The sequence below is a fragment of the Chamaea fasciata genome, unplaced genomic scaffold (assembly GCF_029207755.1).
Source record: "Chamaea fasciata isolate MVZ Bird 193981 ecotype frontalis unplaced genomic scaffold, bChaFas1.0.hap1 SCAF_1, whole genome shotgun sequence".
Classification (NCBI taxonomy): domain Eukaryota; kingdom Metazoa; phylum Chordata; class Aves; order Passeriformes; family Sylviidae; genus Chamaea; species Chamaea fasciata.
The window spans coordinates 139285571-139429749 of record NW_027094086.1 but is presented as its reverse complement, the minus strand read 5'-3'; the positions used below and the strand labels follow the sequence as shown (position 1 = coordinate 139429749).

The 144179-nt window shown below is 39.9% G+C and overlaps 2 protein-coding genes across 2 annotated transcripts; one reads left to right on the top strand and one right to left on the bottom strand.

Annotated features, from left to right (window-relative positions):
* Positions 1–27285: 27285 nt before the first annotated feature.
* Positions 27286–28554, bottom strand: LOC136294492 (uncharacterized). The gene is made up of 2 exons (XM_066192294.1): positions 28536–28554; positions 27286–28154 (listed from the first exon to the last, which is right to left on the bottom strand). The coding sequence occupies exons 1-2, from the start codon at positions 28552–28554 to the stop codon at positions 27286–27288; spliced, it is 888 nt and encodes a 295-aa protein (XP_066048391.1).
* NRP1 (neuropilin 1) lies at positions 28466–141743 on the top strand. The gene is given in 18 exon segments (XM_066200096.1): positions 28466–28703; positions 31946–32120; positions 74974–75155; positions 79650–79877; positions 87386–87541; positions 90244–90410; positions 107873–108028; positions 110721–110865; positions 112281–112612; positions 117083–117227; positions 120143–120247; positions 123210–123269; positions 130413–130544; positions 134259–134530; positions 135015–135108; positions 136690–136749; positions 137996–138247; positions 138250–141743. Coding segments are annotated over 18 exon segments (2769 nt in total). The 5' UTR covers positions 28466–28636; the 3' UTR covers positions 138291–141743.
* The last annotated feature ends 2436 nt before the right edge of the window (positions 141744–144179 follow it).

Below are 144179 nucleotides of genomic sequence, written 5' to 3'. Positions count from 1 at the left end.
CTACTTTTCATTAGTTTCAAGTGTTACATACACAGCATGAGAATCTATCTGGATTATTACCTGGACTGTGTGATGATCTGGTATGCAAACCTCGTTACGAAAGAAAATTTTCCAAAACTTAAAAATAATAAAAAATGAAAAAAAGTTGGCTTCAGTGAGTTCTATTTCAGAAGGCTGTGGATCATTAAATGAAGCCATACAAGATTGTATTTGTGATCAAAGACAGTTTTTGTAGTGTTGTATTGGGATTATTTTAAAATAAATATGTGATATGTGTAAGTTAACAGCCTTGCATTTATTTTAAGAAATATCAAGAAATGGTAGAGGCCATAAATTCTTTAGCTGTGGAGATAAACTGACAATGAAAATACTACAAATCTGTATGTGCAAGCATGTACTAATTTAGTAGAAAGATTCTTTTGTTTTCAAGGAACTAATCAAGTAGCTTTAGAAATGACCAACAATTGTTCTCTTGCTTCGGGAGAATAACAGCAAATATCCATCACCATGAAGAATCACTCAATGCAAAAGTTATCTTTTTCAGTCTGGAAAAAACACTCACTTTATGTACTTTGTCATGTGGTATCTTGGCAGTTAGATCACACTTTGTAATTGAAAACCAAACTTTATCCAAAGATGTTTGGTGCTCTGTGCTCTCAGTTAGATGGCTTCAAGTGCATAATAAAACTTTCACATTTTGCCATTGTTGTGACTGAAAATAACACACTGGCTTTAAGCTCATTTAAAACAACCCCAACTGAGCCAATGGATGGAGGAAATTATGGGAAAAACCTTATGCCTACACCTATAATGAACTATTCAACAATAGAATTCCAGAAAAATTAAGGGAAGCTTTAATAAATCCAGGAAAATGTTAAAACATGAATTTGAGACAATTCGAAACCATAGCAATGTTTTTATAGGATTATATATTTTGCAGTTCCCACAGCCTCTAAACTACTGCATGTCTTATTTCATCCACTTACTACATTGTTAATAATACAGGTTGGGAACCTTCTAGGTATCATTATAATATTAAAGTGTTTATCAAAAACTTTTGCATATTAAAGTAATGTTATTTGCAAATAATTATCAAAAGTCTCTGGTGAGGCAAGACCAAAGCATTCACAATGCTGTCCAAGCAGCAGGCACACAGCAATAACCAACAAATGCAACTTAGAGAGTGCATGGTTTAGGCAACTGATTCGAAAGGCCACAGTTACCTGAATATATCTCTGCAATAAGAAGGTGTTTGAAATGTGAACAGTACCAGTGTAGGAGAAATCAATCCTAACAGTGCAGCAGGGACCTCCCAGAACACCAGGTACCAGAGACCGTTGAATGCAGGAAGAGGAGGGGACCAGAGAGCAGGCAGAGAGTACAGCTACCCACTGATACAGATGTGGAAAAGTGTTTTAAAGCTGTACCTATAACAGGTACCACACATGGGCTGGTTTAAATGTGTGTTTGTTATAAGACTGCCATGTAAGCAACTGGTTGCCCTTACCCCATATTTCAGAGCCACATATGCCCACTATATGGTAAATACTGTCTGAGTCAAACCTTTAAAGGAACCTGTGTTTGGGTGTTCGGGTTAACATTTTTTTTTATTGAATTGGGCAGCTTTGGCTGGATGCTTTTGAGGAGTAACTGTTAAATTTAGATGCATGGGAGATGGCTGGCTGGAAAAATAGATTAAAACTCTGCTTTTTTGTCCTTCATCTTCGAAGTCCGCAGTTTTTGTCTGGGTAGGTCAAGAATTTCAGAGGCCTAAGAATGTTAACCTTAGAAGACTGGTCACTTCAAGACAAGGACAGATTTGACGGGTTCAGAGGGTGATACAAAAGAAAACACAGTGATGGTGAGGCCATTAGCTTTGGTACTATTCATTTAAGACTAATTTGTCATCAGTGTTAGGAACTCCGTGTTGATGCTTGAGCATTTAACGTGATTGCTGAGATGTTTTAAAACATCTTCCAATACAAAATGAAATTCAAGCTTGTGGAGCTCTTCAGCAGAGAAAAATCCCTACTGATATGTATAGAAGTATGTTATAAATGAACGCAGTGTCTGAGCTGAGACCAAATGTCCATCGCTAGCCAACTTTATTTTGTGGTGAATTGATCTTTCTTCTTTCAAAGCTCAGCATTCATAAATTGTTCTGGAAAACCTCAAAGTTATTTGAAAAGGTCTATAGCAATATAAATTTCTCTATGCAAAATGGCTGTTTAACAAGATTGTCTCCTTGAACTTTTCACGTGATTGTGACAGCCACTTTCATTAACTAATGGAAGTTTTATAGCGGATTTTCCCACTACTCCCACATCACTGTTTACTATTATTTTATGGAGAATACTTTACCAATTGGGTCTTTGAAACAAAGGAAAAGACATTTTGGTGACATTCCCAGACTGTTATGTGGTTTGTTAGCAAGGCTGCCCAAGAGACAGCGTGCAGGAGCACCCCAGCTCACATGGGCTGTAAGGTTGTACTGCAACTAATTGGCCCGTGGGGGTTAACACAACAGTCATTTTCAGTCACTGCTGAAAAACTCCTTTTGTGTTAGCCCTGCTTAGATTAAAATTAGGAAGAACAGAAGCTTCATGAGGAATTGTTCCTCATGAGTCATGGTGCAGACAGCAGGAGGATGGTGTATGTGTGTAGTTAGATTTTACAGTAATAGTGATTATTTAAGAGAAAAGGGAAGAGAGAAGTTTAAGGAGTAAGTAGTTTGGAAGGCATCTGAGGCTTCATGAACCCAATAGCCATCATACTGTATTGGATGTGTTTTGGAACTGATCAGGAACTGACTCTTTTCTCTGCTCACCAGCAGAGAAAGTGTTCACTTGGTATTTTAGGAAATGTCCCTTGCACTCTATCTGGAGAATCCCTGGGTAATTTTATGTTAAATGGTTGCATTCCCCCAGAGCAACAAGTAAAGACCTTTTCAGTTGCCTGATGAGAAAGAAGAGACTAGAAAAGCGGAAAAAATATCTGGAGAAAGAAAACAGCTAGTCTACAGCTAAGTGTAGACTAGCATTTAGGGAAGAAGAAAAGTGTGAGCAACAGAAGTGAAGGAATGATTTATTTAACTTTTATTTTTCCAAGTTACGTGTCTTTGTGAAGTCTCTGTTGCAAAAGACAAACCTCGAGGTTGCCTGATTTGCCATTTTTCATTTTTTGAAGGAAAGACAGTGACATTTCTCCTAGCAACTAAAGATTTTTTTCTCCAACAAGTTATAAATGTGGAAAAAAAATAAATAATAAATGTTCTGACTTTGAACTTCGTTGGAAAATCTCATTTTTACAGTCAAGTTTCATCTTTCAGAGCAGTAAAAAAAAAGATATTTACAAATGTCTTTTTTTGTTTTTCTTTTTTATCAAAAAAGCAGCTTTATTTTTAGTTTTGAAACTCCACTGAACATTTAATATTTTTTATCAGTCCAAAGGAATATTTTGTACATTCCTAAATGTGACACAATGAACACTTCTCAACTTTTGAAGATGGATCATCCTTCTGAACAAGGGTCATCCAAGGTCCATGCACTATCCTCAGTGTGAAGCCTAGGATTAATAATTTCTATACATGAGATAAAGGCATGAGACTGCATTTTTCTTCCAGATACACTCATCATATTGCACAAAAATTGCTGGGGAAAAAATTAGCCTTGAGACAGGCAGAATGTCACATCTCTAACTGAGATGGTTTGTACTTACTTCAAGATTAAATTTGATATAGTGGTTGTACATTGTTGACTAAGAACTGTTTTGATTCTGGTGTGTGGTTTCACAGCAGCAACATTTACTTTAGTGCATACTGGCATCACTGTAATTAAATTAAATTCATAAAAGAAAGTTAATTTAAAAAAAACCCAACTTTTAATTTACTTTTGTTTCTATATAAAAGCTAAAATTGAAAAATTTAAGCACAGACGGTCAGAGCAGGAGCCGAGCAACTGAGTATGCACTCCTACCTCCAGACCCCTTAAATTGGCTACTGTTGAGGCACATCATTTACATCAAAGGGACAGAATTCCAGCTGAGTATGTCCTCATTCATTACTATAGCAAGTGAGGAGATGCACGATCAGATTACCATTACACTATGTAGATGCAAAGCATCAGAATGGGACCTCAAAGACATATACTCTGGGCTTCTCAAGTAAAAGATTTCCTAAATGTTATGCAAAATATTATGTGACATTCAATCCTCTAAGAGATTTAAAGAAAATGTCTTCTACTTTATACATTTAAGGGAAAAAAATCTTTTGTTCATCACATTGGACAGGACTTTTATCCTTAAACTGTCAAGATGGTAAAGGCATCAGCATACATTTAAATTCCTTACCTTGAAAGATGGTAAATGATGTATGCAAAAGAAAACCAGATTGCACAAGAAATTTCTTTACACAGGGATTGTACCATGGAATAAAGTCAATGTAAAAAATACAGGTGTGGGGTTTTTAAGCTAATGTTAATGCATGATGAGGTCAAGTGCCAAACAAATCTAGCCAACTACAGGCATTTTTTAATAAGAAAAAGGCACACTATTTTTCAGATAGAAGACTTCTTTTGCTTTGCTTTTGCTTATATTGATGGACTGTGAAGGTCACGAAGAGATTGATCTGCAGAGGCCAGTAAAAGTTAGAAGTAATTCAATTAGAGTTGTCCAAATCTGAAATATCTTCTAATCCGATTATATACTTATTTCTTGAGGGACAGTGTGTGGGCATCTATATTTGCTATAAAATATCCTTTTTTGTAATCTAAAAGGATTCAGTTATCAACTCTTTTTTTTAAGAAGCAGAATGAGTCCAGAAAATAAAAACCTGAAGAATTTTTCCATAGTTAAATAATAGAGTATGCCTTTTAGTTTATATTTCAAATTAACTGTATGCATGTGTACGTGTATTTTGTACATTATACCTATACTACAGTAAATAGTCTTTTGGAGTCCAAGAAAGTGGAGGCACAGTTGCTTAGATGTGTCATGTGAGGATCTGTTTTCGTGCTATGCTGCCTGCCTTATGTAGCTGCTGTGATTCATGGTAACAAAGGGCATTGTCTGAGACATTTAGAGATGTAATTCTGTCTAACTCTCTTAACATAAAATAGACAAAATGCTTTCTGTGAAGAGGAAGGGTGTCATCCATCAAATATTTTTAATCCCTGCTTTGCCATGATCACCCTTCGAGGGTTTTAAGGGTACAAAATGTACAGTAACTGTGTGTGCAAAACCTGAGGTGACTCTTAACAACTGTGAAAGCAAATGAATCATCCTGTGAAGGTGAATATGGTGTAAATGAGAGCAGAGAGGCTGGGACGTAAACTGGAGTATTGACTAACAGGAGTGCAGTCTGCATCACAGAGGCCTGAGCTGTGGAGAAAGGTCTTCTTCCACTGCCCCAAAATAGCAGTGCTACAGAGAGGTTTCTAAGAATGCATCCCACCCTCAGATAAGCAGGAACTGCAGCACAGAAGAAGAGATTTGCCTGAAAATTTTTCACTAGAAATCTTGAGGTAAAGTAGGTTTGGGTGTATAGAATGCACAGGAGAGTGAGTCCCTTCCTCTCCCTGTGCCTGTTTGTAGAACCAAAACAGAAACAAAGGGGATTTTTTTTTTAAGAGTGAATTACATTTTTTAAAATTCCCCTCCCTTTCTGTTCTTAAATCCAGAGCCAGAAATAGCAGTGCCAAAATTCTGTGAGAAAGACCACTCTTGCCCTTCTGGGAAATACCATCGTTATCTCTGTAAAGTCTGTTGCTGTACGATTTGGAGATGTTTTGCTGACTGCAGAGATCTGGATGTTCTTCAGATAAGAAATTGAAAGTTTGTCTCATTACCAGATGCAAATCTCCACTCTGTGGTCCATCCATTAGCAGGTTAGACTGTTGAAGTACATTGATGTATAAGTATCTTACAAATCTGGTCGGGTGTCCTTGACATGAGAGTTTGCAGCACTGCTTTCAAGAGATTTATAAATATGAATGGACTGGTGATGCCAGCCAACATGATTAAGATGCTCCCTAAATCAACACTACCACTGAGTTGCCCACAAATGGCACAGAAATAATTTTATTTTGATAAATAAAATGTCAGAGATAAAAAGGCCTGTGAACTGAGTGCTGTGCCTCCTGAGCTTTTACTTTTATACCTTAGATGAGCAACTGATACAAACAGCAATTAAGGGCTTACTTTAAGCAAGGACTTAAGTTCCATATGCTCAAGTGCTTTGCCAAGCAGGAATGAGGTTACTCATAAACTTAAATATTTGTCCCGCCATTAGACAAAGAATGCAAAATTTATATCCATGCAAATTTATCCACATATAACAGTTTTTCAAATCAAGGAATGTGTTGTATTTTTTAGGGCTTGCTGCATCCTGGGAAATGGAGAATATATTCTTCTGTCTCTCTGGTTATTTCACTGCACAGCTCAATTTCTTGAGGAGTATTGGGTAGACCATGCATTCCTAATGATAAATATGCCAGCATGATGACAACTGTTTTTACCTTGAACATTTCCCTGGAGAGTGAATTTTTTCTAAGCTGATAATAATACAGTTCAGTCTCCCAGAGGGGAAAAAAGTACTTTCCTAGGATCCATGTTAGTCCATCTTGAATGAGGACTCTAAATGTAAGAAGTCACACGAATGCTTTCTTGGACGAAGAAAAAAAAAAAAAAGGCCGGCCTAAAAGAGTTTACACAGCTGTGAGTGATAAAATATAGCAGCCATGGCAACCCACTCTCCAGTATTCTGATAATGCATCAGAAATGAGGCTATTAGAATTATTAATTCACATTAGCGGCTATTAAAATTACTACCTGCAGATTCACAGCCTGAAAATCCTTTTCTATTTCTAAGAGAAGGTTCAATTGCAGAGGGAACCTTTTTGCTAAATAGGTGCACTGTATTGTATGCTAGACATTATGGGAAGTCCAACAGATAATAAAGCTCACATTGAGCTTTATGTAGCTGCTTTGTAATGCAAGCCTAGCAGATGTAATACTTCATTCTTTTAATGATGGCAAAGAACCAATACACCCCTAATAGCAGTAACAATAACTGGACTCTTACTGGTTCCCTGGAAGCTAATACTAGAAATCCAACTTACTGCAGGGTATTTCATTAAATAGCAAGTGACATACAAAACGTTCTACACTGGTCGGTAATAAACAAAGCCAACAGAAACCAGCAGAAAAACTGAGCCAGGCCCATAGAAAGGTTTTGTAGGGATGCTGTGGTGAGACTTAGGGAGTCCTGCAGAGATTTGGCTACATCCTTTCCATCCCCCATTAACTTAACTCAAAATGCAATTGCATGCTGTTTTAAGTAAAAGAAGAAACAGTATTACACCAAGGCCACAGCAGGAAATAATCAGGGGGAACAGCAACATGGCAGAGAAAGAACATTTTATTTATGGAAATGAGCAGAAAAAGTAACACACCAGCTAGAAGCCAAATAGGTACCAGCAAAAATGAAAAACAAGCAAAGAACACGAACTTGGATCACAACCAGTTTTTAGGAATTCACATCACAGTCTATCTACTTTAAGATCCCATGTACCAAAAATGGATATGACATCCAGTCCTCTTTTTAAAAATTATTATCTTCAGAAAGAGAAGAGGAAAACAAAAGTGGCTGCAAAATGAAATTTAGCACATCCCCAAAGGCTAGATACAGCAAAGGACGTAAGTATACACAATGGGGCTTGAGTAGCCTTAACACTAAATGTATTCTAAATTCTTTTTCCCTGGTCACTTCCTAACTCAAGAGCAGCCAGAATTTCTTAGGGATTTACTTTTTACAAAGTTGCCTCTGTGCCTACAATAATTTGTTTCTACATATTCAAGTTTTACTTCCTGCAAAACTCTATCAATAATATCTCTATCTGTAGAAGTAGATATTTAGCCATCTAAGCTTCCTTTGGAGCATGGAATGAGGCTCTCAGTAAACAAAGACACTCTTATTTTCAGAAATGGTGGAAAATAATCTTCTAAGAAATAAAAGGTGGTAATACTTAAGGTTATTAATTAAATGATCTAGGGTTTATTTCTTGCTGCTGATGTCCAGACTTACAAACAGTGGATGTCCATATCAGAGACCCCCCCAATACTCATGGGGCTGCACCTAGAAAAGTTTAGTGCCACCAAAGAACAGCAACTCTGGGTACACTTATCATACTAAGAAGGTGGAAGTAGAAATTGGGCTTAGTCCAGTTTGGAATGCAAAGTCAAAGAAATTAGGCATGCCAGAAAATGTTATTGCTGGTCCTTACAAGAGATGACCAAGTAACAAAAATATTTGTCAATGACCTTAACTGTAAAATTTCCAAGAACTACAATTCTGTGGTATCAGTACCCTGCCCTTTTCCCATTTCTCCTCAGGCATTCAGACAAACATTGCTGGATATGGTATTACTCACACAGATAACAGCATCCCTGCACAATCAAAGGTCTTCATGCATGAAAAAAAGTATTTGTTATTTCTTTTCCCCCTACTTGCTGTTCATCAGCTCAAGTTCATGTCAGCAGGATGACTCACGTGCTTCTGTTTAGCACGTGTTTAATGCTCAGCTGAGTGGAGCAGAGCGTGCTGTGGCTGCAGAGCCCTGTTTCCAGGCAGGGATGGGAGAGCAGAGCAGCTCATGCCCCACGGGCCAGCACACTCATGCCACCACAGAGACTATTACTGAGCACTGCTTCATGCCATGGGGATCTGCTTCATGCTTGCCCAGGACCCTCCAGATACAGACACCCTTCCTAAGGTCACAGAAGTGTCAGGGAAGTATTTTTGCCTAAGAACTTGCTGACTCGTAAAAAAATGAAAGTTCCGGCAGAAGTGGATTGGTTTTGACATCACGTTTTGTTTTGTTTTCCAAATTAATGCTGGGGAAGAAAACGATTTAAACCTTAAAATCTCCTAAAAGGCGAAAAACCTTTCTCTACACAGTACAATGGACTAATGAGCAGTTTATTTTTCCCTGAGTCAAAAAGAGATTTTTAGGAAATATTTGAAGGGAGAGACAAACGAAACTTTTGAGGGAGTAGCTGGAGAGATCACGTGAATCAGAACAGACACTAGAAAACAATACAGAGTCAAGTAGGCAAAAATCACAGTGTTTTTTCAACCTTTTTACCTTTTTTCAGCTTTTCACCTCACAAGATGGAGACCCCAAAAAGTTGGCTGAAGGGGGAAGAGGAAACAGTGGATGTGATAAAGCATTTCCTTTTTTTTCTTCTCACACACCATGAGTACATTTGCAGAGATTTTCAGTATGACATGATAAACCTCCAAAAATACACCAGAGTACATACCCCAGAAAGCAGCCCAGTACTGGAAGAAGAGGAAAACTTGAAGTATCCAAGTACATTATTATTTCTTACAAAAGTGTCCACAGTTTAAAGAAAGAGTCAGGTTTATAATAAAATAAACTAAAATTAAAAAATTTAGTTGGACGATTGCTGAAGGATACATGATGAAATTCTCCAGTAGGTCAAGGGAGATGGACTCCAGGAATGCACAGGTCATTCCAGGCACGACTCCTGGGAGGTGCTCCCTATGCCCCACACATCACTGCTTCAGAGTGGCTCTGCAGAGGGAGCAGACATTTGCACAGCAAAACGGGCTTTCCCCATTAAAATATTTCTGCTAATAATATCATCTGACAAAAGCAGTTTAAAAGAATTTGCTTCTTTCTAGTTTAACATTTTCTCTGTGTGTTCCTTCAGATCATCATCTTTTTGTCACCACAAAGGAGTAGCTTCCATGCATTGCCTATTGCTGCTACTTTTAGTTAATTTGATTTTAAATTAATCTCACATTAAAATCTAAATAAAGGATGATTTCAGTTTTTACTTGGAAGATGGAAGGAAGAGCAATGTGGGACTGTACCAGCTGCAGCTTTAGAGCTTTATTTGGAAGGCTACAAGGACACACTTTATTTCCTTAAGGATCTCAAAGGCCTGAACTAATTAGTACTTATTAGAAAACAAATTAGAAATGCATTTTATTTCTCCATATGGTGAAAGACGGAGCTACAGTAAAGGGGTGGGGTATCATAAGAGCTGAGATGTTGATTTGCAATGCATTATTTATTTGACTAATTTTGCCTTTTATGTCTATGCATTGTCTATGAAGAAGTAACAACTTTCTTCAGTGTAACCATTGTTTTGAATTTTTTGTCAAATAATTTTTGCTATCTTACTCATCTGTGAACCATTCATTGCACATATATTTGATCATTACAATTCAAAATTATAGTGGCAAAAATAATTGATATGCAGGTTACCTTAATTTTCTTTATTTGAAAACATGGATAACACTATGACCTTTTTTATGTGAGTGTGCTTGATTTTACTTTTTCATTTTTGTCATCATAAATTCTTCAAAATTAACTTAAAACTGCTTGAACTAGAATTGCTATGGAAAATAGGCACTACCAGAATTAAGTAGAATCCATAGAAGCTGAGACCTTATTCACACTGTTGTGAATGTTTCTCCCAAGATGTACTTCATGTATTTATAAGGTAAACATGGTCAGTGAGTAAACATGCTTATAGGACTCTATTTTTAAAAGTTCATGAATAATCAGAGACAAAGTAGAACTGATTTCAGTAACTCCTGTCAGAGACAGCTTATGGCAACCCTGTCATAACCAATTTGTTATTTCTGTTTGTAAAATACAGGGATTTCCAGTATTTTGAGGCTGGAAGGAAGAACTTGCTGTTCACTATGCCTTGAATACATTAGAAATGGGATCACTTTGTTGATTTCCTCCTGACCCTGTTCAGCGCCAGGGGACACCAGCACTAACACCTGCAGAATGCCACCAGAGATGGCTCCTATCCTTTGCTGTTGGAGGTCAGACCATCTCAAATTCACAGCTCTTACCTCTCTTTCCTGAGCAGGACATCAACATAAAGCCATGGTTTTCAGCCCAAATTCTCACCTCTACATCTGGGACTAGTTTAAATATGGAAAGATGCTGTTTTCCCCATCCCCAAAGTCTTTAATTTCTGAGTAGACTGCTACTCAACAGGCTTTTATAGGAACTGTTTCTAGTGACCTGCCAACCGCATTTGTTGTGAACATCATGTGGTGTGGATGTCAGTATTGTCAGTGTGCTTTCAACCCACCTATAAACCAGGGTTCTTTAGGGAAGAATGGGCAGAAATGCCAGATTTGTTCATCCCAAACAATTTCTCATATTTGTCTGCTCTAGGCAATTTCAAAAGAGAAAATTATACACGGATAGAAGTAATTATGTTTATATGCATGCTGACCATGTTATTGCAAGAACAATGATTCCAAATATTCCTTTTAATTCCCTCTACACCTGCCTTACTCTAAATTGTCATCTTTAGATGCCAGTAAAAGGAGGGCACCTGCAGCCTAGTCCCATCAGTGAGACATCTAAGTCCTTTGGAAACAACCACATACCCTTCATGCTACTAAATGTTCCAAGAAAAGGCATTTTATATACCTACTACTAGAAGGAAATGTTAAAAAGCATCTATGTAAGCAGGAAAATTTGGAGGAATTGATTTCATCCCTGGATTAAATGTTCTTGTTCACTGTTTGTAGATTCCAGCCAGACATTTTATTTTGCTTCAGTGAGAGGAAAAGGATAGATCTGTTATCTTCCTTAAAATGTTTTTTGGCTAGAAAATGCTTCTAATTTTTATTATACGTTTCTCCATCAATGTTCTAGAACAACATGCTTAATTTATACAAACTGTAAGTATGCATGGATCATATAGAGTTTTTCAAATTATGGAAGACTTGGTTTTCTCTGTTTATTTCCACTCTTGACAGGGCTGTGCTCACCTTTCAACCACCTATTTTAACAGCACTTTGCTAATCTATATGTAGTTTATAAACTCTTTTCTCTCTTCAGAAATGTTTTCTTCAGTATGTTCCACACTCTGAACTATAGTTCAAAGTGCCACTTTAATCCTTTTTGTCTTTCTGATAACTTAGGGGGTTGGTCATTACTTGGTTATTCTGGTCACATTTCACTGTTCTTCACTGAAATCTCAATAGAGAAAGAATGCTTTAGGCAAAATGAACTCTGAACTTTTGTGTCATCAAAATCTTAATGTAAGTATATTGAATACAGACTGCACAGCTAAGCCTAAAATTGTAAGAAACATATCACATTATAAAAATTGCACCTGCACAAAAGTGGATGATTTTGTGAAAAACAAATTTCATTTCTTGGTGTTATTTCTTACAATTCCAGGTATTTACTGAATCTAAAAATGAATTTTAAAAAAGTTTTGAAAATATTTTTATAAAATACAAGAATGGCAATACAAGGAAGATAACACCCAGAACCTTCTGCTACCTCCTATACAAACCATAATGCTTTTTACCCCCCTAAGCTGTTAAATGATTTTGCTTCCCATAATTACAAAACTATGATGTTTTCTTCATTTGAATACTTACAGGTCATGATGACACCATAAAAGCTAATGTGTATACTCTTTTTAAAATACCATTCCAGCTCCAAGGAAATAGGGCTTATCATAAAATTGAGTTTAAATTAAAAAGAGATATTAGCATGAGTTTAAGTGTCCTTTTCTCTTTCATTCTTTTAATACTTTATCTCTCAGGGGTCAGAAGAAAACTAGTTGTTTTCTAAAATAGCCATTTCTGACATAGGTGTTTTGGTACACACTTTTCATATATGTGCCCACATCATTATTACATTAAATCGCCACTTCTGAAGAGGATTTTGTCTTCTTCGCTTCATGTTCTGCATTAGTTATCAAACCTGCTGCTTACTTCTTGGTACAGACCAATTTTTCACAGTTTAATACTCAAATTATTATCTTAAAATTCCTAAAATGCAGTTCCACTGTGGCTTAGCCACTTCTGCTGCTTTTAAAATCACTACTTATTAATGTTAATCATGTTAGAATGCTGGGTTTTCTTAACTAGTATTAGAGCTTAAGTTTTTAATCTGAGTCTTTTTTTCCCCCTCACAAATTTCCAGAAAATTGCTAGGATTAAAATACCACAAAGATTTCCTTTCAAACCATGTGAGCTTGTCAGCCAGGTTGCTGAGAAGCAAACCTTTCATGCCTTTTGTAAGTGTAAAGCATGATCTCTTGCACATGTGTGTTCACTGCAGAAGGACATTTGCACACTTTGCACGCTGTGGCTGACAAAAAAGTAAGAACTGAGGAAATCTGGTTACAAGCAGCTATTTTTTCCTTTCCTCTTCATCCTGTATGTATCTATCACTCATTTTTTATACACATTTTGGGTGTCACTCTAGGTTAAATACATAAGGCTTTTAAGTTGTGCAGACACTGAAGGGTAGTGAAAGCTGAGTTTCCATTCAGAAGAATAAAGGTGACCCTACAGAGGAAGCCAAGCCAATCTACTTCACTGTAATTGATTACCTGAGGGAAAGGAGATGGACAAATGAACTCTTCACCCTCAGTGCTCTCCAAGACAGGCAGTGTATCCACCTGTGGTCACACTGGGACTGCAGAGATAAATGTGACTTCTTCTCTGGCAATATGTCAGCCAGTTTAAGCAGCAGCTTGGAAGTTTGAGGAACGACTTAATTTTGCAACCTGGATTTTGGAACTGAGCTGAGCACAAATGCATTAGACCAGATATTTCTTATTCCTCATAAGAATGAAAGATAGCATTTTTGCAAGATGATATAACCATTAGTTGTCTTAAACAATGCATGTCTCAGTCCTTGCAATTCTGTTGCTATTATATTGCTCCCCGGTCTCCTTTCTGAGGGTCTTCAAGAAGGAAGATGAGAACCTTACTGTTTGGAACCTTAATGTGTCCTTCAACTTTTTTTCAGGTCCCTTTGTTTTAGAATAGTACAGAGACTGTTCTAGTCTTACTAATTGTTGGTTTCTCCTTAGCAGTGGACAAAATTTCACATGTCTGTTGTAATTTCTTAGATCAGTCAGCGGTGTTTGACACCCATGGTCCTTGGTTGTGATAAACAGCAAAGCTTTTATGCTATCACTCACTTGAGTGATTTTACTTTTTCCTCTCCAAATGTCAACTCCAGTTCCCACTGAACTCAACTGCAAAACTGCTTTAGGCTTCAACTAAAACAGGTTTGGGCCCCAGGAGATGAAAGAAAGTGATTTTGATCAATTGCTCATCTGCCCAAAGAACACTTTCACACAGGTTCTGCCAGGCTATATTTTAGTGCACCTCCTCTATGTGATGCTGAGAGAGATAATAACACAGTTTGGGCTGTTGTGCTTTCAAGATGCAGGTGACACGCTGCTTTATGCCTCATTTTCATCAAACCCAGATGGTGCAGCATCTTTGCTTTGCCTGTGCCTGGCAGAGATTAATACTTAGATAAGGGCAAGCCGACAGAAGCTTCATTTGGACAAGATGGAGGAGGGGCTATTGTGCAAGGGAAAATAGGCGTGATCTTACTTCTTTTCCACTTCCCATTTGAGAGGATTTTGACCTGGAGTGCATTTGGATTCCTATTGCTATTTGAAATTGCAAGTGGCTTTGAGGGCCCAAGACAGATTTTCATATCTGCTTCAGTTAGACATCTATCACATTTCTTCTTGGCTTTGGACAGTGCCACCTTTAATCCATGCCTTTTTAAATTCTAGACTTAATTATTGTGATGTGCTCTACATGGGGCTACAGATGAGGACCAACTGGAAACAATAGTGCGTGCTGAAACCAGCTGCCTGCCTGGCTGGCAACAGGAACCACTGAGCACATACTAGATAGCTTCTCTGGCAAAAGTTCTGTTTTCCTCCCCATCAAAGGAATGGTTCCCTCCCTATTGAAACTGGCTCCTACACTGAATTAGTGTTAAATGACCTGGGTCCTGTCTTCTTGAAAAAACATCTCCTGCCAATTGAAGTCTCAAAGCAATTTCTGACAGTATAACGTTAGAGCTCTAGATTTAAACAAATAGGAGGCAGTAGCAAGGCTTTTAAAACAAACAGCTCTCAGCTTCAAAATTGGCTTCCCCAACTACTCCAACAGAGCCCAAATGTGTTAAGCTTGGCACAGTAAATGACCCTTCACTGTTCCCTAGCTTTCGATTATCACCACACTTATCACAATGGACTAGTTGGAGAATCCCATAGTAATTGCCTCTGTATTCATGATCTTTTTAACAACATCATTAATACTGCAGTGGAGTTATGGACTCCTCATGAAATTATACTAAACTGACACCAAGAGCTTGAACTTTGGATTCTTATTTTAGAGATGCCATCCGTGACCCATTGCCCCTCAAAATGTGCGGTTCAGATAAGCACTCTCAGGATTCAATATTTTTCTGACCTGCCTCTTGGGTCAGCAAAGTGGTTTGGAAAGCTCAAGAGAGTATCCTTATTTATTGCATTTCAACACTTATTTTTTCTAAATCTTGCTAAAACCAGGACCTACAGAAAGAAATTCTTAGGACATTAAAAACTCCTCTCAAATTCCAGAAGGCCTTTTTTTTGTTTAGTCTTAAGATAGGAAAAACCTGTCACTTCTTATTGCAGCCAAATCATCCATTACAGTGGACAGCTTAAGCAGAATACCCCATCAGAAGTTTTACTAGAATGTATCTAATGCAGAATACTGAAACATTTTCTATTAGACAAATATTGTTATCTGTATCCACGTCAGATAATGCTATTCTCCATCAGCAGTGAAACTGCCAAAATGGTGTAAGATACTCAGGACTGAGTTATGACTTTATGAGAGTAACAGTGGCAGAATCTGTTTTTTATGACAATAGACCCAAGAATCTAATTCCTTCCTCCACTACTCCAGCTGACCAGTTCAGACATTGTTATCTGAATACAATGTCTCTGTCTCAAATACTCTGAGTAAATGGGATTTAGATGTAATTTATAATAATTGGAAGGGAAAATATTTCATTGCTTCCTATATAGACTACATATGTCAGTAATAATTTAAATTCCTAAAGATATGCAGGTGCTTGGATGGAAAAGTAGACATTTCGATTCCTTAGTCTCTGCTTTGCTTAATTGGATTTTACTGAGCATTTTAAATCGGCTGAGACTTTTGATCAACTGCACATTCTCCATCACTTCCAAGATCTTTCACAACACTACAGACCTGAATATCTGACAGACATATTTTTGAATCTACTAACAGTTCTTTACTAAGATATTTTCATCAAAAATGTAAAACCTTATAAAAAATTCAAATGTTTTGGTTCAGTTGAGGCCCTCAGTTAGAATAATGTCATCTCACGTCTACATGGCATGGTGTTGTTTTTATTTGGGGGCTTTTAATGCTACAGTGATAGTGATTTCAAAGGTCCTAGCTCCTTTTTAAGAGATAACTGCACTACTCCTGATTTTGATCTGTCACCACCTTGCCACAGTATGATATTCCAGGTTTCTTGTTTTGAGTAAAGTATTTTTTTTATCATTGCAGCTTGATAAAACAGAAGCCCATTTTGAACAATAAAGCATAAGTAATGTATTTCTATTTTTATATGTTTTCTTGGACATGATTGCAATTTATGAGAAAAACCACTATAATTATGAATGCAAATGATTTCACAGTTACTGCAACAGATTTTGTTTATATATGTTAAACTATGCTGAGAAAGAGCCGGCTTTGATCTGGGAAACTCATTAATGTCTTTGCAAAACAGCAATCAGAACACGGTATACAGCAGCGATAGTGAATGTGGTTCACCAGGATGTGAGTCAAACAACGCCAGCTTTGAAATTCAGACACCCTCTTGTGTCAGTACACAGAGGTGGATCATAGGCAACATAGTAAGACTTTTTAAATTACATTGTTTTAAGATTGTGTTTCTGTCCTGATAGAAATAATACTGTAATTTATTTAATCAATAGAATTATGTTTCCTACCAAGGCAGAAGTTCCAGAGAAGACAGACAGTGCATATCCATATCTGTGAAATCAAAGAGGCTGAGGGTGCAAGCTTGAGCATTCAGCCCTTGATGTCTGTTCTTGTTGCATTCTCTTTCATAGTGGTTTGGACTACTCCTCTTGCATCTCTTCAACATGAAGCTTGGGTTCATGCTGAGGTTAGCTTCCACCAAGGAGCAGCATGGATGAGGCCATACTGTGTTTAGCTGTCTCCATCTGTCACCATCCTCCAACATTAACCCAGAAGACCTCGTACTCTCACATGCAACCCAAAATATTCACACAACACTCCAGGGCATGTGTATACTCTCCACATCACACTTATTAAAATCCCACTCTTGAGGCTGTAAGGCGGTTTCCTCATTAGCAGCCTGGCCTGTGGACCCAGACCTGATGACAAGTGCTGTTAACACCGTGTCAACAGATGTCTGAGGAACACTGTGGAGCCAGCCTGGCCTCACAGAGACAGCAACCCTCCTTTAAGCATGCAAAAGGAAAGCCCAGGAGGGGATTGCCAGCCAGATGCCCTGAAAGAATCATCATGATATTGCACCATCCACAGGCCATACCAGTAGCACCACACGAGTACAAAAAACAGTAGTTAGCCCAAGAGTATCCCAACAGCAATATCTAAAAGTCATTCCTTGTCTTCCCCTTGCACAGTTTCCTCATACCTATTCACACTTCAGTGTTTAACCCATTCATAGTTGGCCCAGGTGAGCTTAGAAGGATGTAGGTGGGCCTTACACAAAGCACAGGGAGTATCTGTGAGTCATCCAGCAAATGGGCACCAGGTGGGCACTGTGCTGGACAGGCTTGAGACCTGGAAGAGGAAGGCTGAAGGTATGGCATGAGAAGGGTCATTTACCACTAACTTCAGTGTTTTCTCAGAACTTACCATTACACAGAGGGCCTTCTATAGGGTGGTGGAAACATATGCAGGCCCCTCTTGTAGAAAATGTGAGATCCACTGCTGGATGTGTTGGGGAGCAGATCTGCACAGCAATATGGTGTCATGCCCCTCTGTCCCTCTCAAAAACATCTTCTTTCCAGGGCATTTGAAGTAGCAGACACAGTACCCACTCCCCCTTGTCAAAGAGCAAGATCTCACACTGTGGAATACTGAAAGGCTACCTGGACCTATCAGCCAGAGCAGCTGAAAGCCCTGTGCACCCTGGTTTTAACACAGAAATCTGAGCTATCACCAAATAGATTATTAATACGAACTTGGGAAGGGGAGGGATGATGAATTCTTTGCATGTCCTTATGCTCAACACCCTCCTAGAAACCCTGCCTGGAGGATCTGCAGGGCCTGATCCTGAGGGACTGCTCCCCACAGTGGGCAGCTGAGCAACAAGTGGTAATGTAGGGTCACCCTTTACTTTGACTGCTTCCTCTCCATACTAAAAATATGTTCATCAAAAGCAGCCCTTTATTTTGGTTCTCTCTCACACTGATAGTTTTCTACTGGCTGGACAGCATCAGTTTTTGCAAAGATGTAGTAACTGTCTGTGCAACTACTAAAGCTGTGTCTGTATTTGTTGACTAAATGGATTAGAGATTGTGCCCTGGCCTGATGGCAACTACCTCAGTCTCATTGATGCAGGACAGCTTCATCCAGACTTCCTTTGGGGAATGGTTACTGACTCATGTTGAGTCCTCTAGGCACTGCCTGTACCCCATAGCTCGCAGTGAATAAAACCACACTGAAATCATGATGAAAGCAATCAGCAGTGCTCAGGTCCACACCACACCCTCATCAGTATATCAGTTTAACTATGGCCTGCTTATTTCACTGAAATATGAAGCTATTTCAAGTTGACATAGTAGGGATTGGAATGACTGCAAGTTACAGAGCAACACTTTATCCTTGATTTATCCTTTAGACAAAGAAACTTTTCTTTGGACTAGAAAATAGGTTAGCAACTGAAGAAAATTAACCCAATCTGTATTAATATATCTGAATTTGAGTTCGATGAAGACAATTTTCCATGGCGCATAGGCAAGCATCAGAGTCTCAGGAACATTGACTTAGTTCAGTGAATGTTTCTTAGGTAAATCTCCTGATTAGTTGCAAAGGAATTGTATCTTTTCAATGATTGTAATCTCTTACTCTCTCTTCAATGAGAGCCGACTATGGCTGGCAGGCAGCATTCTCATCCTGAGGCAGTGGGTCAATAGGTTAATGTCTTGGCTAAAGACCCTGAGTGTGTCTTGGCAGAGCTGCAACATGGGCCAGGATGCAGCCACAGACCATAATACTGAGCCTCACTGCCCAATGCTCCCCTTCACCAAGGGAGATATTACACTCTATCCCCAGCCTCTCTAAATACCTGTTGCTGTCTTTCTGCTGGTTTTAGCATCTACATGCAGCATTGTCACTGTGTCTAGTAATACTAAACTTTTAAGCTACTTTTTTTTTTTTTTTTAAGCAGCCAATGCAGAAAATCTTCTCATTTCATTGGCAAAAGTGTGGGCCTTTGGAAATATGAGCTCCAGCATGTCTCTGGTCTTTTTTAGCAATAAAAAAGTTTACATTTAAAAGCAGAAATTGTTTCTTATCACTGTATCATCACAAACTTAGTATTTTTTTCTTCAGGTACCACATTCACATAATTAAGAACCATTTATACACTTTGGTACTAAACTTCAATTCACCTTAAACTCTTCAAAATAGTGTGTCTATATTTTGCTTCAATGGAGACTTGGAGAGATTCTGAATATATGAATGAATGCAAAACGTGTTATTTATTTACTGATTGCAACAGGATCATATATGTATGCCACAAAATTATCTTGTAAGACAAAAATCAAGGCAGCAAATAAAAAAGAAGCCCTTTCAATAAATCCGGTAAGTTCTGCTCGTTCTCAAAAATGTTATTTCAATTAGATTCAGGGAGTGATACTGCACACGTCAAAAAATCAATTTCATTAATTTTCTCATGTTTCATCGAGATACTGTATCACAAAGGTCTGGGAGCCCTTTTCTAATTATGGGTAATTGGGTGAAAGAACATTTGAATTTATATTAACATGTGAACTTTCTGCATGAAGGATGCAGAGCTTTCCAGCAAACGCGCTCAGTGTTTTACTAAGGAGGTGAAAAAATATCAGCTCCTATTTGGTGTTGTATGGCAGCTCAGGTGACTCATTCTTTTATAAGATTGCTCAGTATCTTATAGGATTAATTTGAAGTGGGGTTCTTGGCCATTGGTCACAGCATGTTATTTTCTGCCTAGCTGAAATCATCTTCATTCCAGTCAATAAAACCCAAGCACCTTTTGGATTCACTACATGCAATTGACAAACTGTTTAAGTGGGCTTTGACCTTTTTCTAGTCTATATGTGGTACCTGTTTTTTGTCTGTTTATTACTCATTAAGATCTTCGTGATGGAAGAACTTGCCCCAAAGGAGGAGAAAATAATTGAAGGTTTTATGATAGGCTATGGCATGATGAACAAGCCATGAAGGAAATCTCAAAAACAACATAACATATAAATGTCAGGGAGTTTGCATCCAAACACAAATCTCACTAGAAGAAGTCAAGGGCTGTTACTAATCAGAGTCTGAAATAATCTTAAAGAACAAAGGTGTGTGTAAGACTTTAACTATAGGGATGAAAAAAGAGACTATGTCATGATTATAAATTCTGCAATGATGACAAAGAAGCTTCAACACGGTAAAGCCAACAGGGCAGTTGAGAACAAAAAAAGCAATGTCTCTGAATAGATTTAGAATAACATTGAATTTAATTTTTTTTCACAGCAAACAAGATGTTCTCTGGCAAATGATACGAATCCTTTGTCAAGTCTGTCCAGATGGCCTTTGTGAATAAAATACTGCACACAGCAGTGACATACTTGTTGGATGGATAACTTACAGATTTGGAAACAGCCTGTTGGAGAGCATCTTCATTAAACTAATAATGTTTCTGGTGATTTGGTTACAAGAAGCCAAAGGCCTGGTGACAATTTCACAGAAAAGAAAGTTTTAGCTGCTATGACAACCTGAACAACTGTGTTTCTTCTCATGAAAACCTGTCTGAATTATATAAAGTCATGAACCCACAATGAAAAAGAGATTCCAGAAAGGTCTGTAAGAAACGTTAAACTATACCTGGGAAATGAAAAAAAAAACAAAAAAAAACTCACATGATGATTCTGTTACCCTTTTCATGAAATAAGATTGAGAAGATTGTGAGGATGCTAAAAACTGCTTTCTTTGGTTATTGCTTTGATGTATCTTTTACAAACTTCTTTTCGCCAGCAAACTAGGTAAAGCTCAAAACAGGAGTTCTTCAGTTGACTTTATTTGCAACAAAGTGGTCTCAACACAGTTAAAAATAAAGTAGAAAAGATAGGATAGAGAAAAAAGAAGAACAAAACAAATGTTTAAGAAAAGTGAGGCTTAAAAAAATACAAACACAAAAAAATTTCCAATAAATATGAGGCCTTTTAAAATATAATTTCCCATTTCTTGTTCAGACTCTTCTAACTTCTTTTTCAAATTCTATACCAGGGAGTTTGCCAATCCAATTTTTAACACTTCCACTGGGTTTTTCTAACATCTCTCTACTGCCCCCTGGAAATTCAGTTTTAAAAAAATTTCCACATGTATTCCATGTCAAATATGTCTTTCTGTTTTGATTGTGTCTTCCTGATAAAGTAAAAAAACCCAAAATTCCATACTGTGGTGGGTTTTTTTTCAAAGAAATTTCATGAAACATGACATTTAAGAGGAAAATTCCTACAAACATAGCAACAAGGAGAAAATACTGTAAGAAATCAACATTCTGGAAATGAACCCAGTAGATCTGACCAGTATATTTCTTGCTTTACACTTTGAAGCAGTGATATGAAACAAAATTTTCCCACATAGACCCTACGAGCTTCTTCCAGATCTCAGTCCAAATTCTTGCCCTGCAAGAACAAGGGCAGCAGACATATAAACTAATTATATTCTATTTGTTTGGATAATACTCCTACCATTATATGTAATCACCTGAATAAAGATCTGTGTGCTAGGGGTTGCTTCCATCTCCTCCAATGAAGTTAACCGACTGGAGGTAATCCACTGCCTAAGAGTTAATCCCTCTGTATACAATTCCCTGAATTTCTAGTTAATCCACCATACCCTTCAAATGGGTTCTCCATTGCATGTTTAACATCAAAGTATGCCAATGTAAATGTTCCCTAGTTAATAAATAACCCAAACAAGCATTTAGCTGAAAAGCCATTTAACATCAGCTGGAATAAGTGACAAAGAAAATTATGATAGAGATCATCTCTTGAAGAAGATGAGAGAGGGCAGAGAAAGGGAATCTGATCTGTAATGAATGCAGTTCTACTGCTTGTTTACCGTGATTGCTGCACTGTAGCTAAAGGGGGTGCATGACAACCATGCAGTGTTGCTGTGACAGCTTCCATTTCCCTAATAACATTGCACCCTTCCTAGTATTATTCTATCAAATGTAGCAGGTATAAAGTAGTGCACATAATTCTCAATAATATGATATAATCACACGGACCTTTACGGATGAATAGATGATATGAGCAGAGCACTAATTTTCCAGCCAAAAATAGAGCAAGACAAGAAATACAAAGGTACATCTAACACTGTTTTTTGCCTACTTCTTAATGATTATAGACCTTCAGTCTAGCAAAACCTTACTTTGAAAGAATTGCTATTTTTGTTTTTCTGCAGCAGTTATCTTAGTGTAAACACAGACACTGATATACCCATTATGCAAGCAAATGGAAACAACTGAAGCTGATAAAAACAAGTTTATAATCTAAGGGTCCATTATCATCATACAGGGCCTGCTTTTCTCCTTTGAAGTCAGTGGGATTTTGTCATTGCCACCAATGGAAATATAGTCAGATATTTAGTCCATATGGCGAATTTGCTATGTATTACTTCCTTAATCACAGAAACAGCTACTTCAGAACCCCTTGAGTTGATCAGGCATTATTATTAAAAACACTACTATAAATCATATGTTGTATATGTTGTCAACTTCCTATTTCAGATAAAAGCAGATTACTCTGAGAATATACAAATACTACTGAAAAAAGAAAAAACAAAAGAAAAGGAAAGAAAAAAAGAAAAAAAGAAAGAGGAGCGGGACAATCTGGAGGAACATGGGGACCATGTTTAGATTTTGGCAGCGAGAGCAATGCAAGCAATAGAGGAATTAGGCTGTGGAGAGACCTGATGAGCTTGTTGTCAAATTGAAAATGGGAGTATAATGATATGTAAGATAATTTGCCTTTGACACAAATGAAAACATTGGACTTCTGATGATCAGATAATCAGCTAATAAAGCCTGGGGCTGTGCTAATTTTTTAGAGTGGAATGTGTTTAGACAGGATGATGGACATTGATAAGGCATTTATGTCATGGCACAGTTGTGATTTCAAAGAGTTTGGTAAGATATTTCTAAAATGAATCTGACCCTAACAGTGTAGTCAGTGTGGAGATGATGTAAAAGCGAATTAATCTGATCTCTAACCAATGGAGTCTAGGATATAAGTGTATATTGCAACACATGGCCGTATGTAAATTTAAATAATGTATAAATCAGATGGCACAGTTTATGAAAATAAATGTATTTGTAGTGGTTCTTTGGAGAAGAGTAAGATGTGCAGTGAAAGAAGAAGGATCATTTAGATGTATGTGGCTGTGTGTGGAAAAGAGGTGTAACATGAGAGGACAGGCTAAAAAAGCATTGGGTGTGAGAGACTGAGTAGGAGGATAAAAGATGTAGGAGATAAAAGGGTTGAGAGAGGAGAGATATAGACAAGGTAAAATGCATGTCTGATCTTAAAGATAAGAGTAAATAGCTTTGGTTCAGTACAGTAAGCAACAGGAAGCCAAGTAGTGATTCATATGGCCAAAAAAACAGAAGAGGAGATGACACAGAAGCCTAGTTTTGGAGAGATTACTGGGGAAGATAAGTAGGGGAAAAAAAAAAAAGAAAACATTAGAGAAAAGGCTATAAATGAGCACCAGACTGTATATGAAGATACTAGTAGACACTAGTCATAAAGAAAATATATTTATAATCTGCACTTAATACTCACAGGAAGTCTCCATTTTCAGGCTTTTAATATTATGGATGAGTTTAATTTGTTGTGTTTCTTTTTCAAAATAATACCAAATAAAGGTGTCTTCAGCCATTGATTAATCATTTGCCAAACTTAGTTTTTAATTAAATGTGCTATGTGAGTACATAAAGGAATAAACATCAAAGTTGCTCTGTACTGCTATTGTTAAAATGGGAAAAATGGTTTTTTTTCCTTTGGAATTTTAAGTTTTATATTACATGATTTAGCCCAAGGCAAATATTTTTTTATGGCTGAATTACAAACTTCTTGAGAAACAGGTTTATAACAGAAGTGCAGACAATCTTCAAAAAAGCATTATAAACACCAAGTCAGATTATGAAGCAAAGATGGGCCTGAACCCAAACCCCACAGCTAGCCACTCCATTAACTTTTACATACACTGGATTCAGATTCAGTCTTTGTAACACTAACTCATCCTTGCCATAAAATCCCATTACTGATGCGAAAATGGAGAGTTGAAAAAATGTGTAAGCAGTTGCAGGATGAGGACCTAAAATTCCGTGACTAAAATGTGAGAAGTGGATTATAAAAAGAGACTTCTGAGTGTTTCATTTAATGCCAGTTTATATTCAAGATTATTAAAGATTAAACATTTTCAGGTAAATACATGTAAACCAAGGATAGAATCTCTTCACTCATCATTCTAGGGCAATTCATACATAGAAGAAAACTGTGCTTTTTTCCATGAACTAAAGAGAAAAAGATGGGTGGAAAAATTAGACTAGTGTCATTCATGTTATTATAGGAAAGGACATCAATGTACCAGGCTCTGGTATATTTGGTAGGCCTTGAGACTTCAACAGTAAAAATAAATAGATAGATAGATAGATAGATAGATAGATAGATAGATAGATAGATAAATAAATAAATAAATATAGTCCCATTGTGGAATCCCAAATACCCAAACAGTGCTGAGGAAGGGCAGAAATCCTCTTCCAGGGGCCATGTTAGCTTCAACAGAGGCCGTTCCTGTTCAGCTGTCTTTGCAGCCTGTTGCACATCTCTCTCTCTGTGAGAAAGCACTGATATTTGAGACATAAGCACATTGAAATAAACCTTGGTGTACAGATTAGTGATTACAGGCTAGGCTCAAGTAATAAAAGCAACTTTCATTATTATATAACGATTTATCGCATTGTACCATCTTTCCCAGAGTACATATTCTGTCTGCATTTAAGTATTTTCTTCCTGAGAAAGGAATTTCTTTAAAATACACTAGCTACTAAAAACCTATGTCTCCATATGCAAAAAGCAACTTACTAATCAGTTAGGGAAAAAAATGAATAAAACACAATGGCTGGTTGATTGGTTGGTTGGTTGGTTGGTTGGTTTGGAGCATCATCACATCATACAGCTGGCAGTGATTATTTCCTTTCTGCAGATTCCTAGAAATCACCTGACAGGCAATGCTAATCCCAAAGCAAGAGGGCCATCACTGTCATGCACTAAGTGCATTTTTTGATGTACATGCTTTCTGGGTATCTGCCACTTAGAGAATTAATCTTGGTTTCTGAAACAGGTTTTAAAACAAACATGTATGTATATATTTCTGCAAACCCTTAGTAAGCAACCATCAGCAGGTAATTTCTGTTTTCATAAATAGATTTACTTTATTTTAAAAGCTGTATTGTTGCTCAAACAGTCAAACTATGATCAGGTCAGGACCCATTTATATCAAGGACTGTCCAGCAGAATGAGTTTTAATAATCAGAAATCACTGTTAACTTTCCCCTTCCCCTGTGTTCTGGGAATGTCTCTAAAAGAAAAATAAAAAAGGGGGCTTAATGTGCTACCCATAAAATATACATCCCAATCAATCAGGAAAATGCATGAGTATTGCAAATTATGATCCAGAGACTGCCTAAAGACGGGGAAATGAGACTGAACCCAATAACTCAGTCTGACTAGTTCCAGCCTGCCTGGTTTCTAGCCTGCCTGCAGACACAGGCATGGGCAGGAGCAGGGGCACAGGCAGGGCAGAAGCAGAAGCTGACAAAGGAAAGAATTAAGTGCACAGAGAATATAACAGAATCAAACTGCATTTTAGAGCACAATATTAGAGAATTGTAATCATGGGAGAGAAAGGGAATGTCTTGAAAAAAACTCAGAAAGTAGTGGTGAGAAAGTGTGTAGTATGAAGCCAACAGACAGATTTCCCACAGACCTAATCTCCAGACTTCAGCTGACCTTAAATTCAGGGCTTCAAAAGGGCAGCAAGGGAGAATGAGAGTAGAAATCTCAGACTCAGGGCTAGAGACAAAGGGATGGAGGAGACTGGATTTCTATATGGTTTCTGTACACAGATGTAAAATGTTTGTAGTTAATCTGTGTGGTTGCAGACTGACAACTATGTTTGAAAACTATTTCAAATATGGCTATATCTTCAGGGTGGAACAGGGGTTTATTGCCATGGCTACACTTGGAGGATGACCCTGTCCTCAGTAAAGCCCAGCTCTTTTCCCACTGCATCCTTCAGAAAAACTCCTTATGGAATGCGTCTTCTACCAGGGCTTTTTCCCGATGAAGCATTAACAGTTTGCCTTGACTGTGCACCGGTAACAAATTGTTTTCAAAGTGCCCTGGGAGATGAGAGTGGCTGACATCCACCACTGGCTGCAGGTCATTTTCCTAGCACAGACCCATCTTTGGGGACCATTTAACACCATGTTTCAGCTTTCAGCCTTGGAGCTCCTCCTGTAACCCCTGCCCCAGCGACTGGATTGCCTTCACATAGAGGGTGTGCAAAGAACTCCACATAAAAGAAGCAGTCGTGCTCAGCAAGGTGATCACACCCCAGGTGCAGGGACAGCCTGAAAGGCAGGGCAATAGGGCAAGGAAGAGACAGGGCCCATAGCTGGTGAGCACCAGACCGTGCAGCCAAAGCAGCAGGATTCAGAGCCTGGTATGTCCCCACCTTGTTCCAGTTCTCTGGTGCCAGCGGTGGGTGGTGGGGAGAATGCTCAGGAGGAGACACACACTCCCCAGTGGGGATTTCATGCTGCACAGCCTCCTTCGGGAGCAGAGCCGGCCCTGGGGGACCCCAGCAGCTCCTCAGCCCCTCGAGAGGCTTCATGAGAGACAGACAGAGGGGGGCAAAGCTGCAACAGGAGCTGAGAGAGACGCGAATGACAGCAAGAGTGGGTGAGAAGGGAGGTGGAAGAGGGTCGGAAGGGCGGGGATACAGGGAGGCCTCCCCGCGAGATGCAGATATGCAGTGGCCAGATGAGCCTGACACCTGGGGGTACTCCGACAGGGGCTCCTGGCAGCTCACCCCACATCAGCACAGACAGCCTCCCCTAGGACAAGAAGGGACGGTGGTGTCCCACGAGGACTCTGGTGGTGTCCCTCGGTAGGGACTCCGATGGACACGCACTCTCTCACGAAACAAAAAGAGAGTGTTGGGGGAAGGAGGGGGGAGGGGAGGGGAGGGGAAGGTGGCGGAGGAGGGAAAAGTGACTGAGGGGATGGCCCGGGAAGGGATGGGGCAGGGTTCCCACGGGGTACCCGAGGCGAGCGAGCCGGGAGGTGGGCACGGATGCGTGTGTGTGGTGTGTGTCTGCGTGTCTGCGTGTGCGGCCGGGGCGACGGGGGCGGGCGGGCAGGACACGGCAGGGCAGGGCCGGGCAGGGCTGCGCGGGGCCGCGCAGGAACCCGCGGGGCGGCGGGCGCAGGTGGTGCCGCCGCCCGCATCGGCTCTACCTGCCGCGGCGGGGGCCGCCGCCTCCCGCCCCCCCGCCCCTCGCGTTCCCCCTCGCCAGTCCCCGCCTCGGCTGAGTGCCAGAGCTGGGGCTTGCCGTGTTTGTTTGTTCGTTCTTCCGCGCTGCCGATGTCTTGGGGGGCTGAGGAGGAGGAGGAGGAGGAGGGGGGAGAAGGAGGAGGGCGGGGAGGGGGAGGGGACTGGGGCTTGGGAGACGGCAGCTCCTCGGCCTCTCTTATTGCCGCTGAGTTGCGCTCCTCTTCCTCAGGCTGCGAGCAGGAGCCGCCCGGGCGCTTCCCACTTCCCCGGCCGGCCGGGAGTCCCTGCGGCGGCAGCGCGCTCGCTCGCTCGCCTCCCGCCGGGGCAGGTGAGTGCGGGGCACCGCCGGGCACCGCCGCCCCGCCGCTCCAGGGCTCCGGCCCCGCGGGAGCCGCGGCCGCTGGAGAGCGGGGCAGGCAGGGGGGTCGCAGTTTGCCAAACTCCGGCGCCCGGCTGGTCCCCGCTCACGGCCGCTTTCCCTTCCTTATCTCCCCTCCGCAGAGCACCCGCGCCCAGCAGAGCGCTCCCGAAGTGCCGGCAGCCGCCAGTATTTTTTGTCTGTCTTGTTTGTGTGTTTGTTGGGTTTTGTTTTTGTTATTTTTTCCCCCTCGTTTTCATTTGGCTTTCTAGTCTCGCTGGGGATGGCAGGGGCAGCGGCGCCTGGAGAAGGAACAAGTGTGGGGAAAGGGAGAGGGAGCCGGAGCTAAATGACAGGATGCGGGCGGCTTGAGGCACAGAGAGAAGCCAGCCTCCTTCTGCCCCCGAGACTGCCCCTGCGGACCGTGCTTTCTGCTCCTCATTTCGGCTGGAGAATTTAAGGAAGAGTTGTGCTTGGAGGGCATTTTTATTTTTTTCCTCCTTTCCCTGCTGTCGGAAGGGAAAATGGATTGGGGACTTCTCCTGCACTGTGCAGCCCTCACCTTCACCCTCGCCAGGGCTCTGCGGAGCGGTGAGTGTCACGGGGGACGTCGGTCTCAGCGTGGGCAGCTGCGGGGCCGGGCTCCCGGGGGGGCGGGCGGTGGGGCCCGGCGGGCCGTGGGATCGCCAGCGACATAAACCCGGCTGGGGGGAACTTTCTGCCGGAGGAGGGATGCGGCGCAGTCCTCGCCTGAGAATCGGCCGCCCTGACATTGCCTTCCGACTTTATATTCTGCTCTTTCGGGTTATTGTATAAAGCAGGCTGCTCATTCTCACTAGATCAGGACAGCCAATTATCTTAATAACGTCCCGTCCCATAGGCAATTAAACGTCTCTCTTTTGATATCTGAAAGATAATGAACACTTTAAAGGGAAGGCTCTCTTCCCCACCCGCCCTTTCTGTTTTCCAAAGCGTAAAATTTTAGATCGTGCCTCCTACTAGCTGTGTGTGTACCTGCGAATAGTCTTCACAGGGAGAACTCTCTAGAGTACCCCTTTCCCAAGTCTGCAGTTTACGTGCAACTTACACTGTGCCAAGAGGGGAGCTGAGCCTTCTCTGTGAAGGCTCGAGACTCCCTTCCAAGAGGAGAAATCCCATAAAAAATGAGTGGTGTGGGTAGTTTACTGTCAGGCAGCCCTTGAAAACACAACTAATTAAAAGCAGCGTGTTCCTCCTTCCCCGAACAATGCCAGGGCACTGTGAATATTTCACTGCATGATGCATTTTTAAAGATGGTCTAATTGTGGGACTGCTTAACGTTTAGCTGTTGCACATGAAACAGCTCATGTGAGTCTTCCTTTCCTGACAAATCCTGAGCAATTATTATTAACTAATTATCAAATATTTACTTTTGCCTGACTGGGTTTTCAATCAAAGCAATTAAAAGAAGAGAGCATCCTCCACTTAAACTAGTATATTGTTTTAATAAGGGACCGCAAGTGGAGTGTCAAGCAAGAGTATTAAAATCGCATGTTTTATGATGGAAGTTAATCTCTTTCCCAGTATGTTTTGAGGAGGGTGCTTAGTTTAAACAGCATGAGCTTCCTCCACCAGTGCTGTAGCACAGGAGCAAAGGTGCTAGAGGGGTGCACCATGCCTGGTGTTGGGGATGCTCTGAGAGGTGCACTCTGCTCATCCCCCCAGCCCAGCTCGGGGTGTGGGCAGCTGCTTCCCACATAGACCCATACTGCCACCCTCTACCTCCGAGGGACAGAAGGCGGCCACCCCCGTGCTCTTGTTGATCATTTCTCCCTGTTAAAGGAAGGGGAGGAGAGTGAGTTGCTGGGCAGAAGCCTCCACCACGAGTGGTTAATGTGGTGGTCCTGCTGGAGTCACCAAGGCCATTAACCTCCTTTATAACCTACCAGACCTACTAATGCCACCTTCACCTACATGCAGTATTAGCATCCACTAAATTAATTCATTAACCTTATTTGGAACTAATGGTCCAAAGTCATTAGAAACTGCTCTTCCTAATCAAGTGTGAGAGAGATTGCACAGAGCCAAGGAGTCTAGCAGACCGCATTATCTTAATACACTGTCACTTTCCCAGAAGTCACAGATTAAGGAGTGCTGGTGGTAGTGAGTCCACCTCAGCATCCTCTGAAGTGACTCTGTCAAGTGGCTAGAAGCAGCACTGCTTTATTTCAGGCATTTAACAGATGCCAGACTCTGCCATGTTGTTTGCAGGGCTGGAGTGGGCTTAATGAGACAAGATCACTTTCCGAGTATGCTTACACAGGGAGGAAAAGGCAAGATTCCCTGAGAGCCCCAGACAGAGGATTAGCAAGATCACCAGTGACAGCTTTTGAGCTTTGAGCAGCAATGCCTTTTGTTCTGGTCAGAGGAAAACAGCCTGTTTTGCAAAGGCACAGCGGAAATATAATAAGATAGCCTTTCCCAGCAATGTGCTTAGTATCTGGGGGGTTTGACCATACATCTGAGTAGCTATCAACCCCTTTCCTCCTAATTTATGGCAAATAATTTCTATAAAGAGTGTTTCTTTATGCATTTTTGATGTGCACTTCCTCATTCATTTCCATTTGACCTGTTTTTCCTACAAGAAAATCCTGTATATTTATAAATTCATGCTGAGAGCAAGGATTGCCATTTTGCTTTCACAGGGAATGTATTAGATAGAGCACTGCAGCCTGTATATACCATTATTGAGATGTAGTGATATATAGTCTCGCTTTAGTGGGGACATTCTTCCTGTCCATGGTTTATTCTCATGTTTTATTGCTCAAAGTGAAACATCTAACACTTTGAGAAAGTTTTTCCTACCTGAAGGTCCACAGAAAGAAATCCATAGTAGAAAAAAAAAGTGATAACACAAACCTGCACTGGACAGTGAAGTGAGTGACTGTGTAGGTTGGATTTTTTTGTTCCTTTTTATTTTTCCTATAAACCTTAAAATGCATCCCTGATAACGCTGACCAAAGGAGCAAGATGCAGCATACCACATTTCACAGTCACTCTTTGTGATTCTAGAAACTTTTGCAACTATTTTGCTATTAGAAGTAAATCTTTGTTGTTGCTCAGGGGAGGAAGGAATGAAGGGAAGAGGAAGGGAGGCTGTTCTGCTCCATTACTTTGATGCGGTCTCCAAGCATGAACAAACTTCCTTGAAAGAGTAAATAGCGGATGATTTCTGCTTCACTAGAGCTACTTTGTTCTCTTCTACCCTGGGTTTGAGGAGCACAGATAGTTTCAACCTGCCTAGATTTATGGACTGATAAAACAAAGGCAGGGTCTCCTGTGAATGAGCTTGGATCCACCAATACAATCCCAGTGGTCAGTGACACAGGACCAGACTTATCCCATATCTGGGCAGGGGGTCAAATGGCATACCTTAACATCTCCTCCCAGCTTGTCTTAAAACTTTGTACTTATGAAGAGTATAGTTTTTGGACTTAATCGTGTCCCAGGAACCCTTCTTAGCCAACATTGACGCTGTTATGAGGGTGTAAGGTCTTAACACTGTAAAGGGCACTGTTGGAGTGGCTTTTTAAAAGGATACTGTTTAGAAATGGGGTGCCTTCTGCTACCTGCTGCCTGTCCAGCCACCGGATTTAAGGAATGGGGGATGGAGAGCGAGTCCTCTTCCCTCCGGTAGAGAGTAGCACGGATACCTTGAAAAGCAGAAGGATGCTAAGTTAGCCTGAAGAAGGCTGCGGCCCCGCAGCATTCCCACGGCAGTCTGCCGGGTCCGCTGCTGCTCGGATACTTGCCGGGGACAATGAGACCAACCCACGTGTTTGCTTCCCCCGCAGACAAGTGTGGCGACACGATCAAAATTTTAAGCCCCGGGTACCTGACGTCTCCCGGCTACCCGCAGTCCTACCACCCCAGCCAGAAGTGCGAGTGGCTGATCCAGGCGCCGGAGCCCTACCAGCGCATCATGATCAACTTCAACCCGCACTTCGACCTGGAGGACCGCGACTGCAAGTGAGTGAGCGCGCCCGGCTCTGCGGAGCGCCAGGGCGACACCTGCCGGCCGCCGCGGGCAGCGCCGCGGGCAGCGCCGGGCCGGGCGGGGGCGGGGCGGGGTGTCTGTGTGTGTCTCGCGTGTGTGTGTGTGTATGTCTGTGTGTGTGTGTGTGTATGTCTGTGTGTGTGTGTATGTCTGTGTGTGTGTGCCCGCTAAAAATGTCTTTGCGGCTCTCTGAGGTCTGAAAGCCACGTCTGGGCTGCGCCCGCCCGGTGCGCTGCGAGCGGGTGGCGGTGGTGATGCGCGGAGTGGGGATGCGGTTGTGGTGAAGCCCCGTTTGCTGGGCCGCTTGCTTTTGTAAGTCTCTTGAAGGAGTTTTAGTTTAGAAAAGGAGTTCCTTTTCCTTTTGTACCCCCACGACTACAAACAGCCCATAGAAGAGACAGGCCATTTATAAATTGCCTAATCTTCTTAACGCAGAGTTAGTCGGGCATTTGCCTCACCCTTCAAGGGGCGGTGGACTAGAGAACTGATAGTCATATTTCCTTCTTTCTCCCTTTGCTGCTGATTTATAGCCAGTAGCTTTTCTTTCGCCAACTCCTGCTCTCCTGTAGTGCCCTGAGAGGAGGAAGGAGGGAGCTGAGGCTCCCTTTGTCCCCTGTCCTCACATTCCCTTTGACCACCCGTTCCAAAAGTGAGAAGGAGAATTGGAACCTCCCAAAAGCTGTTCTCCACTTTCCCCCAAATCACTCAATCTCACAGCTTGCACAAGGCAACATATGGTCAGATCATTCCCCTCTCCAACATGCCCTCTGAAATCAGCGTGTTTGTTGCATGAAGAAAATATTTTAGTTGTTCATTATTTAAATATTTCTGTATTATCATAGTTATTTAAATATTTCTTGTGTATCATAATTTTTAATCCCCCACTGATAACTGCAAGAGAGTTGCTGTTCATTAATGCTACCAGTCAAGATTTCCTCTGCATGTCAGAAAGATTAAACTCAATAGCCAGTGGTGTTTGGTATTTCGTGGGAGTATACAGGATTTGGTCCCATAAAATGATGCTCAGTTTATCAGGAGTGGTTATGATAGACCATGAGATGAGAGTGTTGGACTTATGGAAAGAGAGCAACTGTATTCAAGCACTTAATTTTTTACCATGCATGTCTTTGTCCTATGATGTAATAAATTGATTACTTAGATCACAATTATTGTTTTCTCTTAAAATGAAGTCTTTAATGATGCACTGTGGCGCTTAGTTGCTTTTTTGTGGTATTTTATAATCACTTATAGATCAGCATTTCAGTGCCATAGTTGAGTGATAATGCAGGAAAACCCTGTGCTCATAAAACTAAACTTTGCGAGAATGAGTCTTTACTGTGGTGTTGGAGCTGCAGCTCGTATTCACACCATATGTTCACACGCTGACTTCCCATTCTTTAATTTTTAATGTCTTGTACTCAGGCAATGGTTCACTTCTCTGTGTCTTCTTGATACAGGTTTTGCTTTCATTCTGTGGAAAACTGCTAATGCTTTAAAATATATGTCACTCTTTGGCTCGTAGAGAGAAATTAGGAGATTAAATCAAGCATATTTCAGTGTCAAATCCTTTTTCCTCCCTTGCTAGAATGCATGTTTTTCCAACTCTGTAAAACCAACATGGTCCTTGGCAGCAGTAAAATGGTGTACAGCATACAATTATTTGAAGAACAAGTAATCTTTGTGGCACAGTGTTGTGCTAAACAGTGCTAGACTGAGCTGAACTGGGTCCAGGGAAAGGATTGACTCCCTCCCTCTGTTGCTTCCTTCTCAGTGTTCATTGTCCACTCTCCCCGCTGCATTATTTCTGTCCCTGAAATGGAGCCCAAAGCAGTAATGAGATGGTAGTGGGTGGAAGGAAGTCTCTCAACAGGGTTGTTTGCATTGTCTTTGCAGTGTACGATGGTGATGACTTTACCATTATTTTGTCTGTGCTGAAAAGCTAATTTTCTAGGCTATGCTAAATTACTCAGCTGCTCCTTCATTTATATTGAAAATGGCTCTTTTTAACTTGAGAGGAATTGTATTTGTACAAAAAACCCCCAAAGTCTTAGGACCAGAACAATTATTTCAGCAACAGGAATTTGTCAACAGTCTCTGTGGTCTGAAATTTCAGCATCTACTTACAAAATTCACATTCCGTATACTGAATATTGAATACAACAGATTATAGGCGATAATTGAAATAAACATATCACAAGATTTTTTTGTTTTCCAGCTAAGTACATTTTGCTTTTGTAATATTCTTAGATTATTAGAAACTTAGTCTGCAATCTAGAAATGTGTAATTTAGGTTATACTCTAGTTTATTGAAAGGTTTAGCACTGGAAATTAATAACCACTTAAATATGAAATGCAGATAGAAAATGAGAGATAAGGGAATTCATGTCTGGGAACAAAAAATGTCCCATACAATTAGAGTAGACTAGAGAAGATTAGCTTGCTGGCCTGGCTCCCAAAATCCTCTTTATAATGCTGTTCATTGCAACTCGGACCTTAGTTAGCATTGAGAACAACTTTAATAACAGGGACCCCCTGAGCCCGGGGAGGAGGAACACTTTGACTTTGAAAAGGTTACCTTCTTAATCCATAGTGCCAACAAGAAAATCAAGAGGCTTTACCTAACTTTAAAAATATTGCTCTATATAGAGGCCTAGATGTATTGAAATGTAAAACTGGTGAAAGGTTGATTCTCTGAGGAGAATCAAAAGCAGCGCATTTAAGCATTAGCTGTTACTGAAGCTGTTCCCAGTTAGTCTCTTTGTATGTTAGGGTTTGGAATTAATTTAGGAATATGCCCTTGATTTACCTACTTATTATGCTGTGCTTTAATGAATAAGTATTTCTCAAATGACTACTAATAAAATTCATGTATGTATGTTTTTCTGACAATCAGAATCATTTGAGTTGTTTTAAATTTCAAGTAAACATGGTGAAAATTCCTTTTTCTCTGGAGGCATTCCAAAGGACTCAACTTTCACAGTTTTGAAGAGTAAATGACGCAAATAATTAAAAATATGTTCACACAAGCTAGGTTCATCTAATAAAGAATCTACTAGACAGGACTACTGTACCAGCATTATGAACTGCTGGGTTTTGACAGGAAGTACACAAACATGTTGACCACAGATTGTTATCAAGGACGTATATAATGAAAAAATTCACAGTTTCTTTTTAACTTTTAACTCTAATGAGTGTTATGCCTCCTCTTCAGGAAGCCAAGAAACAGAAATTATGGTTGCACTTTAAGAGAAAAGTGGGTTTTGTTTGCCATTTTGCCTTTTCTCAAGCAAGTCCAAATAATAAGCATGCATTCGTGGAGTCAGGAACACAGTTAAAATGAATAGAAGAGACAAAACATATGGCCACATATTAGTTAAAATGCTCCACTATTTGTTGCATGTGGTAAATGCTTTTCAGCACTTAGCGCAAGCTGTACAAGTCTCGTGTTGCTGAAGTATCCTACTGTGTAAATGTAGCCATCTTGAATCTAGTAAAACTTTATACCTAGATAATAAACAAGAATGTCACTGATACAGTACTTTGAATTTATGGAACTTTTCCGGTTTCCCAGCAATGCACACTATCAGCATGATAATTTATAATGGTTTGTGACAAATGTTGCTGAGCAAAGAGGTGTGTGGTTACATTCAGATCAGATGTCATTATCTAGGGAGCAATAAAAATTTCACAGACACTAGGTTAAAAACATTAAGAAAATGAATGTGAAGCTTCAGAAGAAAAGGGCTTAAGAAAGGTGGAGGGTTGGGTAGAGAAAGTCCAACAGTTTCCTTACTGACAAATTATTAACTTTGTTGTCAGACTTGACTATATTGTTTTACAAGGTTTTCATAGATATTCCACACAGCACTATTATTTTAATGGCCATCATTTACAGATGTAGAAAATAAATATCATTCTTGCTTAACACTTGTGGATTATATACAACAATGCTGTCAAATCTCTCAGAATGGAAAAATTGCCCATTTTGGAAATATTCAAGTTATAGGAGAGGCATCAGATAATTACTCTTCATATTGCATTTACTAGGGATTAGTAACATGGATGAGAGTAGAGCTGTATAGAAATTGCAGTCACTTATAGAATACAGAGCAAAAAATATCTGTTTGTTTATATAGAAGAAAATGGCTCCCCCAGATCCTTGGGTAAGGAGGAAAGCATAGGTATTCAGACCTACAGAGGGAAAGTATAGCTCCACATAACTCCCCTAGTCCTTAATGATGTTAGAAATTCATCCATCCATTTTATTTCTAAATAATGTCAAAGGATTTATGCTACAAATCTGTAGGTATAACAAACTCAGGCTGGTAAAATAAACAGGAGCAAGCAAAGTCATGGCTCAGCCTCTCTTTAGTTTCTGCATAGTTTAAGCTTTCATTTGCTTTTGTCTAAATCCTGGTTCCTATTCTTCCAAGAAGCGAGGTCTGCTTTGTGCAGGCCTTGTGCCTTGTGTTTGTTCCTTTTGTGCAGGGGCGGTTCCAGCCCTTTGGGTTGAGCCAATGGGATTAAGAGTGCCCATGTCCTTGATGCCCACCTGCAGAACCACCCCTGAACAAACCCAGAAGGGTTCTGCCATCAGCTGCACCCAGCAACTGTTTCCTTACTGCCCCAGGTGCACCTGGAGCCTGGACAGCCCTGAGCTGCTCCCACAAACTGCCCCAAGGGCATCTCGGGCAGGGGCGTTCTGGGCCTGATGCAGCCCCACTGCACATGGAAGCAGTGGGAACTTTGCCCTCCACTCCCACAGAGCTGTCTCCCATCATTCTTGATCACTGTGGGGTTCAGCACAGGCCCTGTAGGATGGTTAATGACTGTATCAGTTGTTTGGATAGCAAATGTCAGTCAGAGCTTCCCAATTCCCTCTCTGCCTGGTGACCATGGGGCTCGGCAGGCAGAGAGAGCCTGCAGCTGACAGGGCAGTGTGAGCAGCAGAGCAGCACGGGAACAGAGTTGTTCAGGGCTGTGGAAGGCAGGGAGCCAAGGCCTCTGAACTTTCCAACAGAAATATGGCTTGACTGGCTTGGCCCCATCAGCTAAGCATCAGCACTGGCCTTTTAGTGGATTTCAGCAGGACAAGGTATCCAGGAGACGTGGGAGTGCCCCCTGCTCACTGCTCAGGGCAGTTGGAAGGATGCCTACACTCCCCTGCTTGCTCTGAACTGGATTCACTAATGTACCCAGCCCACACGTGTGGAGTCACCCCACCATGGACTGCACGGCCCGGGCAGAGGTGGGCAGTGATCTGGATGTCTCTGTCAGACCCAGAGTGGGATGTGGGCACCAGCACACTGAGAAGGCCATACCTGGATTGGAGAGGTGGCATCTTAACGTTTTTGTCTCCCTCAAAAATCTGTCCCTCAAGAGCTGTTTGGGGTTACCAAGAGATTAATTGGAAGTATTAAAGGGATGAAGGGAGCCATCCTTTATTCTATTCCTAAAACAAGAAACAAGTGGTTTTGGCTTAGTTTGAGATGAGTTGTTGCAGTAGATTTGGAGACCATGCGGTATCTATTGTTTCTGGGTGTACTTTGAGGGCATTTCTCTGCTTTATATAAAGCACGTGAAAGGCTTTCTCAGGGAGCACTCAGCTAGACCCAGAAAGCCCTTTTGGAGACCACTGCTGTTTGGTACCCTCCACAAGGCTGCAGGAAAGGTTCCTGTCAAGGAAAGGAGTCAGCCCAGATCATGTGCAGGATCAGGGAAGCAGAAAACTCTTGTACCCCAAAAATTTTTCCTTAACTTAAAGATTTTGCCTTATGGAAGTGTGCATATAATGCTCTTTGCCACAAGATTCTGCATGTATTTGCGCACACAGATGCTAGTATCTAAAGATAAAGATGCTGTTATTTTATTGTAGGGACTAAATGAGAGTTTAAAACGGTTGGAAATTATATTATTTTTCTGATTATACAGTGTAACGAAACAATCCCTTTGGTTTTTATCCAAGCAGTTAACTCTGGTGGAAAGTCTCTCTTGTCAAACTGTTTAACAATTCGGTTTTTTAGAGTAATGGTTTGAGTTTGAGTTTTCTCAGGAAAAGGTGTTAGGAAATCCATGACCAAGCTGCCTGGTCATAGCTAGAGAGTCTGTGCTGGCCTGTGTTCAGGGCTGAGGGGCAGGATGAAGAGCCCAGTGCTGCACTCTGTATGTGGGTGCATCCCCTGTCACAGTAAAGTCTTCACTTGGGTCTCTGTACAGTAGCACATTAAAACTATAAAACCCATCATATATGGATGTTTCTGTTTCTCTGAACACTTAACTGTGAGAAGAATTCTGTCTAGATGTGCTACAACCAGATGCCCTTCAGACAGGAAAAATTTGAGGGTCAAATATGGATTCTGTTAAGCCTAATCCTTCATCCTTTCTGTGGACAGAGATAAACGAATTCAGAACAAAGGTCTAAGTCCTTTCTAAATTGAAACCTAGAGTTGTTGGAATTAGCTCCATGAAACTCTCAATACGTTTTCAGTCAACCCCACACTGCACTTTCTCCACGCTCCTCTCCTGTGCTAATCTAATTGAAACAAAAACCTATGTGTTTCTGTTAGTTTCTTAGTTTCTTAATTATAGTTTATTGCAAGCTGTAACATTGAATCATAATTTGATAATTATGATATAGAGGTCTTTTTACAGCTAATGCAAAACCAAATTAAATTATTTTCTTTTGTAGTATTTCCAAAGAATGAAATTATGTCTGAAAACTAGATATACATGCACTCACATGTATATGTCTAGGCTTATCTATCACATCGAACTGCTTGGTATATGTTATGTGCACCTCTTTAGAGCTGTGCATATATACACGTATTTATGTCTACGTTATAGATCTCTTAGTTTACGTAGAAGTTCCTAAAGTAAATCTACTAATTAAAGTGCTAATACCCATCTTAAAGCTGATAATTAGGTATAAAGAGAAAAAGGGACAGGATTAGTGTTCAGATCATGTTCCAAATGCCTCTTAATTGGGTGTTTGTAATCAATCCTGATTGCAAGAGGCAGTGGTTTGGCAGAATAAAGAATGAAAAAGGCTTAGCCCTACTATTTTCCTGTTAGTTGACTTGGCCGTAGTATTTTAGGACAGGATCCAGTGTCAAACAAGGTAATTTTGCCAGCCTTAGCAATCCTTATAAAACATTTTAAAAATCTTTTCTAATGATATTTTTTTCAAGCTAATAACTCTCTCAAGCTGGAGAGTTATTTTTATCCATAATCTTAAAAATTGTTTTCAAGTGAACCACAGGAAAGACTTTGTTCTCCTGGCCTCTATCCACCACTGACTTCAGAAATCATGTCTGAGTTCACTGTGGGTTTTTCATTGCATTGACCTTGGTACTTTTCTCACCAAGCCACAGTTTTCCATCATAAAACCACACAGCTTGGTATAATGATTATTTCTTTATCCCGAGTAACCAAACAATTTTTTAAACAGGGTGACAGATTTCCCTCTTGCGCTGTGGGAAGCAAGCACCTGGCCATTTCCAAATAGACTTTTAATGAACTTCCTGAAGGAGATTTGAGGGAAGTTTAATAAGTCACCTGCCAACTTTTTGGGAGCATAGGTCATTTGCTTTTCTGTAGGAATTCACAAAAATGTGAGAATAACCCCCTTCCCAAGTCCTAAACTTCCATAGAGGAAATTGATTTTCATGGGCAATATCAAAGGTTTTTAAAAGTGTAACCTCAGAAATTGAATTTCTGATTGTTTCTCACGCATAAGGTACTGTGAAACTCTGTGATCCGCAGAACTTATGGTTATGAACTGTGTGAACTTATAATTATTTATTTAAACATGATCAGATTGTGCGTATTTAGACTCATCTTGCAGGTTAATCTCATTGCAAGTATTTTATGTAATGCTATAAAATGAAGAATTTAGATGGCTCAAAAGCACCATTGAGAAAATATCTCCATATGTTGAAGAGACACCCATTTAATGCGATGATTTCTTCCAGAAGAAACTATGCACATCCCAGAAGCACAATAAGCAGCTGTTGTTCAGGAGAAACTGGGCAGTTGTCTGCTGCCTTGCACCCTGATGTGGAGTTGCAGTGGCCACACATCCCATGGTTCCCCTAAATACAGACGGGCTGAGCCTCAGGCTGAGTGAGAGTCTGGGTTGATGCCTTCCCTACGCTCCCAGCCCTGGGGCCCCATTGCACATTTGTGCTCTGGGCTGCTCTGTGCCCCTACATGAAGACACAGTCCATCAGAGCTGTGGTGTGGGAGTGGGATTGGAGCATCCCACTGGAGATAGGGCAGGACTGAGCTCACATCCCAGCCCTGCGCTAGGGCCATGCCATTCTGTGAAAAAAATACAAAAAATACACTGATAGTGCTTTTCCTTTTTTTTTTTTTTTTTTTTTTTTTTTTTTTTAAACAACGCTCCTTATTAAATTGAAAGTTGATAACAGGGAAAACTAGAGGTCTGTTCAATCCAGAGTGATCATTCTGCCTTGAGCTTTGAGAAATGCTCCCTCAAAGCCGAAGTTTTGCTCATTCACATAAACAGTCACACTGAAGTCAATTAAAACAACAGACTTACTTGAGCAGGGCTAATGAGTAGGACATACATTTCTGGCACTACACAAATTGATAATTGCTTTTTATAACAGTGGTTTTCAGATGTTTGCAGAGTAATTTATAGTACAGTAGAAGATTCGGCCTCATACTTCATAGATCACCATAAACAGGTTATTAGTTCTTCTCCAGCTCTTAGCTCTTACTAGTGAATATTTGAGACGAGTTCCTAAGTGCATGAGTAAGAATCAAAGTTTGCTTTCTTGTGCCAATCTGTCATTAAGCCAGACAACTTCTACTGACTTTCTTCTGATGTATTCATCTGTAACAAGGAAAGCAGATCAGCAATTTAGAAAGGTTTAGCTTGATCACCATGTAGAAATGCAGGCTACACTGCCTATTTCCATAGTGATCACACCACTTTGCCAGATGCAAAATGAGAGGCTTACATCCCTCATGCTAAAAGCCCTTCTTAGAAGAAATCCTAGGCTGTCGCTTCATTTGAGTAGCTTTAGCTAAGTGTAGAAAAATATGCAAAGGTGGCTCTTAAATAAAAACTTTTTTTTTTTTTTTTTTTTTTTTCATGTTTCAAAGTCATCTCTATAATCTGTTTTGGAGACAGAGGCATAAGATATATTAACATGGAAGGCATATGTTCTGATTGCTGAGTGTTTTTTGACATTCCCAGAAAACCCCTGGGACTTTGTGTCACAGTTCTGTAAACTCCATCTATTTGTATATTCATATCTGGGCCTAAATCCAAAACTTCTTTACATGCATTACAGCAGGCAGTTTAGGTTCATCTCTTTGTGTTCCAGATGGCAGGCAGTTAAATCAGGTACCCATTTTAACCACTCCACATAGTCTAATACTCTAATGCATTTCGAAAGTTTTCCAATGTTTTCTTATAGCACACAGACTATAAAATGTACATATATAAAATAGATACAGGACTACATTGAGCTGTGAAGCAAGTGAAGACAACCCCACTGATGCCAGTAGAGCTGCACCTGCTAATAGCTCAAACACAAAATACCATAAGTATGTCTTATTATGTTCCTTACTGGTTTCCATTTTCATTTATTCTCCACAGCTACACTAGATGATGGCCTTCCAACAGTATAATAATCATCTTTATCTCATTTCTCTGACATAATTTTCAAGCTCCTTATTACTGTTGAGCAGTGTAGCTAATAGTGCCCAAATTGCTTCTCATTCTTCTCATTATAGTAAGTCATTATTCAAGAAACCAGTGCTGTTCATCCTTTCCCACACAAATAGCTCTCCCCCAAACTAAACTTAAAACTTACCTCCCAGAGCCAGTCTGACATTTGCCAATTATACTCCTTCTACTGGCTATTACATTTATACTCTGCACATTTTTTACACTTTTTTTTTCTAACTGTACCTGTGTACTCCTTGGAATTTTAATCTCTGTCTTCTAAGCCTAGTCTTCATGCACTGATTTTTGCACCAATTTAATGATTTCAATTAGGATTTTGTTTGTGTATAGTTAAAATCAGCATGCACTGGGGGATACATGTATTCTAGTATAAAGCTGTCTAATGTCAGTACTTTTGCAGAATAAACCTTGCTAATGTCATCGGTTTGCAGCAAAGACACTACTGCTTTATCTATAAAGGTTTCTAAAGTGGTGAAGCTATAGTGCCTGTAAAAACAATGTATGGACCTACTTCTGTGTGACATAACCAGTCACCAATGCTAGTAGAGGATTTGGGATCCTGTATTAGCCAAATTTGTCAGCAAAAGTTAATTGGATTGCCTAACTGATTGCGAGTTGCAAATTGCAAGATAGACGTGGATGTGCATATTGAGGGCCCTCCTGACATACCCATTTTCTCCCAGCTTTTAGTCTTCAAACAAAAGCTTAGCCAAAGCGTCTAAGCTAAGCAGTTCCTCTGCCTGCTGTAACTTATGCTTTCCAGGAAGGTTTTTTTCAAACTTGTGTTACTAGGCAGCTACATAAATTACTGCAGTGTGACCTTCAAGCACCTCACTTACTCCATGGAAATTATCCATATGCACACTCTCACCCTGTGATCTTCTATATGACATGCAAGTTTCTTAGTTATTCCTCCCCCATACCTGAAATTACAAAGTAAAAACATGCTCATAGGTGTAACCACAGCTCATCTGAGGCTCTGAAATCAAACTCTGAGTACTCTGAAAATAAATATCTGATCACCAGGTAGCTTTTGCATGTCTCCATATGCTCAGCGTAGAAAACAAAGTAAATCCTTCCTTTCAACATCCCAGCTTTAGCTCTTTTTCATCTGAGAGATACCAGATAATTTTGATTTAAATATGTAAAGAAAGAAAGCTGTTTTTTCATGGACTATATTCCTAATTTATTTAAAGATCATTCTACTGAACTTAGTAGAACCCCAGTGATTTATATCAGCTGAGTGAGGAGCTGACTCTACATTTCCACAGCTCCCTAGAAATTCTCAGAAGAAAGGTCAGTATTGTAGCTGAATAAATGTTAACTCAGAGTGAAGCCAGTTAAAGTTTTGCCATTCATCAGGATTGCACTTTAATACTTAGGCGGAATGGGTAGGAGCTTCTTAAAAATAGATGAAATAAAGACCAAAGTAATTCTGTATGTGTACAAAACTCTCTTTCCTTTAACATCTTTAAAGAAGTGTGCAGGATTGGGTGCTGTGGTACTGTGACTCTTTATAGTGCTAACTCTCTCCTACTGCTTGATCTTGGACAGTCAATCATCATCTTTGTGCCTCTGTTTCCTCAGAGAGCATAATATTTCTCTGGTTTTCAAATATCTGAGGATGTGCTTATTAGTGTTTGCAAAACCCTTAGAGACTGCTGGTGGAAATTTAGAACAGTATAGTAGTAATTTGCCATTGTTTTGTGTTTTTCATCTTCTAGCTGTTAATTTTTTTTTAACAATATACTGCTATGTAAAAATGCATGTGGCAATCTTCTGACATTCTGAGAGAAGTGTTATCCAAACAAAAATAAAGAATAGGGCTCATGCTCACAAGAGACACATTACCCGTGATGAGGGGAATCTGTAACAGACATGGCACTAAGTCAAAACTGTGCAGCAAACAGCATCCAAATGCAAGCAATTTCAGATGTGTGCATATTGCCAGTACAAAACCAGGCCATTCTGCAAATGCAGAGTCCCCCAAGGAGCAGTGAACCTCACAGCAGCAGCACTAATGGCTGTCTTCTCATGTGCAGCGGGGGAAAGCAGCACTTTAGAGCCGCCTTGGGCAGCTGTTAAGTTATTCATTCTTAACTTACTTCTATAAAGCTGTTATTGGGTGGAAGCAGATGACACAAAAGATTTTGGACCTGTTCTGTCTGCTGTGGGGGGAGAATTCCTCATTCTTGTACCTAGGGTGAAATTCTGACTTCCTTTCAAGCCAATGACAAGATTTCTCCCCAGTTTTGCTTGGACTGAAAAAAATTATTTTGGGCCCCAGAAAACCTTTTTTTGATGAGCACTTTAGTGGTTCCAGTATCTCTTGTAGAATTTTTCTCAGTTTGGACATTATTTTCCTTTCAATGCACACTATTCAAAGGCATGCGTACTGCTAGAACAATAATAAAATTTAAAAAAACCCAACCATAAACAAAGCGAAAAAACACCCCACAACCATTTTCTCTTGTTAGAGTGCATGTAATGCATGAAGTACTGTGCTGGGTCATCTGCCTTGTTTCTTAGCCTCCTTTCAGAACATTTTAGGCTGGCTTATGATTCGCTTGTTCCGCCCAATGCCTTGTCCTTCCCTATCTCCTCTCTACAGCTGATGTGAAAATTCAGACTCTCCTCAGTAGAAAACAGCAGTTTCCTTTTTCAATTTCGTCCACTCCAAATTTTGGGCATCATAAGTCAGGCCTCAAAAAAATTACGAAACTTTATAAAAATCCTTGTATCTCAAAAATTACTACTGCTTCCTGTTTCATTTTTTATCAGGTATATTTTGGGTGCTTTCCTCTGCCATAAATGAGAAGTTTGGCAATACCATTATATCATCATCAGCTGATGCTTTAAAAAATGCAACCAAATTTCATGCTACTCATGCTAAATTAATGAGAGCTGGTAATGTTAGATTCTTCCTAAAGTCACAACTTCCTGATGCTGTTTCTGTTCTCAGTCATAGCCCTGAAACTCCCACTGAAGGGGAGGTTTATAAAAGAAAAATAGAACCAAAAGGAAATGGAAGTGTTCATTTATATTGATTTCACTGCCTATGTTTCTTTGCCCCTAATTCTGTGGCCAAAATTTGCAGAAATCAAAATTCATCCCAGAAAAAAAAAATACCTCTGAGTTTTCTGTCCTTTTTTTCTGAGAACACATGAAATAGCATTAGAAGTCAAGTTGTTATGGTGACTACCTATTTGCTTGGCTTCAAAACCAGATTACACCAGTGAGAAAAAAATTGATTGAAAGCCATTAAATACCAGGACATGACTTTTGGCTCAGGAAGAACCTGATCTGCAAATTGCTGGCGTGGTTGGTACAAAGATCACACTGGCAGCTTCAGGATTCTTTCCCTGTACTGCAGCTGTCCTCTGCCCGTCCTGCTCTAGATAAATGAGGTGGACTGACACAGAAGAAACTTGCTTATGCCACGTTCTTTTTATGTGTTGTGCAGGCTTATGTTTGCAGGGGACTGTTCTCATTCAGCTATTACACAAAAATATGGTGCGAAGTAGCTATCACTGACATTAAGGGGCCCATCCTGCACTTAACTATGCCATTTTTTTGTCAGCATGTTTCTAGTGAAGTAAATGAAGTTGTGGCCAACCACTTTGTATTTCCTTAATGTTTTAGATCCTTCCCTGCTGCAGTTACAATAACTGCAGTGGGTCTAATCTGATGTGCACAAGCTGAGAAGTGGATGCATAGTTCTAAACTCAGGGGCTGTTGTGAAGACAAAACTAATTTTTGAAACGTTTTTATAAACTCAAGGAAATCTTAATGTCTTTATTCTGTTATTACTTTACTAAAATAATCCCAAACTGGCCTGGGAGCTATTACTCAGTGAGCTCTGGCCCCTTGGAAGGTTTCAACTTGTCAAGTTTAGCCATTTTTTGAACGCACAGAGGAAGTCATTAAGGCACATCAGGCTGCTGATTGCTATTAAACTCTGCAGAGACGACTGTGCAAAAATCAATGCCATAACAGGGCTACAAGAATCTAAGAGGTGGGGAAAGCATTTTTTTACCCTCTGGTAACTCAAAAATGGATTAATAGACTTTTTGAAACCTCAAAAAAAAAAATCACCCATGAGCTAGGGGCCAAATGTAAGCCTTGGTGACAAAATAATATGGCTCAGAAAGCTCCAAACGTGAAAATGGGTTTATAATGGAACTGTCACTGCTGTAACCTCAATTGTATGTTTCTGTGCTGGGGAAATCTCACATCCACACACATCTACGCATGCACATGCTTATTTATTGTATCCCAAGGAACACCTTTTGCTGTATTGCCACTAAGGAACCCAGAGGGAAAATGCTTTTTTAGTAAAGTATAATCTTAGATAGCTTTTGTCATGAAAGTACTGCAAGAGTTTTCCAGATGAGCTCCATCTCAGCATCAGAGAAAGTGTTATTTAGATGAGTGGCTGGTTTTGACCGGGCATGGGGGGGGTGAACTGCACTGAAAATGCAACATAGTTGCAACAATTGCTAACAGTTGAAGACTTTTATAGAAAATATCTTTATTATGGGAAAAAAAAAAAAACCTGGTTTAAATCACATTAGGAAGTTTTAGTGTAAACATGTACTGTATAAACCTGGCAAAGTCCATTGTCTGCCTCTGGAATGTCTTAAATTCCAACTGTCCAGTTCTCTTCCCCCATAAAGCAAAGGGGAAGAATTCAATTCAGTTCAATTTTTGTCATGCATTTCATTCAAATTTTGATGATAAAATGATGAAACTTCTTTTCAATTTGATTTTTTTATTCTTATATGAAAATAAAATTTTACTGAATTGTATTAGATTTGTTTCACCCTCTCCTAGGAACATTTGGATTGGAAGAGACTAGGATCACGTCATCACCTAATCAAAGAAATTGCATTTTATTTAATGCAAAACATAAAATGAAGCAATTCATGTAAACCAAATGTTTGTTTCCACAAAAACAAAGAAGGTCTAGCTATGGTGTTTCAGAAACTTTATTTCACTGACTATCCCAGCCTTTCTGCTCAAGTCAATACTAGTTTGTCACTAGCTCTGCATATTAATTTTAAAATTTTAGATCATATGTTTTTAATGAAAAGAAGGTCCCCTTCTGTTTTCCTTTTTTAAAATAAATGGAAGTATCAGGTGGAGTTGGTCTTCCCTAGGAGGAGGGCTGAGGGGTGGGGCCACAAGCACATCCCTACACAACACTTGCAGGGCCCTGCCAGGTCATGGGCTGTCCCCTCAGCTAAGCCCAGAAAAGACCTTTTAAAAGAAAGAGCATGAAGATGGGACTCCTCAGTGTTAAGGCTCAGGGCAGGCAGGACTTAGGACCAAAATAGCCAGCTTTGGTCCAGGTGGAGGCAAGTTTTTGCCAAAGATCATCAGGGCTGGAGCTGTCTGACAATTTCCACCCTGCACTGAGGAATCACCGCTGTAGCTCCACCCATGGCAAGAGCATGCAGTTGTGGCTGCAGCCAGCATGGCAAACCCTCCAAAAGTATCTGGAACCAAGACAGAGATCTGGAGAAAAGGATCAAAAATAGGGTTTCTCTTAAGGACTGTATCAAGCACAGTCAATGGAAAAGCTTTTAGTAAATTAGTTGTTGTAGCCTGTTGTAGTGTGTATGGTCTGGACCAGCTGCAGTGAGGGGGAAGATTGTGGACCGTTGCCCCAGCATGGTGCTGAGGAAGGAGGCTCCTATATTCTCATTATAGCAGGGGAAAATCCACTTTTCTTGCATGGATAATTTAGAAGTTATGAATCAGCCTGTTGTTTTTATTTCTGCAGAGTACAGACAAGAGTTGTGCAAAATGAGGCTGCTGCCTGTCTGTCAGGCAGCTGTAATTTTTTACCCTGCAGCTTCTTTTAATGTGCATTCTTGGCAAATTCTGAAGAGAAGCAGTCACAACTGTGCACTCAGACGTTAGAGCAGATCTCATTCCCTCGCCATTGAGCTGGGGACTTCACTCATGCGTCGTCCCATGTCTGACGCAGCCATTAAGCACCCTGACCCAGACCACTGAATTGGTGTCTAAGTTAAAAGGCACTCTAAAAATATGTTCTTGAATCATCTGGTTTTGAAAGGAGATTAATATTTTCTTGCAGTGTATCTGCTTTTCCCAGGTGTTAAATAGACCATTTGCTGTCTGCTGGTCTTCAGGATTTTTTAAAGTAGGTGTTAAAGGCTATTCCAGAGTAGCTCTACAGGGTTTTAAGGCATGAGAGACAGTTACCTGCAGAAAAATGCCCATCTCTCTCAAATAATTAGCAATTATCTGTCAAAAAAGCTTCTGAGCTGACTACAGTAAAAAAAATACTTTTCATCTTCGGCTTTTTTGACTCTCTCCTTCCCTCTCCACCTCCCTCCCATCTTTCCCCCAGCATTTTTTGAGCAGCCTTTTCCAAAGGAAGCACTGATGAAAGTATCTTTCAGTGCCTGAGCAGTTCCCTCAGACACCTCCTCCCTGTCCACCCCCAAGATTGCAAGAGACATCTGCCTTTGTACACACCATGTCAGCGTCCTGCAGAGACATTTTATGTTTGCTGTTTCTCCAAAATAAATAAGAGCAGCACAGAGGATGCAAACTGGCTGTAGACATCCCATTGCTAATAACGCAGCTACGTTGATAATTGCTAATAATGATGCAGTGTTTCAGCATGGGAGCACTCTTCTAGCTGCAATGTGGATAGGGCCTGAATAGAGTGACACAGATGGTAACATTATTGCATATTTCTTTGTAGAAGAAATTGAAATTTTGCTGTGGGAAATAAAAACAATACTCCTGCATTTTGTTCCGATTATTTCTTTAATATTAGGAGCACTGGCATGCTTGATCTGTGAACTGTTGTCAGTGCCACCTAAGGAAATACTAAGAGGAGTCTGCAAAGTGAGGAGAAGCAATTGTTTCCACTTAGCAAAGGAAGCATTTAGATCCTATTTGACAGAATTGCATTTGCCTTCTTTGGCGAGGATGACCCATTTTGATCACATGCAATGGCCAAACAACAGCCAATTTGCAATAAATCAGACTTTAAACATTTCTGTAGCTCCTAGACCGATTCTGGAGTCTTGTCTCATGAACCAGAGTTCCCACATCTGTACCTCGGTTGTCCGGGAGTGCTTCACTGCATTTTGCAGGCCACAAACAGCAGGAACACATGGTTTGTGGGCCAGCTTCTGGGTTTCAGCTTCCTTTGATGCCTGCTAAGTACGTGCTCCTCTGGGAATGCCTGACATCCTCCCTGCTTACATGCACAACCACTTCAGCACCCTAGTGAGTCCAAGCCAGTGGAAGCACACAGTGCTACTTTGGCCCAACTGCAGCACGTTTCCTTTTGGAAGGTGTTTGGAGAGCTGTGGCAGCATGTCAAAGATAAGGGAGGCAGGAATTGGTTGTATTTGCCAAGTGCCTGCCTTTGTTGGCTCTGTCCACAAGAGCAGCTACCCTCACTTTTGAACTCTCCGATCTTGCTGCACGTTCATCCACAAAAATTGCTAGCTCACCCAGACCTGAAATGTCAGGACCAGAGTTGTCCTTCCTGCAAGATTAGGTCATATCATTAGATCAAAGTCCTATTATGGCATTTTACACCACATGGATGCAACACCAGCCAAGTTTCAAGTCCCAAGCACAGGTGTCTAGTAACTCTATGATGCACACATGAAAATTAGGGCCATAAGCCAAACTCATAAGCTAAATTTCCTGTCTTTCCCCAATGTTACATCTTTCTCATCCACACTTATAACTGCATTTCCAATTTAGATTTCAGAAGAATACTGCTAATGTCTGAAACTATCCTACCTGTTGTTTCTTTGCAACTTTTTCTCTTCATCTGGCAATTCAAAACTGCTCTGAATGATGCCCTTTTAAACAGCTGAGAAACAGTGATCTGCCAAAGAGGCCTTTTCCTGGCAAAAGGAGTGCTGCCCAGTGTTAATTTCATTGTAGAGGGAACAGTGTTTGCACATGGGTAGGAAATAAACAGAGGGTATTTTGCTGCAGAGTTGCTGCACAGATGAAAGTGCAAGGCATAAGCAGGAATGATAAGCAAGTGTCATTTAAAAATAACCATGGGAAAAATTGTGGAAAAGCATCGAAAAACACATACTTTCACCTTATTCAACTTCCAAAAAAATGTGTGTGTTCTCTAATCTGGGTATGTGGGGTTTTTTCTGTGGCTTATGAAGCAAAAAGAAATCCTACCTTAAGACTGATCACCAAGATAAATCATTCTTTTCAGGTGCCTTTATCTCTCTCCCCAGACTGCCAAGGGATAACCAGCTCAGAGTATCTCCCTGGGTTTTAGACAACTATTATAAGGTGAAATAAATTCCACCCAAAATCCTCAGAAATGACTGCCCTCAGTGGACAGGAAAGCTGGCAGACTTAGATAGGAACTCATTTCTGTAATGGCAGACACAGAGCTGATTGCCAAGGTTGGTACAGCGTTGCCCATGTCAATGAGGTAGAAAAGTTGCTACTGTTTCGAAATTTTTTGTTGTTGTTGTGTCACAGGCTTAATGCACAACAAACGGTGTAATTGGTTTACAAGTGAAAATTAAAATGGAAAATGAACAGGAGACCTTTATGTTCTGCCCTTATAAAAGTAAATTTTTCTTCAAGAACTGAAACAGTTTTGTTGCAATGTATCACACGTTGATGTAGTCATAGTGCCAGATTGTGTTTGCTTAGGCAGTGTTACCTGCAGCACCCCGTGACTTGGCTCAAAGCCTGTGGGAGTCTCGGTGGCTTAGACTGACAGACCTGTGCTCGGTGGGACAGGCTGACAGACCCGTGCTTGCTGGGACAGGCTGACAGACCTGTGCTTACTGGGACAGGCAGACAGAGCTGTGCTCAGTGGGACAGACTGACAGACCTGTGCTCGGTGGTCTGCAGCCTTCAAAGTCACTCCTGCAGAGCGCAGGCACTACAGGAGCACAGTGGTCAGCAGCTGGAGATCTTCTGTAGCAAAGATACTTGGTAGGACACAGTGATATGAGCAACGTTGCTGAAGTGGAAGGGAATGGAAAGAAAAATACTGGACTATAAGTGCCACAACACAAGCTGCCTAATACAACAAATGTCATTAATTCACTTAGACATCCTCATTCTTCTCTCAGCACGCACTCAGTCCTGTTTAACATATGCTTGAATCCTGCTTAATATAATCTAGCCAACTTACAATTAAGCACATGCTTAGTAATGTGCTTGAATTAAGGCCCAAAATATTCCTGCTTTAACACATGAACAAGACTGTTTCCATTAAGATGGAGCACTGCACGCTAGGATTTGTAATCACTACAGACCAAACCGCATGGACGATGAAGCCCTGTGAAATGCTTCTGTTCAGAAGACTGTTCATGTGCATCCATTTGGGTCTGAGCTCAGAACTCTTTTTTAATCAGGGTCAAAGCAATGACTGTCCTAGACCAATTTATGAAGCTCAAATCCTGAAGTTCCTGTTGCTTCAAAACTCCCACAGATCTTTTAACATGCAAACTGGATGCAGTTCATGGGCTCCTGGCATATTGTCAGGGCAGTTTGATATTTTACTAAACTGTACTAAGTGGTTCTGTTTAAAATTCAGGGAAAATAGAGGACACTGCATTTTCACTTACAGTCTGATTTGTTGTCTCTACCTTATGTAACTAAAATAGGGTGGACTTGAACACCAATAGGTTAAGCAGTAATGACGCCAGCAATTTCTTTTGCTGAGGCTTTAGTCTGGCTAGGGACAATGTTAATCTGGGGTTGTTTCTCTTTTTCCTTAAATAATATTTTTATTGAGCAAGAAGCGGATGTCAGAATGGCCTTTTGATCAGCTAAAAAAAACATTGTCCCTAAGGGAATCTTTCCTGTTTATTGTATGCTGCTGTATTTGAAAAATGCTAGCCTACAGTAGAGCAAGAATCCTTAACATACAAGAAGCAGGGAAAAAACAGGATGAGGCCAAAATGGGAACTGAATATCACAGGAACTTGGAAAGACAGGAAGTTACAAAAGAAGCAGAAATTCTTGATTAAAAGTAAAATTGTACCAGCTTGTGCAAGAGGATAATGACTTTCAAATGTCAGCTTTTGTGCCTGTTCATAATGATAAAGCTATTAAACCATATGTAGTGTTCTTAATTCCATTTCTCATGTGAAGTCATTTAGGATCTATAACTATTCTGCCCACTAAAATCCAGAGTATTTCTTCAGCTGTATATTCAAACGGTAGATTAAAAGGAGTGCTACCTAAAGCAGAGCCAACCAGGACTGCTGCGCCGTAGTTTAAACCACATTGGAGATTCTGTTATAAGACCCTATTTTCAAGGATTTAAATATCAGCCATGAAAATTTGCTCCCAGGATAAAAGTCAACCAATGAGTGAATATTTAAACCTGAATTATTAAAATAAAAAGGCATAAATTTTACACTTAAGAAGTTTCGTGTGTAAAAAAGAGTAAGCTCTTCAAACATTTTTCATAGATCTGTGACTAAAAAGTAAATCTACTTCAAAAATTACCTCAATAAGAAATTAGCCCGTAAAGCAGTCCGTGGTTTTGTTATTTCCAAAAATCAGTCCTGGTTGAGATACTCACAAAAAGCTGCAATACTGAGCTTGGTCCAGCTCTGACTTGCAAATGGAAAAACCTCATTTGTTTCAGTGAGAATTAGATCAATGCTAACTTCCTCCTCAGGAAGTTGAAGTCTGGAAGAAAAACTAAGAGCTCAGTTTTACAATGACTATGCTTGTTAAAATTGTCACCTATAATATCAGCAAAGTTACCCCCAAAGGGAGGAAGATAAACACTGTGCTGATGTCACCAAGGGTGCCTTACCAGCGTTTCAGTCGAAGTGTCAGTGCTCATGGTCCCAGGTTGTGGGTCGGTGCTGCTTCCAGACTAAAGCTGCTAATAACACGTTTTGGAATTATAGGCACATGAAAACAGGAAAGCTATAGAAAAAATTGCCATTATGAGATGGTTCAGTGTTTTTGGTGAGGAGATATTATTGGTGAATTCTGCGGCAGCTTCTGCAAATCTTACCCATTTATGGACTGTTTACAAGATATTCACATACAGCGTTTTAAAGAGGTTTGTAACTTTTATGCTCATCCATCCAGTTTGTTTATTTTGCTAAAATCCCACTCCAAAGGTCAGCTATGTTCTGTCTGTCTCAGCAACTCCAGGCCTAGGGAAAAATGCTGAATGTAATCTCAGCATGAAGTAGTTATACAAATGTGCTTTTAAACATGGTAGATATCGTTATGTGCCTTGTTCTCATATATCTTAGACTGTGTGTCTCTTGGCTTTACACATCATTTAAATGAGAGCACTGTTTAGCACCTCTTTCACATTCAAATGATGTATTTGTGCTCTTTTGTGTGGAAATGTCTGTATATTTTCAACACTTCTCAGTTCATGTGAAAGCAGACAAGAATAAACCAAGGAGACAAAGATTATGTCAAAGTGGCTGAATAATACTGAAATGATCATGATGCATCTATTCTTCTTTTCAAAATCTTCAGAATAAACCCTTCTTTCCATTTCCAGCTTTCAACCAGTGGAGGGAAATTTATTTCCAACCCTTCCAGCCTGACACTCTGCACTTGGTGTTGGGTTCCCACCTCTGCTCCAGTTGATTCTTGCCTGGAGGCCAAACCCAAACCCTAGTACTGCCTTTCCTCCTTACCTGACAGCAAGACTGAATACCTTCTCTTTTTCTTTCTGCATCTTATCCATACAACTGAATAGATCCCATGCTTAGTAATAAATTGCAGGTGAAATTATGCACACGCAGCTACTCTCATATCTGATTGATTCATTTTGCAGGTAAAAAGCATGCTTGCACACAGGGAAGTCACACATCAGCTTTTTTTGTATATCCTAGAAGTCACTGTAGCTGGAAGGTATCAAGTATCTCAAAGCTGTATTTCCTGTATGTCTTGGTTTAACCTGGCAGGTAGCTAAACACCACACAGCTGCTCGTTTGGTCCTCCCCCCACTCAGTGGGATGGGGGAGAGAATGGGGGGGAAAAAAGTACAATTTATTTGTTGAGCTAAAGAAAGTTTAATGGGAGAGAAGTGGAAGGGAAAATAATAGTAATAACAACAACAGTAACAGTAATAGTAATAATAATGTACAAAACGAGTAATGCTCATCAACAGCTGACCAATGCCCAGCCAAGTGCATGCAGCCACTGGCCAACTTTCACTCTAATTTATAAACTGAGCATGACACTGTATGGTCTGGAATACCCTTTTGGTCAGCTGGGGTCAGCTGTCCCAACTGTGTCTCTTCCCAGGTCTTGAACCCCCAGCCTACTCCCTTGTCAGGTGATGTGAGAAGCTAAAAAGTCTGACTTAGCATAAACACTGCTCATCAAGAGCTGAAAGATCACTTTTATCAATATAATTTTTATCTTTAATTCAGAATACAGCACTGTACAACGCACTAGGAAGAACATTAACTCTGTTATAGTCAAAACCTGGACATTTTAGAAGACCAGTTATAAAAGTTCAACCAATACTTGCATAGTCGAATCTCTCATTCACAAAAGCAATATGATTACAGAGCAACTATTATTTGTATAATGTTTGTTTTGTGGTATATGTGTATAACCAATTGCAAATTATGTGCTTTTCAAACACCTGTTGTAGTTTATTGTGAGTCTATTAGAGGATATCTAATATCCAGTAAGAAATTATGTGTAAGAAATCCATTGCCTCTTTTCTGTCACGAGAGCCTCATAATTCAGGCAGAGGCCGTCTATCTTCTTTTTTATATCATCCTTCTGGATTTGAGGATCTGAGACTTTTCTGCTGAACTATTATGAAAATACATTCATGATGTTTTCATGTCTGCCATAATAAGCCTGTTTTTTGACCAAGGGGGCAAAGCAGCCGTACAGGATGTGAAAACTAGCACAGCTTTAAAACAGGAATTAGTTCAAAGTCATGAAAGAATGTTCTTAGAAAAATAAAATCCATGTCTTCAAGTCAAAATCACAAAATTCTTATTTTTGTCAGCTACCTGGTAATGTCACAAGCACAATCACTGCTTCAGAAGCAAGATATCTGGTTGCTCATAGGATACACAGGGAGGTTTGCAGTTTCTGGTCTTACGCGAGTTTTGTCAAACTGCCGCAGTTTATGAATTCCACCGTCTTCACTCAAGGAATTCCACAATTCATGTGCGAGGTATAAAAGCAGCTATTAAATATACCTACTGTTACATGTTTATAGGTGCACTAGGAGGACTTGTCTTGAGCTAGACCTCAGCGGGTTAAATTGCCTCCACTTAAACTAATGGAGTTGTGTCAGTTTTCAACTTTGGTGGAGCTGGAGTGGTGGGACAGGATGGGATGCACGTCCTACGAGAAAGACCGGAAAGGCTCTGCGAGAAAGACTTGAATGTATTTTCCAATTGCAGATTTCAAATTGCTCTTTAAGGCTGAGATTCTCCACTCAGTAACATCTTTTCCCCTCCTGACAGCAGCACCTTTGTGCTGCCATGCCCTCTTCTACCAAAATCTGAAGAGTTTGGCTAGATGCCAGGGAGGAGAGTGTGGTTGCAGAGGGCAGATTTTTTGGGTTCCCTGTTGGATAAGGTGTCTGCCATGGTCCTCTGCCCAGGACAGTTGTTGCATGTCTCCCTTGGGGCTCCTGGTCTCAGACACAGGGCAGAGTGTCAGGTGTGTTTTTTCTTTTTTTTTTTTCCTTCTCTTTCTCCTCTGGAAAATGTTCCGTTCTCTCTGTGGGAATTTAATTTACGTAGAGACTGTGGAATTGGGACTGCAGCTTACTCTGTTATACCTAATTAACCCTGGGAATTCATTTCCACAACACAGAACTAGGCCAAGTATATAGGTAGCTTTACAAAAGAAAATTAAGGATTTGCAATGAAGACATGGAATGTCCACAATTACAATTCATATGATACAAAATAATTAAGGGATATAAGCCATAATGGTTCATGGCACAATCCAAGTTCTAACAGATGGGGATACAATGAGATTTACCCATGGGAAAGTGATTTTGTAATTGTAGAGGTGGGTGTATTCCACTTACTTCTGTATTTATTTTAGATGAATGTTTATATTTGTATAAACATTAAAGAAAAGCATCATTCTATAACCTCTGGGTATTTTTACCATTTCTTTAAAATACAGAAGTAATTGCTGCATTCTTAAGGAATAAAAGGAAAAAAATTAAAACCCTTGGTTTTCCCCACCCACACATTTCTCTTCACTTCATATATCCTAGCCCTCAGATTGCCACTCCCTCTGCAAAAGCCTGGGAAAAGATTCACAAGCACATGTGAAAAATGATAGTTTCACATGGATGTAGTAGGTTCACATCCTTATTATGTAAATGAGTGGTTTTGGTTTGGGCGTCTCTTTTGTGGTTTTTTGTGCAGATGGTTAAATGCTTAAAGACAGTAGGCCAAATTGTTCCTACTGGAATTTCACTGGCTTTGGCTAAACTACACCAGGAATCAAAATAGGCCGTGGAACCAAAATCTATTTTTGCGTATAATGAAATAGTCAAATGGGTAATGGGATTGCTGCACAGTAGCAGAAAGGAAGAAGAAGCCATGAGGAGATTTCCCTTTGTGTATTTGGTAATTAATGAAGTACCTGGAGAACAACAGATCTGAGAAACTTCACTTTGCTCCTGTGATCTGCACTTCCTCCAGCCAGGTAAGCACAGAGCTGTGTGTGCTGGAGACTGATTAATTAGCCCAAGCCAGTTGTAAAATTGTTAGGAAACAAGTGGTGTCTGTTTTCTTCTGCACAGGATGCCAAGAGATGTATTTAAAGTGTGAGAGTCAAAGGTCAATTTGACATCACGTACTCTAAGAAAGAGCCCTTGCTTAGATCCCTGTTTCGTGTTAGAAACGCTGTCTGCAAGCCGTGAAGTTATTGTAGTTGATAAGAGAAGGACTAGGATTAATCTGCAGCAGGGAAAATTTAGGTTAAATATTATGAAAAATGTTGTAACTGTGAGATCACTTAAACAAAGTAGCAGGCTGTCAGGGGAGACAGTCAGAGCTGGAAGTGACACTTTTCTATCAGTGCTGGTTGGGAGAATAATTAATAAGCATTTTCCTGTGAAGGGGGAGTGGCACCCGGCTCCCCTAGAGGCTTCTGCCAAACCAAAGGAGCCGACGGATCTCACAGACATGCTTGGAGCTAGTGCTTATGTACAGATAAAATGGAGCTGTCTGAAAAGACTTTTACAACCTCTTCTCAGCTTGTGTTACATATTCTAAATGTAAATTGAATGCAAATGCATAGAGCTGTTTGTCACAAAGCAATATACAATCTCCTACCCTAAAGCTGACCCACTGGAAATATAAGGGTCCGTAGTAATGCTTCATATAATTCTTGGACACTGACTGGGTTACAACAGGAAAAAAGTCTGCTCCCAATCTCTATGATTTCTCATGCCCATTTAATATTTTTTTCACAAAATTCTTGTTATAATTTAATATGTCTAAATTTTTAAGCAATGTCTTCCTCTATCAAAGTTAATGATTGTGTTGACATTGCATTCAGTGAGAAAATGCATAAGTTAGATGCGAGGCTCAAGTTCTAAACATTCTGCTAAGTTTTTTATCTTCAAATTGTTCAGGCTTATCTGCTCTCACTGAACCAGTGATAATAAGGTACCTTTCTTTCTGTCTTCTGAAAAGATAAAATTTTTCATTTCCTAACATTATATCCAAGTGCAGCAAATTGCAAAACAAATTGCAGTTTTTGGGGATCCAGTGAGTATTAAGTTGGTTTTTAAAAATCAGATTAATCTCAATCCCTAATTTGTGCCAACAAAATTGTGAGATCTTCTTAACAAAGGGCCTAAGAATTATTGCCTCAATAATAACAGAAAATCTGAACTTGGCAGTTTTACAGATTGGCCTGTATCTAAAAACCTTTAGTAAAGGTTGTTCTCCACCAACTCCAGCGGAGTAGTGTTTCATAAAAGCAAACATTCATTTTGACCACTAACAGGGGTTTCGGCAAAGTGAGGGGGGGCATAGGCAACATGGTGTTTAATCCAGAGCTTTCTGTCTGCTGCACCCTACAGAGCCACAACGCAGGGAACCAGAAGAAGGAGATCAAAAGGCTTTAAAAATGTCAGACAACAGGATCTCATTTAAATTATTAGGTGAGATGCCCTCTTGGGCTTGACAATAGCAAAACATATCACATAGCCTGTTTTCTTCTCTCCCTTTATGCTGATTTTGACAGGCTGGTGCAATTGCACGTAGAAATTGTATTTCTGCTCTCCAGCATTACTTTCGACACCGTTTGAAAATGTTTTCTTGTACAACAGTGTAATATTCAAAGGTATTTGAGTCATGCAGAAACTGGAGGATTTTTAACAGGTTCTTAACCAGTATTGACTGAAATAAAACTTATTTGATGAAAAATAACCCAGAAACCTGCCTTAGGTGAAGCTGATAAGCACATGGGGAACGCAGAAGGGCTTATCTGTAATTCTGTTAAGTGATTCAACTTTAAGGATTGTGCATTTCTAATTCATATCCATATGCTTAAAGGCTTTTTTGAGTTTTCAACAATTGAAATTGTTAAAACCGTATAAGCAGAGATTTTTTTCTTGTTATTTGGATTGGCTTTATTGCAGAAAGACAGATACAGTTCCAACCTGATGTCATACTGCGGAACATTAAAACCTTTTTTCCTAAGCTCTGTGTGTAACCTCTATGCTGCTAAATCCTTGTGCATGAATAGTCTCACTGACGTCAGCAAAAGTAGGGCTGCACAGTCTAATTCTTAAAATAAGTCATGTTCGTATAAATTCTTGCTGCTGTCATTTTTATCTCAGATTTTGTATGGTAGAGCATATGGCCTGAATATGAGACTGGCTGAATATTAAAATTCTCCAGCTTAGTGAGTAATTCATGCATCTAAATCGTACGAGTAGTGGATAGTACTGATTTAAAAAAGCACCAATCAGTCAAGCCTTATGTGCTTAAAATGAAAGAAATACAAATAGAAGGTCATCAATATACACATGATTAACAACCACACTTGAAAGCCTCCTAATAAGGGATGCCTCCTAATAAGGGATTTGCATGTCTGTGTGTCTGTCTGTATGAAGGATGAGCTGAAACAAGGGGAAAAAAATATCTCAGCACTCTTTTGTGTTCCTTACTTATGTTAATGCCTTTGGGATTCCTTACAGAATAACACAGATATTGCAGATTTAGGAAGACAGAACAGGCTACTTTTAGGATTCAATTCATATGAAACCATGTTCACTTACCTTATAGCAAATCCCTGATTTTCTTCTCGCAGTTATGTTGGCTAAATGCAGATGGGCCGGACACTGCAAAATTGAACTGAGCAGGACTTGCATCCCTAAGGATTAAAAGCATCAGGAGACAAGATGCATGTTGAAGAGGAGCAAGCTTCTGGGTGTAAAGGGTGCTGGTTATACTGAGTGAAAGGCATTTCACATTCAGAATGCCTTGCCATAGCAAAGTGTTTGCTAATGTGCTCTCATACTCTCATGTCATAAGACAATTCCTACATGGCAAATGAAGGGAGAGTCATTTATGAAGTGACAGACTCATGCTAAGGCTGGCAGGGAATATCCTTAACCTCACGAGTCTTGATATGACTGAAGAGGCTTAAGATCTGTATGGGAGACAAATCTGAAAATTAACAGCCTCATTAATCAAATCACAACGTTTTGACAACTTCATGGTGTGTATGCAATCTATCCTGTATACAATTTTGCTAAGGCTTTTATGCAACAAGAGGTTTTCCTGCAATAACTTTATGTAAGAAGACTCCACCTCATGGCAAAATTACTGGATTGTATGCTGATTATCAAAGAGTAAAAAAGCATAATAAGATGAGATTCAAATAGAAAATCCTGCCAGGATTATGAAGAAGGTAGCACATCTCCTTTTTTCCTACTCTGTTTTACTGACAGCAGTATAATCACCATCATCATTTATTTAGATAGTCTGGGGGAAAGCTGGCCAACCTCTCACACCTGAGCTCAGGTACTGGAAATACTCCTCTTCAAAGCAGAAATCCTTTGAATCCACTTGCCCAATCTGTTTAGTCAAGAGTGAAACAAGAGTGGATAACCTGCTGAGGCACCCTACCATGATGCGACAGAGCATGTCCCTCAGATAACCAGTTCTCCAAAACAACAGGTCACCCAGGGTAACTCAAAGTAACTCCCGGTCCCTCAGATGTCAATCAATCATTTTCTGCTTAAACACAGACTGTGCCCCAAATTCTTTGTTTTTCAGGCTCCTTGTAAGTGCCTACCCTAAGGAGCTTAGGGATACATGGTTGCCTCTTCCACACCTAGGGATTTATGCAGAGGGCTTATTAATACTTCTGAATATTAATTGGCTAAATCCCTGCACATCTAGGCAAGGCTATATCAGTGATTGTTTCTGGGTTATAAAGAAATGTTGTTGCTTGTTATAATGGGCTTAATAGAAGAAAGTTTGATGTAGTGGCAAGAGTAGCAAAACACTGTATTTCATTTATTAATGTTTTGGAATGGAGACTCACATAAAATACGTAGTATTTTAGGTCTCTTTGTTCTTCTTATTGTCTGTCTTCAAGGGTGAAAATTTGAAATCACAGCTTAAAAAGGTTAGAAGCAAGAATGAAGAGCTGTCAACTAAATATATCTATTTACAAGAGATGTATTGAATCACAAAATTAATGACACTGTCACTAGAACTGTGGCCATCTCAGTTCATCCTGTGCCTTCAAACTCTTTCAGGAAAATATCAATATCTGATTTTCCAATCCAGAAAGCTGTGGCACAGGGAAGTTAGGCGACACTTGGCTTCACTGAATACGCATGGCAGATGTAAAGAGCTTGCTTTCAGCCTTCCAGTCCAGTGTCTGCCCACTTTCTCCTATCAGCTTCTATCTCCCTCAATGACCTAACCAAGCCCCATTGTACTCAGCATCATCTAGGCTCACATTTGCAGCTTAAAATCTCTCTCTCTCATCTCACAGCTTTATGGCCCTGCTAACTACTTTGTGAACAGAACAGAGCTGTAACAAACCAGAAAGCATACAGCTGACTGAACAGGCAACCCCTGGGCAGCCCAATTCCTTTCCAATGCTCCTGCCTTCCCAGACAGTGGCTCTGATGAAAGCAGAATGACTCCCAGCTTCCCACCTGCTGCAGGTCAGGTATTTGCATCTGCACTGCAGTCCAAGACATGACTGCAGCATCCACAGCGGTGCCAGATTCTTACCCAGTTAGTGGCAAAGCTGTGGTGGCACAGGATTTGTTGTTCCTTGTGGGAACATTCAGCACTGAGCAGAGTCTATGACATTATAAGTACTTCAGCCAGTTAAATAAAAACAGTTCAGACATGTGTTGTAATCACATCTCCAAATGCAAGGATTGCAGTTTTTGGTAGAGTTTATCACTGCTCTGAGCAACACCATTAACAAGCAATTCTGTGATTTTCCCAGAGCACAGTGCTATGTAGAAACCTTACTCAGGTTCTTTCCAGCTGACATATCCTTTTGTTGCTGGCATGAGACATGTTTCCATGATCCTTATCCCTGTGGGGAAAAAAGAGGTTATCCTTCATCAGTTCGTCTATTATCTATCTGTTAGTTCTGATTTTTGTGAATTCCCATGAGGAATTTTTACGGGGGAAGGGACAAAGGTTTGAAATTTTTCCCAAAGTTGTCTGGCTGGAGTGGTTCCTATATTAGCCATGCAGCAATCATGTGAAGACAGAGGACACTTTGTGGTATCTGTTTGAGGAGAAATGTGCAGTAATTGAGGAAAATCTGTAAAATGGGATGTTATATGCCAAATATGTGAAAATTCAATTCGGTGGAGCTGTTTCAGGAATCTGTTCATTACAACATGTTGGTACTGTGAGTCAGGCAGGATTGTCCCACTCCAATGGTTTGTAAGCCTCCTAATATTCCTTTGTTCAGAGAGAAAGAGGGACTGGCTTTACCGTGCCCATGAGACCAAATCCAGGTTAAAGCTAATGAGGAATGCATACACTTAATTTGTTGGAGGGGTTTTCTGCATGTTTCAGGAAAGGGGGTGGGGGGGTTATTACCATTTCCCCCCATAATAAAAAACAGGATCCTGTATCTTGGGAATGTTTACAGTGTAACAAAATGAGTTTATGTTACACTGTAAAATTTTAAAGGGAGACTAACAGGGACACCTAGGCTCAGCAGCATGAAACCCATGAGCTGTTCAGAGAGGAAGGGTTTGTATTTAAAAATCATGAAAAAAATATTTCAGTCTGAGATAAAAAATGAGTGGTTTTGACACAAAGGTTGAGACTTTCCCAGCTACAGACCTTCCCCTGCCATGTACCAATAGTTTTATTCAGAGTAGGGGCTGAACAGGATGCATTTAACACCTGGCTCAAAGCTGGGTGTGCCGTTGGTTATTTGGGTACTGAGAGAGCAAACCCACCAGTTTCTCTTTCATTGGTACACTGCAAGGTGTCTGGCAGGACTGCTGGCCAGGGAGGAAAGCTCCAGAGGGGCATTGTGTGCCCTGCAGCTCAGCACACTGGGGTCTGCATCACCTCGGATGCAGCACGGGGAGTGTTTGCAACAGAAGGATAGAGGCTGTGCTGCCAAAAGGAATCCCCAAGTCCCTCTGTGCAAGTCAGACATCTCTGTGAGCCTGGTCAGGAAGCTCAAAGTGAGGAAAGGGATGGTGTATTATCTCATTTCCTTCCCAGACTTCCTTCTACTGTTTTGGGCAATTTATACCTTTAAGAATGCATAAGGCAAACAAAGCTTGTTCTCCCTAGTGTGTGAAAGCCTGTCTTTTGCATTATTAAACCATAAAGGAAAGCCTGGCGTTATCTCGCGCAGATTCTCTGCACGTACAAGAGGATCCGGCCCAAACACATTTCACGGCTTGTCTGTCTGAGTTAGTGTGCTGCTTGCCAGGGGTGAAGGAGAGGAAAGAATCAATGCTTAATGCCACAGAGTCTTACACAGGTTGCTCTTGGGTGTAGTGCTTATCACCACTAAGTCGACAAAAGTAAAAGCATTTATAGATACCTACTGAAAGTGTAAACTAAACAAAAGCCATCAAAACAGGATTTTATCCATTTAATTGCAGAGTAAGTTTTTCATCAGCTGTATAATGGTTTATTGCCTTTCAAGGCTTATTTATTGTAATTAATTAAAGAAGACTTAGAACACCACTCCCTTATGGATTACAAAAGGAAAGAAGATGCCATGCCATTTTTGTTTGCAATTCATTGAGTTATTTGCAGATCCCCTTGATCTGTCAGGCAATATAATATATTATTATAGCTCCATGTCATCCTGTCCATTTCTCTAAGTAGAAAGCAAAGGCAGAAGCATGACCCATGAAATGCAGAAAACATATCAACATCATTATCCATACTTTCTTGGATGCAGTAACAGCTGTTTCCTGAAGAGTGTCTTTTTCTCGATTACAGCTGTTGAAGCAGCCTGTACAAGAATGGGAGAGTGGTTCTAGGAGAACTTTACTTCTGAGCTCAGCAGTTTCTTTGTGAGTGTGCTACTCCTGACTTAGGCTTTCTACTGCCCTGATTTCAAAGGCGGGGGTCATCTCACCCCAACCAAAATAGATTTAGCATTCACTGAGTATAGGTCCAAATGCTCAACAGATTTAAGAGAGAATATATCTCAAGAAGTTGCACTGATGAGGGAGGAAAAGGAAGTGGAAAGAAGACAAACTTGGTCCCATTTAATGAACACTTCCTTGACATTTGTGCAGCTCCCGCTGGGGATTTGAGCTGGCACGCATGTATTCAGTGTGGTCCCAATTACTGAAGCCCATGAGCTGTGTATGTGTTTGTGTTGTGTGTATGTCCATTACCCTGCTTGCTTTCCAAAGTATTAAGTACCAGAAGAAAGCTATGCAAAAATTTTTAGCAAACTCTTGTGAATTCTGGTAGGTTTTCCACTTAGTTTTCCATTTTAAATTAGCGTACGGCAGTGCAACTCAGATGCAATGCCACTAAACTGTAAATCTGTACCAGAGATGATGCTGATCTGCTGTGCACATTTTCCTTCCTGTAAGTCATTATCACATGCCTCTCTTTCTAAGAAAGACATTTTTATGAGAGGTGGATCACTGGGGTGGGTTTTTTTTTTTTGCATGGCTGGTTTGTCCCACATTCCTGCTATAACAATGCAGTTTCACTGGGCACTGGGTCATATGGCTGACCTCAGCTAACAAGCTGTTCCTGTTTTTAGGCTACTGGGAATGTTTATTGGCCACTGTTTTCCTCCTTTTTAAACACATAGTTATTCCTCAAGACCCATATAAACCATAAGGTCACAAAACACATAAAAACTGTGACATTCTCAGTGATATAGGATATAAATGAACTAAATTCAGGCTTAGCAGCTTTAAGCATCTAAGGTATATTTTATTGTAAGATAAATACATTTATTTAATTTATATATACTTTTCAGTTCTAGGATATACACAATAAAATGGCAATAAAGTTGCTCAATGGGACAAACTTTTATATAACAACGTTTCAAATTGGTACAGTTTAACTGTGAGCTCTATTACAAAAACAAAGTACAGTAACTCTGAAATAGTTTAAATAGTGATCTGTTTGCAATAAACATTAAGTAATCATGTACTTTATGAGAAAATTATAATTCTGAGGGTAATATTGAATTTCCTAATGCAGATTTCAAGAGCAGAATCTCAGGGAGAGGTCTGCACTCATGTCAGATTAATGCGCTGATGCATGCAAAAGCAAACTACACCTATAAGGATATGCATAAGTTACCAACAGGAGTTTTATTTATAATGTCTCTACTGAAATTAGACAACAAATTAACAGAAAAGCGTTGATAGCAATTGTTATAGTCTAAATCTACATAGACACTCTGCTTCCCTGTTCTCAGCTGAGTTAGTGGTTTTGAAATTAACGTCTTCCAGGCTGAATTACCCAGGCTGCTTCTCTGGCTGAGAATGAACTTTGGGAAGAAACATCTGAAATGATTCAGGTCTTTTCCTGTATAAAGAATATAGAAATACACACAGAAAAACACACACACATAGGTGCATACACAGTTGCAGAACAGAAGACAAGCCATGGGACTTTTTCAGGCAGGTCTTCAGTCACACTCGCTCAGATCAGAAGTATGGAATTGGAAAGCACCGTCCTTGAGTAAATGTTCCTCGCACTGCTCTTTGGAATTATCACTCAGATTTCACAAAGCCAGGGCTCCTTTAAAGTTGCCAACCCTAAGTATTACTCATGTGCTTAAGGGTTGTTTGTTAAAGTGGCAATGTACACAACCAAATGATTTTGTGCTGAGATAACGGCTCGCCAGGAAACATGCAGATGTTGTAAGTGGGTTGATCTCTGAACTACGAATGTTTCTTATTCAGCTTTGTGTGCCTCCTGTGCCAGAGAGCACTCCTAGATGTTATGGCCAGACACTTTGCCTTTCCAAGTTTGTATTACAATAAAGAAGTAAGGAGATGGTTTTCATCTAGATGTTACAATAGTCTGCCAAATGTCTTCTCAGCATTATGAGAATATTTACCTAATAATGCCACGTATCTCACACACTTAAGGACTCTGTTTTCAATAAAGAAAAGACTTGAAAGTTTGGATCTCCTTTATGTAGCTCAAACTCTTTTTCCTTGGTGATAGCTCAAGAGAGTCTGACCCCCCTTTCCCCAGAAAAAATCCATGGGTAAAGCTCTAATACATGCACATGATGAAACACTGACAAGCCAAAAGTTTCAGAAGCAAAGCTGGACATTTTCCAATAACTCCACTTGTTTGGAGTTATGCCTATATGCCAATATGCCTAATTGTGTGGCTATACACGGGTTTGAGATTCAGTCTCAGCAAAACATCAATCCAGTCATTTACATGTGTCACACTTTCAGGCAAGGAATACCCACGCAGTCATTTATATCAGTACAGACTAAGTATGTGAAGACACTAATCCCACAGTGGATTTTTCACTTGGCCCAAGGTCTGCCCACAGGGCATGTGATGCAGAAATCACAACAAAGCAAACAACACTGAGAAATATTGAGCTCCAAGTGCCTCACACTGCATCCTTAATATTCCCTTATATAGTTCCTAACTGGAAATAAATGAAAATGCCCATCATTTCACTGTATTTACAGAGCTCCAGGACATGGTTGCTATGGAAGAAAATTGCCGTAACTTCTGATCTAAAGCTGATATGTATGTCTGTAATTTCCTTTCTCCTTTAGCCTCTTTTAGTTTCATTAATTATAAGTATTGGTCAGGGAGGTTGTAGACAGCCCACAAGGGACAAATATCTGAGTTTCCGAAGTGTGGAACTTATTTTATGTTCTGAACTTTCACAGTTTCTGTAAAAAACAACATCTACCTTATACTTTTAAAAGTTGAGTTCCTAAGGTTGTGATTAATATACTACATAGATCCCCAAAGGATAATTACAAATTAATCAGCAGTTCAAAACTCCCAAATGGAATGCTGTAAGGTTGCCATAACTTTAAAGCATTTCTTTTCTTCTCTCATGGAAAGAAAAAGAAATCACAACTGATCCTGATCTCCATTTGATACAGTTCTTTCTCTGTTCTTTAGGCATTCGAGGAAGCAAACCCAAGGCTTCTATAACTTACCAATTAGGCAGGCTTTTTAGTGAATTCAGCAGTACATGCTCAGAGCACTAATCCAACCACAAATCATTAAGCTTGTTAGGCACATGAAAACAATGTTTGATGGATATAGAGGTGTACAGTGAGTGTGAGTGTGTATATATGCATGAGTCTCTGTATGCAAGTTATTTAGTCTAGTTCTCCTACAGAAATGTATTTGTGATTCCATGTGAGACTTTGCAGCCCCTTCTTCCAGTCATTCTATAGCTTAGGAAAACTTCCAATTTTCAAGCCTCTGTTAAGAAGCTTTATTTGAAACCCACAGAAGCCGCTAGGAATCTTTCCATTATTTCAGGAGAAGCTAGACTGGGCTCTTATGTTTAAAACACAGTATCTGGCTATCTCCGCTTAGTTCCTTGCTGTTTGCAAAATTTCTGTAAGACTGCTGGCACTCAGTCTCTCTCTCCCGTCTCCACATATGTAAAATAAGAGTGACAACTTTACCTCAGAGGAATGTCACAAAGCTTCACTTATAAACAGATTGGCATACTTGGATGAAGTTGGTCTACTAACAAGAAGTTTTCTGATTGATGGGCATCTCTTGGGAGGTCATAGAAACAAAAACAAAACCATATAGTTGAGGTTTGGTTTTTTGTTTTTTTTTTTTTTTTTTGCTTACAAGAGCCAATTCTTATGCATGAGGGCTGTTTGTGTCATCCCTCTTCTCTCTCTTATCACCTAGGATATCATTCCAAATCTAACCATGTCAAATTAGTGGCTCAATACTAAACTAAGCCAATTCAAAACCTTCACACCTGGAATATCCACGTGAAAAGCCTGAGGTACAGTGAGTAACAAGAAAGTTAGTTTTTAAAAAATGTAACTTTTTTTCCAGTTTCTAAAACCCTTAGCTGTCTCAACATAGATAAAGTAAATATTAAACAACCAGTAAAAATTAGACTGCATTTCATTTTGTGAAGAACACTGGAAAGTTGGCAAGAGGTAAGATTTTGCAGTGAAATAGGGAAGTGAACAAGTTGTAAATGACTCTAATATCTTCCAGATGGCATATTTTACTTGGGAACTGAGTTTAGAGTAATTAGAGGCATGTGAAATTCCTATAAATACTAAACTTCACCAGTTTGACACTAGAAAGCTCCTTCCTCTCTGAAGTCTTTAAACTGCTAAGTGTTCCTTTTTCCCCCACTTAAAGTGGAAGTCAAGCATTTGTAAATTTGTCTTATTTGACAGACAGAAACCTTTTCCGTGAAAAAATAGCATTTTTCTATGCCAGAAAGTTATGAACTGAAGTTTCTCACTGAAGAGGTTTAAAATTGAATGTTTCTTCCCAGAAGAGGTTTTCATTTTTATATACTGGGATCATTATATTATAATTTATTACAGTATGCAGCAAGCAATGAAATCAGTGGAATTTACTGTAACTTGAAGATCAAATCTTTTCATTGGTGAAATGCTTTTTGCAGATAGATGTGCTGAAGACCTTAGCAGATGAATTTTGCTTTTACTTCCCCTAGGACATTGTAATGCTAAAATGTCAAAGCCCAATCCATAACCTTTGGTTCTTCTTCATTTTCGGCACGACAATGTTACATACATTCCAAAAGTGAACCTGGTGTTCTCATTTCTGTTGAAGAATTTTCCAGATTTTATTTGGTATTAATAGAATAGAACTAAGTTAATACAAGATAAAATATTCTGTCACCACTTGCACCCTTTTTAGCCATATGCCGGTGTAAACCGACTTAGATCCATTGGTATAAAGCGCCTAATCTCATTTGCAGCGCTAAAGATCTGGCTATTGTTCTCAGTGGAGCTGTATAGATAAAAGTGCAGATACAGTCTTGCTTATTTGATTCAGATCTTCGGTTCTGCGAGTCTCAGTTACTCAAAAAGCATGAGCCAAAATACAAGGAGCATGTGATAAGATGAAGGATGCTCGGATTTTAAAATAGTAATGATTGTTTTTGTTACTTTGGAGTTCTGAAATGTTATTGGTTAAGGTATGTTGCATTTCAGATTCCTTTGTTCAGCAGAGAATGAAGAGCTTAATTTTAAATGAAAGCGCAAATCCCAGTGCATTCAATTATTCCAGAAACCAGTGTAATAACAAGACTGCTGCTAACAGTAGCTGGAATTAAACTGTTGCAGTGGGTAACTGTAGATCTTCATTGATGTCTTTGTTACATCTTTTCTCTTTTTCACTACAGCATTGTCTTGTACTAAAATAGACCCTCAGTAGTTCATTCTTAATGGAGACCCAACGTCAGTTAATGGCATTACTAAATTACTGAACAGTGGCCAAATCCCAATGGCCTTATTCCCAGAAATCTCTTAGGTTGACAAGACCTTTGTATGAATAACTCCAGTGAATTTTGGCCCTGGGTGAACACCATAAAAACACCAGCTCACAAAAGACCAATGGAAACAAAGGCCCCCCAAACTGACAATAAATTACAAATCATTAATCGATTGCAAATTGTGCATTTAAATATCCAGCACTTTAGAGAACTCTGGGATTTAGATGATATGTTGTCTCCCTTGGGGGGGCTGCATCTGCACCATGAGTCCAGTACAAACAAAACCAGTTTAAAAGCCTCCTGCCATGGGCTCTGACTCCCACCTTCCCTTCTCACAATTTGGCACTGCCTCACTCATCCTAATCCAACTGTATGCATGTCCATCCTCAGAGAAATGATCTGTTGGGCGTTTTAATAGACTCAAAGAAAAAAGGGAGAATGGGGGAGGGGGGAAGGGAAGGGAAGGGAAGGGAAGGGAAGGGAAGGGAAGGGAAGGGAAGGGAAGGGAAGGGAAGGGAAGGGAAGGGAAGGGAAGGGAAGGGAAGGGAAGGGAAGGGAAGGGAAGGGAAGGGAAGGGAAGGGAAGGGAAGGGAAGGGAAGGGAAGGGAAGGGAAGGGAAGGGAAGGGAAGGGAAGGGAAGGGAAGGGAAGGGAAGGGAAGGGAAGGGAAGGGAAGGGAAGGGAAGGGAAGGGAAGGGAAGGGAAGGGAAGGGAAGGAAAGGAAAGGAAAGGAAAGGAAAGGAAAGGAAAGGAAAGGAAAGGAAAGGAAAGGAAAGGAAAGGAAAGGAAAGGAAAGGAAAGGAAAGGAAAGGAAAGGAAAGGTAACAGGTGACTTGTAAAGAGGGAGAAGGGTTCTCCACTGAGAAGACTGCAGTGTGTGACAGGAGCAAGCAGCCAGGTAGGAACACACCATGAAGGATCCCATGCCAGTAAGCACACTGGGAAGGGGCTTAGAAAGGAAAAAACCGCAGTTCCCATGCCACCTGGTGATCAGGGAGCGCTTGTGCCCTGCTTAGGCTTGTTGAGGATACAGCAGTCACCCAGGATCCTCTGAGGGCTGCTTTCACCTCCACCAATGGTCTTGTGAGGCCCACTTAGGAGGAATTATATCCCCTTAGTGTAGAAGCCTGCACTGACAGTCCCAGCTACAGGGAAGGCTGGTGTGTCTTCAAAGGATGGGTCAGTCCCCCAATGTCTATGGGGTAGGTTACCTTACAGGAGGCCCTGGAGACTGGTCAGGCTGCACAGAGGAGGCTCAGATGAAGAGAAATGCAGCAGATGCTGAGGTTACAGGCAGAAAATCAGCCCATTCAGGGCTGTGCCTAATTTTTTATTTTTAATAGCATGTACTTCTTTTTCTTGTTGCTAATAAACTGCGATTAAGGTTGGTGTCCCTCAAGTGCCTGCAGCTTTTAAGCTTTTAGCTCTGGGATACAGATTGCTTTGTGCCACCAGCACTGCAGTAAATCCCACACCTCTGACCCTCAGTAACTAATGGGGCACAAAGCCACAGTGCAGAACAACTTGAAGCTCTTTATTTAGATTTCTTCTTGCGATGCCTTCTGTTCAACTAAAGTGGAGGCTTGTGAGGAATAAAAAAAAAAAAAAAAAACTTTATAAAATAAAGGCAAAAGGAAGATATGTACTAAGAAGAAAATTTTCAGAACCAAAGATAGTCTGACCAGGGTGGATAATTCACGTCCGGGAGAAATTTAGTAGCTTGGTTGGACGTGGAATCAGAGTGATAAATTAAACAGAGACTTGGAAATTTTTTTCATCCTAACAGGTGAACAGCCAGAGTATTAATAATAACCATATAGATCACAGTAGTCTGCAGAAAAATATGGTATATTTGGATGTAAATTAAATTATAATTGTATATACTTCACTGATTGTTTCATAAGATTAAATGGCAGATATTTAGATTTCAGCTGAGTTCTACCTATTTCTTGAGAAGGAATTTTTTTTAAGGAAAAAGGTATATTATCACTGCCCTGGTCATAGGCAAATGTGTAGAAGCAGGGTGTAGCTTGGCAGAATGACTGGCTTCAGCAGCAGGCAGGGCTTTCCAGCACTTGCACCTCACCTTCTGCAGTACAACAAGCAATAGTGAATTTCAGGGCTCTCCAGCATGTTCAGATCTGAACCCCAACGTAAGCACTGTTATCACTTACTAGAAACTGGTAGTAGAAAATCCACCATAATTTGAATTCTGCAGCTCTTTATGTTTTTCATTGCCCGAGGTTCATTTTATAGGTATTACTTGGCCTTTTTGCAAAAGCATAACTTACACTTTCCAAAAAAGTTCTGGAAAGTTTTTTGCAATTCCTTGAAGAATTAGAGGAATTCTAGACTCTCTCATCTTTCCACTGGGAATCTCTCCCAGACATGGCTTTACTAAACCATAAAATTAGGACCAAATAGTAATGGCCTGTTCTGGTACCAGCTGGGAGGAGCAGGAAGTGTGTGTGAACTCTTGCACTGCTGTTCATCAGTCTCCACCCAACAGCCACGCACTGGCCTTGCACACTAGAGAAGGTGCAAACAGAAGTGGAATATCTGGAAAGATCCAGGCAAGCAAAAAGGAAATGCTTTTTGCATTGTGGCAAAGCAGCTCCATGAACATATTCACTGACTGTCCTCTCTTCTGGGCAGGCATCTCCTATTTTCACATCTGAACTCATGCTCTAGTCTTTCACCCGAAACTGCACTCCGTGGTTAGCACCATGTTTATATTTACATCTCTCTGCCATAAGCCCTAAAGGACTATAAAATTACAAGAAATATTTGCCACACCATTGACAGCAGTAACTGAGTGAAGAATTGCCAAATGGGAAATCCAAATTTGCAAACTCAGTATTCTGGGCTGTGTGCCAAGTCTGTCTGGGTGCTGCGGAGGTGACACATTCAGTCTTCTCACAGAGATGCCAGTGTGCCAACTGTATCCCTGGCACAGCATCTTCTGACAAACTTATGGAAAAGAACTGCTACCAAGTCCAGAGGGACATGCAAGCTGCTTTCTGAGCTTCCTTGGCAGCAACTCCTTTTCCAAGTTGTGACTGTACTTTCTCCTATTTACAAGACCAGTTGTTTGTGATATGCTGTGGTCTCTGGTAGGATTTTGAAAAGTGCAAAAATGACAGCAGGATGTTGGTTTCCAAGTATGAACTAGTAAAATCCAGAGTAATTTTATTTCTCTAAGAAAAAAATAATATAGATACTCATTTACTGCAGCCCAGATATCATATGTTGCCACCAGTGAGGGAGGATCCAAATCCATTTGTTATCTGCCAATTGAAAAACATGATTGTTAGAATATGAGGAGTGTGAGGCTGATCTCTAAAGCTTCCTCTTTTCAAATTGTACTTCTCACCCATTGTCTCACAGCCAAACTTCTCTGTCTGTCAGTAATTTTTCAAAATGAAATAAAAAAAACTGAAAAACCCTCCAATCTTCCATGGGGTTGTGTGACCTATAGCTTGCAAAAATCCATTAGAAGAAAGCCTTTTAGTAACCAAATTGTGTCATTTACAACTGCACAGCAGCCAGGAAGAGCACCATAAATTACGATTCTGTCACTACAAGGGACAATGGAAAGTGTGGGCAGGCTATTGCTATAAAGGAGGAAAACTAGGAGAGTGATAGAATTTAATTTGAATGGAGTTTTTTTGCCTAATTTACTTCATATAATAGCAAAATTGGTACTTACAGGTTAGTTATTTTTTGGCTATATGTGGAAGACTTAGAAAGACTATATAACATTGTTTATTTTTAAGGTCTAGCAGAATAAAAAAATCCTTTTGGATTTTTCATCTCCTTTATATATGAAGAAAAAAAGAGTGTAAAATTTGGTTAGCATTTTTAATTAATTTTTTTCATACCATTTGAAAATTTGTCTACTGTTGAAGCTTGAGCAAGGAATGGTGCCTGGGAAGCTGGTGAAATAATGTCACTGTGGGGTAAATGGAGCAAAGCCTGTCATTCAGATGCTGTGGGTTTACGTGGTTGTTCTTGCTTTTTAACAAGCAGTTGATTATTTGGAGAAAAGATGTCTTGTTAAAAATTCTCAACATACATTTTTTTCCTAGAATCTAAAAACTAGTAGCATGTATCCCTGAGTACTTTCAATAGGTTTTGCAGAGAATCTAAAGCTGGAAATTTTAAGGATATTTCTGAGAAGGCAAAATAAAAAATAAAGCAGACAAAACCCCAACAATTCTGAGGTTTCTTTACAACTCTTCTCCTTTCAAATCCTGTTATGCACATATGATAAAGACATTATAGAAAGAACAGAAGCCTAATTTTTAAAACTACAGGCTACTTAAGTGTCTGTAAAATCATCTGAGAAATGCATGTTTCCACTTTGTCTTTCCACCAATCTGCACTGGGAAAGTGAAGCTAGTGAGCTGAGCAATTGCTACTAGAAAAATCAAATACATAAGAAGAAATGCAGTTAACACAAATATTTCACATATGTTAATGCTTACAGTTCCATCAGTGTCAGCTTTATTTTCTATTTGATATACACCAAAGCTGGCACACAGTTTTAACTGATGAGGTAATGTCATTTTTAATTTAAGGAGCCTTAAGCTGTCCACTTTAACTAGTGATATCATCTTTGCAGCTGTCTCACAGGACTTCATGTAAACATAAGTAATGTGCCCTGGATGGTTTGGAGCAGAGTTGTTAAAAATGACATTGGTCATCATGAAGACATTTTTTTCCTTTGATCTCTTTAAAAATGCCAGACACACTTTATTGTCCTGTCATTTTTAGCTCTTCCTTGTATATTAATATGCTTGGAGCATTTCAGTGAGCATAACAGTAGAATATAAAGGTCTAAACAAATTAATGGCAACATTTAATGTCAGTCGTAGTAAGATAATGAAAAGTAAATGAGATTGTCTGGCTAACAGCAACTTGTTAAATAAAAGGGCAGCGTGGCTGAGACGCACAGATGCAGGGGCAGGGAAAAGCCTTTTGCTGCTGTCTGAAAGAGTCACAGGACACAACCCAAGCTCCAAATGCCACCACGTTCTAGGAGAAGATTAAACTGATTCTACAGATTGGGTCTGATCCTCCTTCCTGTCTGGGGTCAAGTGAAATCATCTGCTAATAAAACTTAAGAACAGACCTGTGTCTGCACCTGCAGCTTCTCCCTCCCATGACTTTCATTCTCGTTTGTATTCCCTGGGCTGGTTCAGCACCACCAGCCTGCTGGGCTTGCTCTCCTCAGCCCTTGAACACCAAATCTGTCAGACCAGACACTACACATTGGCATCTCTGGTGACAGGGCTGAGGAGCCCTAATGTGTTGCTCACAGGCAACCTTTTACTACCAATTATTATCTGCATTTTCATCATATGCTTTTCCTTATACAGTCTTAGGTTTGATGCAGATAATCACAGAAATTTTAGCCCAATCTGTCTAGTAATCACATGTTACACAAATATGAATGTTGGAACATGAACTTCCTGATTCAAATACTTAAATGAAGGTGATTTGTATTGAAACAATTTTTGTCTGAGAAAAACCAAGTACTGCGACTGACTTGTGGATTTTGTGATGTGCTCCAAACCGTTTGTCCAGATAATAAGGAAAATAACAGATTTTTTCTGCCACTGATCTGCAACATGATGGAGTTTTGAACAAAATCTAATGTTTAGGGATTTATTTATTATTCTGTGGACATATGTGTGGAGGACAGCATATGGAAATCAAAGTATTGTTCATAAAGAGCTACAGCCAAGAAGACGTTTTTGAATTCATAACAGAACTTCACAGTTTGAAAAGAATGCTATGCATTATGTATTGATAACAACACTACACAGACAAAGGAACACAATTTAATAATACAGAATTGTGCTCGTGAGATTTCCTTTTTTTTTTTTTTTTTTTTTTTGTTAATTGGTTACTTTAGCTGACATTGTCTGCAAGCATAATGGACACCATTCTTCCTAATAGTTCCATGTTGCCAGATGATGTCTACAGACATAATGTAGTCCATTTTAATTATTTCATTTTGCTTACATCTTTCAGCATAATGCATTTTCCAAGCAAGCTAGCATTTTTCTTGATTATCTATGTTGTGTTATGGTTTCTAAATTAATTAGGTCTCCTTCTTTCCTGGAAGTTAAAAGTTTCTTCCTTCCATTTATCTACCAGGTATGATTATGTTGAAGTGATTGATGGAGATAATGCTGAAGGACGCTTATGGGGAAAGTACTGTGGAAAAATTGCTCCCCCTCCTTTAGTGTCTTCAGGACCATATCTTTTTATTAAATTTGTTTCCGATTATGAGACGCATGGAGCAGGATTTTCTATCCGTTATGAAGTTTTCAAAAGAGGTGAGAAACAATTCATTGTTACATAGTTCATAACCTGTGATTTTTACTTGCATCAGAAAGTTCACCATAAGTCTTTGAAATGGGGAAAATGCATGAAAATGCTTGAAAGAGAAAATCTTACTACCCTTGTCATTCCAAGATGGGGTGTATGTTTAGTGGGTGTAAATCATCATGAATCCAGTGGGTCAGCTGTGTCTAGGGGTTGACTCCTCTACATGAAATATGGTAGTTTTTGTCAGCTGTTTTTTTCAACCATCTTAAAACCATTAGCTTTATTGCTTTCCTTTTTTTTTCTTTTTAATAATAATTACTGTATGATTTACAATGTTACTGCCTCAGCAGCACTGCAACCTTTTGAGTCCCTGGCTTATTTTGGTTAATGTTTTGCTCTGTGCTCCCAAGAGATGGCTGTGGGCTCGGAAAGGACACAAGTACACATGGGCAGCAGATGATGTTGATGCTGCTTTCACAAATCATGTTTGGGAGGTAAAGGAGAGAAGCAGCTCACACTGATCACGGGCATGACCTGCTGGATGCTCGTGCCAGGAGTTACTGCCAATGAGCACAATTAGCTTTATGGGGCACAGAGAAAGCTCAGGGAAACAGAGAGTGCAGGATTAACCAGACATAGAGACACTCCCTCTTTTATAACACTCTTCCCAAGTCAATAGCTAGAAGGGCTGTAAGGTCACCTTTTTTGGCATAGATCTTCCCTATAGCTGGATGGAGAGTAATAATTCATATATTCCATTCCTGGAGAATAGAGGACCAAAACTCATAATATCTAAAAAAGACAATGATATAAATTTTAACGAAAAAAATTGACTTTGACGTCGATGTTTAGGGTCATATTCACAAAAGCAGCTCAAAACTTCAAATTTCCAATGCACGCCACTCCCAGTCAGTGCCCCATTTTCAGAACCAGTCCAAGTCCCTTTTATGCACCTAAACCAGAGCTAGATTTTTAGCTGTGTTCAGCACACACTCTTGGTGGCAGCTGTACTGCTAATGAGGAGAAGCACAGTAGTGAAGTCGCTTTTCTATTGCTATTGCTGCTCTGCACAGTGGTAATTGGGGCCACAGACCTCTTTTTCTCCATCTTCCCTGTCTGTAAATCCACTCTTGACTCCCAGAGATTCTTTTGCTGACCTTCAGGGTCACATTTTTTAAAGGAATTCAGCATCCAAATGACACCAAGCTTTCCTGAAAAAATATCTGTATTTATTTTGATGTCCTTAGGAGCCCAAACTCTTGAAAATGTATTCTGACGTTTCTCAGTGCTTATGTATGCAGTACCATCTTTTCATAAAGAGCAAGGCTGAAGCACAAGAAGAAGTGAAAGAATGATCTGTGAAACAATCTATTTTAGTAACTGAACCCTTTCAAGAAAAAGGTTTTATTTATTTCCTAACAGTGTAATGACAACTCAGAACTCTGACAGGAACATTGTGTTTATTTCCTTGTGTGGTCATTTACATGTCTCAAAGATACACATTTACCATGTTAAGATGGCATTATGAATGTGATTTTACACACATGGAAGTCGGGAAACTCAAAATTATGGCTCCCAGAGCAACTTTAACTCCAGTTCATTCTACATAAACTGTATATTAAGGCAGGACAGTTATCACCATGCAGTGTTAGAAGATGTCATGTGTACACAAAGGATACAAATTATCATTGCTGCAGGAACACAGCCCTATTTAACTTCTGAAAAAATGCATATACACTATACCAGTTTTGCATTTTAATATCTGTGCCAAATAAAGCAGTTCACCCTTTTGCACTGGTGAAGCTCAGCTGCCTACACCAGACAAGTATGTCTGGTTTAGCATATTCACAACTTCCTCATCATTTCCCAGGCATGGGAAGAATGATCCCAAGCCCGAGGTCCTGTGGTGCTCAGCTGAAGGCTGAGCTTCATTCCAGTACACAGTATATTTTTTTGCCCATTGCTCTTTACTTATCATTCAGCTCCATGGCCAGAGAGACGCTGAAGAAGTTGTAGTCAGGATTAAACATGAACCACATTTTGCCCAACACTTAGCCCACATGAATGTTCATCATTTTGGCTTGCGCAGACATCCTATTTTAGGGTGGCTGGGTGACGTATTCACTAGAAAAGGATCTACACAGTTCACGTTCAGCATTCCTAACTTTAGTCAACTAAATTTATGGTGTAAACTTAAAGAAAAGAAAGTGTCAAGCAAGAAGGCAAATGAATTTTTGGCTCAGTGACACCCACAGATAGCAGATTAAATTATCCCCACTGTCATCTCTTTTTCTTTGCTCTCTCTGTTGCCTCCTCTCTGTCTTTCCTTCAGTTCATCTATCTTCCTTTGTTCATACAAATGTACACATGTATTTCTCCACCTCAGAAGTATCTACTTTTGGTATCTCTGCTGGAACCTTTTCTGCCAGTTTTCCATGCATGTTGCCCCATGGAGTTCCTCATAGCCTCAGTATAGATATAATTCCTGCAGCTGCTTCACAGTGTCAATAAAGGGTCAAAATCTTTGGAGGGCATTTTAGTGAGACAGTTTTCCCCTGAAAACAGTTTCTGTTTCTTGCACCAGATTGACTTGAAAGTGTTTAAAATAAAGCAAGCTGGCATCAAGATACCATGTGTGAGTGTAAGGAGCCTGACGATTGCGCACACTCAGAGCCAGGATCTGGCTGTATTTAATAAAGCAATAATGATCCTGGCTTACATTTTATATTGCATCTTTTATTGGATTCCAAGAGGAGTACAGAGCACTTTATACTATGAATGGCATAGCAAAGCTATTTTATCCTGAAACAGCAGCTACTGGTGGGAGTGAGGAGCAACAACCAGAATATAACCCTCCCCCACGTGACAAGGAGACAAGGGAATGACAGGGAGAGAAGAGGAATATTTGACTTATGTGTAAAGGGGTGATTTAATTACAGACAAAATGTAATTTACCAAATTGGAATGGGTCAGGTTGCATGAGCATCGATATCCACATCTTCCAAAATATGCCATGAAATGTTCTGAATATTGATGTGATAGTTCATGAATTTCCTCTCAGTGTCTGTTGAAGGGCAAGAGTACCTGAACTGAGTAGATTCATTCAGACCTCTCTCTTGCTTGCTGAATTTAGCTGGGAGGTGGCCAGATCTGTGGGGGGTAATATGTTTGGCACATTCACAATGAAAACATTTTCTATAGTGAAATAAGAGTATTCATATATGCAACAAGCCAGACTGTTTTCCTTCAAGGATCTATGTTAGGCATTGGAAATCCTCTAAGGCTTCCTGACTACAGTCTCTAAGGATGCTGGGCATCCTCATGCAGATTGGGGCCTCACACACATCATCCCCCAGCACAGACCTGCCTGTTGCAACCAAGCTGTTCTGTGTCCTTCCTCTCCACCATGTCTGAGGACCTTCATTTGAGTCATCCTACTCGAACTCCCCAGGCCAGCTGATATCCACCAATGCCCCAAGTCCTGTAAATCATGCCATTAAAACTGGAGTGTCAAAAGGCAGAGGGGGATACCTATGCCAGCCTTGTGGGAAGATGTGTGGGCAGTGCCTGCAGCTGACTTCTGAGCACACCTGCAGGTGTGGGATCCACAAAGAGGATTCCTGAGGGACCTAAATAAAGGAGAAATGAGATCTGTCAATAAGAAAGGAATTCCAGTTTGTCCCCTGTATTCACAAAGGCAAATTCAGTGTCCTGGCCTTTTATACCCTTACATCTTTACTACCACTTTCCTGCTCCACCAAGAGCACTGTTTGGAGCATCCCATTATGCCATGGTGGAAACATCAGGGAAAGCTGGTGTGTCAACATTGACATTAGGTGACTTCTAGCAACACTGCCTGTAATCACACAGTTTATCATTGCCACACTAACAGCAACATTTTACTGGTGCACCTGTGTCAACACCACTCAGAATGAGTCACTCACCCTCAGTACATGTACGAATTACCTTTCACATTTAGTTTGTCAAGGAGGCATAGGTCACATCTGGCAGAGTTACTGAGTCAGTGCTCCAGGAATCTGAAACCAGTACTCCCTCTACTGAATTCACTCACCCGCTTTTGTAAAAAATTCTATTTCACCAATAAAAGCCTGTCAGCCATAAGATTTAAAGATTTGAGCTTGAAGGGGCTATAATTATTTCTCTAGGGCTCTGTCGAGATTTCTGCAGCTTACAATTTCATTGTTCCCACATGACTTTGTATTTGTCATAATTTTTTCTAGAGCTGGTACAAGTTTTCATATTGTTCCATACAAATTGAAAATTGAAGATCAGACAGTATATGCGAATTGGGCTTTAAATGACTGACTATCAATAATAGGAACAAGCTGGCTGAATGATTAATGCAGCGATTAAAATTAGGTGTTTCATTGAAAAGCCACCTTTGCTGCAGGAGAGACAATACAACCTAATTTGTTTTCCAGCTAACTGCTTTGCTTAGTAGCACAGTGTTAACCCAGTTGATTTTTCTGCTTCTCCTACAGGACCTGAATGTTCCAGAAACTTTACTTCTTCAAGTGGAGTGATAAAGTCCCCTGGATTCCCTGAAAAATATCCCAATAGCCTTGAATGCACTTATATTATCTTTGCACCAAAGATGTCAGAGATTATACTGGAATTTGAGAGCTTTGAGCTAGAACCTGATTCAAATACTCCAGGGGGAGCATTCTGTCGCTATGACCGATTGGAAATCTGGGATGGATTCCCTGATGGTAAGAGAAAAATGGACTTTAATATGCATAACCATTACTATTTAGTGGCCTGTAGAAAGCATATTCCCATTTTTTAAACTGTCATGCTAGAGAGATCCTTGCTTGATTTATGTGAAATGAGTTGAATTAAAAAGAAATGGAGAAAATGCTCTGTAAATTCATTCAGTAAAGCATTTCACAGTATGAATGATTTTTTTAAATGAAATATGTTCAATTTTAACAGTTGGCTTAGCAGAAACCTCTGTGTTCAGTGGTAATATGTGATAAACCTCCTACACTAAAATAAATTAAATGTGAAGCCTTCTAATGAGTCCCCAAATTGTCACAGCTCACCCATAAGTATAGTCCAGATATTTCCAACAAATTGCAGAAACTGGACTTTGGGTACTGACCCTCTGACTTGCAGAGGAACTGCGTTACAGACCAGCTGTCAAAGCAGAGAATTTCTTTGCCAGAGAAAATGGGATGTCCATGCAGTTGAAATCATAGTGACTAAACAATTACCCAGGTCAGTAAACAGTCACTGAGTTATTCATTCAGGTGGCTTCAGTGACTGGGCACTGCAGGGTTCCTCCATTATAGTGCTCTCTCTTCCAGCAGTTTAAGCAAATCCAAAGGTTTTATCTTAATTTGTTAATTTATAATCTCTGATTAGATGGCCTCATGTGTCAGGGTGGGTGTGTTGGGTACCCTTCTGGAACATCTCTGCCATCTCAGTAATTTTCCACTTAGTTGTTGACCACAGTTGACCTTGTGCACATTCACTAAGTGCATAGCTAGATATTAGCTAACCCTATGGAGCCAGAGAGCCCTCATTTCACCTTCCGCCCAACCCCATATTCCTGTTTTACACTGAGTCTGACAAATAAAATAGCTGCATGATTTCTCTGGTTTTCATATACCATCTTGGGTCTGTAAGGTTTAAATCTCCCCTAGGCAGGACAGCCGTGTTCCAGTTGTCCAAGGACCCAGAGCCAAAGGCTGCAGCTCCAGTCTAAAAGGGATTGTTCAAGCTGAGTGCCCAACCTTTAGAGTGCCCAAAGGCCTAAATGAGCTGTGGAAATAGCTATGTAAAGCTGATTATTAGTGATGCCTTTTTCACTGTTTCTATGTTTGGCATAAGCTAATACAGAGAAGCATCTTGAAGCTGTCCTTTCTCTTCTTAATTTTTAATTTGTTGCAAAATTCGGTGACTGAAGATTTATGTTGTTTGTGTTGGGCACTAATTACAACTATTTCAGTTCTCCATTCATGTGATAACCCATATAAATAGGGGGGGTTTTTTTGTTTGTTTTACGAACAGCAGTGACAGTTTCTACAAACTGCTAATCCTACATTAATATTTGATTTAAATGAAAATATATTACTTAAGGAATATATTTTAATAACACATTAAAACTTGCCTGTTTTCCTAAATAAATCCCTGATGTAATTTTGCTTAAAGCTTCCATTGATGCTGCAGGAAATATGTGTCTTTTAACATATATTTGCACTTTTTTATTTTATGCTTAATGGATTTATCATGGTTCTTTTCAATCCGTTTCAATAAAGAGTGAAGAAAGACCCATAACAGTAGCTAAAAGACTATTTAGTATTTAATGCCTCAATTAGGAAAACAATGTTTTAACAGCACAATAATGATGTCTGGAACATTTAATAATAGGTTTATTTGTATATAGACCAAATCTGTCCTGTAGAGCTTGCATTTAAACTGATATTTGAAAAGATGATCCAGTAAATCAATTTACGTGTAATATAACCAAAAAGAAATGCATTTTTGTCAGTGTAGAGGGCTTCAAAGCAGTAATTTCTTGGTTCAAGAAAGTGGCTGAGCAATACTAAAGACCAATTATCAACAGGCATTATCAGCCTTCCACAAACTGTTTCACAAACTCTCTACACTCAAAATGATCCTGACATCCACTAAGGGTACTTGCGTGTTTACTTGTAAATATTCAACAGAATCTGTAGGCTGGAGAAATGTTTTCTTAGATACAAACTGTTGAAGGTTGCAGCAGTTGTAGGAAAATGTAGGAGGATCCTCAGCCAGCAGTCGGTCTCTCTTGTTTAACTTTGCACCACAAAGAAAGATGGAATGTGATTGCTTTTCTATAAATGCATCGCAGGATGAATCGCTGGGAGGAAGAACTATTTCAACTGAAGAGCAAGGCTGGCACAGGAATCCACTGGTACAGCCTGGCCATGAACTGAAGATAGAGAATGTCTGGATACAGGAGAATATATATATAGAGAGAATCTAGGGGAAAAAAGTCTAATTTGCATGCACATGAAAATAGTAAATTTCTACACAGTGGTAAATTAGACAGTGTGGTTCCCTTTGATGAAGGGAGACTCACCCAGGGTGAGTGTTTGAGCCATTCGTCCATTTTCGTTTAGCCTGTGCAGAAATATTCTACACTATTAGCTGAAACATGGGCATGGTTGTGTGCATTTTTAATTTGCTGGTGTACTCCCTTACACAGTTTTAGCACACATCAATTTGCACTTTCCCAAGAAATTTCTAAGCATGATTTGGAGGACAGTGAAAGCCAGGGATCATTCTCAACAGGCATGCTGGACATGGCCAGCCAGTTTCAGAGGGAAGAGCCCCATAAGGGCAAGCTGTGTCACACTCTCAGTCTGGTCCCAGGAGCAGTCCCTGGCTACTGGCTGCAGATCCAGAGGGTGTCCCCTGGCCTCCTCTGTTTAGTGACATACCCACAGAAAAGGAAGTTACTTTGCTTTGTTGAAATGCATTGATGCTCACATGCCCAGTTGTGTTAAAGCTGCTGTTGCATTGATATAAATGTGACTGAAGGGTTTCTGAAATACCTGGAAAAAATACATATCCTTCGGTTCACATCCCTGCTCCACAGTAACACAGCTGTGGTTTCCTGGGACGATGGCAGTATTGTAAAAGGAGAGAGAACAGATTTTTGGAAAATAATTGTGGTCTCAACCAGAGCAGAATTAGATGGACAGCGCCCTGAACATGCATCTCTGGGAAGCAGGCATCAGGATTTGAGCCAGGCACAGCGAGTCCCTCTGTTTCCAGAAGGGAACAGCATCCCACTCTGACCTGTCTCAACATCTACTTTAGGGCACAGTTAATGGACCTCTAGAGTTTCTCGTCTCATTGACTGCACTAGAAGCTATGAATCCCTAAGCCAGATGTAAACTTTAGATGCCTAAGTTAAAGCAGATGAAACCCAACATAAGTGGAAGATGTTTTCACTAGAGAACTTGATAAGCTACAGTCACTGGAGATCAGCAGGAAATAATTTTGCTGTTTTATACAGTTGTGATTCTTTTTTCTTTCCTTCCCTCCAAAAAAGCAAAAAATAAAGAAGAGAAATGTTCTTTTAAACAAATTTTCACAATGATGTTTAAAAGGATATGTCAAAGTCAGTATGCTTCCATTTACATTTTACTTCTACGTAATTTCCATTTCACTGATGGAAAACAATTTTCTGTTAGAGAATTTGACAGCAACTGTAACAGTCATTCAAAAAGATGTTAATCCTGAAATGCTCTGTCACAATCATGGAGTCCTCAGCCTACCTGGCTGTCCTTTCAGTGGATCGAAGCTGGCAAGTGCTGAGTATTTGCTACTTGATTCTACAAAATACGTGCTTATCTTTGAAGTTAGATTGACTTCAAAAGGAATTCACCAAGGACACTTACAGGACTGAAGTTAAACAGTGGCATAAGTGTTTTGCTGTTTCAAGAGGGGAATGGTAGGCATTCAGGAATGCCTCAAACCTGGCATTTTGTTTCCTGAAAAAAACCCAGTGGAAGAATATCTGAGAACTATGGGTGCTTGTTGCAAATATTGTACAGAAAGGGGACAATGGTTTGAAAGAGATAACAGGTGGATTTAGAGCAGGAGAGTGAGTAGATCTCAGAATAGAAAGATATGATTTTGCATGAATAAACTAGATACCAAAAATATCTTTGCCCAAGGCACAGATATATCTCAGCCGGCGTCTGCTGAGAACACTCCATTGATGACTTTGAAGAAAAATAGCCCACTCAAAACGAGGACTAGCTTTAGTGATGAATTGCACATATTCATCATGCAGCTCTCTTTGAAGCTCTATAAGCTGTCTACTAGGGCTCAAACGTAATTTAAAGAAGTTTATGTATGGTTTGACAACCACAGCCTAAGCATTGCTGCTTCAGTCAATACCACAAGAGCTTCCACTGAATTACAGAGCAAAGCAGAATGCTTTACTGCAGTCATTAACATCAGTGCAAATGAAGGTTGCTATTAATCTAAGTGTGGTTCTCCTGTTGTGGTTGCTTTCTACACTTTTGTGAGAAGCCATTAAGATCTAAGAGCATACACAAGCTCAGTGTAGTTGACTACTGGAATGTGAGGATGGAATTCGTTTTTCAGTTGTTTCTTCTTCAGCATCCTAAATTGTGCACAAATATTTTTTCAATAAAAATCATAGTGATGCAAAAATACTGTCCACAACATACCTGCATACTTATTAACAAAAGCTTTAAAATTAAATACATGGCTAGTTAACATAACATTTGTTTTAATATTTTAGAAGTCTGATACACCTTTTTTTCCTTGCTTCTGGTTTTTTGTTTTGTGTTTTTGTTTTTGTTTTTTTTTTTTGGAGGGGGTTCTTAACCTAATTCCAGAAGCTAACATTTAACCTAGATGGATAAAAGTGTATTTCAGTAAGTCTCGGCATTTCCTCATAACAATATTCTTTATGCAGAAGGGCAAACAATAGTAAAGAAAAGAAGAATCAGTAAGGATAAGGTTTCTGTTTAGTCTTGAACCAGCAGCCACTTTCTATATATTCTACACTCTGATCTGTAAACCTTCAAAAATACTGATTAAGAATAATAAATGATTTATTCAAGCTATAGAATTAGATTCTGCATTTTGGGAAATGCAGGCAAAATAGGTTTCTTAGTTGTCCCTCCATCTTTTAACTAGAAAGTTACTCAATTTTCCACTGTACAATACTGTGCCAGTGGAGAGAGGAGCCAAGGTCTCAGAAATTGCAACAGCATGGGCAGTCAGTTGCAGTAGCTGGCTCAGTGAAATGCCTTTGTTCAGGTGGTGTAACAGCATCCCTGAGTGAGGACATAATCCAAGTGACTCACATTTGGAGCAGCCCTTCCTGGGAGATGCTGTCATAGCAACATCATGGTCCACAGTTAGAGGCTGGCCTAATGACTTTTCAGCACCCTCAGCCCTAAAATTGCCATCTGGAACTCCACACAGAGTTTTATGAAATCCCATCTCATTTCCTAAGGAATTATCAGGAAGATGGTAAAAAAACCCCCAGTGGCATAGTCTACCTAAAGAGCCAGCAGTCTCACCCTCTGAATGACTCCTCAGATGGGTTTCCTGGACAGCATTTATTTGATGTGGTGACAAGTGAAATATTTGATAATTTATTATCATTCAAAAGTTTTCAAGACTTGAATGGAAAAAAAAAATAGAAGAGGAAACTTCATGTTAGCTATTTATGGAAAAAGGAGAATCTCTATTTCATCCAGTTGTGCTCAGATCAATATCATATTAGCTCAGCAGGCTGAGGTTTACATGTTGTGCAAAAAAATTCAATACCTCTTTGTGTCATATTCAGCACATTTTTGGCACTTGCAGCCACATAGCTAGCAAAGGGAATAGTACTGTGATGGCAGGGCCAATCTGTTGAAGACTCAAATGCATAATCACTAAGTATGTCTAAAAATTATAAACCAGTGAGTCATGGGGAATCTTTAAGCCTGTCTGCTTTAAACAAAGTTCTCTTCTGTTTGTCGTTTCAAAGAGGCTTCCCCACAGGAAATGGGAGGACGGAGGCTCAGAGTACCATAACATGGTGGCCTTATCCTCCTTGTTCTTGCCGTTTAGACCACCATCAGCAGCTATAACCTTGAAAGCCATTCTGAAAAAGAGCAGGATCAGAGCTGTTTGCACACAGAAAATGCAAAAGAAAACAAAAACAAAAACAAAAACTTGCAGCAACTGGAATGTGGCAGCATTGTTTTGTGTTTTTAAAAAACTGCTAATGGTAACAGTCTAAAACAAATTTCTGTCTCCGAAAAATAAAACCATGAAGCTTTAATGATTTCTAGGATGAGGAAGAACTCAACTTATATCCTCTATTGGATGTTTCATTCTATCAATGCTGCATTGAACAACCTTAGTGGAAAAAGTCTGAATTGGCAGGTATTTCAAATGCCATAGGATTGCCAAGGCAACTGAAGACTAACTGTGGCCAGAATATGGATAGAAAAGCACATGCTGGCGTCAAGAGCTGTAACATCTGAGCTCCCTCTTTCTGGCAACTCTAGGGCCTTACAGAAATGTGTAGCTTACATAATAAAGTTATTCCAAGCTGGAACTGTTTTACTTGTTGGAAAATGCCAATAAATGACTGGAAAATTATGTTAGCTGTAGATTTTCTTTGAACTGTGAATAATTAGGATATCTAAACATTTTATATTTTAAACTGAAAGTGTAATGGACTTCCTAGAGAAATGACAAGGTGTTAATTTAAGCCTGGAAAGCCAGTGGTGTAAGCATTAGAATGACGCCTCATGATTGTTTTCATGATTGACTCCATGGTGGGTTTTAGCATTATCTTTTCTTATTGTTTGTAAGCACAGATGTACCACCATTCCACAGCCTAGGGACCTATCTGTAGGGAATGCTCAAGTGCTAGTAGGCCACATATGTTGGTTGTGAATTGAGTAGCCTAATTAAGAAAAAATATTATCTCACTGCACAGGAAATGCTGAAAAATACCAAAATCAGGTTTACACAGTGTTAACATGGAGTTCATGTCACTGTGTATGTGTGTGTATTCTGTGACGTGGAGATATCCTTAAGAAATTCTTGCTCTTTTGAAATGATTAAGATTCCACTCTTAAATTCTTTTACAATATTCTTTAGTATTGACCATATGGGCAAAAGAACTATGGGGTTCTGAAAGCCTAAATAAAGAGGGATGAAGAGCCATTGGTCATAGTCTGAGTCAAAAATGTTTTTCAAAGTTTGAGATGAAATTAGCAGATCATCTGCAGTATGGAGTATAAAACCTGGAAGTCACTTGAACTCCTCACATCAGTATCTTGTGTACTGGGTAGGCAAATCAGGCCATTTATGACAAGTTGCTCTCATCATAAATTGGTGCTTCAATCACACTTTGGAAAATATTTGTGGTGCTTTGTGTGTGTAATTTTGTGCATCACTGCCCTGTCTGCACACTTTGAAGGACACTTTTTAAAATCCTGGTTCTGTACATTTTCAGAGGTTCATGGAGTGCTATCTGGAGCATTTCAGAAGTATGATTGCTAGGGTAGGATAAACAATTTATTGTTCATCGCTAAATTATTGATGGTGTTGTATTTTGAATTGTTACAGAAGTTCACCATTTCCTGCTGAGGGACTGTCTTTGGGAAGATATTGTTGTGGCACCTATTGTTATAGCAGCACCGGTAGTTTACTATTGTATGCTGTTTCTTTGCAGTTGGCCCACACATTGGGCGTTATTGTGGACAAAACAACCCAGGACGTGTCCGGTCTTCCACAGGGATTCTGTCCATGGTATTTTACACCGACAGTGCAATAGCAAAGGAGGGCTTCTCTGCAAACTACAGTGTGTCACAGAGCACTGTGTCAGAAGGTCAGTATTTATCTATCCCGCAGAGCTCCTTGGAAAATACTCTCTGTTATGTCTTCTTGCACACCAGGTGTTGCCTGAAGCTTTAAAGAAACATTAAATAAATAAGATGGTGGAGAAGGATTGGTTCTGTTTTCCTTTTTTTCTTTTTTCTTTTTTTTTTTAAACAACAGCTACCCTTTGAAAAGACGTGCAAGAAGTAGAATTCTCCTTACAGTTTTATTCCACTGTATTGCCAGGAAGTTGGGATAATTATTGTGAAAAACTGCACTGACCAAGGAAACGCAGGAATGCAGAGCAATTGAACACTTGCATTAAAATAATGAAACATGAACAATGAATGCACTATCCAAAGCCTTCTTTTATTACATGGAATAAGCTTTCATGATCGATTTCTTGAATAAAAAGAACCCATATAATATATGTGCTCTTGTTAAACCATTTCATAAGCTTTCTTCTCTGTCTCATACTTTTTTCTCAGTTGACTCATTTTCATGCTTACCCTTTGGACAGAGAATGAAATGAAGTGAGGGAAACAGGAAAATAACATGCTGTGTTACACCATGTCCTTGCTGATTTCATTGCTTTCCTCAATGATAAAACACACACTTTATATCAAACTCCCTCTCCTTTGTATGTCTTCCTGAGTTTTGAGCAGATTCACACAGATTTGATGTACTTGTTTAATCAAGAAACGGACAAAAGAAAAATGAGTAAACTGAAAATTTAGCTGTAACTCTCCATCTCTGCTCCACTCCCTGCCTTTCTAACAGCTTTCTTACACACACATAGGCAGGAAGAGGGAATGGGGGACACACAGCCTCTGTGGATGGGAAGCATTGTACATTCAACTAGTTTGGTTTCTCTTTATGTAGGTGCTGCTCCTATCTCTTCATAACTAGCACAACCAACTTATGTCCCCATGTCTACCTCCTCCACCATCACCTTCCCTAGGCTGTAGATGCACCATCACACTGAAGTCAGAATTAATAGTATCTGCTATGCCAAGATGCCTTTAGCTCTTAAACACAGGACAGCAGAAGTTAGTGTGCATGAAAACCCTTTTGGATGACCAGAGGAAGCATTTTATATGCTGCAGACTTAGACAGAGAAGTGAATTCTCTCGTTTAATTTCAGCCACCCTTACTCTGTGTTGTTTGGTCACCTCCAGAGGACAGCCCAATCTACTTATCTCAGACATGTATGATGTCCCCAGGAGTTACTTGTCTCTCTCAGTAGACTACAGGGAAAGCCAGCATGTCTAGATCAAACTAGACACTTTTTAGGTATTTTGATATTACTCCCACATATCAGGTTTTATATTCTTTGCAGTGGCTTATGGCTTTCCGTCAGATTTCAAGCAGAAGTTCCTTTCCTTTGAGTCTTACCCTAATGTAGTTCAGCTTCAGTATTTCACAACATACCTAATACACTGAAGCAGCACAGAACTGGGGAACAGGGTCCTATTCCACAGGAATTGCTGGTATAATTCAGTTATGGGAAGCCACAACTGCAGCTCCTATAAAATACCCTGATAACATATCTGAATGTAAATTTTTGTATCCCCGATGAAAGATTTAAGTTTGGGGTTTTTTTACAATACTTTCATTTTCATTGAAAACCCCAAACTTTGTTTATTTAAAGCTCATTTTTCCAACTCATGGTTGTTGAAAATTTCAGCTCAGCACCCACCCCTATTAGAGAAACATCAGATCCAGAGAAGCTGTAATAAAAAGGAGCATATATCAAATATATATCCAACTCCATTTCACACAGTTATTTTAGCCTAAATTCTAATACAGGAATGAATTATATTTCTATAGTGTGAAGTCCTTAAATGGAAGCATAGGCACATGGGGTTTTTTCTCCTGCCCTTGTAACTGGGGTTGGTAAACTTCTGACATGAAGACACAGGAGCACCTGGGTGGGAGGAGCTGTCTAAAACTAGTGGTTTCTCTTGCCTTAATAGGGGTTGGAGCCTTTACTTCTAAAGACTGAGAGAGGAATTGAGTCACTCTGCCCTATCAACCTTTGAACTCACTATAGTGATTAAGAAGTCAATTGATTCTAAATTAGCTAGGTACTTTTTGTGTCAACAAAAAGAGATTGAATGGAGATGATCAACTCATTTGCAGTACACCACATTACAGAAGAGGTGGTAATTTCCTTAGGTCAATAATTTTGTGGCCTGAGTTCAAATTTTGTTGATCTATTTAATTCCAGTGTCCAGAGCCCAAAGAGAATGGCTAAAATTTTAATAATATTTTTAAGCATTTTATATTTTTTGTACTGAAGTAAATAGTTTTAAAATCAAATTATTTCATAAAGCCATCTAATTTTTCTTTTCTGGGTTTGTGCATAATTTTGAGGTGAAGATACATTGTTCTATATTATGAATCCACAGGAGTGTCTGTGCTAGCCTAGGATAGACACTTCTATTGTCCTATACTGAAATGGCCACAATACTGGGCTAAAAATATTTGTATAGCATTATTATTGCAGGAATTGCCATGGCAACTCGAATGGCAGTATTAAGAATGACACCATAAGCCCAACACTGCCTCACTAAAAGTTGCTTAAGTATTCAAAGTCACATAAAATAAATTCTTTTGATACTCATATTCAAAGCACGGAAACGTTCTTATTATTCAAAGTCTAAATCAAGAAGCTGACCATAATAATGATGGTAATTTATTTTTCCTCAGATTTCCAGTGCATGGAACCACTAGGTATGGAGTCAGGAGAAATTCACTCTGATCAAATCACTGTCTCCTCTCAGTACAGCGCTATCTGGTCTTCAGAAAGGTCCCGGCTAAATTACCCTGAGAATGGATGGACCCCAGGGGAAGATTCTATCAGAGAATGGATACAGGTAAAGAGATAACATTTTCAAGATGTTATTAATAATACTCCGTGGAGTTTATTTAATGTGGAGAATGCAAAAGAAAGAAAGAAAAAACACAGTGGAGTACTTCTACATAATGTAAGAATCATTGCAAGTGAATAGCTCATATTCCCCATTAGACAGACAAAAAAAAAAAAAAAAAGACTTACTCCCAAAGGCATAGAAAAAGAAAAGGTCAGTAAGATTAATTCTTCTACTTCCCACATCTATTGTTTTTGCAGTCTTCTGGGCACAAATAACAGAGATTTTGGTTTAGTGGAAAAGTCAATATTAGTTTAACATGCACTTAAAGTGGAATGTCCCAGTAAACTGAGTATGTGCTATGTCTCTAGCTGATTACAGTTAAGCATTAATACAGTGTGGTGTTTTCATGCACTCAGATTTCACCTCAGAAGACCTATGTCCCTTCTAGAATGTGTTACTCACAGAATGAGTTCAATGGTCTCTGTCTGGTGGCTATTCTTCCACATCCTTAAACGCAGCATTCATTACCAAGATGGGCTGCCTCAGCTTTGCTCTGTTAACACAGGAGAAATCCTGCAAACACTTGCTACCATGAAGAGGTTCTTTGAGTTCAGTCAGTCTCTTTGGGCTTGTCGTTTGTTATATATTATCAGGTCCATAGCTGAATGACTCCTGCACATGTTCAGATTATACATATCAATTACTGTGTACAAAAAGAAAATATACTAGCAGGCAAGTATTAATATCATTATATGAAAACCCACAGATTTTCCTCAATTTTAAGATGACTTATACTACTTGCCTGAAACCTAGATTCTATTTCTGTTGGCAAAAGCTAAGAGAAAGGCTTAAGCACATTATATCTATGTTACCAACATTGAAAACTTGTTCATAGATTTGAAACATTCCCCCTACTTCTGTTATTTTCTATAGGAAATTACTGACATATAAAAACAATGCCTTATTAGCCTTTCATACAAGTGTTCACACTGATGTTTCCTGTGAGGTTTGATGTCTGCAAGAAAGCTCAAAAACATGTTGAGTAGTAGTTAGAAAAGGGAAGAAAGAGGGGGAAATCTTTCATTTCTGATCCCTGGCACACAACGGGACTCTCAGGTGTCCTGCTTGGGGGCCCCTTTGCATCCTGAGCTCCTGGCAATCATGTACAATGGACCTAATCAGACTTCAGAGTGGCAAAAAAAAATAAAAAAAATAAATTAAAAAAAATCTGTTGATCCTTTTTCATTACTTAGGAATAAACATTAAAATCTCCTCAACCTTATCTAAGTGCAAGACTCGTTATTAATCATTGCCACTTGCAATCCATGGAATGCACATGGAAAAAGGGTGGAATGCATCAGAATCAAATTCCATGTGTTGCATCTGGTCTGAGGGCCGACACTTTTCCTTTGTTTCCTTCTTTTCTGCTGTCACTTGCACATTTATGACCAGATAATCAAAACAAGAGAGTTAGTCAAATCTCATTCATGTGTTCTTTGCGCTTATTAACATTATTAAGTTATGATAACTCTGTAGCTATATGTTACCTATATATATATATATATAAATCCTTTCACTTAGAACTAGATCTTTCTGAGAAAAAGTTTCAAAGGACTTCTTTTGACCATAAACTTCTTTAATAAGAGACATAAAACAGAATTCAAACTACTCCAGGTTTTATGCTTAAAACAGCTCAGGGTACCTCAGGCCTCCTGCATATGAATTTCTCAGCCTCCTTTTCCTCCTGCCATAAACCAGGGTGCTCAGGGACTGAAACAACCACTGAGCATAAATTTTAGCAGCTTTTTGCTGCCTCCAGCTACCACATCTGTCCAGAAGCTGGTGGTTATTTGCATGCTGTACTGCTCATGCCATGGGTGTCATCTACTTCACCCAGCTCCTGATCTGGAAAAAGCAGCACAAACCATTTCCCTGAGCAGTCCCTTGGACACCACCTTTGCTGCCCAGGGCCCATGTGGAGGGACCAGCATCCCCAAGGCAGACTTCGTCACAGAGCAATTAGGCTGTAGCTGTGTCCTCTTGGCAGGACTGAGCCTACAAATTCTTTCTTGAAGATTCATTGCATTGAGTTGAGATGCTTTACACATGCTGCAGAGGAACTGCTAGGTAGTTTCTATCACTCAGCCTGTGTAGCAGAAGGAGCTGAGCTAGGTCAGAGATTCAGTATATCATCCCCTTTCACAAGGTACAACACCTTAACTTATTTTTGGCTTGGATAATTCTTATTTGGCTCTGATTACACTTATTTTATTGTGGCTTAATTCTATACCGATGTTGATAATTCAAACTTCCAACTGTGTTCTAAATGCGTTCCTGTTAATTGTCAATCTTGAGATCAGTGCTAAGGGCTTCAGACCATCAGAAAGCTCTATAAGAGGGTCCTTGTGCATATGAACCTCCATCTTCTCCAAAGTCTTGATGCCACTGGCAGTAACTGCATGTTGTGAATTTGCGTCTGGATAAAATATTGAAGTCCCATGTTTCCTCTGTACAAATATCCCTGGGAACAGATGTTCATCTCCATAAGAGCTTACAGACAAACAACCAAGGACACGTAACTGATAAACTGATACTCTGAAATTACCCATAGAAAAAAGAAATTGTAATATTTTATAAAAAGGAGGAAGGCACTTGTATGTGAAGGTCTGAGGTCACTTTGTTCTGCTTTGTTGTGCGTGCTATTGTAAACTAGTCATTTATGTGAAGTATTTTCTTTTGTGCAGTGCAGCATAAATGGATTTTTTGCTGCACAGTGCAGAACTCTAGAAGATATTCAACAGCGAAAAAACAAAGCTGAAGGATACAGCAATGCTGAGCTTAGAACTTTCAAAGTGAAAATGTCCGCCTAAATGCCTTTGTCTGAAAGACAGAAGTTCTGTGTAGATCAGTTAATCATTAATTTTTTCATAATTGCAGGTTTCCATACCTGCATAAACACTGCAGCTGGTTAAATAGTGATATCTGCCTTTGAGCTGCTAATGTGCATATGGAACTAGGGCACATATGTGAGCTATGTACAGTCATACATGGGCAGAACAGCTTGAAAATTCAGCTCCAAATATTAATTTCCTCAGTTTGTTGGGGCATTTTTGTATAGGGGAAATATTATAGTTCTCCTTTCCCTTCCTTTTGCCTCTCCCTTCAAGGTTAATGTTTTTGTTAAGACAAAAGAAACAGAAAACCTCGCTGAGTATCAGCCAAAGGAGATTGGTATCTATAGAGGACGTCTAGAGGGCACAAGATATTATTGTCTCCTTTGAGCTGTTGAAGTCTTTTGGACCATTTCGACAAAAATAATTAAGAAAATAGTGTTGGCTTGCTATTAGTAATGGATTTGCATGAGTTCCATCTGTGGACCTGAAACGCATTCTTTTGTGAAAAGACTAGATTGCTCCTTTGTGGCTGGCAGGTACGGACTCCTCAGTCTGAGTGCCACCTGCTTACAGGGTGAAAGTTATTAAGTGAAAGTTGCCTTTCCCTTCCTTTCCTTAGTTGTTTGAAAATCAATGTCAAAGCTTAGATTCAAAATAACTGTAGTACAGTCACTCTGTAAGTCTGCATAGTACTTTCTCCATTTTATTTTTACCCTCAAACACACTTTGAAAATTGCTCAACTAACATGAGCTTTGGAGTGACTCCTTAATCAGAAACAGATTCACTCTAGATTGAATTTCTTCTTTAAAAACACATTAATAAGTCTGTGAATTTTCCAATATGAATGGAATAAAGATATGCATGAGGGAGCAAGGGCTGCCAAAAATATGCGTGAGGGTAGTTTATTGTTATATGGGATGTCATTAGCATCTCAACCTTAAACCCAGCCTACTTGTTTATTGCACTTATGTTTCACACACTTGACTGCCCTTCAGTATGAAACAGCATAATTTAAAATAAAAAAATAAAACCAGCCCTTTAATTTAATCAAGAGCAGGGAACTGCCATTGCAATGTAAGTCATTGTCCCTCATTAACGTATCCTTTCACAGGAAAAATAGTATAGTGTTTCCATTTCTGTAATCTGAACAACAAACATGTTAATAGGTATCAATTACCAGCCAGTTTCAGTACTTAGAACCAGTAAGAAGGCCCATGCAAGGGTTTCACATCTGGTTTTAGTGAAATTGTTCCTGTCTGTGGTATTTAAAATTTAAAGAACTCCTGTTATTGTGCAATTGGGAATCCTAGGGGAGTACAATGTTAATGAAACCCATAATGCGCAAGGATTTTATGATTGCGTTTTCAAGGCATTCCTTCAAAGGGGACAACTGACGCCTGCCATGGCAGCAGTAATTGTGTTTTTACAGAGTAGATTTAATGTTCACATTTGAGAAAGCAGTTACATTTACACTTATCTGAAAAAATAACATGCAAAATCTTTATACTTAGGGGTCTTTTTGCATCCTGTTTCTCAGTCCTTTGAGCAGGAGCCACGGGCCATTGTGCATGGCAAGACCTCCTGGCTCAGGGATGCCCCGATGTGTTGTGGCCAGCAGCCCCCACCCAGGAGCAGGAGGAGCTCCAGAGGAGCACCCACAGGGAGAGGTGTGGTCAGCTAAAGACACTTGAAACCCATGTGTGTGGCTTTGAGGGGAGACTGATTGCCTATTACCAGGGTCACTGGGAACCTCTGCTGCCATCAATCCTCATCGTGGGGTGGGTTTTCAAAGCCACGAGGAGCAGCACCTTCTGGGTACTTTTACTGCAGGATCTGTATGTTTTCTATCAAAATGTTTCTTCTAATGCATATAACATAAATGCCTGTGCTCCCACCAAGCTGGATGGCAGTTTCTGGGTGGCACAATTTTTCTCTCATCCTGTAACAGTGAATGAGACCTCCAGCTAACCAGAGACCAAAACATGTTTGTTAATAACACAAGATGTTCAGTTCACATTATGTCTAGGGTAGGACAAAACCATAAATCCAGCTTTAAGAATCCTAGTATCAGATCAAAACTTTGCTGCCATAAACCAAAAAGCATTAGTCTGGTAGAAACACACTCTGCCAGTTTAAATTTGTTCAAAAAGGTTAACAGGGGGTTAACATAAGTAGACATTATGCTCTGAGTTCAGCATTATCTGTCATTCTGCAGCTGTCATAGGGCCATACATTAAGATGAACTCCTTATTGTGTGTTCTGGCTAAGAGGACATAAATCCAGCTAATCCAGCCCAAATTTATCCTGCTGGGTTTTTCAGCAGGACAGACCTGATACCACATGTAAACCTGCAGACTCGGGTTGGCACGGGGAGCACTGGCTTGCTCTGCTCCCTCTGACCTCTGCCTGCCAGTCTCTATCTCATTGCCCACCCGTCCCTTTGGCACCTACAACCCCTGCAGTAATTCGAGACCTCTAGACCAGTCAGCCCCAGGAATGTCAGCTGATCTGGTTTGCGAAATTCTCCCTCTGCATCTTGCAGCATTCAGGAGCCTGGAGAAAGGCCAGAGAGGTAACAATAGTTCTCCTCCAAAAACAACCTGGGAGATCCCTCTTGCCTTCACTGATTGAAATATCAGTTGTTTATTTAACACTAACTCTGCTGTGCAATGAAAATATACTCCCATTGATTTAAAGCGTTTGTCTGTATACACTACTTCAGCAGAACTGAGAGGGAACTCAGAGATGGAATTTGCCTTCCACATTTGTCTTCATTCCTTTAGTTTTTAACCTACATTCTTCATTATTTGCTCCTTTGTAAGCGAAAGCCAGGAGCATACATCATTGATGTGAACTGGTATATAGATTAATACTGATTTATTTCCATATCACTTCTGAAAATAATTGCAGTTCATCATTTGGTGTCTCGACCTTTCATCTGTGTCATAGCTGATTTCCTTATCAGGTATTCACTTAAAAACATAGTCAGTATTTATATTTGCTGCTACACAGCACATTTGTTTCATTAACAGGTTTATTCTTACATCAGGCAGCTGTTTAGGCTGACTTTACCCAGCAACCTTGTCAAAATATTGCACATAAAAACTGGTGGATGTGCTAGTCAACAATGCCTGTTATTTTTATTTTTTCTGTTTCTTTTGGAGTTTGGTACAGAAGTGAAGTGCAGCATAATGCAGCATAGAATAACATGAAAAATAGGAAATCTCAGCCTCCCAGCTCTCCTGGCCTTTGAAGGACTGCCTGAGAGCTGGAGTTCAAGGCTTTGTGGTGGGGCTTGCCCATCATTAGGGAGCACACTGACATTAAAGCACAAAAACTGTCAGTCCTTTGTCTTCTTTACCACTTTAGATTACAAGTCATGAATTTGGTTCATGTCATTTTACACTTCATAACTGCACTCCAGAAATCACAAAAAGCAGAGTTAGCTTTGTGTGGAAAAGTGTTACAGTTATCTTAGCGGTCTTAACATGCTTTGCACATGGGCAAAGAATGACAAAAGAATATTCCTTTCTGGAAATCACAGCCAGCACAGACTGTGACACAGCGCAGAACCGGGGTTAATTGACCCAGCAGGATACATTCATACCTTTATTTACTGTGACATGGGAATAAATGGTAGAGTTTCACAAAGGCAAGTACTGAAATTAGACTAGAGCGAGAGGGAGAAATAAAAGAGCCCTACAAAGTATGAAGGTTTTTTGATTATTCAAAGTGCTTTAAGAGCTATTTTAGTACCAGAAAGTTCCCAGCCATAGATTTATCACTCTGGGGAGGCTGAAGAGATGCTCAGAGAACTGTGCGAAACCATTGGCAGCCTTATTGCTCCAGAAGTGCAGGTGCAAAATGCAGTTTAGAAGAAAATCCTCTCTACCTCCCTCTGACATGTTTCAACATCAGGCCTAATACAGAGGGGAGTCCTGTGTGGCTTCAAGCAATCCTGAGTGCAGCATATGGAGGAGCAGCAGAGCCCCTCCAAGCCTCCACTGCCAGCCTAATCATTATAATAGTTTCAGTTTTTTCAGGGGATCCATTATGCAGAGATCTGAGTAGTTTGTATGTAGCTCTTTAATTACCTATGCATCCACTTCCCAGTCCAGTCCTACATCCCCTCAATGGCTGCAAGACAGATGGCCCTTTAGAGCTGAGACCGTGAATTAAAGATGTGTCCACCCAAAAGCACTGATTCAGCAACTACTAAAATAATTTTGAAAATTTATCTCAATTTCACTAGTTGGTTCCAGGAGGCAAAGAAATTAAAATTCTTTAAATCAAAACTAAAACTATTTTTAAACTAACCACCACAGGCTTGTTTTGTTTTGGTTTTGTGGGTTTTTTTTAAATCACATCTTCTTCTTTATTTCACAGAAATTTAATCCACTTATTCTGTACAAAGTAGTTCTTTTCTCTTTTTTGGTTTTTTGGGTTTTTTTTAAATTTTTCCATTCACCAGGTTCACCTGTTTGGCTTCACTCAAAATGTTTGTTGTAGTTTGCTGGGTTTTAAGCTGTCATCACACCAAGAAATCAGTGATTTGTGCCATTCTGCTGGGTAGGGGAGCTCTCTCCCAGATGGTTTGCAGATCCTGGGGGGGATGAGGCAGCCTTGCCCACCCAGTACCAAGCAACATCTTAAGCAACACCACAGCCAGGACCTTCTGCAGATGTGAAGGAAGGTACCTCAGAGGGAGATTTTTCTGAGTCTGGCAGAAATAAATTAATCTATGAGACTAGGCAGGTGTCAGCCTGAGGGTGAGGTAAAGCTCAAGGCTAGAAGTTAAGTGACTGAGGGCAGTGGCTGGAGACAGAGGCTTGGGTAGGAGCACACAGCTGAGGTGTGTTATAATAAGCAGAGTTATTACTGAGCTAAAGGTCTCTGTTCTCACGGGGCTGACCCTGGGCTGGAGATGAGAGCTGTGCTGCTGAGTGCTTTGCAGAGACGATTATGCATTTTTATTCACTCTTTCCACACCTGCACAGTAGTATGAAGCTGTAGAGTTCATGAGTCCTTTGGGCCCTTCCCCATCCCAGCATCCATGCTCCAGATTTTCTGTTGCTGAGCTATTATTTACCTCCCCTGTCCTTGTGTCATCCTGCTTTTCTGTCCCAGTTCAATTCTGTTCTGCCCATTAGGTGACATTTTCACAGCAGTAGTAAAATAGGTAGAGTGGAAGGATAAATGAGATTTCTTCCAAGTGGTAAATACCTGCCCTTCAGAAAGCAATTTGTCTTCTTCCCTCCACAGAAAAGAAGGAAAAAAAAAGTATCTTTCAAAAAGGAAGCACTTAATTTCATTTTGTCTTTGCCTCTAATGTTTTCATTTAAAGTTTCAAAAAAAGTCTTTAAAAAGGCACCAGAATAACCTCCAAAGCTGACTGGTAAACAAAAGCTGCTAGCAGAGAAAATACAGTTGACCAAACATTAAGCTGAGATCCAGTTCCTCTGTTTCCAGGCACAACTGGCTTCTCACCAGGGAAGTACTGTTTACACATGACTTCGCCAACCAGCTGTACCTGTGTAGTCTGGTCTTTCTCTTCATTGCAGCATTCTGTGTTGAACACTTCAGGCTAAACTCATTTCTGGTGTTGATCCTCTTGAAGATAATGAAAGGATCAATCTATCCTATCACATATCAAACCAGGGTACATTTTAACTGGTTGTGTTTAGGTTACAGATTATTGTACTAAAGACTGAAGTGGCTTTCAGCCATAGCAGACACAGGAGCAGGTTCTTCTCCAATGCAAATACTATTAACTTCAGGCTGTGGACTGAAGGGTTAACATAGCACAGTACAATTTTTAAATGTTCTTATCAGGCCTTAAAAATTACCTGTCCATAGTAGGGGTCCCCATTTTCACGACATGCTTAACTAAGAAAATATATCCTATGTTTATTTTTAAAAGCCCCAGTACTTAAAAATCAATAGCTTTTCCTCTTTACATAACTGCAGATAGATTAACTTCTAGATAGGTAGAGTGGGGCTACAAAAACCAGGCACCATTATCTGGCCAAAGAAATCCTGGAACTAAAATCCTCCTGCCTGAATTTTGAGCATGCTTTGCTGAGGGAAGGAGAGAGCTGGGGGCAGCCAGTCTCCCTGGTTTGCTTCAGCACTTAAGGGAAGTTGTCTTGGTAGTCAGTGACCAGTGCCATCTCTTCTGCTGTCCCACTTCCTCCTCCAGCACAGGACAAGAGCACCACTCTCAGCAGTGAGTCCTCCAGATCACAGCCTCAGAAGTATTCAATCTATATGTGTTCATTTCTTCAGAGCTGTGAGGGACATACCAGAAAAAGTGAAATAATCTGCATGTGTGGTCTGTCTCTCATTTTTCACCATACATTTACAGCACTCTCACCACACTGTCTTACTGTAGCTACCTGACATTTTTCTAGAAGGTAGGAAAAACTCATATTTTAAAAAAGCAGTGACTTGCTTGGTGACCCAGCAGTAAATTAAAATCATCATATACAATGTGTATGAAATAGAAAATCGAATTTTGGTGCAACAAAACTGACAGTTCCATTTAACACAGAATAAATGAATGCAAGCTCCTGTGTATGAATGACTGATTTAAAGAGACTGTGCCGATTTTCCAAGATGAGAAAGCTGATCAAAAGAAAATACATGTATTTCCATGTGACATAGGTTGTATGCCTATTCCAGTGAAATTAGGCTTAAAAAGTCTTATATCACAGACACTGTCACTTTTCCCTCATTTTGCTGTGATTTTTTATAGAAAACTTGAAGCCTGAACTCTCAAAAATATCTTAGTGTAGTAAATTCCAGTTATTTCAGTGGAACTGGCGCTGAACACAATGATAGCACAGTCAGATCTATCTATGCCATCAAGGTGTGCTGTCTGAGACAGGAGAGGTTTCATTTTGCACAGTATATCATCCCTTGCTTAGCAGCTCCCTACCATTAGCATAGGTATGCTGTAAAACAGGAAGGGGAAGTTATTACTGTGTGTTTACACATGTAGTATTGTACTTATACTCAAAATACCACAATTATTAATCAAGCTCTTCTACCTGTGCCTCTGATTTTGATAGGACATCTGATTTTGATAGGACATCAGCTGGCACAAAAAACCCAAAAGAACTTAATAGGCAAAATTCAGTTTTTTCCACCCAAAGACTGTTTATTCGCATGTGAAGAAGTCTGAGAGAGAACTTGTTTCCCATTTCTGCATTACTTGCTCAGTACACTTAGGGGAAAGAAAGTCCTACAATTATGTCCTTCTCTCACAAAAGAGTGGTTCTGCAAGTATTGCTATAGAGTTTCCCTTTTCTATAGTTTCTAACACAAACCAGGGAAGGTCACATTCAAAATGCACTAAATAGTTGTCTTCATTCCAGATCAGAGGATTAAGCTCAGGTTTAAAATTAAATGTAAATTACAAATAAGTATTCAGAAAACGTTAATTAAAAGTATTACGTTCCTGACTCATTTATTGCTCAGCAAGGGTTCCTAAGTATCTTAGCTGGAAAAAGGGGCCATTCACATTCCTCCTTTTTTTTGACCAAGTCATTGTACATGTCTTAGGTTATCCATTTGCAAGTTAATGTAGTGCTGAAGCAAAGGTTTTCATTTTAAAGAAGTAATATTTCACAGCAAGATATGTTCCTGCAAGATGTAAAACAATCTTTTTCTAAAGCACTGGGAGTTAATCAGCCTTTCTCTCCATTGCTACAGAGAGGATTTGAATGGCATAAGATGCTGATTGCTTAGATCCCAGAGTCTATAGAAAACCCAATACGATTACATTTTCTTCCCTTTGTTATCAGAGTTTATTGTATCTTGGTGTTCAGGTTTTAAATAGTGTTCAAGTAAGAAAAATAAATTAGGGAAAAGGTATTTTCTGAGTCTTCTGAATAAAGATGGCATTGCATCAAAGCCTCGCATGAATGTGTGAGATGGAGCTTGCAAATGAGTAGCAGGGGGATCGTTCCCTGTCCCTGCGTGTGTCCTGGATGTGTCTCACCCTGGCAGCCACGTCTGGGGCAGCAGTGCCCTGCCCTGCCCTGCCCTGCCCTGCCCTGTGAGCCAGCCCCACAAGGACTTACAACCCCAGGGTCACACAGGCCTCCTGTGCCCGTGGCACTGCCCCTCTCGGCCCCCTCGCAGCATTTCTCTTTCACATTTGATCTTTATAGTTTCCATACTGGAGTGATTTGGTTTACTGAATTCTGGAAATGTCTCCAGTTAAAATGCTAGTGTATTAACCTGCTGTACTGAGTCTCTTTTGTTTCTCTTTACCAGAGTGCTGCTTGCCAATTTTTATGACTACAGCAGATTTTACTATTCAAACAGAACCAGATGGAACACCAGTTCAAAGAACATGTCAGAATTAAATATTTCTTTTTTAATTAGTTGCTTCTGATTTATGCAAAAAAAAAATTAACATAAGAGTGGGAGAATGTGCCATGAATCCAGATGCAACACAGCCCACACAAGCATTATCTTTTCTCTGTCAGAGACACAGAAGCTTTTTCTTTTATTCTTTTCTTGTCTTTTCTCCTTTCCTTATTGTTTCTGGAATTCATTTTTCTTATGCTTTCTGCATCTTTTCCTTCTTGAACCAGCCTTATAATGAAGACTGAGGTTCTCTTATGTTTATCAATGATACTTTTTCAACATTATCCTAAATGTTCTCCTAAAGAAACTGGCTGATCTGCTTCTGAGAAAAGTTACCATACTCAATCCTGTGACCCCAGCAGCAGTAGCTCAACTTGATAGCATCTTTTGACTCTATTCTTTGTTTTCAATTGGGGGAATCTTTACACTTACCGTTTTTTCTTCAGCAGAAAGGGATTTGAGCGGAAGGTGAAGATTGTGAGGAGCATATATTTCAACTGCAGAAGGAAGGTTCATTTCCCTTTTGCTGCCAAGAATTCCTATGTCTTTGGCTTGAATGTTTGCTCATCTCTTCTTCCATGCTTCCCCATTTTTGCCAAGTCACAGAAGCATCAGTTTAGTAAAACATGCTGACTGGGGACAGTTCTTAGGCACAGACTACAAGTTGAGCACGTGATTAGCTGCTTTCCCTTTTGGGGCTTTCAGGATGTTGCTGTCAAGGTCAATGAGAAAGACTTCAGTGACTCAGGGGAGATCTTAATAACAGCAACATTTTCTCCCCACTTTATGGAGCTACCACAAGTATCACTGAGAGTTTTATACCAAGATTTGAGGTAGTTTACAGGCTTAACTATTTTCACTTAAATCCAGGATTAATATTTACAACCTGTCATTAATCAAGTAGTTGTGCTCTTGTAATGACTACTCATTTCAAGAATGAAGACTTTTGGTAGTAATTTTCCAACCAAATTAATTGGACTATTTTCAGAATTTCTACTGGAGCCTGTCCCAGTAGCATTTTTAGTTAGCATTAAAATCTAAGAAATTAAGGAATTAAGTCATACTTGTATATACCTCATGAGAAAGCATGATTGGCCAAATCAACAGCAGTGTTAACAAAATAGATCAACTCCTGCCTAATTAAATGCTTGACAGAACAGCGAAGCTTCACAACAGTTAATCTGACTCCGAGCACTCTATGCTATCTAGGGAAATGACACGGTTCTCTAAAAATATTTGCTTTGGTATGTTGTGTCAAGTGATGGATTGTACAGCTTTTCAAGCCACAAGAGATGCCCACAACAAAAAGCTTCCTGTTGTTAATCAAACTCCAACACTCAGTGCTTTATTTTCTCAGGCTGTTGAACAGACCTACAGTAGGAGTGTTAAAAGCTGGCAAAACTGCTCCCTTGCTACAGCTCCCTCAATGACTGTATTTTATTTAACAAGGCAGATTTTCATTCTGAAGATACGGTCTTCCATCCTGCAGCCTAGTTATGTATGACGACAGGAAGCGGCAATATTAATTTCAAGCCATGTCATTCTTTTTCCAGCAGTTTGCTCAGATTTGCTATGTGATGCATTGTGCAGAGCTAAATGTTATTTTTTTCCTTCTCCTTAACTGGTCTCAAATAAAATGCGTATGCCACGCATTGCATATCTTTGTCTTAAAAATGTGTCACCCACCTGCTTTTTTTGAAGACAGTAATACAGCTATAAGAATAATTCCCCTGGATGCTAGGAGATATTGCAGAATAAATAGAGAGGAAGTAATTCATATGTAGAAACAGCTAGTGCCTTGCAATATGCTTCTGTAGGAAATAAATTGATTTTAGAAATAGGAACAAGTGAGGCTTTAAAAAAAAAAAAAAAACCCACCATTAACATTTCTCTCCTGGAAAAAAAAAAAATACACACTTGAGATGCTCCTCATTTTTTGTAAGTTAGGGGCCCATTCCTATAGGCAAGTTTGCTCCCAGACTTGCACTTTCAAATAAAGATCTTCACATTGCAGTACAGTCAACTATCAAAGGCTGTGTTTTTGGATAAGGCCCTTAGGCGTCGTTTTCCAAGAGAGATATGCTTCTTAATCTGAATGAAAGTGAAAATTTGAGCAAAAAAAAGAACTTGAAACATGCTGCTGTTAGTCACAGCTCAAACTCTGGTCATGGAAATAAAATGTGAAGATTTCAGGTTTGGAGACAGCTGCCTATCTCAGATCACAGCCATAAGGCTTGCAATAAATCGCTTGCATTTTCTAAAATAAATACCAGATGTTTGTTTATCATGTGTGCAGAACGTTAAATGTCAAATAATTGCAGGGAAATGCATTTGATGTTCATCTTCAAAAGTACCGTATTTCAACACCACATCTCTTCACAGTCACTCTAACATGAAACACAAGTTCTTGAAACGAAAAGGACCAAGAAGGCCAAAACAAAAAGCTAGTTATTAAAGACTTATATTACATTCATAGCTGGAATAGCCTGCATCTGAGAAAAATGGGTTACCTCTGGTCATGTTAACACTTGGAGACTTCTGTGGAGAGGACATATACTGTGTTGACTGGAACTTATGCAGAGAGGTGGACTCTGTAGACATAAGCCTTCAAGATGCAAAAGAATTCTTATGTGGTGACACAGTTGTTTTGGAGCTATCACCTTCTGCACTGATCCCTCTGGGAAAACTAGAGAAGAGCTGTGTCTTATCACAGCTACGCTTTGGTACCTTCAGGTTCTAGTTGCTACCAGCAAATGGTATGGTTGAATTTCAGTTCTGAACAGTCCCAGTAACTTTTAGAATCTGTGTTTTATGGACAACTTTTTGCATTTTATAGAGAGCAAAGTTTCAAAAAACATTGGAACAAAACCAAAATGCATCACAAAGAGATTAATTCGGGGGAGCTTAACAGCCCATTAAAATGTGTTGTGTAGTTTCCAAGGTATTCTTCTACATAATTCATTTCTATCACCTTACTTAGAGAAGATTGCTACATTTAGAGCTTAATTTGCAAACATACTTAGGCACCACAGAGGGTTGCACAGTGTTGCAATTCTGTTTGCATGCACCTGGAGAGGAGCAGTTCCCCTCCAGACGCCACTGCAAAGAACTGTCAAAGGGAACTAAATGCCTTAAACCCTACCTCTCTCCTGGACCTTTTCCCCGACACAGACTTACAACTAAAAATTACAAGAGACCATTCTGCTTGTCTGTTATTTGATCTCACCTTTCTTGTTTGCACTGCTTCTTTCTCACAAAACACCCATGGAGAAATGTTATTCTTCTTTCCTGTATCAGCTCGTGAGCAAACAGCCCCTGGCATGCAGCAGGTCTGGGGTCACAGCTTGCTTTTGCAAGAGGTTTAAAGCTGTGCTGAACCCTCCAGCCGTCAGACTGCAGGCACTCCAGGAGAGGACTGCTGTTGACATAGTTCCAGTTTTCAAGAGCACGTAAAGATTTGCTGACCTGGAGAGAGAGCAGATCTGTGTGAAGAGATGTGCTCCCCAACAAAGGGCTCTCCTTCCTCCAGTAAAGTCTTTCTCAGTTACTGGATCCAGGAGTGCTAATGGGGTGGCCTTTCCTTCCATACTTATAGGCAAGAAATCAGAAGTCCTCTCAGAGTCTCCCTCTCTCCCAGTGAGAGAGTTCTGCCAGGTTTTAGGCATGAAAGTACATGTCTGTGTCCGCTGTGTGTTTGGGACTTAATCCTGGGCAGTAAAATGGATGCTGTAGAATATTCAGTACCCTGGAGTTAAGAAGGTGTATTGAATCCCAGAATCTGGGACTGATCAAAATTTGGGGGCCTGAAGTTTTCTGACAGGACAAGCCTGAGGCCTGAATGGTCAGTGATTGTAAGCAATTTTTAAGTCAGGCATCAAATAATCAAATCTCCTAAGCCACCAATGTTAAATTTTAACTTGGCTTCAAATACCTAGAACTCTTGAAGTAGGCCATTGCTTGACTTTATTCACAATGAAGTACTTACTGTATATTAAAAAGCCTCTACTAGAATAATTTCAAATCAGTTGGAATAGTACAGGCTTGGGACCCTAATCATTTCAAAACTGAAGAGCTGTTTCAAATTGTAAGAGAAGCAGATCATTTAAATAACTTAGCTCTGCGCTCCCTCAGACTTCCAGATTTTCAAGTGCACTTCAGCCTGGAAGTGAATGTGGTATTGGACATAACTCAGTGCAGCACACTTTACAATCAGCAGAGTACAGCTTGGAGAGCATTTGAAGTTAAGCTGAGATTGCTCAAAGCAATGATGCCCAGATTCCCCCATTAACTTTCAGATTGCAACAATCTAACATCTGAGACTCTCCAGTTACTTTAAATCACTTGATTGTTTTTGTGAGGTGGTGCTGGGATTTTTTTTTTTGACTGATTTTTTTTTTTTAATCACACAAAACCAAAATGTTGCAGTATTTCACCCCTAAAGACAAGGGCTAAAATGTTACATATAGACTTTATGAGCCTTACAAACTGGGGCAGGGGCTTTGCCCTGAAAGACAGTTCTATCTATCACACACAAAGCTGCTATTCTTGTGTTGAGGGACTCCAAAATGCCTTGCATATGACATGGGCACTGAGAGCAGACACTGTCCTCAATAGCACTTCCTTCAGCCTTTTGAGAGAGAATGCAGAGCATGTTGATTTAACTGCTCCAGTGCCTTTGGACATATGACATACATCCAGGAAAAAAGATGCCTGTAGGACACAGGACACGTACATTTTGCATCCTACATACTTTGGAAATCGTGAAAAACCCTGGGGCATTCATAGGGCCATTCACTTGAGAAGGGTTAATTCAACCTATTATTATCCTACTAAAGTCTGGACAACTGAAGTTAGGGGAATAAATTATACTGATTAATATTTTGTAATTAGTGTCATTTTATACTGAAATTAAATTTCCTGCTTTAGGAAACAAAGAGAAGGTTCTAGCTGTGGAGAAAGAGGGTGAAGAACTTGATTTTAATTGGTTTGTTTTTATGGCTAAAAAAATGGCCATAAGGAAATGGCAGAGGTTTCAAAACTGTGGTCACCAACCTGACTGTGGGAAAGTTTTGTGCGTTTCAGCTATTTGGCAGCTGGACTTGTGTACTGGGATAAGGGTTTCTTTTGCCAGCAGAACTGAGTAGCCAGCTGCTTGAGTAGCTGTATTCCTGCACCCCACGTCACTCTCCCAAATATGTTGATACTTTTTTGATGCCACATCATGACTCAGATAAGGAAAAGACCTGGATGAAAAATAAATAATGGGGGAGAGCAAGGTTAACCTAAATCACTTGTCCATTTGTAATGGATAGTGTACTTCCATGAGAGAAGAAGAGAGAGAAGAGTGAAGAAGAGAGATAACCTCTAACACACATTCATGTACATTTCTGCAGCGAATTCAAAATGACATTGTTTTCTAATGATAGAAGTTCATGGCATTTGACAGTTGGAACAGAATTTCTGCACTTGTGCTACTGCTTCTTTCTGTTTTCCTCAAATACATCATACAGTCCTAGCAAATAATTTGCCTTTTTCCCAACAAAATCCCTAAGTGATTTGTAATTATCTTGTGACTAACTAATATACATTGGGATTCTTTTCTTCTTTTCTATTTGCAAGTGATGATCTTCTAGATTTTAGCAGAATTCTTGTTGTCATTCCCTAAGTGCACAACTTTGACATTATCCTAGTAAATTTCATCCCGTTTCTACTGCTGCAGTCCTCAGGGTCACTCAGTTCTCATTGCATGAGTCTCCTCTGTGTTGGCAACACCTTGCAGCTTCGTGTCCTTAGGGAATTTCATTAGCATCTATGCAAGTGCTTAATGAAAGTATTAAGTAAAGTTGTTTGGCAGACTGGTCCTTGAAGAATTCCTGTAGTAACTCCTCTACAGTCTGGTGGTTCCCACTTGCCCTGATGGTGTCTCTGGTTTGTCCCTCACAGAAGAAAGAGAATTCTCTGGCGTGTGAATAACATTACTGGCTAACCAGGCAAATTTTCCCATCTTCTGTGATGACTCTGTTTACAAAGGAGGAGATTATGTCTATGTTATTGTCAACAATATTTTGCAGTTTGCTTTTATAAAATCCTTATTATTTTTGTAAAATGGGGTGAGGTAGAGAAGGTGCAACTGCTGCAATGTTGTTATGCTCTGAACTGGTTGTCCTCACGTTCCAAATTATCCTCTACCACAGGTAGACCTGGGCCTTCTCCGCTTTGTTTCTGGAATTGGGACCCAAGGTGCCATCTCAAAAGAAACAAAGAAAGAATATTATCTGAAAACATATCGTGTAGATGTCAGCTCCAACGGAGAGGACTGGATTACCCTGAAGGAGGGAAACAAGCCTGTTGTAAGTATTTTTTTTCCCTTTTTTTCTCTCTCTTCAGCTGAGAAATAGTCTGTTGAACTGTTTAGTTGCTATCATCTGCTTTAAAAAAAGGTTTTAAAAATAAGGTTTAGTCAGGTTGATCAGCACTATTTCCCAAATCCAAAAACCAGCTTATGTCTCAGTAGTAATGGGCCACAGAAATTGTCTATGCAAAACCTAGAGCAGCTGAAAATTATGTGAAGTGATGCCCTATCTATTGAGCTCACCATAATTTGAGTCATTTTGTGTCTTTTTCCTGGACTCTTCTGCTGTTTCGCTGTTTCTCAGAGATTTTCTTTGTGACCTTGAGAAAAACATTATGCAGAACTTTTCAAGAAATGTGTCTGTCCATTCTCTGCAATGAAGCTCTGGATATGCAATGTGTCAGTGCCTCAGCTCCCTGTGCAAGGTTGGCAAGTGATTAGTGGTTTGTTAGACTTCCAAGCATCTCAGTGATCAGGGTCATGCGGACAGATGATTAGACACATCTTTCCATCCTTATAGATTTTTATCACCTTTCCATTTATCAGCAGATTTGCTCTCTGTGACCTCCCTATGAAACAGTTTTAGACACTCATAAGAAAAATTGTCATTATCCGCTACCGTGAACATAAAGCTCATTACCGGGAAGTCAGTTCTGCTTGAGCTCTCACATGAATAGCCCCAGTGAGGCTGTGCCTCCCTTCCCACCTTGCTCAGGTTGTGCCTGAGAGAGGCATCCCCAGAGGCTGCCAGGGACTGATGCAATTGGAAAGGTTTGGTAGTACCTCCCTTCAAAACAACTTTGTTGTGACCCTTCTGTAAAGGCATAGAAGAGCTGTGCAATATCAAACTCTATCAGTGTAACCCTATCTAGCTCTAAATATTTGCTTACTGGTTTGTCCCTGACTCATCTGTAAGTGCTGTGCCAAGTCCACTACATTTATCTAATCAACATGGTAGCAGTGTTTAACAAATGCATCTTGCTTTTTGGAAGTACTTTGGAAAACAATTTAAAAAGAATGCTTAAAGCTTCTCTCTGACAGGTATTATCCTGGTTTTACGGGAAATTCTGAAAGTCAAATGACACAATGTGGGCACTGTACAGTGATGTGTATAAAGATACAATAATTGACTTGCCCAAAGTCACAAGAGGGGCCAGCACAGTGGCTGGAATGAGACACAGGGTTTCCTGGCTCTGGATTCTGTAATCTGAACAAATGCTTCTTTCAAAATCAGACCATGCCTGATTTTCATTACCAGCTTCAATTTGTAAACTCTCCAAGAGTGTATTTTACATGAGTTTCTCCTGCACGTGCTGTCCTTAATTAGTAAGAATATTTCCTAAACCTGTGTCACTTGTATACAGGGTTCATTAAAAAAATCAGTTTTTTAAAATGGCAGTATTTTGCTGTTGATCAAGACAATAAAAAATGTATGTACCAGTCTCCCTCCCAGATATTTTAATTCAAATTAAAAGTTTGCAGCTGCATGTCTCAAGTCAGTCATATACCAGTGTTGAACTAACTACGTATAAGAATCTGTGTACTTTTGAGAAAAGACTCCCCTTCCTGTCAGATGCAAACTTTGAGAAAACTACAGCAGGTCTTCTCAGGAAAACAAAAAGTTGCTGGAAAGAAAGTAATGCAGTTCCATTAAAAATCTCTTACTAGATATGAAACTCTTATCCTAAATTACTTGGGATGTAACTGAGCCTTATGAGCTGACAGCTGTGTGCCATTGGCTTATACTCCAAATTAATGCAGCTACTGTAAGGAACAAACAGGAAAGTAGGACAGTGTGTGTAAGAAATGGGAGAATCTCCCATAAAAGGAGAAGGGTCTGCATCCATGGAAAACAACAGGAAATTGGTCCCCTCTATGTGAGGAAGAAGCAGGAAGCTGAATCACCTTCTTTGGACTGGAACATTGCAAGGTTTTGGCTGGGCTAGGAAGGAGTGTGCCTGCAGGATCCTCAACATGAAAGCACAGCACAATCATGTGCTTCTGGTGGAAGTCTCATTGTTCATCTAATTTGACTGCAAGCCTTGGGGGATGCAGGGAAAATCTTGGAGCCTGCTATACAGATTTTAAATAGACTTCAATCTCAATACGCAAGGAGAAAGAAATCCTGAGAACTTGTTGAAAAAGATTTGAAAACAGGAGGTTAACAAAGCAAGGTTTGCACAATAAACCTTGAAAAATCATAAGCCCAAGGTCAGCAAAATAATATATGTTTTTATCATAACTCCATATAGAATTTTCACATGATCTAATTGAAATCCAAATCTTTAAATTGAGCCTGAGATTCTATAGCTTTCTGCATCGTTCTAAGAGCGTACAAGAAATAAAACTGCTCTAGTGGGGCATTGGGGGATTCTTCCAGGACACAGAAGTTGTTGGGTGACAAAGTCCAGTGTTTGTCATTCCTGCATGTAGATCTGGGCATTAGGAACAACTTTTTAAGTATCATTGAACACCTTACATTTTCAGTTTTCCTCCCCAAGGAAAGTAAACTTGTCTGCAAAAATTGTGTTAGGAGATTAATGAAATAGTTTCCCACACAAGTCTTTTGTCTCAGCCCCCACAACCAACCCTGGTTAGACCTCATATCATAACTATCTGTAAAACACAGAACTGTAAACACCATTTAAGAGAAAGCCTAACAAATATATACTTTTTCTTTCTACACAAAGGTGTTTCAAGGGAATAGCAATCCCACTGATGTTGTTTACCGACCTTTTGCCAAACCAGTTTTAACACGGTTTGTGCGAATTAGACCTGTGTCTTGGGAGAATGGAGTTTCACTGAGATTTGAAGTGTATGGCTGCAAGATAACAGGTAGGTCTTGGGAAAGATTACAAAATCAGGGGAATTTATTGTGCCTGTGCTGTGGGATTTATTTTAAGAGTAAAATTCATGATCATGATTTTCACCACGATCTGAGTATAGAAATGTTAGAAAAAAACCAATAAAACACCTCAACCCAACCATACAGTGTTATCTGAATATTTTTGACACCATATTTTAGTTTTAATTACTTTTATTGCAATCACTTTACAGCTTCATGCAAAATTCCTGAGATACACAGATATTTTGGAAATTCCCATCTTATTTTTCCCTTCTAATTTTCCAGTCCCTCTCTCTTATGCCTGCTATTCATAGGTAGTTCTCAGCAGGTTTCTCAAGGAACAAACATACATAACTAGGTTTAAAAGGATTGCAAGGTACAAACACTTAGATCTGAAGCCAGTGCAAGTAATGGTGTTTGTAGTCAAGTTCCCAGTGGTGATCAGTATTGTAATTTCTTTGCATCACACAGTTACCTGTCAAAATTTTTTTAGAAATATCTTTTTTACTGTTTTAGGTTTTCTATAATTTCTACACAGTGGAAGTGCCTTTATCTGTAAAGTAAAAATACAACTTACAGTTGAAAGAAAATGCTAATGATTTATTCGACTTTAGAAAGCTAATTTTTCTCGCCCATTTTTTAGCGGTTAATACAGTTCAAAGCCACTGACTTTTCATAGTTCTAGGGATATTTTTTTTATCTTAAGGTGTTTCTTTAGTCTTGAAAATGTTTCTTAGAACTGGTTTTCATACAGCAGGAAAATAAGATTACTGATTACTTTGTTAGAGAATTCCAAGTCATTCTATGAAATCTTTTCAGATTAGATGTAAGTAATCAGAACTACTGTTACATTCTGTATTAGAATTTTTCATTCATTGTTAGCAGGTACTTCTAATTTATTTTTATCGTGGATCATAAAAGAGGCAACTATTTAGCTTTTGTGTCACCTAAAGAAGTCTGAGAGATGAAAGAAATGCATTAGGAAAATCTCAACAATAAATTATATTTTAATGTATGAAGATTTCCATTTCCAATATCACCAAAATTAGGTAATCTGCAACCAAGTTTTGGCGGGTTTGGGGAGTTTTCTCTGAGGAAATATTCACAAATTCAGATGGCCCTGCACTCTTTGCCTTAGCAAAGAGAATAGAAAACAAGAATAGAATAGGATTTTCTGATCCTTTTGGTTCCCACCAAGCCAAAAATACTTGTGGTATTTTGGTACTTCCTGCTAAAACTGGGATGTGTAAGTTTGAGCAAATGAAAATTATATACAAACCAAATAGATTATTTTGAATAATAAGTAATTAGTTATGATAGTTGAATTGACTGACATGTCCTGTTTCTGGTTTGGTGCTTGTTCAGAATAACTATTTAATTTATTTGGATTTTTTTTTCTCTGTAGATTATCCTTGTTCTGGGATGCTGGGTATGGTGTCTGGCCTTATTCCTGACTCTCAGATTACTGCATCTACTCAAGTGGATCGAAACTGGATCCCAGAAAACGCTCGCCTGATAACGAGCCGTTCAGGCTGGGCGCTGCCACCAACCACTCATCCATACACAAATGAATGGCTTCAAATAGACCTCGGTGAGGAAAAAATAGTGAGGGGCATAATTGTCCAAGGAGGCAAGCACCGGGAAAACAAAGTGTTCATGAAAAAATTCAAAATTGGCTACAGCAACAATGGATCGGATTGGAAAATGATCATGGATTCCAGCAAGAAAAAGATAAAGGTAAGGGCAAAATCTCCGCGCTAAAAAAAATTGAGTTAAAAAAAAAAAAAAAGTTGGCATTACATTTCTACACGTCTCTGTCTGACCTTAGAAAAGGCACACAGCTGGGGTGAAGCCAAGTAGGAGGACTCCAAGGGCAGCAGCCCTAAAGGAATGCTGTGGGAGCTGTCCCATGCCTGAGGGCATGAACTGGCCTTAGGACATTTGCCTCTCTGGCAGCAAGTCTTGCTTATTCAACGGCTAGTTCAGACTTGACTCCTGCCAACCTTGGTGCCTTTGTGACCCACAATTTACTGCAAAATCCCATGCAATGGGGTTTAAAAGTCTACTCTAAAAAGCCAGACTCTAAACCTGACTGAACAAATTTATTTGAATTACTTTTATTTTGCTTCTTTTCTGTCAGAGCTATAGAATGAGAATGGTGTTACTCAGCTCAATGGGGTACCTGTTGTATTTCTCAACTGCCTGTATATTGCTTTGAGAGTTTCACAAGCTCTCTGTAATGATCTGATCCAAGTCCCTCCAAAAGTGATGAAGTTTTTGTCATGTTATCCCATCCCAAGTGAGAAGTACTGTTGTACTGTCACAAGGGAAGCGTCTTGGAGTTTGCCTGAGAAGACATTTCCAGTGGAGGGCCTAATTAATTGCTGGGTTAGATTCCAAGGAAAAGAAAATGATTGTGTCCCAGAAAAGTTTCTGGGAATGTATCTGTTTCAATTTGTCTTTGGATGTATGCATTTCAGGACATAAATTGCTCTAGGGGTTTTGTGGATTTATGCCAAATCCCAGTGAAGTCCTCCATCCCATTTTGCTATCACTGCTCACAAAGTTCACTTTTGCCTCGAAAGGGACTACTCTTTCTTAGTCCTCCTACTCTGTTCCTTGAGGAAATGAGTAGGCATGAAGCCCTGCTCACAAATTGGTGCTGTAGTACTGAGATGACCAGGGAATCATATACCAAAATGTGCCCTCAAAAGGCAAATTGTTGTGCTGCTTGGCAGATGGAAGTTGCTCCATATCTCATCTGTGTTAGTTTGAAAATTAGATGTAAAAGCTGTTTTGCTGTATAGACTCATCCATTGGAGGAACCTGTGTTTCCTTAAAGGAAAAGCTGAGTGGGCCCATGGATGTATCTTTTCCAGGCACATTTGGTAAATATTGGACTTCATTCTCTCCTGTTTTAATCTCGCTGAATATGTCTGCATTTTCTCACTTTTCATCATTTGTTTGGGGGATTAAAACTAAACGGATTCAGCCTTTGCAGTCATCTCCTTTCTCTTGTTACCATGAGTTTTGACTTCATCATAAAGTGTGAAGGGAGTGTAAATCAACAATGGGATCTTACCATTTTCTTTCTAAAATAGATGTTGTTTTGACATGTACTTCTACACTGTGGCTCAACGAGGGAAAAAAATAATGCCATATGCTTTCGAAGCAGCGCGCCGTCTGCTGCATGGCTTTCTGTTTTCTAATACAGGCACATGCCATCATTGTCAGAAGTTAGCAGTTTGACAAGAAAACTAGTGTGCTAACTAATGCACTGAGCCCATCCTCAGCTTTCATCACCACCAGAAATTAACTTTCAAGATTAATGGAACAGAGAGGGCTGGAATTCAAATCTCTTGTGGCATAATTATAGTCCTTCCTAAAAATTCGATATGTTTAATAAACTTTATTCCAAAGCAGAAGTCTTCTTTAAAGAGGATAGGGTAAATCCCATGATTTTGGAGCCTGAGGAATTTAAAATGTTAATACTGGAATGTAGTGTTTTTAACTCTAAGTAGAGCTGGATGGGACAGGATGCTATAATGAGTCACATCAGGAACGTGGATTAGAAACAGCCCTGCTATATGAAATGAAACACATCGTTTCACTTGGTTAAAGTCAGGACTTTCAATAAACAAACAACTGCATTTCAGAAAAGAAAGAGCAGTGACAACAGAATGTGTCCAAAGGGTGAAACATCATCTTGTTTCTTAACATGATCTTGTCATTCATGCCTGCAGCTGCTTTCACAAGGACTACCATAACTCTTTCCTCTTTGGCTGACCCAATTTCGGCTATTTTTGAGTGTGCAAAATGTTTCCCCCTGTAATTTAGCTCAAGCACTCAAAGGAGTGAAAATCACAAATCATCAAATAACCATGCAGAACTCCATTTCAAGATCCAATTTGTATTTCTTGTCCATGGGTTTGCTTACTCAAGCTTACTCCATAAAGTCATCATTCTCTTTCATACTTCTTTCCTCCTTCTACTTTTTATGGGGATGGGATGAATTGTTTTGCAGGAGTTTTTGGCTGTTGTTTTTGCAGTTCCTCTCATCATTTCTGGTATAAGAAACTTCAGAACATCCTGCCATTTGGAACATCCTTTTAAAAATTTTCAGCAATGTTTATTTTAATTTTAAAATATGTTAGGTGGAATTTTTTTTCCGCTCACCATCTTAGCTCCTCTTTCGTCTAACTATTATTTATTATGCTTTATCTTTGTACTGAAGTAAAGCAATTTGTGACATAGCTTGTATAAAGGACACTCACTAAGTGAAGTTTTTCTGTATACTCCTCTCTCCTCTCCCACAAAGAGTATCAGTATGTGTTTTAAATGAACAGTCAAAATTGAATCACAGGCAGCTCTGCTCTACAAAGGACAATGATTCAATGTAATTCTAGATGCCTATTGAATCCTAATGTCTATGTGTCAGTACTCCATAGTGATGTCTTTTATAAATCAGTTTTCATTATTATATGTTGCTATTAAGACTACTATTAAAAAAGGGAGCAAGGATTCCTCAGATACATGTGTCTGTCTACTTTTATACATAAAATGGCATTCATTCTTTTTCATATAGTAGGTAGCTTTTCTGATCATTTGCACTATATTGTTATTCAAATATAATAATATGTAATCCCATGTCAATTAGATCTGACAGGCCCTCTACACATAAATTTGTGACAACTGTCTTCCAAGCACTGGCAGTACACTGGGTCAACCAGTGCCCCTTGAAGCCACCTTGGAGGTGCAATTTCCCTAGGAAGTAGGAGAAGCAGCATTGATGTTGACATTATTTTTTCAGTTTAGTTGTTCACAGTCTCCCATCACAGCTGGCTTTTGCTACTGGCACTCTGTAGCCAGTGGCCGGAAGGATTGTGATCATAATGCAGAGGTGTACAGTAAAAAAAAAAAAAAGAAGGCTTTTAGAGCTGCACTGAAAATAGAAGAAACAATTGGGATTACCTATGCTGGTTTTCTGTGTTAGGAATTCAGCCAGCTTTCCCCACAGCCTCTGTTTTCTCTGCCCCAGATGAATAGAAGGAGTTCATTGTAGGTTGGGTTTTGTTCTCATCCAGAATGAAGGGTATCTGGTGCTTTCTTCCTGAAGAATGCTTCTGGTTTCACAGCTGTATCTTAAAAGTATCTTACGGTAGCAATTCTAATCTTAAATTTGAACTGCAGTTCAAAGAGGTTTTTTAGAGTCTTGCAATTTCACTAATTCGTGGAAAATGTGAAAATGCTTTTACTTCATTGTTATATACATTTTCATATTTTGCACATTAGAGACTTCTGTACATGACATTCTGAAGACTTTTTTGCTATAAAATCGGGTAAAAATAACTGCTTTTGCCTTATCTTGGGTTATAAAGCTTTCTGCCAAGGACTGTTTCTTTGTTCAGTTGATTCCTTCTAGGGACTGATCATTCACATGGAAGCACTTGAGGTGTTGCTATAAGTACAAATTATAATGTGTTCTATATGCAAAAGATTACTGAAAAGGAGAAACTGAAGGTATCAAACAAATGTCATTGAGAATTGTATTATGTCTGAAGAACCCAAAGTGCAATTCAGAGAAGAGATTTTTTTGTCTGAAATGTACATTTGCTGACCTGCCTTGCCTGTTGGATTGTATTGCAGTTTTGTCAGGAATCAGCTTTCTTCTCTTTCTTCTAATTCTTCTTCAATAGCAGGCTCAGTGGAAGAACTCTTGCAGCTACTGCTCCTGAAGTTTAATTTATGCCTTTTGAAATAGCTACAACTTGTGAAGCTCTGTCGCTGGGGGAAATCAGATTGAAATTTTCTCTTGAACAGTTGGATTATTATTGTAACCACTTAAAAGGTGACAGGATCTTCACCTCAGCCATTTTTTTCCCTGAGAAGTGTTGGAAATGTCACCCAGTTAAACCTCAGATCAGAGCATCATTTAAAAACATGTCTCATTAAACACTCAGCTCTTGTTATGACCCTGATGGATTGGTTGCTACCGAGTTTATGAAAAATGAAATGCATTACTTTTCTGAGAAGCTTTAACAATGTATTTTCCATTCTCATTTAGGATAGGAATGCCTGACACTTATTAAGCCGTTAGAATATGGCCTACTGCTCACCTAATTCAAAGGCTGGAGAATGAAGGAAAAAAGATGAGTGTGGAAAATCGACTTTTTTTTTTTAACAAGTAGCATTTGTCATGCTTTGCAGACTTTTGAAGGCAACACCAACTATGACACGCCTGAGCTGCGGACTTTTGAACCGGTATCGACACGATTCATACGCGTCTACCCTGAGAGAGCCACACACGGGGGACTGGGGCTGAGAATGGAGCTGCTGGGCTGTGAACTTGAAGGTAATTGCTCTGCTAGAAATGAATGCACTTTATTATTTTCATAAATACATTCTCTACTTGGTCTGCTGCTGGAGACTGCTGTGTCTGCACAGGCAGCGCATCGGACTCTCGCTTCCATGGCTGCCATTAGTGCTGATTCTTGGCCTATTCAGTTCCTCTCTGCCACATTTGAATGTGCCCAAGGCACAATTATTATTCTTTTTCCCGTTCCTTTGTTGAATCACAGTGATATTCTCCACATGGTTTTCCATTCCCTTAAGCAGCCTTATGATTATACTTTGGAGAATCATAGAGCTATTAGGAGAGAATAAAGACAGGAACTTAAATTTTATGTTACCATGATACAACCCTGGAGGAGATGTTTTCCGAGAATGCAGAGGAAACTTTGCACTAAATATAGTAATTATGTCCGTCTATCCTTCAAAGGACCTGAAAGTCACACCACAAACTATGGTGGGCAAAGATCACTTGACTGGACAGTGTCTGTGGTGCTACTTTTGGGGGGTAAAGGGGGCCTCTTTGTTCTTTACTAAGCTTTAATTTTGCAAGAGTATGTAGGAGATGAAAGACCAGGAAAAGCAAAGTTTAGACATTTGTCCTTGTACTGTGACATGAAGTCCGCTTTGATTTTTGTTATATAAACATAATTATTTAACTTCATAGATAACTAAAGATAACACTATGTGGATTTAACAATTTTATCTGGTGGATGATGGTACAGTGGTGAGGCTTATAAACCACACAGCTTAAAAATACACAGAATAACAAACCACATTGTTTGGGGTTTCATATGACACCTCTTCTAGAAGCAGCTGAACAGGCTCCCAAGATGAATGGAAACAACTGCTCTACCTCCATTTATTTCTCACCATTTCTCTCCCAAGAGAGAAGTGTGGGAGGCATTTGCTGTGAGAACTGATGAGTTCTGTGTTGTTTTTTTAGTTTAGTGATTGAATAAGTATGATTTTACTTGGCCCAGAAAATGGGGAGGTTGGAAATACTTCTTAGTTCCTGCAGGAAGTCCTCATTTCCTGTGGGAATACTTAGTTCCTGCAGACTATTGTGCTACTTGCTCAGGAAAAAAGAAAACCCAGCACCTGCCTTATGTAAACTCACAACCTGTGGGCAAAACCCTTCAGTTTCAGGGCTCCTGTAGCCACCCAGACATCCAGGGATGAGTCTGTGGACCACCTTACAAGAATATATTGCTCAGTGAGATGGAGGAGCCTTTGCTTTTAGGCAAACTGAAACAGCAAGTACAACTTTTTCCACTGGGACACATCTTTTCACATTTTTCTTTCTGCTATGGTATACTTTTGGTGTATCCTCACCTGTAGGTCACCCATGGACAGGTGAGGTCAATTTCCATTTGCCTGTGGGAGAAGCACAATAATGCTTAATGTTGTATAATTGCATCTTAAGGAGGGAGTTGAATGAAGTCACTTGAGATTTACTGCGCAAGAAAAGGAGTTGAGATGAGAAAAGAAGCATGGAGGTTGGCATAGAGAGGAGTAGAAATCAGCTCTCCAGCAGTAATGATCAAGAGCAACTTTTGTGTGCTTGAAGTGTCCCAGGGGGGCATATATGAAATGATGGCAGAGATGTAGGCAAGCTTGAGGCTATACAGGGACACAAAGATCAAGATAAGAAACTTAACTGGATGTAGAAAGCTAGTGGGGTCCCCCAGAGGGGTTTTTATAGTAATGTGGGTAACAAATGTTCTGCATCATTCATAATAGGTACAGAACTGTTTCTTTAACTAGGGATAGATTGAAGCTGTAAAGCATAGGTCAGGGTCCTAAAGAGGGGTATTTTATCCCATAATATAGCTATTTCAAAAACTACTGTCCCCTCCTGACATTTTCAAGCCAAGCAGTCAGTATATGTGATTTTCTGTGGCCAGTGGATGTTGAGGACAGTAGAAGGGAAAAGAGGAATCTGCAAAAGACATATATTATTGCATAGCCTATAATGAGTGAAAAAGATTGCTAATGAAAATAACAGTAAGTGAGAAGAGACAAAAGCCTGGATCACATTCCAGGAGTGCTTATCTTAAGCCAGGGAACTATACGTGCGGCATGAAACATAAACTTAAACGTAGCACCAAGTCTCTGTGTTTTAGTTTTCCAGATGTGGTGTGCTTTGCAGATACTGGGCTATGTGTTTTCTGGCGTCTTACACAAATCTGAAGCTTTTAACTGTAATAACAAAGTTCAGACTTTTACTGGTTAGGCAGCAGCTACCGGAAAGTCATCACCAATGAGAAGCAGGCAGGTGGCCGGGAGGGATGACTGATATCACTGATGTCTTATTTATTTATAACTTCAACAGAAAAAAAAAAAAAAAGAAAAGAAAAAACCACCAAAAGAAACACCTTCCATGTGTCCTAACTGAGCACAAAGTGATTCCACATCACACTGCCTTCCTGCTGCTGTTACCAGAACTGTTCTCAGACATTTCCTCTCTTACAGGTGCTCTGCAGAGAGGTTTCGTCAGCAACGCATTGGGTGCTAGAGAATTACCACTTTGATCATGCACCCCTCCTGCTTCCCTGCATAGGCCCATTTACTGTGACTTTGGAGAGCAATAAAATTATGGGGTCTACCCCACACACAACCCTCCAGGACTCTCATTCTCTCTTGCCAGGCTCTCACTATTCCTTGATATGAAAAACAAACACCCGTCAGCAAGTGAATAGACAGTCTGGGGCTTTGCTGCCCAGCTCTGCTCAGCCCTTGAGCTCAGTGCAGGAGGCAGAACAGATACTCCCCATTCCAGAGAAGTACTAAACAACCTGCAAAGTAGAGTTGCTTCAATCCTCAGACACAGCACATGGTGCTCGTCAGAATGTTATTTCCAACTGCATGCTGGTTCTCCAGGATGTGTTTTAACTGAACAACTGGATTTTGTTTCAGCTCCGACTGCTGTCCCTACCGTTTCCGAAGGCAAGCCCGTGGATGAGTGTGATGATGACCAGGCAAACTGTCACAGTGGCACAGGTGATGACTACCAACTGACAGGTGCAGAAACCATCCTCATTCCATTGCAGCTTCATTGTAGCTCATATCCATCACCAGCTTAATGTTTGCGCTAATTTAACCACTCAGTATTAATGGACATTAGTATGCAGTTTGTATCGTCAGTGCTGTCAAAACATGGGCATCTGCCTTTTACATATGACAATACTTTTGATTGTTTTCTCAGCTATGTAATTTTTGAAGAAAATAATAGTGACTAGATGGAAGAGAGGGCAATTTTTTGAGCTGTAATTCTGTCTAATCAAATCTTCTAATCAAACTTTCTCTTACTAAGAAGAAAAGCTGGACAATACTCTTGAGATTTATTGTCTGAGATTGAAGAATTTGAAATATTTCTTGGTTTACATACAGGCTTCCTACCTAAACGTTAGCATAGGACTCAAATCTTATCCCCAAACCTCTCCCAGACAGAAACAAAACAAATTTTGTTTATTTCTGTTTATTTTTTTGATACTGCCACATACTCAAACTGTCAGAAATATTTCCATGGGCTTCCCTGCCTGCACTACATACAGCCATAGAGGGACTGATGTTCTCCAAGCTGCCATCACCAGCAGAAAAATAGGAGTGGGAGATGCAACATAGACTGCATCTGGAGCAGAGGAAGCTTGCTAGGTTTCAGATCCTCACACTTCTGCATAGAATCAGTAGTCCTTCTAAGACAGATGACACTGCGCCTCTGTGTTTTTGATCTCTTCTTGGAGGTCACTTGTTCCACAAATCTCTGTGTCTGATTGATTAGATTTATACATCTGCAGTAATTGAACTTGTTTTTAGATGCAGCGACACAAGTTATTTCATCACTGCTCCCTGATGTGCTTGTCTAATAAATGTTTATTGCTTCTTATATCCATGACATAAAATAGCATTAAAATCTGGCAATAGCTGTCCAAGAGGACATTGGGTGAGCTTAGGTAAGAGATTGGCTTGTTGGAATGAGCCAAGTAGAACATCAGGCAGCAGATACAAATGAAAGTGGAGTTTCAATATCAAACCCTTTCTGAGTTTTGCCAATGCCTCCTGTAATTGCATGTTGCAAATCATAAATTGAAAAAAACAGTTCTTGAGTGGAAAAGACAGTGCATGGCTGCTGTCGCTGCTTTTCAAATCAGTGTCCCAGATGAACCTTATTCTTTTTGAAAACAGCCATGAAGGGAGTCTGATAAAAAGGTCTGTATTGTGTTAAGGTAGCTCAGAAAGCTTTCAATGTTGCTAAACAATGTAATTTATTTATTTATTATTCAGAAAATAAAGAGGCAGGTCAGGAAACACTAGGGCTTCCTGCAGAGCCCTGCATTGTCTTGCAAAACCCAGTAGGTAGAGACATGTTGGACATAGAGGAGGCTCTGTCAGGGAAAGCAGACAGATCTATGCAAGCACCTTCCATGTTCATAGCCTCCGCACTTCAAGGAGCTCAGGTCTTCATCCCACATGTCCCTTAGGGAACGTTTATTGAGCAGAAGAAAAACCTTCTGGCAGTTTCTGCAGGTTGTGCTTAGGGGGCAATTTATAATCTCCAAGACAAGGGAACATCCACCAGCCTTCCTGAGCACCATCTCTTCTAGGGAACTGAATGTTTTTCAGTATTAATATTGAAAATTACTGCATTGCCCTCCTACAAAAGTGCAGACACTTGAGTCTAATTTATTATTACAACACCCAGAAACCCTAGGCAGTGCATGCCCAGTTGTTCTGGACATTGGAGAAATGATGCATTGAACAGATGGTGTTACTTACAACAGTAAAATGCACAGAACTGATTTTGCCAATAAATTAATTGTAAACATTCTTTTCTTCCTCCAAAATGCATAGAAGGCAAGCGTGTAAGTATTGTGGCCCATTAAGGATAGGAGGGCAGTGCAGAGGGGATTTCATGAGTGCCTTACCCTCTCTCACCCGTTCCCAGTGCACGCACGGCATGCGACTGTGGAGTCGCTTCCCTACCAGCACTTGCACATATGTGAGTGCCACAGTGAAGCCTCCCTTGCAATTAACTGTAATTTTGCTGTAGGCCAAATTCCTTCCTGCTCTATTTGGACCCCATACAGAGCTACTCTATTTGCGTGGTTTATAGCATTTCCCATCAGATCATTCTCACAAACATAAAGCTGGTACAGCTTGGGCATTCATTCTCATTGGAAGTCATCATAGTCATCCTTTCTATAATGCTTTAAGCACTTGCTTGCTGGAGAAAAGAAAAGAGGAGCCGTTGACTGGTAATCAGCACCCCACCGTGCATTTATAATTGTACTAATTTCCTTTTTGTTTCCTTATGAATATTAGGCTTACTTTAAAAAGTCAAGTATTTTAAAAATATCAATTAGTAAGCCTAGGAGAGTGCCATGACCCCACTCACCCCTTGTTTATCTGCATGAAGAAAAGGACAAAGGGGAAGTCCTTAATTCTTCCTTCACTTTGAGACAGAAGTGAAACCTACCTTAGACTATATCCTAAAGTCTGGCAATTCCCATGCAGCTCTCCTGTGAGCCAGTCTCACAACACAGCTGTGAAATAACATACAGGGAAGCCCTAGTTTTACCTCACATCCCTGATACGAGAAACAACAGGTCATGGGTAAATGAACAAAATAGTTACTCTTAGGAGGTGCCATAAAGATCAGTTGCTCACTTCCTATGTGATTTGGAGCAAATCAGTGTCTATAAAATCAAGGACAGTCACAGGGACATGTTGAAGTTGATTTAGTTGGTGTTTGCAAGGACTCCAAAGATATACAGCTTTATTTAATGAAGAGTTCTTTTGTTCTTTTTTGATAAAGGAAAACAGACTTTTAATGTTGTATTTTCATGCTTAAGATTGCATACTCAGTTACCTACATGTCTAATAAAGACAGTAATATTTCTGGTTTATATATAGGTTATTCCTAATGACTGCTGTGTCCTTTGTTGTGTCACATGTATCATGATACGCATAATTTCTTTTCCAGGTGGGACCACAGTGCTGAACACAGAAAAGCCAACAGTAATTGACAATACATTACAACCAGGTAAAAAAAAAATTCTTATTAAAACCGCAATAAATTCCATACCCAAATTTCATGCCAGAGACAAAATAATGAATTGCAGCACTTCCTGACTTACCATTCCTTAAAGTCTCTGAAGTAAAGGAGCATCTGGTCTCTTAGCTCTGTACAGTAAATATTTTATTCCTTTCATCCACATGTAGATGCAGCAGAGAACAAGATTTCCTTCTGCATCAGCAAATGCCAAGTGCTGACAAAATTAAACTAACTTAATCACACAGTGCACTGTTTAAATGTGGCATGTCAGTGACACAAAGTGTGTTTGTAAACTCCAGGAAAACAAAAACAGTCACACAGGCCCACTCACTATTTATATCCATGGTTTTACAAAACTAAGACAAGTAAAGTTTGCCAGTTTTCTCCACCAGGGAGCTGGCAATTTTACAATATTGTTTTCTAGCAAGTTTTCTTGAAATGGGGCTACATAAACTGCTACCATGAAGTTGAAAAGGGAAAACCAAGTTGTCACTGGCAGCAGGTCCTTGTAACTTAATACAATAGCTAGCAGCTTTTAAATTCCTCAGTTTGCTGCTTCCTCAGCTTTCATACCAGTTTTTAATATCCTGTACAATTTACTGGGAGTGGGGGAGAGGACAGATTTGGGCAGAAAACCCAAACTCCAAGAACTAGAGGCACTGGTTAAAAATCCTTTGCATCAATAATTGTGGAGCAGTGAAGAGGTCAGTTTTCAGTTACTCCCTTTTCCTCCATTAAAGCAGAGTCAGGCACAGTCTTGCAAGTGATTTATTAACAGGGTGGGTAAGTGTTTATCATTGTTTCCTCGACTATGTGACACAATCCACTCTTGCTTCAAGTGAAAGAAAGGGACTAATAATGCAAAAAAAAATTCCTAAAGGACACTGATGGTGTTGATCTGATTAAGAGATAGAGCTGACTTAGCTCAGACGTTGTTCCCACTCTCGGCCTCTGCATTCAGATACTGCAGAGGCCAATGCTTTTACTCTCCTCAAAATTTGTCTCCAGGGTCACCCAATTGGCTAAGTCAGCATACACTATTTTTACCTCTGCCCTGCTTTATGAGCAGAGGCGGATCATGGAACACCAGTGCAATGAGAAACACAGCAGCGAGCCAGTCCCCCCTCTCGGGACACCTCCCCACCCTCACCTCTTCAGTCAGCGCGGCTGAAGGGCTGGAAGGCTGCTGCTGATCTCACCGTTCTGCAAAGGGGTTGGGGATGCAGAGGAAGAAAATATTCTGTCCGGTAGAATTAGAGCAAAGCGTTTTAATCTTTATGTCTGAAAATTATCTGTTAGGTTTCTGTTTTGATGAGATTAGGGATTTGTTCCAGTTTTTGAAACTATCTTCTTGCATTTAAATAAATTGCAAATTTAGGAAGTGCCTCTGTGAGGTGCAGTTTCACTCCCTCCTGAGCAGTGCCAGCTGCTTTGCTGGTTGTGTTTAATCCCCTTGGCTTGGGCGGGACTCTCCAGTAACAGATTGACTGTTGCTACCAGAGATTAAGATATCCTCATTTTCTCTCCTTACTTCCCTCCTGCACCACCTTTGCTTACTCCGTGATGTGCCAAGTTTTTTCTCTATTAAAAGAGTTTCTGGGGCTCTGTTCAGAGCATGCCAATGTTACTTCCCTGCATTGTGCTGCTAGGAACCATTTCCTTCCGGGGAATAAGGGACGAGTTCACATCCCAAACTCCAGGCTCCCACATGGCAGCACATTACAAAGATCATAGATAGAGATCAGCCAGACGCTAATAAATAAGAATAAGGTTTCCAGAATTTCCAGTTTAAGACTTAAAGGTTTCCAGCTGCCTCATAATCCCTCACTGAAAACCAGCCAAAAACTCCCAAAAAGGGGCAGACAGAAATTTCCCTCAGCATGGGGAAACCCCTCCTGGCATGGAAGTGGTATAAACATTTTCTTCTGCTGAGAGGACGTGGCTGGACCCGAGTGCCCCAGTGAGGCACACAGAGCAGGGGCTGTGCGGCCGAGTCTGCTCCGTCAGCCACAAATAATGCAGTTTAAACTGCCCTTGAAGTTCCAGGGCTGCTTGGGGCCCCTGGCCCTCTGCTGCCTGAGGATAAGTGCACTCTTTCAGCTCTTCTGAAGCTGAACAAGGTAGGAATTTAACACATCAAGGACTGAGCCTTCAGCTTTGGCCTTAATTCCCTTCAAGGCCTGGTTTACCTTAAGATGTTAATGTGCCATGAGGTAAATGATGAGCTCCAAGCGGAGGAGCTATACCAGATCAGTTGTAGTTTTCAGGCTCCAGCGGGTGATCCTGCATGAGCTACATGGTGCCAGTGGTGCCACAGCAGCTTGTGTCACAGTGACTGGGGACAGAGATTGACCAGCACTCTCAGCAGCAGCACCTACCATGGCACAGGTACTCTGCAATAGGTGCCAGCACCACGTACTGCTGTCCTACTGCCTGCATTCCAGCCTGCAAATATCCTTAATCTTGTTATCCCAGACTAACGTGCTTGTGTGTGTCAAAGCCTGAGATTATCCTATTCCAACCAGCTTTCATACACTATGGAAGCAGTTAAGAGCAAATATCTGGAGAGCCTCTGTGTATAAACAAGCTCTTCCATCACGGAGTCTTTTACAGTTCATTTCAAGGGGACTGAATTGAAAGAAAATAAAAAGCAATCATGATTTCAAACTGCTAAAAATGTTTAAAGGTTTGGGGTTTTTCTTTTTTTTTAAGAGAGGATCTACTTTCCTCCTCAAACTTAAAAATATGCCTTTTACAAATCTGTCTATCAAGGTAAATACCTCAGTCCTCAGCCCTAAGACTTTCTAACATCTAGTCTTTTTGAGCACATCTATTTCAATTCTAAAGGACTATTTGAAATGCTTGTCTCTTAGCTATTTACATACAGAGCAAGCTGTTCATTTACATTACGTGCTCTCAGTGTGTAATCTGAGTTCTTTGTAAAGCAGTCTGTTCTGAGAAGTACCTTGTTTTTCACACATGTAATAGCTATTTCAGAAAAATATAACTAAAAAATCCTGAAGTTAAAATCTCTGCTAAGACATTATTCAAAGGCAGAATAAGTCTGATTCTCATTTATGCTGGAGCAACTTTGTATCAGTAAAGGGATATTAAGGCTGTTAAATTATCATTTACTATCATTTCAGGTAATTCTGTGCTGCCAGCATAAATGGTATAAAAAGGCGAAATGCAAACACAAATCAGACCAAATATACTACTTTGTAGTGGCCCAAATTCTGTCTGTAATTTCCTATTTAATGTTGATCTACCCTTTGGCAAGAGCATCTTAGAGAGCACTTTCATATCATCTTTAATGCCATCATGCTTCTTCTTGCCTCTTGTTGGAGGAGTTATAAAAATATGTCAAAGTCTGTGGGCCACGAAAGATTAATGGACTCGCAAGAAACTCACTCAACTAGATTTTCAAATTACTTTCTTCATGTGCAGTAATGGTCCCAGCTGTGAGCAAGATGTGGTCAAAAACTACAGCTGTTGGTTATTCTTTGAGAGAATAAATCTGTTTAAATTCAGTATCACGTACCCTACATTTTGAAAAAGGCATATGGGATTTCGTCACACCTCCCTCTCAGATTTTCATCTGAGCTGCTGCTATTTGATTACATAATAACTGGTTTTCTTTGTCCTCTCAATACACACAAACCCAGAGATGAATCACCTATTGGCAGGAGAATTCTCCTAGCACGGGAATGGGCCAGCACTGCAGAGGGAGCCCAACAATTGCTACTCGTCCCTTGTTTCCTTCCTTCTACCAGGGCTGCCAAGCTATAGTTCAAGGACAAAGAAGAGGACACATGCCTGTAGCTTGCTGTGAGCTACTGTATCAGCCCCCTGGGACCTTTAATAGAAGGGCTAAACTAGTCTGTCTTTTCTGGGGCAGATCCATTGTCCATACTGAACCATAATGAACCTATCCTGATGCTACAAGTGTCCATTATTAATTGGCTAGCAGGCCTATTTTTCCTTTTTTATGGGTCCCTGGGAGAAGCACTGGAAGAGACATAAGAATAGGCAATAAGAGATGGCATGTTTAAGAAGCTCATAAAATAGGAGCACTCTGAAATGCTTTGCCTTTGACCTTCAATCCCATTGCTGTGATTGTCCAAGGAATATAGTAACACAGTAACTATTGAGAAAACAATAGGAACCTAGCAAGAAACTGCTAACTGCGTGCAGGTTACTGCTCAAATTCTCCTCAGTTTCAGTGGATTCTACTTTTGCATGGAAAACAAGTTCATTTTTATGCTATACCATGCTGTCTCTGAGTCTGAAGCCAAGGAACACAGGCATGGCCAAAGCATATCAGACTTAGGCTCTTTGCCAATTTCCTGGACTATATATTTCAAATGAAAGTGTAAGAAAGTATTTATTAGATGGAGCTGTGAAATTTAGCTCTGTTTTGAAACTCTCCATCTGATCCCAGTGTTCAGAACTGCCATCAGAGCATGAAGTAAAAGGCTTTTGTCACTTCCTGCACTTTAGAATTAACAACTAAATTCTGGATGTTTTCCTTATCCATGTCAGTGTCCAGTTCTCTTTGAATTGTTCAATCTTCGCAGCATTCAAGGAAGCAAGTACCACTCACATCATATGAGAAATTTTCTCCTTTGATCCACACTGGGCTTCAGTGGATATCTCACATTACTAGGCTGTGAAATGAAGAAAGCAGAATATTGTTCTGTTCTGAGTCTCTGGATTCATCACTCATTTACATACTTCTCCTATGTATTCTGCTATTTATTTTTATTCAGAGTTGAACAATACCAGTCCTGTCAATGTCTTTGTGCTACATGCTCATTTATGCTGTGGGGTATCTTCAGATGGATGTGATCTATCTACCACTGCTCTCCTTTCTTGTGGTTTGAATACCACACAGGCTATCACTACTTTGCATGATATAATCCTTCTTCGGGATTAATAAGATTAATTTTGTTCTACGTTTTCTAAAACCTTTTCTAAAGTTCTGTCTCATGGCTCTGATGTCAAAGCCATGCAATATAGCTCTCCCTAGGCCTCCTTATCAATGAAAAGCTATTTTTCACAATCTTAAAACTCTTTAATTCATTGCAATGTCACTCTGTTTCTTTTAAAAACCCCCTTGATTTTCAGATGTCCCCTTTTGGGCAAGATGTCTTTGATCATGGCCCCATTGTCTAGAAAAAAATACCTCATATACTGAAGAAAGAGACATAATGGATTGCCTTTCTGCACTTATGTGTGCATAGACTGAGTTCTGCTTCTTCAACATTTTGAGCCCAAAGAGAGATTATTCACCACAACCTGCTTTTTTCCTAGAAAGGGTTAGGGTGCTGCAGGAAACATCTTTCCTCCACATTGAATTCCTGTGCCAAATATTATCTGTTGAATTCGTTTGTTCCCAACTAGGATGCTGCATTCGTGACAATGTGGAGCAGACTCCTCTGGAGGCCAGCAGGAGAGAGGGGGGGAGGCAGACGGGATGGGGAGGATGAAAGAAAGGAGTGAAGAATGAGGGCTCAGTGCAGAGAGACACCACAGCACAGCCGAGGCACTGACAGGCGGAGCAGAGGGGCAGGAGCGGCCGTAGGCTCAGATGTCTCTGCTGACACAGTGAAATTTTCTGGGGGCCAGAGGGGAGAGGGCACCGTGGCCACGATGCAGGAATCCAGTGAGTTGAGAAAAAACTGTGTCTGAGAGCAAGGGCCTGCAGAACAAGGACACAGCAGGCAAGGAGAGAATGATAGATGAACCCTTTTTATATCCACTCTGTCTCAACCTACTCACCTGGGGTTTTGTGTTGTTAAAATTATCATTCTAGTTTACTTTCCATTAAAATCTGGGTTGTGAGTTCAAAAGCCTTACCAGTCTTCCCTGGCAGCTCAGAATTTGGAGGAGGTCTTTGCCTCTTTAGACTGGAAGAGCTCCACCTCAAAGGTCTGGCCAACTGCAGGTCTCAACACACTTCCCATATTTCTCATTATTTTCCCACAATAAGCAAGCACATTCTAAGGGTTGCATTATCTTTCCTAGCTTTTTTTTATTAATAATGGGCAAGAAACACAATTCTTCCCCCACAGCCGATATTGATGGAAGCATAGAGTCCTTTGTTCTTAGTTCATACTTGCACAAAGCATCTCATTAAAGTAAATCTAAGTTATTCCTTTAATAAGGAGTGAGTCATGCCTGAGAAAATACTCCAAGATTTGGTCACATTGCTATTGGAGGGTATTGCTGTACTGGGAGTTGTCACTGCCCAAGGTGAGATAAAGTTTGTGCCAATGGGGTAGGAACCAAGTGCTCAAAAGATTTCAAACTGCTTCTGAAAGTAAGAAATGCAAAGGATTTATATGCTATCTTGCTATAATCTTTCCACTGAAATTCCAAGTTCTATTGAAGAAAATAAGCTACTATGTATTAAACCTTTAGGCAGAATTGAAAAGAAGCTGAAAACAAGATATGATCTCATCCTGACCATAATACCAGACTTCCCTTATTTTATGCAGAGCTTGTTTTGAAGCTTATTTTGAGTTCATTTGGCAATCAGCCACATTTGTCCCTTTTCCCTCTCAATTTGTCCATTTCAATGCTGCCATCTTGTGGGCCTACTTAACTGTCTGGAAGATGCCGAAAAAAGTTCCATATTGAAGCCAAGTGCTGTAGACTTCACTAGATATCCTTTCCTGCCAAGGACATTCCATTAATGTTTCTGGTTGTTCTTACTTTTGTCCAAATCTCGTTTTGAGTCGCAAATTGTGGCACCATTACGATGCAAAGAGATATTGACAACCAGAAAATACATCTGATAAGTAAGCCAGACCTTTCTTTATGAGTCTTATATGCTGCAATGTGGTTATCAGATAATGGGGGCAAATCAGAAGAATTAATCTAACCACAGGAAAAAAAAAAATCCCATCATGTAAGTCATGAAGAGACAAGAAGCAACCACATCTTTTACAAAAAATAATGATTTTTCATCTGTTTCCCAGGAGGGCAGTTCTTGCTATGGCTTCTCAGAGTTTCAGGAAGGAATGGTTCTGTTCATGGTCAAATGTATGCATTTGTTTTGAAGTACAAAATCTGAATTATGCAATTAACAGTCGCATTTCATCCCCCCTTTTCCATCTTCCCTTGCAGAGCAGCCATTATACAACTGTGCCTTTGGCTGGGGATCCCAAAAGACTTTGTGTGACTGGGAGCATGATAACCAGGTGGATTTAAGGTGGGCAATCCTGACCAGCAAAACTGGGCCGATTCAAGACCACACAGGTAATCATGAGTTCATGATGTAGCTGTTTTACACAGGATAAGAGTGTTCTGTTTAATACCAGCATCTTCCAAAATCACAGGAGAGTGAATTATACCTAAAATATATACAGTCATAAAGATGGTTCTCTAGTAAGCCAAATCCATTATAGGTAATCACAACTGACTGTAATTGTCCTTTCTGTTGAGGAATAAAGATTGTTTCTTGTCAGGAACTGAAGATATTCCCTTCCCCTGACTTGCCTTTGGGTAATCATCACCTGGGGTAGAAAAATATCTGAATGGCCAAATGTTTTGCAAATATCACTGACCAACTAATACAGTCAATTAGTTAATGACCTCAAATTATTCCTGTTTGTAGTTACAGGGACTACCCACCACAGAAAAGTATTGTGTGTAAGTGAAACTTCCCAGATGGGTGCATTATCATGCCCCTCTCCTTTCCAGCAGGAGTTGGAGATTATAGCCATCCTCTGCTCACAAACAGTTTATCAAGAAATATCACCCTGGGGAATTGATTGGTTTGTTTTGTAGTAACTAACTCATAGCTCAGCATAATTAGGCAATAAATTTGCTGCAGGGTAGTGGAGAAGGGAGGGCACTGTGTGACCTGCACAGCCTCTCACTTTAGTGTTCTTGCTTGCATACGTGCAGATTAATCAAATGGGTTGAGATGAATCCCCCTTCCCACTTCTGCTACCCTTTGCTTAATGAGAATGACAAGGAAATTAGACAAAATTGGACTTTTTAAATTCTGAGACACTTTCAATTGAATCTTAAGACAAGTACAGTAGTTTCAGGGGAAAAAAAACTTGTAATACTTTGACTGTAAATGGCATTGTACAAATAAATGGCATCAAATTAACTAAATGCAGTTAGCTGAAGTGAAGGCTGTAATGGTGGAAAAATTGATGTAGAGTAAAGTGAAATGGCTCAGTAGGATCTGACATTGAAAGGAGGTTAAAAGCTATGTTAGCCAGAGACTGACAAAATCTAAAAGGCATGCATAAGTAAAGCTCTAATTAAGACAATGAAGACAGAGTTCCTGACCTGGCACTACAATAATATTCTGAAAATGAGAGCTATCTGCACTTTCCCATCAAGGATTATAGAGAGAAAACCTATCTTCAATCAGGAGATGAAGAAATTATATTCTTCAAATGAGAATTTGTTGTTTCCACTGGGTCCTGCTAGTACAGAAAACTTATTTGTTCCATGATCTGTAGCTTTAGTAAATCTTACAGGCAGCCCCTTTTTCTTCTACTGCACTTTCAATATTTTCCAAAATTTTCCTTGAACTCCAAGGGCACCTTCACCTGCCAGGTTTGCAATTTGCCTGCCAGCAGGCACAGAGTGAGTGGGGTGGGTGTGAACACAGAACATGAGCAGCCTGAATGGCACTGATGTCCCAAACAAACCCTCAGCTGTACAACAAAGCCACCCTATGGACTGGGAGAACCACAGTGAGCAGCTCCCAGGCATGTCTTTCAGATGCATGTGTAAAGCTGAAAAAATACACAGAAGTAATCTTCAACAGCAATTGCTTGAAGACAACAGGATACACTGGATGTCACTTCAAATGATATATCTTGTGATGAAATCTGGCCAGTGGTAGGTCTTCCAGCTCAGACAGCCATCCTAATGCTGTGATTATTTTCCTTTTTTCTTCTCTCTGGATTTCTCTGTTACCATTCTTTGATGAGATTTGCGCATGTTGTGCTACTCTGCACAGAAGCAAAGTTGGAAAGAACATAAAGACATAAGCACTCCTGCTTAAGAAGTTGGACAAGATGTTACTGCAGAAAGACAGAAAAAAAAAGCCTAATTTTTTTTTTACAATTTAACATCATCTTCTCCTATTCTACAACGTGCATATTGGGCAGGATACCTCTACTGCTCACAGAAAGATCCAAACAAAAGAAAACACCCTTGTCTCATGTTAGAGGAAATAAATTCGTTTCTTATTTATTAGGTCTAGCCAATGGGTTTAACCCACTCCATTTCTGGTTCCTATCTCACTATTCTGTCCTTCTTATGCTTACCAGAGTAGCAATGCTCATCTTCCTGCCTTCACTGGTGCAGACTATACCACTGCAATCCAGCAAGTCTCAACTATACACTCTTTCACATGAAATTCAAGGATGTTATGTATAGGCAAAGACCAATGCTGGTAAAACACCACCCTTCCAAAACATCGTCTTTTGCCTCTTTTTACTTTTTAAGTGTTGGTATAAACAGTGATATGTATACTTATTACAGCAGTACTTGAAAAATAGTATTTCTTCTTGTTACTTTTATCCTTCCTACTCTCAGTAGGATGATGTCAGTAAATGCTGCCTCCATCCTTTTGTGTGAGTGCATTGCACATGCAATCTATTCTTACACACACCAGGATGAACTTTGCGTTTTCCCACCAGAACTCTCTGCAAAGACACTGTTCAAAAGCTAACTGGAATGGATGTGTGGCTGATGTAATTCAGAAGTATTTTCTATAGTCAGTATCTTACTTAGCAATTTTCTGCTACCGAACTAATCACACTCCCACATGCTTCTATCTTAGCATGATTAAGAAAGTAAGTTTCCAAGTTAAGGGTATTAGGTGTTCAGATTTCAACATGTTTAAATCCATTATGCCCTTGAGAAACTACCAGCTATAATCTTACCCTTTCAGGAAGGGGCTCACAAATATATAGAGCCTAATATGTTGTTACAAAAATTAAGGGCGTAATGCTGACACCATCTGTGATGATACACAGCCTCTATTTGGGAACATCCTTTAAATCTCAGTTCCTGGTCTCTGATCATGGCTGTTCAAAGCCATTTCACCCTTCAGCATTCTTCTCATTCTAATCTTGCCCCTTGAGCCCAGATTACTTCAAACAGAGGTATTTTTTTGATACCTCTGCACAATTAACATAGAGTAGGCCCCAGGGATTTCTCCTTAGCCTGCTGAACCAGGGATGGCTGTTTTCAGGAGGTGCACACTGACATAATGCTCTTTCACCAAACATGCTTGTGCCTCCTTCCTTTAGCAAAAGCAAATGCCTTGTGTGTTTTGTGTGATTAGGCTTCAGTCTTGGCACAAAACATCCTGGTGAACAGCAGAAGATGGCCAGAGGACAGTGAAGAATAAGAGAATTGATTGGGCTGGACAGGACCTTTAAAAATCATCTAGTCCAACCTCTCTGCAGTGACCAGGGACATCTTCAAACCTGCCTTGAATGTTTCTGGAGATGGGTTGTCTACTTACTCTCTGGACAGCCTGTGTCAATGACTCACCACCCACCAAATTTCTTCCTTACATCTAGTCTGAATCTACTCTCTCTTAATTTAAAACACTTACTCTTTAGGCTGTCACTATGGGTCCTATTAAAAAATTTTGTCCTCATCTTTGTTAGAAGTCCCCTTTCATGTCTGAAAGGCTGCAATAAGGTCTCCCCAGCACCTTCTCTTCTCCAGGCTCAATTACCCCTACTCTCAGCCTGTCCTCATAGGATAAGTACTCCAGCCCTCTGATCAGCTTCAAGGCCCTCTTCTTAAAGCATATCAGCTTTCCTAGAGCTCCCAAAACAACGCCCTCTGACTCTCTTGTTTGTGATGCTTGACCCATCAGCATGGAAAGAAAGCAAAAGATCAGGGGGTGGTCAGGAATTCTTATGTTAATGAAGAAAATGAAAGCTGGTGGCTATTCCTAACACAGTCCTTCTGTCACAGTAGGAGATGGCAACTTCATTTACTCACAAGCTGACGAAACCCAGAAAGGCAAAGTGGCGCGGCTGCTGAGCCCCGTGATTTACTCGCAGAACTCTGCCCACTGCATGACCTTCTGGTACCACATGGCCGGCGCCCACGTAGGCACCCTGAAGATCAAACTGCGCTACCAAAAGCCGGATGAGTATGACCAGGTGCTGTGGACCCTGAGCGGGCACCAAGCAAACTACTGGAAGGAAGGACGTGTTCTTCTTCACAAGTCTGTGAAACACTACCAGGTGAGCTTGGCTGAACTGCCACGGCCAAGGCCAGCAACACCTTGCTGGTCGTCTTCTATACATCGCAGTAAAAGATGTCACTGAAGGATTTATATAGACAATATTACACCTACAGATGAGGTACATGTGCTGTGACTAATAATAATGAAATATTTCATGGTATTTCAGATTACTGTGATACAAGCACTTTCTTATCAGAGGCCAAATAAATGCTTTATAAATTATTCATCATCAGTCACAAAACTGCCTCTTTGCCACAGTTTTGCTGATGTAAAAGTCTTTCATAAAGTCATGACAGTACATAATTTACATTTGACTGTATAAGTTCATAAAGGCAGGCAATACAGATTTTCAGGCCAGAATTGAAGCACAAGTGTGACATCATGGCAAGTGAAGATGTATGTTACCAACTAATTAAGAAAGCCCAACTGCTGCAGTTGTGTGCTAACGTGAAAACAATGTGAACACTATCTTGTTTTTCTAGGTGGTTATTGAGGGAGAAATTGGAAAAGGAACTGGAGGAATCGCTGTGGATGATATTAAAATTGACAATCACATTGCACAAGAGGATTGCCGAAGTAAGTGTGACAAGCAAGAACGTAGAGAACTCTCATCCAAAACATTGTTTATTTTGTTTCAATAGCTGGTTTTATCTGTGAAAAAGGGATGGATAATCATTAGCTATGTTTCCACTGAAAATATCCTGATTCAGCCCATGGCTTTATTCATAGTAAGTGCCACTGGTGTCACCTTGGTATGGCAGCAGTTTGGATCAGAATTGGCATCCTACTGACATGGGGCACAGCATATTCACATTCTCACATCGCTCCCTCTATTTTATATTGCTGCCCTCTTTAAATTTCTCTGCTTTTCCTATTGCAGGACCCTGTTTTAACCAATGCACAAAATCCAATTTTATTTCTTTGCCCTTTTTAGATTGCTTTCTACGAAGCCTTCTTAAATTTTTTTAAAGAACCGTATCAAGCCCTTAGAGGATAAGCAGATAAGGTGAAAAGGCCCGTGCTCTGTCCTCTGCTGTCCTGTCATTCTGAGTTTGCTGTGGCTCATTTTGTGTAGTCATCAGCTCCCAGTCATGTGGGACACAAAGCAACATTAGGACATGGCCTTTCCCCTGTCTGAGCCAGGCTATTCCTGAGATGCTCTTTGAGCCCTTTTATTCCTGGCCGGTCTCGAGTTATTCCAGTCACTGCTGATCATACGCACATTGCATACTGCACGTAATTTGGCAGCAGCAGCCCCAGATAAACACAAGCAACAGAACACTGTCCTTCAAAGCAGAGATGAAGCAATTACTTTTATATAAAAGAGGGAATAGAAATGAGAACTCTTAGCATTAAGATAAATTTATTCTGTGCAAGTTAACAATACAACGAAGAGCAATAATAGAGGGTGTTCCTCACCTTTTGTAGCTAACATCCTTTTGAGGGTAACATGACAGTCTTCAGCTACGTGGTAATTTCCCTGCTGGATGAGGAAACTGTACAATCTCTTTTTACCACGTGGTCCAACCCCTGGGGTTCATCAAATGCCACCGGAGTGGCAGTTGGCAGGAAGGAGAGGCAGGACGCACTGCTTAGTTCTCCTGCAGCGTTCCCAGTGCCAAGAGAGGTGCTGAGATCACAATGACTGCATTGAATTGACTCCAGCACGAGAAAGGAAAACAACTTCTTTCCTACCTCCATGTTTTGGTTGTTCAAACCAAATGTTGAGCAAAGATTCTGCCTGAGGGAGCTAAACCCAAAAGCTCAGTCTGAAATCCAAACACAAGTGGTCTCGCTGCAGTCAGTGAAACTATTCTTGTGATTAACTATGCTTATGCTGATGAAGTGTTATGGAATTGGGCTCCAAAATTTTAAATACAGTGAACGAGATGCTAATTCATCACACTGATTTCTCTTTCCCAGGTATGGAAAACCCCTGCTGATAACTAAAACTGTGCCAAGACTGGGCGGAGAGGAGTTTTTTAATGTTTCTTTTTTTCTCCATTAATTTTCAGAGCCCATTATAATGAACAGCTCTGTCAAGCCGCCATAATGATGCTCTGACACAGGAAAATCTGCTATACCATTATTGCCAGCGTGATAGTCAATCAGTGTTTGTAACCCTAATAATCAATGTCAATTCTTTTGCTTCATTAGAATCAACTGATGTGGAGAATGAAATAGATGAAGAAGAAGACCCAGAAAGTAATCAAACAGGTAAAAATTGTGTAATTTTTTAAAAGGGAATGAATTTTAATGTGTATTTTAATGTGAATTTTTGCATTCTATTTATTTATTTATAGATTTGTCCTCTAACTGCATATTGTGTTAAGGTGTTTTGATTTACTGGATGAGATGATAAGAAGACTTAGATTTATTTGAAGATTGTAATAGTTTTATTCTTCCATGTCACATGGACTTATGTACTTTTTATTATTTGTACCTATCTCAAACATTTCAAATTTCATGTATCTAATTTGTTACACTATATTCATATATATGCAAGCGCATTATAGCCCCTCAATATTTTGTTATCTAGAAGGCTTGTCCACTGCTGAAGAAAGCGCTATCATTGTATCTTACAATTTATGCCTTGCAATGTGCCTCAGCAATTAGGCTGAAAACTCTTCAGGTTAAATGTTTTACAGACCTGGCTGAAAATGCCATTTTATGACCAGTCTAGCAAAGCATTATCATTTCCAATGATGATAACAGTAAATGGATCATTAAATGGATCATAATCGTCATATTGTTCCAATAATAAAATATACTTGCATTTTTCAGGCAATGAGCTCAATTTTTTTCTGTTACAGTCAACAGGATTGCTATAATTGATTTCAGTGAAAGAGAGTGAGTTTGTCCAAAAAGACTTTTTGGCTTTTCCAGCTATAATTACAGGGTTTGCTGCTTTTGGATCATTTTCATAAACTAAAAAAGTTGAGGGAAAACATTATGATACCCAGTGAGTATTTTACACAAGAGGGCAGAGTGCTCTTGGGTTTCAGTTCTGTCACTATTTGCAGTTCAAGATCCAATCCTAAAGTCATTGAAGTAGAAATAAAATGGCTGGATATTCCCAACCAATGTCTAAGGCTCTAACCTCTCACACTGAGCTGAGTAGGATTTGATTAACATTTTTGAGCTATATACTGCAACATGGCAAAATATAATCTAAAGGCCTCATTATCCACTCCCAAAGCTCCCACTTAATCCAAGGCAGAACCAGAGCTCTACTAACAGGCAGCAGATTTAAAGATTGGAGAAGAGTCTGGAAAAAAATCCACAGCGGTTCGGGCCACATCACAGTTTCAGCTATTAATGACCACCTTGAAGAAGCTAAGTTTTAAATTATTTAAAATCTTATGTTAAAAATTTGATGGTCTCCTCAAAATTTCCAATTCATCAAACAAAGTTCTAACTAGGATCAGTTCTGAAAATGTTGCAATTCTTTATTCAATTTCAGGGTTTACACCTCCATACCGTAGAGGTGACGACTATGATGACATCTCCAGGAAGCCAGGCAATGTCCTGAAGACCCTAGATCCAATCCTCATTACCATCATAGCCATGAGTGCACTCGGGGTGCTTTTAGGAGCCATCTGTGGAGTTGTTCTCTACTGTGCCTGTTGGCACAACGGGATGTCGGAGAGGAACTTGTCTGCACTGGAGAATTATAACTTTGAACTGGTTGATGGTGTAAAACTGAAAAAAGATAAACTAAACACACAGAATTCATACTCAGAAGCATGAAGGCGTAAAGCAACTGGAGAAGTCAGAGAATCGGGATGGAAGGACATAGCTCGGTCGTGCTGGGGAACTGTTGATCTTTTACTGTACAGGCTGAAAAGTGCATTGATGACACTGAGCCAAGCTTTTCTCAGGAGCTTCAATGAGTGTGTAACCGATGAACATGGACAACAATCTGTGTTAACAACCTGAATCATGTACAGTCTGCTTTTTCTGTTGGTTTTATTTGAAATAATCAAATGCTGGTGTTGAGACCAAGTATGATTGACTTCTAGTTCATTTTGTCTTTCTTTCTCTCCCTCTCTTTTGTTTTCTGTTAATGGATAATTTTGTTTTTACTGTGCAAAATCCAAGATGCTGTCACAAAATGTATTCAGTGGGGTCCTTTGGATGGACATGCTGTCTGTAGCTCAGTGCCCAGAAAATATTGGAGTAACAGCAATTTAGTGGACTTCTGCACCTGTATTTGTGTATAATTGCTCGTGTTGTGCATAGGCAAAGAAGGGTTAGGATGTTTTTGAAAGTACTGCTGCATCAGTACCGATATAGCGTGTCAGCTCTGTTTACGAAGCAATACAGTCAAATTTTATTGATGTTTTTCAGTGTTGTACTAAATTTTGTGCTTGTGAACTCCATAAAAGAGTATGTGCCATCATCAGACACAACTGGTAACCAAGTGTACTGCCTAAAAACTAAACAAAAGAGTCCTTGGCACTGGCTAGTGTATGTCCTCTCAAGTGCCTTTTTGTTTGTACTGCTTCTCATTGTGTTAACATTAACTACAGCTTCTCTGCAGTTACGCCCTTGTCTTTAATCATATTCTGATGGCTCACTGACTAAAGGAAAAGTATATTTTAGTGTAAGAAAACAGCCTCAGCCAAGGCAAGGGCTAATCAGATTTGACAACCTGGCTTGATTATTCTGCTTTCTGTATTTCAACTTCATGTCTCTTGACTCTTTTGTATAAAGCTGCAATATCCTCTTTTATTGTTCTTTCATATAGAATGTATTTTCAAATGTAAAATCTCTCTCCCTTTCTCTTCTCTTTCTCTTTCTCTTTGTCTCTCTGAGTAGGTTGCATAAGCATTTGCCATTGCCAAGGAAAGAAAACTTCAGCTTTAACTTGCTGGTAATGGCAAAGGATTTTATTAGAGTTTGTGTTAAAAAATAAGGGAAAATTCTTAACTTTATCCTCCAAAGTCGAACTTTGGGTTTCTTCTTAACAGCATAAAGTGACAGTATCTTTTTTCCTGATGTCATGAAACATGTCTTTTATCCTGAACAGCTTGCCTGTTAATTACACTGGGGGAAATGCTTCCCTTACAGAAAAGATTGCCTTTAAAATGAGAAACTTTCCTCCTCTTGCCCCTACCTGAACTCAGAGTTCTGTTCTCTCAGCAATCGTGTGTTTTCATGCTAATCAATGCTAATTGGGCTTACAAGTGGGTACTGAGGGCAGAATGAAATCCCACAGTGTATGTAAGGTATGTTCTTACCATCATGTTATATCCAATTGGCATTTCATACCGGGAGGTTTCTGTTTGACCACAAGTGCAGGCAGTGACCAGTGCAGTGAACTGAGTACTCTAAGCTGTCAGAAAAATGTGCTTGACAATGATGTGGCAATTTTTTATATATATTTTAGGGCAAATACTATTGGATGCAGCTGGTCCAACAGGGTAAAAAGAAACGAGAGCATGTTTCCCACAGGGGTCCATACAAAGCAGCGAGGGAGCAGAGGGGTCACTCCCCTCCTGCAGGTGCAAGGGGAGACCCTGGGTTTCTGCAGTGACCTGCACACAGCACAGCCATAACTGGGGGGCAGCTTCAACCTTCCCCTGGGTGTCCACCAACCAGCAGAGAAAACCAGTGCAAACACGGGGAAAGGAACATCCTACCGAATGCTGAGCTCATGTTTTCCTCCGTTGAATTTCCTGAGTAGAGTCAGGGAAGTGATTGGGAGTTTCTGAGTTAGTCTTTTCCAAAATTGCTTTTGTAGAAGAGCAATGAAATATCCTGTCCAGGATTAGGATTAAAGAAGGGCTAATTCAGCCTTGAATTACTTGGAGCAACGAAGTCCACCCCTGTTTATACACCAAATGTTTTGAAGTGTATACTTTCACCATTATGAGCTATAAAATAGAAAAATATGTAGAAAATCCACTAGTAACCTAGAAACTGAAGAAAAATGAGGGAGACAGTAGGTGAAAATGAGGTTTGAAGTTGAAAATGTTTTAAAGGAAGACCCAATAGAAAAAAAAGCATGGGCACTTGCTACTTCAGAGGGGTCCTAAAGGCAATGACTATCAGGAAAACCCAAACACCCACTTCAGGTCATCAAACCTTAGATTGATGGAAGAGCTACCTCCCCAGCCTCTCAACCTTGGGTCCTCCAAAAGGTGGAGGACCTTTTGGAGTGCACCTAAGGCCTGAAAGTTTTGCCTAAAATCTAGTCCATGAGATGTCCAAAGCGACAGACTCACTTTGTCAGAGGTAGAATTTTCATTGGTTCCTAACACTGTAAATTGACCATATTGGCATTGCACCAGCTAGTTAATTAACCCAAAGAAGAAAAGAATTTTTCAAAACTATTTTCAGCATACCACCACCGTGTGAGTCAGGAATTAAGGGTCTATTCTCCTTAGCTGAAAAACTTCTAGTCCACTAACTTGACTAAGAGTTACATGCTTATATCGCCTTGAAGAGAAAATCCCATTGGGGAGCCCAAGCCCAAAACCTTTTGAAATATTCCCACTGATTTCAATAGATTCCAGACCAGCTCTGGGTCTTGATCTATTTGAACAGAAAAGCTGGTAGTTGGTGGGTTTTTGCCTTCTTTTAACATACTGAGAATAGTGAACATAAAAAAGAATTTATCTCCTTTGTGGTCTTCAGACATTACTATGATAATGAGGATCTGGCACTGAAGATTTGATTTCTCTGAAGGTAATAGATTTAAAGTTGCCCTTCAATAAAGGAAAAATGATACTGCAACTTTACATTAAAAAGTATCTTGCACTGATAAATATATTTAAAAAAATTATATGTTTATAAAGTTATTAATTTGTAAAGGCAGTGTTACAAAATGTTCAGTTTATATTGTTTTAGATTGTTTCATAATTTTTAAAGTGTAAAATAACATATTTTTTTCTTTATTGAAAAACTATAAAAATCTTCTGTAGTAAAATGATTTCATTTTACTGGTATATTATTGCTTCATGTTTTGTACCATCATAAAACTTTGTGCAAATTTTTTTTACAGAAATTTTTATTTTCTATGACAATATGACACTTGTAAATTGTTGTTTCAAAATGAACAGCGAAGCCTTAACTTTAAATGACATTTGTATTCTCAGACACTGAGTAGCATAAAAAAACACATAGAACTGAACTGTAACTTAAATTTCCAAACTATGACTACTACATTCCAAAGAAACAGTTGAATTAAACATTTTCATAAAATATCCCATAGCTGATGTATTTTATTATACTAAAATGGATTGGTATTATTAAATGGATGGTTTTATTTAGCATCTTGCAACAAGCACAGTGTTTCAATCACAATTATATTTTTTTAGTAGGCAGCTCCATCAAACACATTGGTGAGCTTGTTCATTGTGTAGGATAGAGGCATTCACCTGTGCCTGACCCATTCTCTTTCCTTGCTGGAATACCCCCCCACAAGCTGCTTTTTAGCCAAACAGCTGGGATTTAAGAGGACAAATTTGCCACCACTGCCCCTTGCCATGGGCTGCCCAATGTAACACCCCATGCAGGTGTTACACCCCCCTTGGGCTGGGGTGAGATTTACTGCCAACACTGCCCATTTTTGATGTGTTACTCCACTAAGTCTCTGCTCCTGTGGTAAGGTTTGCACCAATAAGCTCCCTGCAAATTTCCAGGGGAGTCACCAGGACTTACTCAGCGGTGGACAAATTTCCCAGGGCAGAGCAAATGCTGATGATGGGAGCAAATGCAGCCAGGGTAGCCCCTTGGGCCTGGTTTGGCATCAGCTGGGTGCCAAACTCACCTGTGGAACACGTGGTCATGTGCAGAGAGACCTTGATGAAGCTTGCATCCAGATCAGAAGCTTTAGATTTAACATTTCCTGTTTTATGCAATACTAACCTATTTTGTTTCCTTTTAATACTCAGCACTCTGCACATTAAACCTTTTCTTTACTTTGCACAGATGAACAAAGCACAGACTGTCAGTATGTCATTAGGCGGAGTATAAACATTTTACTTCAGCTACTTTACTACTCATGGGAAAAATACTGTACGTATTACCATATACTTGATCACTGTTAACACTTGGAAAGAATGTGTTGAATCTTGTCTCCTCAAGAGAGCAGCATTGTGTGCACCTGTTTAAAATGTAAGATGGAACTCCAGCAAGCACCTGAGCAAAATCCCTGCTTAGAGTAGGGATTGCTCCCAAAAGGTAGTTGTGAAAGTTGCTGTCCGTAGAACCACTATACCCAAATTCCTTAGAGGTGTCCTTCATTGCACTCTGCTTCTGTGACAACCAGCCACAGGGCTCTTCAAGGGAAAATAAATGGCAATGAAATTGATCAGTGAAAAAGGGAAATCTATAAAGTGAATCTGTTGAGGATGAAGTTCAGGAAAGAAAAAAATATTTAAAGTTAAGACAGTTCTCTTTCTTTCATTCAGGGAAAATTAATTTGCCTAGAAGCTAACAAGTGCTTAGCACTAAACCTTCAATTTTCCACACTAAATAGGCTGCATAAAGCAAGAACAAAAATGATGCAATGGGATCTGAATTACTTTTCAGAACATAACTTGTAAACTTGAAGAAAAAGAAGAGCAGATGGAAATAACAGATGGGTCAGCTACAGACAAACAGTGCCAGAAGTGCACAGCTATGAGGATCATAGTCTGTAAGAGGGGTCTTTGGCAGGTAGTGAAAGCAAACGCCTTAATTTTTTCACCAATCAAATGTACCATCCCAGATCCAGCAGCCACGTAGCCAGTCCCATTTCCTTTCCTTTTGGCAGGGCTTAAAATACAATTGCACAGCAAAAGGGCACATGAAGAGGGAGGGTGGGGGCAGCACTGCTGGTGTAAGGTTGGGTGAGGCCCTTGAGCAGCATGGAAATGACAGCAGTGGCCACCTGCGCCAGCCTGCCCTCTGCAGCAAAGCTGCCAGTCCCAGTGGAGGTGAAGCTCCTCCAGCCTCAGAACCTACCTTTTATGAGGCGTTTGAAGACCTGACAGGTGCAAGCTAATACAGCCATTATTTCGACCCTTGCAAGTCTTGTCATACGTACAATTAGTCCATTCCCAAGTCAATTCTTCTAAGACGCTTCGCCAGAGTCAAATGTCAAAGTTGAGTTGGATTTTCAGATTGCAGCATCTGGACATTACATCCCAGAAGTAATTCCCTTCTCATTCCTTAATTGTCCTGTCCTTTGCTATACATTATGCCTAACAGCATATCGGTTCAAGCAACATTAATTTATTAAAGCTTTAATTTCCTATTTTATATCATTTTATGCCTCAAGTCACCCATAACCAATTTTATCCACAACTGTCTGTTAAATTATAACAGAGTATGTCTGATTTTTTTTTTCCATGGGATATGTTGTATAGCTGTTTTATTTGCTGATTAGCTCCCTTGTAGTCCCTAATTGCTTTTCCACAGTAGGTCAGTTCTCTATATACATTTCCATTCTCATAGCTACACACAATCAAGCTCTAATCTTATCACCTCAGGACTGATGGTGTCTCAAAGTTTACAACCGAAAATCTCATTAAAAAATCTTCTGGCATTTTTTACAGATGGATGGAGTCTTACCATGTGTCCAAACCTAATTCCATCTTCAATAATCATATTCTGCTATTTAAATTTACATTGTTTTTACTTGTGTCTCAGACATT